General features: G+C 43.2%; 1 protein-coding gene across 1 annotated transcript; it reads right to left on the bottom strand.

Moving 5' to 3' along the window:
- Window positions 1–10,111: 10,111 nt before the first annotated feature.
- PPEF2 (protein phosphatase with EF-hand domain 2) lies at window positions 10,112–120,543 on the bottom strand. The gene is made up of 19 exons (XM_040420455.1): window positions 120,421–120,543; window positions 108,159–108,274; window positions 85,485–85,502; window positions 83,524–83,550; window positions 82,022–82,149; window positions 57,278–57,335; window positions 52,722–52,897; window positions 48,268–48,382; window positions 31,940–31,986; window positions 31,511–31,677; window positions 31,389–31,425; window positions 30,517–30,666; window positions 29,594–30,007; window positions 25,264–25,449; window positions 23,727–23,869; window positions 23,538–23,644; window positions 23,276–23,439; window positions 12,655–12,742; window positions 10,112–10,597 (listed from the first exon to the last, which is right to left on the bottom strand). The coding sequence occupies exons 2-19, from the start codon at window positions 108,214–108,216 to the stop codon at window positions 10,395–10,397; spliced, it is 2,286 nt and encodes a 761-aa protein (XP_040276389.1). The 5' UTR covers window positions 108,217–108,274; window positions 120,421–120,543; the 3' UTR covers window positions 10,112–10,394.
- Between the last annotated feature and the right edge of the window lie 9,353 nt (window positions 120,544–129,896).

Below are 129,896 nucleotides of genomic sequence, written 5' to 3'. Positions count from 1 at the left end.
TCCCATTCTATGCCGCTAGGCTCCAATGGGCCTATTATGACTCATCTGGTCATAATCATGTCATCACACCACATGTGCCATCCTCTCATAGGCTTCAGGCCTAGTGGCCTATGAGGTTCCTGTGCCTCACTTCAGTATTTAACTGTCGACGTACTAAGGACCGCAAAACAGTTAATTGGTGGAGAAGCCCCATGTCATTGCCCGAGCAACCAGTAATGAAATTGCTGGTTGCTTAGGCAGTTTTGTATACCTCCTGACCCTGCGACACTGGGCGACAGTGATGTAAAGCATGCTACCACTGGACTCGAGCAATGAAAAAGTGTTCCTTTAGAGTTAGGAATCCCAATACACTTTCTGGTATCCTTATGGATGAATCTGGGTAAAATTTTGTGGAGGAGCCGTGACCATTGAGATGAATTGTGATATAGATTGTGAGCCAGACTTTCTCATCCAACATCTGTGCATGACCTGACAATTACAAATGCTCTTGGAATTTTGTGCAAAGCCTCTTTCGAAGACTGAAAATTGTTATGCTTCAAAAGAGGACTCTACTTTATATGGTTACTAGCAGAAGGACTCGGCTTCGCATGGGTTTATTTAATCTATTTAGTTTAATGTTTGTGTGTGTCGTTAAAAGATATCAACAGTATCCACTATAACAGTGACATCTACAGTACCCCACCCCTTTAACAGTGACCTCCACAGCGGCCGCACCTTTTAGTTACCTCCACAGTACCCCATCTCCTTAAGAGTGATTTCCCTTAGCAGTGGCCTCTACAGCAATCTGACCCTTAACACTGACCTCCCATAGCGGACTGTCCCCTTAACTGTGACCTCCACAGCAGCCTGCCCCTAGGGTGGCCGGAGGTCCGGTTTTAGGCCAGACAGTCCAGCTTTCAGACTCCCTGTCCTGCGGTGCAGGGCCTGGACAGAACACAAGGATGTCCTTTTGAACAGCTCAGACAGCAGCACTGTGCTGTCTGAGCGTGAGCTACAGGGAGAAAGTCACCCTCTCACCCCTGCAGCTGACAGTTGATTTTTACCTTTATTTTTCCAATCCTCGTCGGCTGCAGAGTGGGAGGGGGCATGGCTTAGTCGGACCTGGGGGCAGGGTTTTTAAGTCCGTCTTTTGAGGGTGGTCTGAATGGCCATCCTACCTGCCCCCTAAACTGTGATCTACACAGCACTCTGCTCCCTTAACAGTGTCATCCACAGCTCCCTGCCCCTTTTAAAGCTGACCTACAGCAGTGAAGAAAAAAATGGCTGGGTTGTTATGGAAACCTGTTGTAAAACTGTGTGTATGTGGAGACTAAGGGCCTGCGAGCTTCTATTGGCTGATAAGGGTCATTTTTGGAGAATATCTCCGGAACTCTACGTGCTAGAGAGCTAAGACCTGGTCTAAAACCTTCCCCGACACCTGATGTACCTGTCTGACAAATTTCATGATTGTAAATGCGACGATTCCTTTAGCGGACACATATACACTCGCCTAAAGAATTATTAGGAACACCTGTTCTATTTCTCATTAATGCCATTATCTAGTCAACCAATTACATGGCAGTTGCTTCAATGCATTTAGGGATGTGGTCCTGGTCAAGACAATCTCCTGAACTCCAAACTGAATGTCAGAATGGGAAAGAAAGGTGATTTAAGCAATTTTGAGCGTGGCATGGTTGTTGGTGCCAGACGGGCCGCTCTGAGTATTTCACAATCTGCTCAGTTACTGGGATTTTCACGCACAACCATTTCTAGGGTTTACAAAGAATGGTGTGAAAAGGGAAAAACATCCAGTATGCGGCAGTCCTGTGGGCAAAAATGCCTTCTGGATGCTAGAGGTCAGAGGAGAATGGGCCGACTGATTCAAGCTGATAGAAGAGCAACGTTGACTGAAATAACCACTTGTTACAACCGAGGTATGCAGCAAAACATTTGTGAAGCCACAACACGCACAACCTTGAGGCGGATGGGCTACAACAGCAGAAGACCCCACTGGGTACCACTCATCTCCACTACAAATAGGAAAAAGAGGCTACAATTAGCACGAGCTCACCAAAATTGGACTGTTGAAGACTGGAAAAATGTTGCCTGGTCTGATGAGTCTCGATTTCTGTTAAGACATTCAAATGGTAGAGTCCGAATTTGGCGTAAACAGAATGAGAACATGTACCCATCCTCTGATGGCTACTTCCAGCAGGATAATGCACCATGTCACAAAGCTCGAATCATTTCAAATTGGTTTCTTGAACATGACAATGAGTTCACTGTACTAAAATGGCCCCCACAGTCACCAGATCTCAACCCAATAGAGCATCTTTGGGATGTGGTGGAACGGGAGCTTTGTGCCCTGGATGTGCATCCCTCAAATCCCCATCAACTGCAAGATGCTATCCTATCACTATGGGCCAACCTTTCTAAAGAATGCTATCAGCACCTTGTTGAATCAATGCCACGTAGAATTAAGGCAAAAGGGGGTCCAACACCGTATTAGTATGGTGTTCCTAATAATTCTTTAGGGGAGTGTATGTATGTGTGTATATACACTCACCTAAAGAATTATTAGGAACACCTGTTCTATTTCTCATTAATGCAATTATCTAGTCAACCAATCACATGGCAGTTGCTTGAATGCATTTAGGGGTGTGGTCCTGGTCAAGACAATCTCCTGAACTCCAAACTGAATGTTAGAATGGGAAAGAAAGGTGATTTAAGCAATTTTGAGCGTGGCATGGTTGTTGGTGCCAGACGGGCCGGTCTGAGTATTTCACAATCTGCTCAGCTACTGGGATTTTCACGCACAACCATTTCTAGGGTTTACAAAGAATGGTGTGAAAAGGGAAAAACATCCAGTATGCGGCAGTCCTGTGGGCAAAAATGCCTTCTGGATGCTAGAGGTCAGAGGAGAATGGGCCGACTGATTCAAGCTGATAGAAGAGCAACGTTGACTGAAATAACCACTTGTTACAACCGAGGTATGCAGCAAAACATTTGTGAAGCCACAACACGCACAACCTTGAGGCGGATGGGCTACAACAGCAGAAGACCCCACCGGGTACCACTCATCTCCACTACAAATAGGAAAAAGAGGCTACAATTAGCACGAGCTCACCAAAATTGGACTGTTGAAGACTGGAAAAATGTTGCCTGGTCTGATGAGTCTCGATTTCTGTTGAGACATTCAAATGGTAGAGTCCGAGTTTGTTATTGAGATTCTATATAGAATTGGACTAACACCAGGCTGCCCACCTAGAAAATCTCAGTGCGGTCAAAACCACTAGATATTTGGACTGATATGAGGAAGTAGAAGAGTGCTCCTATAATATTGAGGTGAGTCCTCTGTCTGCCACTAACCTTTAACTAGTACAGTTTTCAGCATTGGATAGGTACAGTTAACTTTATTGAAAGGTTCATTTGATTATAATATAGAAAATTGTATACATGGTTATATCGGAGTATCAGCAATTAAAATAGATATACAGTGAAACTCGAAAAATTAGAATATCATGTAAAAGTTCATTTATTTCATTAATGCAACTTAAAAGGTGAAACTAACATATGAGATTTCAAATCTTTGTTATAACTTGGATGATTATGGCTTACAGCTCATGAAAACCCCAAAGTCACAATCTCAGAAAATTTAGAATATTAAATGAAATCAATAAAAATAAAAAAAAAGGATGTTAAATAAAAAAATGTAAGACCTTTTGAGAAGTATAATCATGCATATCTACTCAGTACTTGGTTTGGGCCCCTTTTGCATCAATTACTGCCTCAATGCGGCGTGGCATGGATGCTATCGGCCTATGGCACTGCTGAGGTGTTATGGAAGACCAGGATGCTTCAATAGCAGCCTTCAGTTCTTTCTCTTGGCAATGCCCCATAGATTCTCTATGGGGTTCAGGTCAGGTGAGTTTGCTGGCCAATCAAGCACAGTAATCCCATGGTCATTGAACCAGGTTTTGGTACTTTTAGCAGTGTGAGCAGGTGCCAAGTCCTGCTGGAAAACAAAGTCACCATCTCCATAAAGCTCGTCTGCGGAAGGAAGCATGAAGTGCTCCAAAATCTCCTGGTAGACGGCTGCGTTGAGTCTGGACTTAATGAAGACCAGTGGACCAACACCAGCAGATGACATGGCTCCCCAAATCAACACAGACTGTGGAAACTTCACACTGGACTTTAATCATCTTGCATTGTGTGCCTCTCTATTCTTCCTCCAGACTCTTGGTTTCCAAATGAGATGCAAAAGTTGCTCTCATCAGCAAAGAGTTCTTTGGACCACTGAGTAACAGACTAGTTCTTTTTTTCTTTAGCCCAGGTAAGATGCTTCTGACGTTTGTTGTTCAGGAGAGGCTTGACAAGAGGAATACGACATTTGAAGCCCATGTCCAGGATCAGTCTGTGTGTGGTGGCTCTTGATGCACTAACTCCATCCTCAGACACTCCTTGTGAAAGTCCCCAACACTTGTGAATGGCCTTTTCCTGACAATCCTCTACATGCTATTGTCATCCCTGTGCACCTTTTTCTTCCACACTTGTCCCTTCCACATAATTTTCTATTAATGTGCTTTGATACAGCACTTTGAGGACATCCAACTTCTTTTGCAATTACCTTTTGAGGCTTTCCCTCCTTATGGAGGGTGTCAATGATGGTTTTCTGCTCAACTGTCAGGTCAGCAGTCTTTCCCATGAATGTGATTCCTACTGAACCAGACTGAGAGACAATTACGAGGCTCAGGAACCCTTTGTAGGTGTTATGGATTAATTAGCTGACTTGTGTGACACTTTGAGCCTAGAATATTGAACCACAATATTCTTAATTTCTGCGATTGTGACTTTATGGTTTACAGCTTATGAAACCCCAATCATACAAATTATAGCAAATAAAGGCTTGAAATATCTCGCTTTGCATGTAATGAGTCTATCTCATATATTAGTTTCACTTTTTAAGTTGCATTACTGAAATAAATGAACTTTTGCACAATATTCAAATTTTTTGAGTTTTACCTGTACAATATAGACATTGTAGACATAGCATTACTTATTAAGCTATATCTTAAAAAGTAACTGCTGGGGGGGAAAAAGAGTGGAATAATGAATGAGAATGGATACAACATAGAACAGCCCGCTCTGCTGTTTCCACCACATACATTGAATGGCTCAAAAGGGAATACCCCTTTAAAGGCTGTCTACACCTTCAGGCGCAATTTTTTTTTTATGATTGCATTTTACTTATTTTGGGCTTAACCACTTCCCATCTGCTTTTAAAACAAAGTGATACCTCATAAAATATTTATTACTTAACATTCCCCATATGTCTACTTTATGTTGGCATCATTTTGGAAATGTCATTTAATTTTTTTTGGGACGTTAGAAGTTTAGAAGCAATTCTTCAAATTTTTAAGAAAATTGTCAAAACCCACTTTTTAAGGACCAGTTCAGGTCTGAAGTCACTTTGTGGGGCCTACATAGTGGATATCCACGGGAGGTGGTTAAAATAATGTTTTCTATTGGTCTTTTATAAAAAAAAAATGCAGCAGCTTTGTCATAAAGAGTTAACTAATACCTAGCTGTGAGAAGCCTAAATTCACTTTGTGCTAGACATCAAATAACTCTTATCTCTAAATTACTAATGGCTCAAAAACAATTATTTAAGCAACATTATTATCAGTAAGATAAGAACTGAGCTACAAAGGGTGTTTATAAGGTCAGAGATAAGAAGCCGTCAGCTGATATGAACGGAACACAATAAAAGCACAGAATCTCAACGCTGTACAGAGAAAGGGGTTCAAATGTTTTATAAAGACAATTGAAAAAATGATTTTCAGCTCAAAATGAGTACAATGCAATAATTAATAAAATAAAAAAAATTCCCTGAAAGGTGTCCATAACCTTTTAAAGGGGTTGTCACTTCAGCAAATATTATTTATTATGTAGAGAAAGTTAATACAAGGCACTTACTAATGTATTTTTATTATCCATATTGCCTAATTTGCTGGCTGGATTAATTTTTCCATCACATTATACACTGCTCTTTCCATCAGCGGTGGCCATGCTTGCACACTAAAGGAAAAGGCGTCGGCCTCTCTGGTGGCCAGGACCGTGGGAGCGCACACAGGCTGATGCTTTTTTCTATAGTGTGTAAGTACTGCCATCGCTGACGGATTGCAGGGTGGTTGTAACCATGGAAATGAGAAGCATGTAATGTGATGGAAAAATTAGTCAAGCCAGCAAAGGAAGCAATATGGATAATAACAATACATTAGTAAGTGCCTTGTATTAACTTTCTCTACATGATAAATGCTATTTGCTAAAATGACACAACACCTTTAACCCCTTAGGGACACATGACGTACCGGTACGGCATGTTTCCCGAGTCCTTAAGGACACATGATCGGAACAAGGTGCCTCCTCAAATCATTGAGCAGGCACCTCGGCTGAATGCCCCTCGGCTAAATGCTCACAGGCCCCGGAAGCTGTATGAGTAATAAACACAGTATTACTCATACAGCCAATGCATTCCAATACAGAAGTATTGGAAAGCATTGGAAAGGAATATACCCCCAAAAGTTCAAGTCCCAAAGTGGGACAAAAAAATAAAAAGTTGAAAAAATAGTTTTCCCCCCAAAAAAGAAAGTTTCAAGTAAAAATGAAAAAAAAAAACGTAATTTTCCCCAAATAAAGTTAACATTTTTTTGTTAATTATAGGGGGGGGGGGGGAGTATCCCTGGCTTAGAGCAGAGCGCGCTGATTGGATGCAATCTATGCGGCTTTTACCTGGTTCGGCGGCGGTGCCATCGGGTCCCCATGCGGCTGTAGGGGGGACCCGATGGCATGGAGGGCAGCGCGATGCCTTCCTGAGGCATCTGCGCTGCCTTCCGGTGAACAGCCTGTGAGATCCAGCCCCCTGGATCTCACAGGCCCCGGAAGCTGTATGAGTAATACAGGGTGGGCCATTTATATGGATACACCTTAATAAAATGGGAATGGTTGGTGATATTAACTTCCTGTTTGTGGCACATTAGTATATGTGAGGGGGGAAACTTTTTAAGATGGGTGGTGACCATGGCGGCCATTTTGAATGCAACTTTTGTTTTTTCAATAGGAAGAGGGTCATGTGACACATCAAACTTATTGGGAATTTCACAAGAAAAACAATGGTGTGTTTTGGTTTTAACGTAACTTTATTCTTTCATGAGTTATTTACAAGTTTCTGACCACTTATAAAATAATGTGCTGCCCATTGTGTTGGATTGTCAATGCAACCCTCTTCTCCCACTCTTCACACACTGATAGCAACACCGCAGGAGAAATGCTAGCACAGGCAACCAGTATCCGTAGTTTCAGGTGCTGCACATTTCGTATCTTCACAGCATAGACAATTGCCTTCAGATAAACCCAAAAATAAAAGTCTAAGGGGGTCAGATCGGGAGACCTTGGGGGCCATTCAACTGGCCCACGACGACCAATCCACTTTCCAGGAAACTGTTCATCTAGGAATGCTCTGACCTGACACCCATAATGTGGTGGTGCACCATCTTGCTGGAAAAACTCAGGGAACGTGCCAGCTTCAGTGCATAAAGAGGGAAACACATCATGTAGCAATTTCGCTTATCCAGTGACCCCCTTAGACTTTTATCTTTGGGGTCATCTGAAGGCAATTGTCTATGCTGTGAAGATACGAGATGTGCAGCACCTGAAACTACGGATACTGGAAGCCTGTGCTAGCATTTCTCCTGCGGTGTTGCTATCAGTGTGTGAAGAGTGGGAGAAGAGGGTTGCATTGACAATCCAACACAATGGGCAGCACATTGAACACATTTTATAAGTGGTCAGAAACTTGTAAATAACTCATGAAAGAATAAAGTTACGTTAAAACCAAGCACACCATTGTTTTTCTTGTGAAATTCCCAATAAGTTTGATGTGTCACATGACCCTCTTCCTATTGAAAAAACAAAAGTTGGATTCAAAATGACTGACTTCAAAATGGCTGCCATGGTCACCACCCATCTTGAAAAGTTTCCCCCCCTCACATATACTAATGTGCCACAAACAGGAAGTTAATATCACCAACCATTCCCATTTTTATTAAGGTGTATCCATATAAATGGCCCACCCTGTACACACAGTATTACTCATACAGCCAATGCAGAAGTATTAGAAAGCATTGTTAAGGAATATACCCCCAAAAGTTCAAGTCCCAAAGTGGGACAAAAAATAAAGTGAAAAATTAAGTTTTCCCCCCAAAAAATTAAGTTTCATGTAAAAATAAACAAAAACGTAATTTTCCCCAAATAAAGTTAAAAAAATTTTTTGTCAAAAATAGGGGGGGGGGGGAGTATCCCTGGCTAAGAGCAGAGCGCGCTGATTGGATGCGCTCTATGCCAGGGAGAAGAATGACACGCCCGGGAAAACTTTTGAAGGCCTGCCCAGTTGAGCTGAATGGCTCATTAGCATACAAGGCGGCAAATATTCCAGGGGGCAGCGCAGACAAACGGGGGCACTGATTGAAAAATGAATGACTGAATAAGCAAGACCGGGGGCATGTAAGTAAGGCTATATCTTTAGTTTAACTTTCATTTTCAGGTGAAAGGTGCTCTTTAAACTTTTTCAGGTGTCTTATTAGAAAATTACCTATTTAAATCATTTATTTTAATGTTAGTATATTAAAAAAATAAAAATCCTCGAGTTTTTGCACTGGCCATTAAGCCTAGTATGTTGGGACTTGTAGAAGTAACTTTTCAATAGCCATCATATTATCACAGGCAGAATTACAATGACAGATATCACAGCTTGTCTATACAGAGGTAATATCACCTATTGTGAATGGTGAAGCCTGTGTTTTCATCTCCCTGCTGACCTCTGTACAGGTCACAGAACATGCCTTGAAAAATTTACAATGGAAGTCAGTGGGTCAGCGCCTCTCTATTGTGTCTTTGGCCCATGTAGCTGCTCTCAAAGGACTGGAAGTCTTGACTTATTTTAGGCCTAATGGCCAATGTGAAACCGCAGGAGAGAGAGAGATATATATATATATATATATATATATATATATATCTCTATTTTTTTTTTTTTTAAAACCTAGATAGTGACATGGAGAATTAATACAAAAATTCTATAAAAAAAATCCCTAACATGAAAACGCATTTTAAACAATAGGTCAATTTCTTTAAATCCACAAAATATATGGTGGAGAATTTATCAAGCCTTGCACTCCAGAATTCTGTCTTCAAAAATGTAACAAAATAGGGCTTTGTGACATTCTGTGCTCATTTGCAGGAATATTTTTTATTTTTACATCACTCACTCCAATTTTGAAAAGGTGGAAAAATGGTTGTGGTTAGCCTGTCAAGTTGATTTAAGCCAGATTTATCAACTGATATATTTTTAAAAGTCACAAAACTTGTCACAATCTTATCCAGTAAAGGAGTGGCATAGAAAGTGGAGTAACATCTGAAGACTGAAATGTTAAAGATTCACCAAGTTTATCGAATATTGTTTGAATTTCGGGGTCTGTCAGTGTGGTTGAGGTGCCATGGTAATGCTGCTAGCACTCATTAGCACTCAAACTGCAACAATTTCTAGTAAAACCACATGCATTTTTACCATGTTGTTCTCACCCGCATGGCAAGAACTATGTCTCATTGGCACTGTGTGTATAGACTCTTATGGTGGCCTGTGGCTTCCTAGAGTTTAAAGCTGTGTCGAAGGCTGTCTTTAGCTCTAACAGAAGAGAGATTCCATTCGGGAGACCCTTCTGTATTAACACCTAGTTGGCAATCTATTTATGAATGTCTAGGAGGAATAACAGAGGAATAACACGTCAGAAGAGGAGACAGGTGCTCTTGCAGTACTAATAGACATACTGTGCACTGAAACCCTGTTTTGCACTCATTAACTATAGCGTATATTAACGTTACCCAATTCTATGAGCAGTACAGTTATAAACAGCAGGGGTGGATTGGCCATAGACCTTGCAGAGAAATTTCCCAGGGGGCCACCTCATGGCCAGCCAGTGGAAGTTTTTGGGGATGTATTTTGTTCTGCTGGCAGTATTTTGTGATGGACTGAGGTATTTGGCTCTGTTGGGGTGGTATAATGTGCCACAATATGGTATTGCTGGCCCTGCCTTCCATCTATTTGGACCCAACTACAAAACAGGGCCACTTTAAGTTTCCGGTCCGCCCTTGATAAACAGGTAGAAACACATGCATTTACATATTTCTAAAATGGCATAATACTGTGAGGCTCTCTTCTCATATCCAAAGTTAAGAACCTAACACAAGAGGGATGCCTCATAAAATTGTCACAGTCTCAATAGTATAAATGAGTAGGGAATTATCTGTTGTACTTGTCACCGCTCAGCAGGTATTTGTCTCTCCAGTATGTCTGGTATCCATCAAAAATCGGATTCTCTGTCCTCAATATGTGGTCTGTCAGCCAAACGGAAAGCTTCCAGGAACTCATTGATGTCTATATTACCATCCTTATTGAAGTCCATGCTCTTAGCCAGGTTACAGATAGCTTCATCACTGACCTCTATATTGAGGTGAGAACTTAGCAGCTTCCATGTGTGTTTGAATTCCTCAAATGAAATTAGTCCTGAAATAGAAATCATATTAAACTTCTAATGCAAATTTACCTGAATAATTACTTTTCTGGTGAAAAACTCTGTTGGGTGTGTCACACACACCTACCTTCCCATTTGAAAATCTGAAATTGAATCCAAGATGGCAGCCATGTTGGTGACATTGCCTAACATGGTACCACTTCCTCCATAGCTTGCATCTAAAATTGGATCCTCATACGCTGTTTTCATTGTATTTGGGTTTCCTTACTTTTGAGACACCCTAAATACCAAGTACAGTGCCGTACGTTGTATAGTGGCTGTGCTTTGTATTGCAGCTCAATCGCACTCACTTGAATGGGACTGCATTGCACAAAAGCCATATATAACAGAAGGACATGATGTCACAGGCCTAGGAAGACGCCACTGTAGCCTCATCTAACTGTTGGTGAGGTGCCAGGTAACCCATTGGTGAATTATGCTGTACACTTACAGCCTAGAAGCCATTGAGTTAGCACAATATGTCGTACACATGATAATTGGGCTGGCAGAGAAGTTGTACTCACACAATCTCCACAGAAGCCTGGCTCTGAATGACAGCTGGGCTCCTGGTGTATCAGGTGGCGTCAGAGTTTAACCCATTAGTTGCCGCAGTCAATAACTACAGCGGCAACTAAATGGTTTGCAAAGGAAGGGCGTTCCCTTTATAGTCAGTTATTTGTCTGCGGCATGATCTTCCATTGACGTATTAGAAGTGTTCCAAAGTTATTACCACATAAAGTGACACATCAGATTTGAAAAAGGGGCTGTGTCCTCAAGGCTAAAACACACCGTGTCCTTTAAAGGGCTTCTGTCAGCCCACTAAACCGTTTTTTTTTTTTTTGCTTAATAATAACCCCTACACTGCGATTTATCCATACATAAGTAAAATAAGAATTTTGGTTCAGTAGAATTTGCTAAAACCCTAGTTTTATAATATGTAAATTACCTTGCTACCAGCAAGTAGGGCGGCTACTTGCTGGTAGCAGCCGCATCCTCCGATGGTAATGACGCCCCCTCTGCTTGTTGATTGACAGGGCCAGCGGACGGGATCTTTCTCCGCTGGCCCTGCCTGTTTTCATTTAATATCTGGCGCCTGCGCCGCGGCCGTACCTATCTTCAATCGGCGCAGGCGCACTGAGAGGCGGCCACTCACTCGGCCGCTTCATCCTCAATGCGCCTGCGCCGATGACGTCACATCTACACCCGGCGCAGGCGCATTGAGGATGAAGCGGCCGAGTGAGTGGCCGCCTCTCAGTGCGCCTGCGCCGATTGAAGATAGGTACGGCCGCGGCGCAGGCGCCAGATATTAAATGAAAACAGGCAGGGCCAGCGGAGAAAGATCCCATCCGCTGGCCCTGTCAATCAACAAGCAGAGGGGGCGTCATTACCATCGGAGGATGCGGCTGCTACCAGCAAGTAGCCGCCCTACTTGCTGGTAGCAAGGTAATTTACATATTATAAAAATAGGGTTTTAGCAAATTCTACTGAACCAAAATTCTTATTTTACTTATGTATGGATAAATCGCAGTGTAGGGGTTATTATTAAGCAAAAAAAAAAAAAACGGTTTAGTGGGCTGACAGAAGCCCTTTGAATCCTGGAAAACTGCATCGAAGTTGGGTCCAAGACGGAAGAGCCCACAGCGTGAGCGAGATGGCAGCATCGGGGGAGTGTGGGAGGAATGTTCCCTCCGTAGGTTAGTGCCATGGACTAATTAGATGAAATAACCAGTGAACCCCCCTTAATGCTCATGTCAGAACCCTGTGCACGGACAGTCATGGCCGTCTAGTACAGAGCCATGCAGACATCATGCACTGCAGTACATGCTCCACTGGATTCAGTGTGTAAGCAGATATTCTCATCTAGAACCAATATATATGGAGCATGCCATCATTTTTCTTTATAAAAGACACACATTTAGATTATACTGAGCTGGACTGAAAAGGGGCATCATGACACCCAGCTTTATTTAGATTTTCCATTGAGCTATTACACAAATAGAAATATGAACACAATGCATAATGGTCAATGACAATTATAAGTCATACTCACCTGAGCTATCACTATCAATAATTCGAAATATTGTTTCCAAGTCTGATCTATTTCTATAGAGAGCTTCCAGAAGACTTGAATGTAAATTCTGCCAATGATAAAAAATGATATTTGAAACCAAAGGTATTCCAGGAAAGGCTGACGAATGTATTAGGATATACTTACAGGTACGTAAAAACTCATTGGTCAATGGTACTTTGAAGGATAAAAGAACAAAATGGAGAATTACTGCAGCATACCTACAGCAAGTGGTGAAGTCTATCCTCAGGTGCAGTTTTATAGTTCACATATACAATTAAAGGGGTTGTCTCACTTCAGCAAGTGGCATTTATCATGTAGAGAAAGTTAATACAAGGCACTTACTAATGTATTGTGATTATCCATATTGCTTCCTTTGCTGGCTGGGTTCACTTTTCCATCACATTATGCACTGCTTGTTTCCATGGTTACAGACCACCCTGCAATCCATCAGTGGTGGCTGTGCATGCACACTATAGGAAAAAGCACCAGCCTCTCTGATGGCCTGGACCATGGGAGCTCACATAGGCTAGTGCTTTTTCCTATATTGTGCAAGCACGACCACCACTGATGGATTGCAGGGTGGTCTGTAACCATGGAAACAAGCAGTGTGATGGAAAAATGAATCCAGTCAGCAAAGGAAGCAATATGGACAATGTTGAGGAACGGTTGAGACATATGCATATATATCCATGCATGCCTGCAAACACGTGCGGGCATGTATGGTATATATGTGCATATATTAGACATAGCAGCATGGGACGATGTGCGCAGATGTGCCCAGCATCTGCGCACGTCTGCCCATGGTGATCCCCAGGGGCTCATGCTGGCCCCTGTGGGAAATATGTGCCCCCAATGTAGGGGCTTGTGCCCCTGATAATGTAGGGGCTTGTGATGTGTCCCCTGATAATGTAGGGGCTTGTTCCCCCCTGATAATGTAGGGGCTTGTGCCCCCAATGTAGGGGCTTGTGCCCCTGATAATGTAGGGGCTTGTGATGTGCCCCTGATAATGTAGGAGCTTGTGATGTGCCCCTGATAATATGTGGCCCCTTATATAATCCCCCTTAGAAGTATGATTAATGTATACATGTGTATGGATGTGCCCCAAGCATCGATACACATGTATATTCATATTATGTCCCCTTGTCATATCCCCATACCATATAAATCCCCCCCCCCCCCCCCTTACATGGACACAGATGCATCAATGTAAATGTGCCCCAAGCATTTACATTGATGTAATCTGGGTGAAGGCGCCAGGATGACCGGACAAGGTCCGGTCATTCTGGTGACCTCAAAAGGATTCAAATTCAATAGAATTTGAATCCTTTTGTTCTAATTATCTGCAGTCCTGCTGGAGATAATTAAGCATAATAGAGAGAGAGGAGATACCTCCGCTCACTCTATTATGTGCATTCTGGCATCGCAATTACCATTGCGATGTCCGGAATGCTGGGAGCTACAGTCGGGAGATCAAAGGATCTCCCGCCTGTCAGCAAGTGCACGCGGCCCTGCGGCGCGCGTGCAGGGATGCGCGGGCAGGCGCGGTGACGTCATCTCACCGCGCCGGCCCACGTGTCCTGCACTGTGTAGTGAGTGCGCGCGCGCGCCCCCTGGTGGCGCGGGAGTGCGGGCCGCCGGGGGATAAATATCCGGCGGCCCCGGCACTCTGGTAGACAGGAGAGGGCCCCCCCACCTTGAGAAGCGCATCGGCGCTTAGGACGCGGCCCCTTCCTCCGGCCCAAGGAAGTTAGGTTCTGGGCCCCCCACCATTGAAGAGGAGTGCGTCCTGCACTCCGGACGAAGCGGTGCGGGACCCCCCCCCCTGCCGCTCCCCTTCATCTTGGAGAGCGCGATCGGCGCTCAAGGCTGCGCTCCGCAGTGAGGATCGGGACCCCCCTGGACGACATAAGTATCACCCCCTTATTCCCTGACCCCCTGATTAACCCCTATCCCACCAACACCCCTGGTATCCCTAACCCTTCCATACCCCACTGTGCAACCCTACCTATATTGATACACCCCTGGTCCCTATCTCAACCCTATTACACCCCTTGGTACCCCTGGTCCCTTGCCTGGTTACCCTTATCACCCCTGGTAACCCTTCACACCCCTCATACCCAGTTCCCCTGATTAACCCCTACTGTTCACCCCTGGTCCCTTGCCTGCCATTGTGTCCTTTCCCTAGACCCCTGATCCCCTGATCTCTCCCCTGGTTACCCCTGGTCACCCCTGATCCCCTGATCTGTACCCCTGGATCCCCTGGTTACCACTGGGACCCTATTACCCCTGGTCCCTTGCCTGCCCATGCCTGCATTCCCCTGGTTAACCCCTGCCTTCCCCGGCATCCCCTGGTTAACCCCTGCATCCCCTGGAAAACCTCAGCACTCACTTGCAAGTAACCCTTGCAGTGCTGAATCTATAGTGTCTGTGGCCTGCACTCCCTTGCAGTGCCACCGTTAACCCCGTAGGGACAGTGAGTACAGACGGGTGGGATTGTTAATATTACTTGTATGTGTGAACTGTGTAGTTAGTTTGTGGGTGGAATATGGGAATGTGTAGTGTAGTTGAGTTCTGTATATTTAGTGCTGTATTGTTAGTATTGCGTGCGTAGTGTATTGTTAGTAATAAATACTGTTACTTGTAACTATCTGTGTAACGTGTAGTTATTGGCGATAGTTAGTTAGTAAGGCGCATGCAGCTAGCATAGTGATCAGTGTAAAGCATAGCGAAGGTATTGTGTTATTATATAAAGGCATAAATGGGCGGAGTTATCACTAGATGGCTCCTCCCATTTATGAATGTTAATTATCGATATTTGCATAAATATTGGTGATTAATATTCCCCCTTTACAGACAACCATAATACAATAGCAAGTATCTTGTATTAACTTTCTCGAAATGAAAAATGCCACTTACTGAAGTGAGACAACCCCTTTAACAGAACGTTGGCTCTAGATTTCAATATTGAGAAGTGGTTTCTTTCCATCAGACACTGTACAATATTCTGATAGCTGCTGGGTTTTGAATTGTGAATGTTCCATGGAATGTCTGACCACCTCAATCCTCAATCTACAATACGATGGAGAAGTTTTAAAGCACCTGGATTTTTAGGATATGTTCACACAACCAAAATATGCATTTGAAAAATCTGCCGTATATTTGCTTTGGAATCCACATCACAAATTTGAGGTTGACCATTGGATTTCTGCTGTGAATTTACATCTATACATCCATTAAATAGAGGTACTTCGTGTGTGGCTAACCCGCCAATGTTTTCATGCGGAACCTGCATCAAGAAGTGATATGTCACTTCCTGATGCTGACGTCAAATCCAGGTCATATGAAAAGCAACGCATATTCCCATTGCATATGTCCCACTGGCACATATACAGCGTCGGACTGGGGTTCCCTGGGCCCACCAGAGGACACTATTCTCATTGCACAACCACTATATCATCAATAAAGTATAACAGGTTTTGAATCAAAGAAATAGACCCTAGTGCAGGGATCAGCAACCTTTGGCACTCCATCTGCTGTGAAACTACAACTCCCTGCATGCACACCTATTCGCCTGTTCTTGTAACTCGCATAGATGTGAAAGGAGGATTCTGGAAGTTGTAGTTTCAGAACAGCTGGAGTGCCGGAGGTCGCTGATCCCTGCCCTAGTGGCAAGTGGTTCCAAAGGCAACTCCAAATGGATTTGTTTCTCCTGGACATTTGGGGCCCACTATGGCTTCAGAGACTGGGCCCACCGAAGGATCCTTTGGTATTTTGGATGTAGATTTGACACTCATTTCTGAAATCAGTGTGAAATGTCTGTGTGACCATACAGTGCATTTGGAAAGTCTTCAGACCCTTTCACTTTTTTCATGTTTTGTTTGTGCACAAGTGAAAATCAATCTGTACTCAATACCACATAATAACAAAGTGAAAACAGAATGTTTGAAATTTTTGCTAATTTATTGAAAACTTTTGACATAAGTATTCAGACCCATTACTCAGTACAGTGGTCCCTCAAGTTACAATATTAATTGGTTCCAGGACGACCATTGTATGTTGAAACCATTGTAAGTTGAGTAATTGGTTCCAAAGCCCTAAAATGTCATCCAAGATAAGAGAAAATTAACATTTAAAAAAAGGCAGATGACTAAGAGAGATAAAACAAGTCCTTACATAAAACAGCCAGGAATAGCTGCTAACTAGCAACAAATACAACTATTTTAACAGAGAAGTGGCCTTGATTGGTTGGGTCTGCCTCGGAGACATTGTATGTTGAGTCTGATTTCAACTTACGATGGGTCAGAAATGACCATTGTATGTTAAAAATATTGTATCCTGAGGCCATCGTATCTTGAGGGATCACTGTACTTAGTGGAAAGACCTTTGACAGCAATACAGTCTCCAGTCTTCTTGGATATGATGCCACAACGTTTGCACACTTAAATTTGGGGATTTTCTGCCATTCTTTCCTGCAGATCTTCTCAAGTTCTGTCAGGTCAGATGGGGAGCAGTGGTGGACTATTTTCAAGTCTTTCCAGAGATGTTCAATTGGGCTCAAATAGCCCGACCATGCACACTGCCAGTAATACTACTCCTGATGAAGGGACATCGTCCCGAAATGCGTTGAGCCAGCTTTTTAAACACTAATAAAAGAAATTTGAACAGAAGCTTCCTGACTGTGGCTGCCTTCATCTTCCACCATCTAGAGGCGAACCTGGCTGGGGGGTATTGGTTTACCCCCCTGTGAAGTGAGTAACATCTTATTGTGCAGACTTGCACCGAAGTGTATTCACCTGTACATCTATTCGCCACTCAGGCGGCGATTTTTATAGATACCCCGAAACGCGTCTGGTGAGAGAGGACCCAATACTTGTGATCGTCTAAGAAGCCATACGAAAATCCTGTGCCAAATCCCCACTGCAGGACCGTCCGCTGCGTGAAGAGTGGAAAGTTACAGCGTGTGACCCGACACCATAAGGAAGGGCCACACGTGTCAAACAACACTGCCAACGTGGGAGATAAGGCGGACATCGCCTGTAGGACATCGGTCCACATCAATACCGGACCTCCGTCCAGAGCGACATTGGGGTGGAATCGAGGCATATGGTAGGATCACTTCAAGTTTATGCCGGCATATATCGATAACATTTAAACTGACAGTAGAGGAGTTCAGCGGGACGCCGCTGCTACTCCAATAGAGCAGGATACCGCTTCAAGTGGATACCATTTCCAGCACTATTTTGTTGTGGAACATAAGACCAGTAAAATTACAATAAGACATTAATTACCACAATACTTCGAGTCAGCAACAAGTGAGTGCGATCACCCTACAACTTTTGCATTATATTGGGATCGCATCATCTCGACGCAGCCACAGTATTGCTATAGTCATACTAGCAGTCATATTGATATATGGACTGGATTATATTTGAAGTTATTTTAGGGGTCAAGGGGTTATTCATTCAACTATTCTAATATTGGTATTTATATGTCACCATTTGATTGATTGCTGCTATATTATTCTGCACTTTTAGCTAACATATATTTTGGGCCAATATTTATTGTACTTGTTGTTCATTATATATTTATTCATTTTAATTATATATTTATATATCTATTAAATTACAAGATGGTTCCAGCATCCTGAGAGTGCCCAGTTTTCTCTAGATTTTACATATAATAATATATGTAAATATATTATGGCTAAAAACGTATATACACTGCCTGTCCAAAAAAATGTCGCCACCTGGATTTAACTAAGCAAATAGTTATGAGCCTCCTATTGGATAATTACTGCATGGGAGATTACCTATCAGCTGGCAATAAGTTATTTAACCCCAACTGGTGAAATGAGTTGCTTCTCATTTCTTAAACAACCATGTCGAAAGACACATCTCGTGGTCGTGGAAAAGATGTTAGTCTGTTTGAGAAGGGTCAAATCATTGGCATGCATCAAGCAGAGAAAACATCTAACGAGAATGCAGAAACTAGGAAAATTGGGTTAAGAACTGTCCAACGCATTATTAAAAACTGGAAGGATAGTGGGAACCCATCGTATTTGAGGAAGAAATGTGGCGGGAGAAAATTCCTGAATGATCGTGATCTGCGATCACTTAAATGTTTGGTGAAATCAAATTGAAGAAAAACAACAGTAGAACTCAGGGCTATGTTTAATAGTGAAAGTAAGAGCATTTCCACATGCACAATGTGAAGGGAACTCAAGGGATTGGGACTGAACAGCTGTGTAGCCGTAAGAAAATCACTAATCAGTGAGGCAAACAAAAAAAAAGGCTTCAATTTGCTAGGGAGCATAAAGATTGGACTCTGGAGCAATGGAAGAAGGTCGTGTTGGTCTGATGAGTCCAGATTTACCCTGTTCCAGAGTGATGGGCGCATGAGGGTAAGGCCGAATGCACATGGCCGAATGCACATGGCCGTGTTCTGCGGCCGAGAGCGGTCCGTGGTATGCCGGGCTGGATTCATGGTCAGAGCAGGAGCGCACGGCGTCATTAGTTGCTATGACGCCGTGCGCTTCATGCCGCCGCTGCAATACAGTAATACACTCGTATGATCTATACGAGTGTATTACTGTACAGCAGCGGCGGCATGAAGCGCATGGCGTCATAGCAACCAATGACGCTGTGCGCTCCTGCTCTGAACAGGAATCCAGCCCGGCATACCACGGACTGCTCTCGGCCGAGGAACACAGCCATGTGCATTCGGCCTAAGAAGAGAGGCAGATGAAGTGATGCACCCATCATGCCTAGTGCCTACTGTACAAGCCTGTGGGGGCAGTGCTATGATCTGGGGTTGCCGCAGTTGGTTAGGTCTAGGTTCAGCAACAGTATGTGCTCCAAGAATGAGGTCAGCTGACTACCTGAACATACTGAATGACCAGGTTATTCTATCAATGCATTTTTTCTTCCCTGATGGCACGGGCATATTCCAAGATGACAATGCCAGGATTCATCAGGCTCAAATTGTGAAAGAGTGGTTCTGGGGGCATGAGACATCATTTTCACACATGGATTGGCCACCACAGAGTCCAGAACTTAACCCCATTGAGAATCTTTGGGATGTGCTGGAGAAGGCTTTGCGCAGCAGTCAGACTCTACCATCATCAGTGCAAGATCTTGGTGAAAAATTAATGCAACACTGGATGGAAATAAATCTTGTGACATTGCAGAAGCTTATCGAAACAATGCCACAGCGAATGCGTGCCGTAATCAAAGCTAAAGGCTTTTTTTTGGTGGCGACTTTTTTTTTTTGGACAGGCAGTGTATATAAATGTTTCTGCCAGGATTCGAACTCCCAACCTTGTACATTAGAGGCAAGGATAGAGCTACATGTTAACCTGCACAAAAATATAAAATAAGTCTTCTGCTGAATAGGAATAATCACTACATCTGGAACTACTATGAGGTTTTTCCTGACACAGTTTAGCATTTAGCTTTATAGCTGAGTGGATAAGGTCCTTGCCTATAATGTACAACATTGGGAGTTCAAATCCTGGCAGAACCTTTTCAGAAATTAGATTTAAATACACTGGGGTGTCCCCAAACACTGACTCCATATATGGAGTCCCTGCTCTGACTCCATATATATGGAGTCAGAGCAGGGACTCCTAAGCCGAACTAGAGTCCCGACACCCTTCCCTCTTCAGAGCAGGGGGTGCCTGGGGTTCTCCCATTGACTTCCATTGTGCTCGGGTGCTCAGTAGAACACCCGAGCATTGCAAAGTGTTCTACTCGAGCACACGAGCACTTTGATGCTCGATCAACACTCATTTTTATGGAATTATTTGCAAAGTTACTCAAGGTTTTATGTACATTGTACAGCTCTGTACACAAATAAATGTCCATGAGCCCTAAGGCTACACAACAATCAGCCGTAACATTAAAACCACCTTCCTAATAACATGTAGGTACCCTTTGGGCTGCCAAAACAACTATGTCCCAATGAATCATGGACTCCATAAGACTTCTGAAGTTGTCCTGTGTTATATGGCACTAAGACATTAGCAGCAAATATTTTAAGTCCTGTAAGCTTGGGGGGAGCAGAGCCGAAGATGGGAGTGATAGTTGCTCTGGCTGCAGTAGTTAAAAATAAATCATACAGGGAGTACTCTCACTGACGCGCCGTAGAGGGCACACCCTGATTTTGGGGCTCCTACCTGATGGCAGTTAGGTTGCCCTTGGTGTTATACGTTTGGTATGGGTGCAAAGCAGGAGATGGAGGTGCTGTGGCTGGCGAATGGTGCTAGAGCCAGTAACCAGCTTCAGCTAACTGTAGGCTCACACTAAACTAGGGGTGCACCTAGGTCCAACTCCTAGCCTCTTACAAGGGCAAAGTCAGGATTGTTAACCCTGACTAATCTATACACAACTCTACAGGTAATAAAATACAGTAGAACATTAAATGACATTTAAATAACAAGAAACATTTTTGCAAGTGCCCTATCCTGGAGTACTGCAGTTGTGAGATGACTTCTCGATGGATTGGACTTGTTTTTCAGCACATCCCATAGATGCTTGACAACTGAGGGATTTGCCGGCTAAGTCAATACCTTCAACTCTTTGTCATGTTCCTCAACCATTCCTGAAAAATGTCTGCAGTGTGTCTGATGACATTATTCTGCTAAAAGAAGCCACTGCCATTAGGCAATACTTTTGCCATGAGGGGATACACTTTGAGTGCCACAAGGTAGGTAGTACCTGTACATGTAAAAGTAATATTCACATGAATGTCACAACCCAGCGGAACATTGCCCAGAGCATCACACTGCCTCCATGGGCTTATCGTCTTTCCACAGTGCATCCTGCTGTCATTTCTTACCCAGGTAAGCAACACACGCACATGATGTGAAAGAAAATATGATTCACCACACAATGCCACTTTCTTCCTCTGCTCCATGGTCCAGTCCTAATGCTCGTATGCAAATTGTAGGTGTTTTCAGCAGTGGACAGGTGTCTGCATGGGCACTCTGACTGGTCTCTGGCTCTACAGCCTCAAACGCAAGAAGCCATGATGCACTGACACTTTCAATTATAGCCAGTATTCATTTTTTCAGCAATTTATGCTTTTCATATCGACCCTGAGCAGCACTTTAAATTTGTGCTGCTTCGGGACTTAAGGAAAAAATAAATTTTGGTGAGTAAATTTGAACTATACATTAGTCTTTGGTGCCCATGACTTCTCTGTCTCTGGTTCATGGACTGTGGACCCAGAGTGGTATTACCATTCCGACACCCTGCCACAGTCTTCAATTGCTAACCACAATGCCATCTGTGTATATATTCCAGGTCCTTTGTCACTGTGCATTTATAATATTGCTCTGAAACTGTTATGTTCATGTAATGTTTCTGGTTGTCCAGCAAATGGTGGTGTGTATCTCGCAGCGAGAGAGAGAGAGATCCTCAGATAGAATGGAACTTACCATTCCATTCTCCCCCTTTTGGGCAGAAGCGGGCCAGTCCTGTTTCCTTCCAAAGGGAGGGGTTGCAGTTCTAGTTTACTCTAGTCTAGTCTAGTCTAGTCTAGACAGTGGAGCTGAAAAGACTTTCCAAGATGCAGCAGTGAGGGGAAAGTTCCCCCTCCTGCAGCAGGAGTCTCTCCAGAGGGAAGCAGCTCATAGAGCGCCATGACTCATCACAGATTTACAGGCAGAATATTGCAAGGGGGTCAACAGCCAAAGGCACCCCATTCCAGAGATCCCAGAACAGCCCTAAAGTCCAGATACCAGACTATAGTCGCGTTTAGCACAGCAGAAAGAGAAAGCAGAGTACTCAAGTTTGCCTGTCAGTTTATGCCAAAGGCTTCTGGAACCAAGAGAAAGCCTGAATATTGTCTGGACACAAGTTGATTCAAGTAAAGCTGTTGAACTTTATAAAAGTCTGGACCCAATTTATTCTTCACCTCCACCATTACTCATCCCCTTTATTGCTTCATAGCCAAGCCATGGGGAGCGACGGTATCCAACTAGGAGAACCGTGACACACACAGAGACTGTTAGGGCTGCACCACACCAGGGACACAATCGGCCCTGGGGGGCGGCACGTTACAACTGTCCTCACTTGGACCACTTACTGTAGGTACAAACCAATGCATACTAAAGAACCCCACAAGAACTGCCATTTTGGAGAAGCTCTGACCCAGTCGTTTAGCCATAACAATTTGGCCCTTGCCAAAGTCTAATTTTTCCTGCATTCAACACATCAGCCATCAATTTGGCTTCAACGTGTACAGATCTGTAAAAGTAATATGCTGCCCTTACATAGGACAGTATATTAGGCTGATAGAGATGCTTTAATGTTATGGCTGAATGGTGCATATCAGCTCTGAAATAGTGTTCATAAGTGTTGTGTCATTTTAGAACAGGACAACAGTGACAAAGAAGGGACACCTATGATTGAGTTTATAATATGTCAGCCTCCAGCCTGCTCCATGTGCTTTGTACTATACATTTATAATGATTTTCCACTCTACCATTGATTTACAGTCTGACCATTAGTATTAAAAGATGTTACATTGTTTTGGTCATAAAAGATGTATTACACAGCACAATATCTATCCAATAGAAGTGGATTAAAGCAGGTTTTACCTCTTTGATTGGTTGGCACACAGCAAGCTCATCAAACCACTCTCTGTATCTCAACAGTCCATCTGTAGCATTTCGGACAAGTTGTGGCCTGAGCATTCTCCAGGGCAGGCCTAGATTCAGGACAGACTCCAGTGCAGTTGCCCAGTCATTTAATGTGATATTTCCTGCATAGGTATGCCAAATGTTTTAATATACTATGGGCTAAACTTCTGCATTTCAGGTGCAAATTTCTACTGTGCAGGTCAAGTAATATTTGACTCACCAGACTTATTTGTGTCATATCTTTTGAATTCATAGATGAGATCTGACTTATGAGCAAACAGCTTTTCCCTTAAGGCCCTCAGTGCAGATGCTTCCACTGTACTCACTCTGAAACACAAAGTAACACGTACTAAGCAACCTGGACCATATGGTGCCAATGATGAACCTCTACTTGTGCACAGAACAGTACCTTTGCCTCAAGGTTAGGGTGTTTGTAGTTTTGTTAGCTTGGTACTGCACAAAATGAGGAACCAGATCTGGACCCAACTTTACATATGCCCCTTTATTACTTCCCACTTCATAATAATTTGAAGCTGAAAATATTGTCAGCACCTATAAACACAAAAAAGACAGTTTTATTACCTATTTATTACATCATTTTTTCATCTTTCCAAAAAAAAAGTCTTTTTCAAAAAGTTTATAGTGCATCAGTAGTATGTAAGAGTAGGTGGTTTATGGAAGGGTATAAACCTGGTAGATTAATAGCTCAAGTGGTAAATTGTGAGTTATATAGCTGTGGTCAGGAAAGCAGATGGTTCAAGGCTGAACAGACAGGAATAAATTCCACTATAGGAGTTTTTTTTTTGAAGATTTACATATCTGAGTTTATGGGAGAAACAGAAGATGTAGAAGAATATCTGGAAGCTACAGATGTAATATGTCTATCAGAAGAAGCAAAAGTGTCTTTGGAGGCTCCACTGTCACTAGATGAAATAAAAGTAGCCATAAGCATCATGAGGAAAAATAAATCTCTGGGACCCGATTGTATATCTGTTAAAGTATATCAAGAATGTCAAGAACAACTGCACAGGAATTGTTATACACTTTTGTAAGGGTGTGGAAAAAGGATTCCTTGCCAGAATCGATGCATGGTGCAGACATTATTTTAATTTATAAACAGTAAAGATGAGTCAAACCCTTACTCCTATAGACCAATATCTTTACTAAATGTATTTGTGAAAATTGTAGCAAAAGGTCTAGCATTAGAACTGGCAAGAGTGATTAATGAAATTGTAGAAGATCAATGCATATCTGGAAAGACTACCACATATATTGGTTAATATACATAGATTTTTCGCATTGATGGGGGTGGAACCTGATAATCGGGGGAGAAAGGTAATTCTCTCCTTGGATGCAACAAAAGCTTTTGAATGAGTAGAATGGCAATTTTTATGGGAAGTAATAAACTATATGGGTTTTAGCCCTATATTAATTGGATAAGATTTATTTATAATGTCCTAGTTCGAAACTGCCTAGGAGCCATGCAGCATTCCTGACGAGTACTGGACTGTTCATGGTTACTTGCAAGGTGCTGAACTTCTCTGTATGTGCCTGATTGAAAGTAAAGTTAGTTTTGCTAAATTGACTGTGTGACATTTTTCTGATGGGGATAGCATCTTTAGCATCTACATATTCCTGATGGGGACAGCATACTACATCACCCTGCCAATAGTTGATCCCTCAATGTTACTATAGTACAGAAGTTAGGTAAGATCTATTTTCTCTTTGTAGAAGCCAATTCAGCACTCTATGCTAGACAGTCCAGAACTGAATTAAGAATAACTGACATACTGTAGGAATGTATGACTACATGTCTTTGTGTTGCTCAGATTAAACAGATTAGTAATGATTTGCATCAATTACTTTAATTAAATTGAGGTTTGGTTTTGTAACATTTAATTGTATTAAATATTTATTGTTAAAGAAAAGTGAAGTTTTGTATATACCTTTCCATTGTGACAAAACTCATATCCTTCCTGCTTACACTCATGAGACCTGATTAACATTTGCAGCCCATGTTTTCGAAGAATCTTTTCTGTGACGTCTGGACCAAAGTAGCACCCCCCACCTCGAACATTGTTTGATTTACACCCTTCTTGGGCCATGGGATCACTCCAAAGAATGTCAACAATCTGTGGAAAATATCAACAGTAAATAGCTCTCATTAACAATGCAGGTCCTTGTTCATGACCTTCTTTGAATAACTATGCAATTCAGGTTCTTGGTAAGTGCCAGGTTTTGCCAGGAGTGAGAAGTCCTCCTATGAAGCTCAGCAGCAGTCTGGTTACGTAGTCTTGACCTCCCCATATAACAGTAGGCTAGGGTCGTATCCTGGATCTCCCCTATAACAACAGTCTGGCTGTGTAGTTTGGACCCTATAACAACAGTCTAACTGGGTGGTTTAGACTGGCTACTATAAAAGGAGACAGAGTAATTAGCCTGAACTTCCCGCATGACAACAGTCTGGCTGTGTAGTCTGGACCCCCCATAACAGCAGTCTGACTGGGTGGTCTGGACTGGCCATTATAACAGTAGCCTGGCTGTGTAGCCTGAACCTCCCCTTAAAGCAGTAGCCTGGCTGTGTAGCCTGGACTATGCCCTATAACAGTAGCCTGGTGGTGTAGCCTGGACATCCCCCTATAACACTAGCCTGGCTGTGTAGCCTGCACCTCCCCCTAAAACAGTAGCCTATGTAGCCTGGACCTCCCCCTAAAACACTAGCCTGGCTGTGTAGCCTGGACCTCCCCCTAAAACAGTAGCCTGGCTGTGTAGCCTGGACCTCCCCCTAAAACAGTAGCCTGGCTGTGTAGCCTGGACCTCCCCCTAAAACAGCAGTCTGGCTGTGTAGCCTGAACCTTCCCCTAAAACAGTAGCCTGGCTGTGTAGCCTGGACATCCCCCTAGAAAACTAGCCTGGCTGTGTAGCCTGGACCTCCCCCTAAAACAGGAGCATGGCCGTGTAGCCTGAACCTCCCCCTAAAACAGTAGCCTGGCTGTGTAACCTGGACATCCCCCCAAACACTAGCCTGGCTGTGTAGAATGGACCTCCCCCTAAAACAGTAGCCTGGCTGTGTAGCCTGGACCTCCCCCTAAAACAGTAGCCTGGCTGCTTAGCCTGGACCTCCCCTAAAACAGTAGCCTGGCTGTGTAGCCTGGACCTCCCCCTAAAACAGTAGCCTGGCTGTGTAGCCTGGACCTCCCCCTAAAACAGCAGTCTGGCTGTGTAGCCTGAACCTTCCCCTAAAACAGTAGCCTGGCTGTGTAGCCTGGACATCCCCCTATAACACTAGCCTGGCTGTGTAGCCTGGACCTCCCCCTATAACACTAGCCTGGCTGTGTAGCCTGGACCTCCCCCTAAAACAGGAGCATGGCCGTGTAGCCTGAACCTCCCCCTAAAACAGTAGCCTGGCTGTGTAACCTGGACATCCCCCCAAACAGTAGCCTGGCTGTGTAGAATGGACCTCCCCCTAAAACAGTAGCCTGGCTGTGTAGCCTGGACCTCCCCCTAAAACAGTAGCCTGGCTGCTTAGCCTGGACCTCCCCTAAAACAGTAGCCTGGCTGTGTAGCCTGGACCCCCCTATAATAGCAGCCTGTCTGTGTAGCACACAGACAGGCTGCTATTGTTGTGTAGCCTGGATCTCCCCTATAACATAAGACCACCCCCTCTCCTAAAAAGTAGCCTGGCTGTGTAATCTAAAGCTTCCCCTGTAACAGTAACCTGGCTGTTTAGCCTGCACCTCCCCTATAAGAAAAGTCTGACTATGAAGCCTGGACCTAACCATATAACACATGCCTGGACGTCTATCTATAACAGCTGTCTGACTATATAGTCTAGACCAGTTGTGCCACATACGGCCCGCAAAGCTGTGTGATCCAGCCCGCACAGTGACGGGAGGCGGAGCTTGCTCCCAGCTGAAGAAGCAGAAGGTACACTCCGGGGAAGCTGCAGTGGCGCAGTACAGAAAGCCTGGAGGCAAATCAGGGAACGAATGTGAGTAGTAAATAATTTCTGTGACTGTAAGGCGTTGTGTGTGTGGACTCTGCGGGGTGCGTTGTGTGTGTGGACTCAGCGCGTCTCTCACCGCTTTCGTTCACGTGGGTAGTTGCTTGCAGTGCTGGGCTCCTACTGTGCGGAGGGCTCACAATTCCCTATTTTGCGCGAGTGCTGTGTCTGGGTGCGTGCGCTGTGCTGGTCCTTGTGACCGGACTGTACCGGAGGAAGGAAAGGCTGACTCTTAATGGCGGGCACAGGTGACAGTGTGTGTGGGCAGTGTGGTTTCAGGAGGACTGCTCCTGTAAGTGTGGCTGGTACCTTAGTGAGAACAGTTGGGATATCACATGTGCCCCCTTCACAGTAATAAAGCTCACATGTGCCCCCTTCACAATAATAAAGCTCACATGTGCCCCCTTTACAGTAATAAAGCTCACATGTGCCCCCTTCACAGTAGTAATGCTTACATGTGCGCCTTTCACAGTCATTCGGCCTGCGCAGTGACCAGAGGCAGAGCTTGCGCTCAGTTGAAGAAGAAGAAGGGACACGCCTGATCCGATGCAGTGTTGTGGTACAATTATTTTCAGCAGCGACTGGAGACCCCATCTCCCCACACTGGTTGGTACAGACCTCATCTGGACTCTCAGCCAGGCATCAGAGCACGTCGGAGAAGGTGAGGACGAGTCGGAAGGGAGCAGGAGTTCAATGGAGGTCACGTGTGCGCCCTCCACAGTAATAATGCTCACGTGTGCCCCCTTCACAGTAATAATGCTCACATATGCCCTCTTCACAGTAGTAATGCACACATGTGCCCCCTTCACAGTAGTAATGCTCACATGTGCCCCCTTTACAGTAGTAATGCTCACATGTGCCCCCTTAACAGTAGTAATGCTCACATGTGCCCCCTTAACAGTAGTAATGCTCACATATGCCCCCTTCATGGTAAAAATGCCCAGATGTGCCCCCTTCTCACTAGTAATGGTCACATGTGCCCCCTTCACAGTAGTATTGCCCACATGTGCACCCTTCACAGTAATAATGCTCACATGTGCCCCCTTTACAGTAGTAATGCTCACATGTGTCCCCTTCTTAGTAGTAATTCTCTCATGTGCCCCCTTCATGGTAAAAATGCCCAGCTGTGTCCCCTTCTCAGTAGTAATGCTCACATGTGCCCCTTCAGAGTAATAATGCTCACATGTGCCCTTTTCACAGTAGTAATGCTCACATGTGCCGCCTTCATGGTAAAAATGCCCAGATGCACCCCCTTCACAGAAAAAATGTCCAGATATTTGCCCCTTCACAGTAGTAATGCACACACGTGTCCCCCTCACAGTATTTGCATTTCTTTCTGGTAAAGCTACCTGGTTCTGGCCCGCAAAATTTATACCATGTCTAGTGCGGCCCTCAGATGGAAAATGGTTGGGCACCACTGGTCTAGACCATCTCCTACCACAGCAGTCTAGCTGACTAGTCTAGACCTACCCCTTAAAAAGCTGTCAGAATGTGTAGCTTGGACTCCCCCTTTAACAGCAGTTTGGGTATATATTCTAGACCTCCTCCTTTAGCAGCAGATTGCAGTGTAGCTTCATTGCCCTTGATATTAGCAGTCTAGGGGCCAGATTTATCATTACTCTGACAGCTCACTCCCCTTTCACATATGGCTAAAGTCAGTTTTAGCTAAGTCAGATTTATGATCGGCCCTTTAAGACTGTAATAAATGTGGTTTGACGGTAGCAGTTTATCCGTCAGTAAGCGGCTTTACAAAAGTCGCACGTCTTTACGAAAAAGTCACATGTTCCAATAAAAAGTCTCATAAGATAAGCATGGTCCTCACTGGAGGGAAATTGCGCAGTTTTTTGCGACTTTTTAAATTTTCGCAATAGTAAATCTGTCTAGAGATTCATTTACATAAGAAAATACGCCCACTTTTAGAAAACTGGCGAGCATAGCGCAGAGCCAATAAAAGTCACAAATTTTTGCGCAGTTTTAGCTCTAGGTGTCTATCTGAACAGTCCCATACATTATATGTAAACTTTTTTATTTTAAAGGTTTTTTCAAAAATATATACTGTTATAATAGCACTCTGGATGTGTAGTTTGGATAGCTCCTAAAACAGCAATTTGTTTGTGTGGTCTATACATCCCCTTATAATCGCCCTTTCTTGCAGTCTGGTTCTGAAGTGTGGAACCTATTGAGGGTATATTAGAAATCTATATAATTTTATGTTTACTGCCTATTTATTGTTTTATTAAAGTGATCACACACATTAAAATGAAACACAATACCTGCTTCCTTTCTTCATTATTCATGTCATATTCCTGTGTTTCTCCAGGATCAGATTCAGACTCGGACACAGATGATGGACTAATAGGCTCTAAATAGGTCTCTGTGAAACCCACTTGTCTGCGGCATTTTACCAGCTCTTTATCTACAGCTTCCCGCACTCGTTTGGAAATCTCCTTTTTGTCAACTGATATGGTGGTTGGGCTGCTAGCAGATCTTTTGCCCTTATAGGCAGGCAGAAGGCTTGGAGTGGCACTGCATGAGAATGAACCACTTCTTGGTTGAGGGAGCCAAGTTGTCCCTACTGATAAGATGTTGTCTCCATTTGTATATGTTTCCTGACCTGGCTTGTCCTCTATCTTCTCTGTCTTGTTAGCATTTTCTTTCTTTTTTCGAGGCCGTAAGGTAGATGCAAACTAAGGAAACAAAAATGTGTTATTGTTTTGTAAAGGTAATAAATAATAATCATAATTGTAAATATATTACCATTGATATGCATAAGAAATGGAAAAAACACTACATGTTACTGCACTAAAGGGGATTTCCGTGAATGAAAAATATTGATATCCTCAGGGTAGGTCATCAATATCAGATAGGTGGGTGTCCGTATTTCTGCACCACTGCTAATTAACTGTTTGAAGGAGCAGTGCTGTTCAGGAGAACTCTTTAGGCTCTTCCTTGGCCTATGAGGTTCATCAGTCACATGGCCTTTCTGGATCGCACCACCATTTAGGTGAATGGGATTGAGCTGCAATACCAAGCACAGCCACTATACAATGTACTACTCTGTACTTGGAATACTTTGAGGAGGCGGCACCGCTCTTCCCAATGCTGAGAACCCTTCAAACAGCTGATTGACGGGTGTTGGGAGTCAGACCTCCACTGATGGGTCACCAATATTTCACTCCTTTAAGTAATTTGATACCTTGTGTCGTTCAAGCTTTGATAAAATCTCTAGGTCTGTAGAATCGGACAGTCCTCCATGTGTAATCAGTATTTTTTGGTCTATAATTGTTGCTAATGGAAGCCAGCCAAAAACATTTTGTAGCATTTTCAGGATTTTCTTCCCATGAACCTTTAAGGTCAATAAACAAGAAGATTTTGTTAGAAAGAAAACAATGGAGGACTTGTGCTACACATTTACATACTGTACATATGATATACCAGAGTCCTTGTTTTAACAAGATATAACTTGTCTCTCTTCACGTAGACGCATTGTCATACCTTGTACAGATATAATATAGTGCTGCAGGTATAGCCTCATTAAAACATGACATTGTATTTGAAAATTGTTTGCTGAGAAGTCCATGGTAAAATTTATAGGCCCAATGCCTGAGGCTGCACTACTATAAGATTCTATTTATTGTCATTCCACAGACTCAATGCCCACATAGTTATACACGATTGCTGCTATTTAAAGAGGACCTTTCATCAGTTTAGCACTAGTCTAATTATGTTCTTACCTTATAGGGCGGCCCCCACTGATGCCATGGCACTTTTTTTTTTTAAAGACCCCCCCCTTCTCCCCGTTCGTGCACTGTTGGCCCCGTTGAGGAGTACAGCATCAGGCTTTGGGCCTACCAAGCAATCATATTTCAGCACTAGAGTACAATAATTTAAAACTTTTGTTTTACATTTTAATGTACAATGACAGGCTTTTTATAAATATATAATTTTGTCGGTCTCCTTTAAGTACTCAAATAAAATAAGTACTTTCAGATGATAAATTTTCATCAGTGGGTTTCAAGACAAATCTTTTTAATTTTTGCATAATTGGTTTCCTTCAAGATGACATACCTTGTATTTTTTCATTATTTCCTTTGTGAACCCATACCTCAAGAAAAAAAAACATAATTTGAAGTAAATGATATATGGGAAACTTTTAAGTAACAGAATTCAGTGTTTTTAACAAAACTTACCTTAAATTAACCATATAGTCTTCATGATTTCCTCTGTTCAAATGGACAACCTTGGGGTAAACCAGTAAGAATGCAAAAAGGATCATCAAGATCTCTATAGACTGCTTTCCTCGGTCTACAAAGTCCCCATTGAATATGTAAGGCTTCTCTGGTGATGGAAGACCATTCTGGGAGGAAAGAAATATGGGCACTTGACATGACATTAATATTTACAGCAAGAATTGTATGATTTTTACTAAGCACGAACAATGACAGACTAGAAGCACAATGCATAGTAAAGGAATGAGCATTATCACCTTGACTATCCATATTCTTTATGCCAACGTGAAATGTATGTGGAGCATGAGACACACTTAGCTTATATAATAATGTTTATGCTTTTACTTCCACCATGGTGGTTATAGCACAGAACCTAGTCTTACCACATACCTTGTAAAATATCAGGAACAAATCATCCAGTCTGCCATGCAGGTCTCCTTGATGAAAGAGAAGAGTAATGATAATGTTAGGATTTCTGCAAATAATTTGAATAGACTCATTCACTTTACTTGCCCTGTGTATTTGTGAAATTTTAATTCTCCACTACAATAGAATATGCCTAGACTGCAACTCGGCTTGCAACCAACATCCCAGAAATCATGCTATTTCAGAATCAAGCTAATTTGATTTTAGAATTGCCTTATAGAATAGAATCTCTGATCAAAACCTATTCAGCAGGTGAAATGTCAGATAATTACAGTCTCCAGGACATACAGTTGCAAGAAAAAGTATGTGAACCCTTTGGAATGATATGGATTTCTGCACAAATTGGTCATAAAATGTGATCTGATCTTCATCTAAGTCACAACAATAGACAATCACAGTCTGCTTAAACTAATAACACACAAAGAATTAAATGTTACCATGTTTTTATTGAACACATCATGTAAACATTCACAGTGCAGGTGGAAAAAGTATGTGAACCCTTAGACTAATGACATCTCCAAGAGCTAATTGGAGTGAGGTGTCGGCCAACTGGAGTCCAATCAATGAGATGAGATTGGAGGTGTTGGTTACAGCTGCCCTGCCCTATAAAAAACACACACCAGTTCTGGGTTTGCTTTTCACAAGAAGCATTGCCTGATGTGAATGATGCCTCGCACAAAAGAGCTCTCAGAAGACCTAAGAATTGTTCACTTGCATAAAGCTGGAAAGGGTTATAAAAGTATCTCCAAAAGCCTTGCTGTTCATCAGTCCACAGTAAGACAAATTTTGTATAAATGGAGAAAGTTCAGCATTGCTGCTACTCTCCCTAGGAGTGGCCATCCTGTAAATATGACTGCAAGAGCACAGCGCAGACTGCTCAATGAGGTGAAGAAGAATCCTAAAGTGTCAGCTAAAGACTTACAAAAGTCTCTGGCATATGCTAACATCCCTGTTAGCAAATCTACGAAACGTAAAACACTAAACAAGAATGGATTTCATGGGAGGATACCACAGAGGAAGCCACTGCTGTCCAAAAAAAACATTGCTGCACGTTTATAGTTTGCACAAGAGCACCTGGATGTTCCACAGCAGTACTAGCAAAATATTCTGTGGACAGATGAAACCAAAGTTGAGTTGTTTGGAAGAAACACACAACACTATGTCTGGAGAAAAAGAGGCACAGCACACCAACATCAAAACCTCATCCCAACTGTGAAGTATGGTGGTGGGGGCATCATGGTTTGGGGCTGCTTTGCTGCGTCAGGGCCTGGACGGATTGCTATCATCGAAGGAAAAATTAATTCCCAAGTTTATCAAGACATTTTGCAGGAGAACTTAAGGCCATCTGTCCACCAGCTGAAGCTCAACAGAAGATGGACAACGACCCAAAGCATAGAAGTAAATCAACAACAGAATGGCTTAAACAGAAGAAAATACGCCTTCTGGAGTGGCCCAGTTAGAGTCCTGACCTCAACCCGATTGAGATGCTGTGGCATGACCTCAAGAAAGCGATTCACACCAGACATCCCAAGAATATTGCTGAACTGAAACAGTTCTGTAAAGAGGAATGGTCAAGAATTACTCCTGACCGTTGTGCACGTCTGATCTGCAACTACAGGAAACGTTTGGTTGAAGTTATTGCTGCCAAAGGAGGTTCAACCAGTTATTAAATCCAAGGGTTCACATACTTTTTCCACCTGCACTGTGAATGTTTACATGGTGTGTTCAATAAAAACATGGTAACATTTAATTATTTGTGTGTTATTAGTTTAAGCAGACTGTAATTGTCTATTGTTGTGACTTAGATAAAGATCAGATCACATTTTATGACCAATTTGTGCAGAAATCCATATCATTCCAAAGGGTTCACATACTTTTTCTTGCAACTGTAATAGAGCGCAGTCCCTCCTCCATAGGTGAATATATAAATCGCTTTAGCTGTGTGTATATAGATTTGCTATTCTGCCTTAGTAGTATAGGGCTACTGTTCTCGTCAAACTCAAAGTGACAGGTGGCCACAACCCTTTTCCGCCCATAACCCCACCCACAGCCACGCCCCATCAGCCGCCCCCAAACCCCGCCTAAATACCGCCTATTCAACGCCCCTTATTCTGTTAGATCTGATATTACTCCAGTAATTCAATTTCGTTTTAATATGTTTAAAAATAAAATAATATTAAGCTTGTATTAACCTCTTATTAAGCTATTATAAATATTGACAATAGCTATTTGATCCGTCTAGGATTCTAAAACTAAAAGACCTTTGATGATGTCACCGCAGGTCCTTAAAGTTAATGGTTGCATTCCCTTTGTTAGTGGACTCCGTGTTAGAGTAGGTCAAATCTGATGAGAAGCCACCTTGACATTTGGTAGATGGACCCAACATATTTTTGATCAATTATATGTGCTAAGAGCTTCTACTCCCCTTAATAGTAAGTATGGTAGTCATGTATTTGACCTTGTTCACACATTCACCTGTTTACCCACCCTTAGTGCATTTAGTGGTGTGCTGCTACTTATTTGTTTTTCTACATAGTTGCTATGGTAGCTTGCGATTGTCTCTGGAGGTGCTGTTCCTTTTTTTATTATGTATACATACATAGATAGATAGATAGATAGATAGATATAGAGAGATAGATAGAGAGAGATATGAAATAGATAGATAAATAGATAGATTGATAGATAGTTAGATAAATAATTTGTTAGATAGATAGATAGATAGATAGATAGATAGATAGATAGATAATAGATAAATAGATAGATAGTTAGATATATGTTTTATATGTAGATAGATAGAAAGATAGATAGTTAGATATCTATAAGATAATAGCTAAATAGATAAATTGATAGATAGATAGATAGATAGATAGATAAATAGATAGACTATTAGATAAATAGATAAATCGTTAGATAGATACATAGATAGCTTGATAAATAGTTAGATAGATAAATAGATAAAAAGCTTGATAAATAGTTAGATAGATAAATAGATAAATTGTTAGATAGATAGAAAGAAAGATAGATAATTAAATATCTACGAGCTAATAGATAAATTGATAGATAGATAGATAGATTGTTAGATAGATAGATAGATAGATAGATAGTTAGATATCTATGAGATAATAGATAAATAGATAGATAGGTAGATAGAAAGATAGACAGTTAGATATCTATGAGATAATAGATAAATAGATAAATTGTTAGATAGATAAATTGATAAATAGATTAATTGATAGATAGATAGTTAGATATCTATGAGCTAATAGATAAATAGATAGATAAAATAGATAGATAGATATCTATGAGCTAATAGATAAATTGTTAGATAGCTAGATAAATAGACTAGAATAAATGAAATCCGCAGCACATCCAAGTAGTGAAGAAGTAAAAGAAGCTTTAATCACCAAGCATGCGACGTTTCAATCCTCTCAATGGGATTTTTCTCAAGCAGAAAAATCCCATTGAGAGGATTGAAACGTCGCATGCTTGGTGATTAAAGCTTCTTTTACTTCTTCACTACTTGGATGTGCTGCGGATTTCATTTATTCTACATTATTTGGAGGTGGATCGCCGACTCAGCCGCTGGCACTCCGTTTGTACTACAAAGATAGTGGTGCCCACATTGCCCACATTCCTTGTTCTATAGATATATAGACTGATAGATAAATCGATAGGTACATAGATAAATTGATAGGTACATAGATAAATCGATAGGTACATAGATAAATTGATAGGTACATAGATAAATCGATAGGTACATAGATAAATTGATAGGTACATAGATAAATTGATAGATAGATAAATAAATAAATAGATAAATTGTTTAATAGATAGATAAACAGGTAGATGAAAATAGATAGATAGTTAGATATCTATGAGCTAATAGATAAATACTGTATATTCCTGCGTATAAGACTACTTTTTAACACATGAAAATCTTCTCAAAAGTCGGGGGTCGTCTTATACGCCGGGTATGGCGGGCGCTGCAGTGCTGGGACGCCCGAATTATCAACAGAGAGAGCCCGGGCTATTGCCTTGTATCCCCAGCAGCTGAGAGCTGCGATGTAACCCACGGCATATGCCCCCCTGCGCTGTACCTTGTATACCGCCCCCTGCTCTGTACCTTGTATGCTCCTTGTACCGCCATCCTCCCAGCCGCTCGCATCTCGCTCCTACGCATGTGCGAGATTTCATGCGGCGAGCGTGGATACATGGGATCCTCACGGCCGCTCGCATCTCGCTCCTGCGCATGTGCGAGATCTCCAAGTGCGGCGCAGATGTGCATATGTGAATGTGAATATGAAGAATAACATAACAAAAACATGTTCAGGGTATAGGTGGCACATGTTTAGGGTCTGGGAGGCAGGGAGGGAGGACAAGGAAGGTGGTGGAATGCAGGGATGGTGGTGATACCATAGGATGGCGGTGCTACCTAGGGACGGTGGTGGGATGCAGGGATGGCAGTGGTATCTAGGGATGGTGGTGGGATGCAGGGATGGCAGAGGTACCCAGGGATGGTGGTGGGATGCAGTAATGTACTGCTGTGTGTTGAAAAAGGGGTAGTCTTATACGGCGAGTATATCCCAAACTCTATATTTTCAGTGTAAAAGTTGGGGGTCGTCTTATACGCCCAGTCGTCTTATACGCCGGCATATACGGTAGATAAATTGATAGATAGCTAGATAGATAGAAAGATAAATAGATATCTATGAACTAATAGATAAATTGTTAGATAGATAGATAGATAGATAGATAGATAAATTGATAGATAGATAGAAAGGACATTAGCTGTAATCAGGTCTGTGATTGTGACTCTTGTCAGCTGCTCGCTATTGTGTCAGCTGCTCATACAGCAGGCTGATTACTAGATATGTTGAATATCTGTTATAGCGGTGGCTATGAAATAGGGCAAAATGGGAAGACAGAATCGACACCCGGGAAAGTTGGGTGCCGCTGCTGCCGCAGAACATGCCTTAAACATGCTCGGATATTCTCTGACGCGCTTCACAAAATTGGGGCCGCATTCCTGCGGTGACACCAGCTTTGGGCGGGGCTGTGTGGGTTTCTGGGAGGCTTAGGCGGTTTATGGGCGGGGAAAGTGACTCATCAAAAGGTCCTTTAGCTAATAGATAGATAGATGCTGGATAGATAGATTAGCTAGATAACGTCATATTCTGTGATATATTTTTTCCTAAATCACGGCCGCGTTAGATTAAGCACGATCGTATATATAATTGAAAGCAAATTTCAAAAATTGCAGGTCCACTAACAAAGAGAATGCAACAATTAACTTTAAGGACCTGCGGTGACATCATCAAAGGTCTTTTAGTTTTAGGATCCTAGACGGATCAAATAGCTATTGTCAATATTTATAATAGCTTAATAGGAGGTTAAAGGGAGTCTTTCACCAAATATGACCATTACAGACCACTCAGATCAGGTTCTCCATTACTTTCCCCAGATTACTATGGTACCTTTCATATTGCAGTCCATCGCCGATTTTCTCCAAAAAACACTTTTATACCATATGGTAAATAGGTTCTGAAGGTGCCCAGGGGCGGCGTTCATGCGGCCGGTGCCCAGGCCCCTCTGAGCTTTGCTTACCAAACCCCTCTCTTTCACCCCTCTGGCCCGCCCTTGTTTAATCTGTTTACCTCCTCCTCGCCCTGTACAGGGCTTAAAGAGTGAATACCAGGGGAGTAACAGAATAACAGCCATAGGGTTAGCTCAAAATCAAACCGGATGGTTGGCACAGTGGGTTCCCTTTAGAACCTGAGCTGTGTCAAGTGATGAAACTCTGACTTTCCAAGTGACACCCTGTTGTATGTGCGGACAAGAACTCAGTTTCTCAATTCTTATGAGACGGTCACTGAGGCTTTCAAAGGAATGAATAGAGAAACTGACTTCTTGTCCACACATAAGATGCTGTATCAGTTGGGGAGTCAGCGTGTTGATCACATGACACAGCTTAGAGCCAGAATGAGGTAGATAACTCATAACTATAATTAGTTAATTACCAGTAAGAAAACCTTCACTACAAACCCTTTTAACAAGAGAATAAAAAAAAAATTCTGTCCCCATTGAAAATGAATGGGTCCTCACCCGTTTCGCATAATTGTGGAACGGATCCGGACCCAAAGTGCGGACGTCTGAATGGAGCCTTACTCTGATACCATACTATAAAACAGAACCTATAAGGTGCTTCACGCTGTCCGCATCAGGCTCCCTGCTTACAGAGCCTTTTAGAGAAAACATAGTTTAAACTGAAGCTGGAAAAGGGGAGAAGAGTCACGGAGACTAATGAGAATATTGGATAGACATTTTCATTATTAGACATTTTCATTATTGCAATTATCAAACTAGTGGAATTATTTTCAAACGCAAGTTCAGTCTTAGCAGCAATATGATTTATTAGAAAAGTCAGACTACCAGCATTTGCATTATACACCTGCACAAAGAATAACAAAATGAGTGTCAAATATGAATAATTATGAGATACCAAATACAGTTTTGTGATATTTATTATGTTACAAATATGCATTTATTGTAATGAGGTTGCTGTTATTTTTTTTTTGTAACATTAAACATTGCAGGAAAATATAACATTTATTTCCAGCTTTTCTTTAACGATAAAAGAATAGTTGGATGGTAAAAGTTACATTTTTCTGCCATACTTTTAGTAAATAAATTATTTCACAGGTCTTTGCTAGGGACTGATCCCCAGACCTTTCCACTATACCCAGGCTGGGACTGGCCCACAGGGGTACAGGTGGATCCCCCGGTGGGCCCCTAGTCTCCCACCCCCTGCACTAGTGGCACATAACACAGTAGACTTCCTGCACTACTGTGTAAAGCACCTCAACCAGCCTAGGTTTAGCTGCTATATGAGCAGGTAATATTTGGATGTAGCCAAAAGTTGGGCCCCCAAAATAAATTTTACTGATGGGCCCTAGACAGCCCAGTCCGACACTGACTACACCATAAAACTGCTCTATTATAAGGTTATGATTTTCTGTGCTTAAAGGGAACTTGTCAGCTACAAAATGCTCCATAAACCACGAGTACTACCTTACAGATGTTGTCATCATGTTTCTAAAGATGTTTTGTCTTAGATTTCCGATCCGCATGATTGATGAAAAAGGACGTTTATTCCCCAGCAGCCTGTATGTAAATGGGGTTCTTGAAGTTAAAGGGATAGCAGCTTTGTCGCTTGACCCTCCCCACCCCATAGCATTTGATTGACGGCCTTTTGTACACTGTAAACCGCAATTCAATCCTCAGATCTTGTGCATATGCCATCTGATCTTGTTGTGTACTTTGCGTCAGCAGGTCAATGCACAGGCTGTTCTCATAGCTAGCTGAGTGTCACTCGACCTGTGACGTCAGCTTCTTTCCCTGCTCTGATGTCGTTCACAACATAGTAACATAGTTTATAAGGCCGAAAAAAGACATCTGTCCATCCAGTTCGGCCTGTTCTCCTGCAAGTTGATCCAGAGGAAGGCAAAAAAACCCTGTGAGGTAGAAGCCAATTTTCCCCACTTAAGGGGAAAAAAATTCCTTCCCGACTCCAATCAGGCAATTAGAATAACTCCCTGGATCAGCGACCCCTCTCTAGTAGCTATAGCCTGAAATATTATTACACTCCAGAAATACATTCAGACCCCTCTTGAACTCTTTTAGTGAACTCACCATCACCACCTCCTCAGGCAGAGAGTTCCATAGTCTCACTGCTCTTACCGTAAAGAATCCTCTTCTATGTTTGTGTACAAACCTTCTTTCCTCTAGATGCAGAGGGTGTCCCCTTGTCACAGTCACAGTCCTGGGGATAAATCGATGATGGGAGAGATCTCTGTACCGTCCCCTGATATATTTATACATAGTTATTAGATCTCCGCTCAGTCGTCTTTTTTCTAAAGTGAATAACCCTAATTTTGATAATCTTTCAGGGTACTGTAGTTGCCCCATTCCAGTTATTACTTTAGTTGCCCACCTCTGAACCCTCTCCAGCTCTGCTATGTCTGCCTTGTTTACAGGAGCCCAGAACTGTACACAGTACTCCATGTGTGGTCTGACCAGTGATTTGTAAAGTGGTAAGACTATGTTCTCATCACGAGCATCTATGCCCCTTTTGATGCAACCCATTATCTTATTGGCCTTGGCAGCAGCTGCCTGACACTGGTTTTTACAGCTTAGTTTGCGTTTCACCAAAATTCCTAGGTCCTTTTCCATGTCAGTGTTACCGAGTGTTTTACCATTTAGTATGTACGGGTGACTTGCATTATTCCTTCCCGTGTGCATAACTTTACATTTGTCTGTATTAAACCTCATCTGCCACTTATCTGCACAAGCATCCAGATCCCCCTGAAGTAGTATACTGTCCTCTTTCGTGTCAATTTTCTTACATAGTTTAGTGTTATCTGCAAAAATTTATATTTTACTGTGCAAGGCTTCTAAGTGATCATTAATAAATATATTGAATAGAATAGGGCCCAATACTGACCCCTGAGGTACTCCACTAGTGACAGTAACCCAATCTGAGTGTGTACCATTAATAACCACCCTCTGTTTTCTATTACTGAGCCAGTTACTTACCCACATACAGACATTTTCTCCCAGTCCGAGCATTCTCATTTTATATACTAACCTTTTATGCGGTACAGTTTCAAATGCTTTGGAGAAGTCCAGATATATGACATCCATTGATTCACCGCTGTCAATTCTAGAACTTACCTCCTCATAGAAACTGATTAAATTAGTTTGACATGACCAATCCCTCATGAAGCCTTGCTGATATGGCGTTATTTGCTTATTTTCATTGAGGTACTCCAAGATGGCATCTCTTACAAAACCTTAGAAGAGTTTACCCACGACAGATGTTAAACCTACCAGCCTATAGTTTCCAGCTCTGTTTTCTGACCCTTTTTGAATATTGGCACCGCATTTGCTATACGTCAATCCTGTGGAACACTCCCTGTCAGTATAGAGTCTGTACATATCAGAAATAAGGGTCTGACTATGACATTACTTAATTCTCTTAGGATATGGAGGTGTATGCCACCCGGTCCTGGCGATTTGTTTATTTTAATCTTTTTAATACGGCGCTGTACTTCTTCCTGAGTCAGACAGGGTGTCACGTCTGTGTCTCGGTTGTTGTAGTTCGCCGTGGCACGTCGGCCATGCATGCAGTTGCCTGGGGCTACATGTTGTTCTGCATTTTTGTGCACTGCTCCCTTTATCTTTGTTCCTTCCCGATCTGGTGTGTGTGGGGTTAGGGTGTGGATCTAGGTGTGTTCTGGCTGGTGCCTCATGGCTCTACTTATTCTGGTGCTGTGAGCTTGAGGTCAGTTGTATTCCTGCCTTGGTTGGTGATGGAACTTTGCTCCTATCTGGATATTTCATCTGTCCAGTGTGAGGGCCACCTAGTTAGACAGCAATGTCTCTCCTATTTCTTCCCTTTGTTTCTATGTCCTTCACCCATCCTCACCTGTTGTTTTGTTTGGTGTGGTTTATGTTCAGGGTGTGTTGTTATGTCTAGTTTGGTGTTCCATGTCTGGTCTGTTTGGTGTTTGTAGTCCAGCATGGTTGCTAGACATTTCCCATGTCTGTCTGTGCCTTCGGTGAGAGGGTTCCTGGGTTCTCTGGAGGGGGAACTACAAGTCAGTGAGCAGCTCTGCCTGGTGCCGCCATGCATCCTGTCCGCATGGGGGTCCAGGTAGTTGTTGGTGTTGGTGTTCCACCCTGTTGCTGCGGCAGGTAAGTTCTTGTTCTGGTGTGTTGTAACACTGGGTTATTACCTGCCGATCCAGTTGCTGTTCACTGTCTTCCCCTATCTTTGCTGCTAGGCCTATGGAGACTCCTGTTCGTCCGTGTTGTAGAGGAACAGGTTGTCTCTAGTTCCTGACCTTAATTTCAGAGCTCATCAGGGCAACTCAGGGTCCGAGGTTCCTGTGTACGAGCCCTCCTACCATCTGGTTCTGCTCATACGGATAGGAGTCAGGGCTAGGATCAGGGTTGCAATAGAAGGTGACCTGCTCACTTATCCCGGCATCCAGACCTAGTCTCTGTTCCATTTTCATTTCGGCGTACGGTGTGGAGTTTACCCCCACTCCACATCGTGACACAGGGCACTTTTAATGGGGAATTTACTTTTACATTCTGCATTTCATCTGGCAGTTTATTTTCCTTAGTGAATACAGTGGAGAAAAAAATATTTAATAGCTTTTCTTTCTCCTCATCGCTCTCTGCAACTCCCCCCTCATTACTCTGTAAAGGGCCGACTCCTTCAGATTTATACTTTCTACCATTTATATAATTGAAGAACATTTTAGGGTTAGTTTTGCTCTCTTTGGCAATTAATCTCTCGATCTCTAGTTTGGCTGCTTTTATTTGTTTTTTACATATTTTATTTTTTTCTTTATAGTTTTTCCGTGCTTCCTGGCCCCCTCCTGTTTTAGTGATTTAAATGCTTTCTTTTTGTCATTTATTGCTTTCTTTACAGTTCTATTTATCCACATTGTTTTTTTCTTGTTCCTTAACCTTTTATTCCCATAAGGTATGTACCTCTCACAATTAGATTTTTGGATTCTTTTAAAAATATCCCATTTTGTGGCTGTATTTTTATTTTTGAGGACTTTGTCCCAGTTAGGCCTATGGCCTCTCTTAGTTGGCTAAATTTAGCTTTTTTGAAGTTTGGTATTTTTGTTCCTCCCTGAAGAAACACTCTTTTGAATGACAATTGGAAAGTTATTACTTTATTGTCACTATTTCCCAGGAGTCCCCCACCTGCACATCTGTTGTTCTGTCAGGTCTATTGGTTAATACTAAGTCCAGTATGGTCCTGAACCAGTTTGGTTATTGCCAAGAACCTGTTTTCTTTATGAGATGTAAAGGTTTCAGTTTCCCAGTCTATATCTGGGTAGTTGAAGTCCCCCATAATAACAACCTCATTATGATTTGCCGCCTATCTATCTCATTTAGTAGCAGATTTTCTGTGGACTCTGGTATATTTGGTGGTTTATAATAAACTCCTATTAGTATTTTATTATTGTTATTGCCTCCATGTATTTCAAGCCTGAGGGAGCAAGAGGAGCACGTCTGCCTCTGTGCACAGAGCATCACTTTGAAGGCTGTGCTGGTTGAAGTGACAAGCCACTCCCCCTGCACTGCCCGATCTGCTGGATGAGCTTTTTGCCCTGTCTCCCCTCCCACTGGATTCTTCAGCAAAGTTTAACTCCTTCTATCATCAGCAGCACAGACTCAGGGTTGGAGGCTGTGCCTCAGGTACAGAGTAGCTGTAGGGTTTCCTCTTCTCCAGGCAGCGAAGAAACAAATGCTGTGCACATGATCTTCCATCCCTCCTCCCCCGGCAAACACAGAGGTGACAAAGACCAGAGGAGCTCTCTCCTCTGTCCTCTTCTGCTGGCTGAAGAAATGTCTGCAGAGCATTGCACAAGAGCAGGTAGAGGGAAAATCCTGTGTGTATCAGCAATGACATTTTACTGTACAACTGGGACTTGTAGTCCCACACATACAACATGTATATCCCAGCAGTCAGACTGCAGACAGGGCAGCAATTGTTGTTACACACCCCCACAACTGCATGTAAACAAAGGGCCTGAACAGAACTAGGGAAATGAGGAAATGTAATTTTTCTTTTGCCTAAAACTTGCTTAGCCTATGTACACTGAACAAAAATATAAACGCAACACTTTCAGTTTTGCTCCCATTTTGCATGAGCTGAACTCAAAGATGTGAAACATTTTCTACATACACAAAATATCCATTACTCTCAAATATTGTTCAGAAATCTGTCTAAACCTGTGTTCGTGAGCACTTCTCCTTAGCCGAGATAATCCATCCCACCTCACAGGTGTGGCATATCAAGGTGCTGATTAGACAGCATGAATATTGCACAGCTGTGCCTTAGACTTCCCACAATAAAAGGTAACTCTGAAATGTGCCCAATGCCGCAGATGTTGCAACGTTTGAGGGAGCGTGCAATTGACATGCTGACTGCAGGAATGCCTACTAGAGCTGTTGCAAAGAATTTTCATTTCTCTCCAAAGGCGTTTCAGAGAATTTGGCAGTACATCCAACCGGCCTCACAACCGCAGACCACATGTAACCACACCAGCCCAGGACCTCCACATCCAGCATGTTCACCTCCATGATCGTTTGAGACCAGCCACCCGGACAGCTGCAGCAACAATCGGTTTGTATAACTAAAGAATTTCTGCACAAACTGTCAGAAACCGTCTCAGGGAAGCTTATGTGCATGCTCGTCGTTCTCATCGGGGTCTGGACCTGACTGCAGTTAGTCGTCGTAACCAATTTGAGTCGGCAAATGCTCACATTCAATGGTGTCTGGCACGTTGGAGAGGCGTTCTGTTCACGGATGAGCCGCGGTTTTCACTGTTCAGGGCAGATGGCAGATAACGTGTGTGGCATCGTGTGGGTGAGCGGATAGCTGACATCAACATTGTGGATCAAGTTGCCCATGGTGGAGGTGGAGTTATGGTATGGGCGTATACGACAGCGTGTTCCAGTTCCTGCCAATATTCTGCAACTTCGCACAGCTATTGAAGAGGAGTGGACCAACATTCCACAGTCCACGATCAACAACCTGATCAACTCTATGCGACGGAGATGTGTTGCACTGCGTGAGGCAAATGGTGGCCACACCAGATACTGACTGGTTTTCTGACCCCCCTTCCTGTGGGCAGTCTAAGGCACACCTGTGCAATATTCATGCTGTATAATAAGCACCGTGATATGCCACACCTGTGAGGTGGGATGGATTATCTCGGCAAAGGAGAAGTGCTCACTAACACAGATTTAGATAGATTTGTGTACAATTTTTGAGAGTAATGGGTCTTTTGTGTATGTAGAAAATGTTTCAGATCTTTGAGTTCAGCTCATGCAAAATGGGAGCAAAACCGAAAGTATTGCGTTTATATTTTTGTTCAGTGTAATTATTGCTGACCATCAGATTTACAGTGCTTTTTTTTTATTTTATTTTTATATAACTTGGACCACCCCCTTAACTCGTGTGAGATCTAAGGATGGAATCACGCATGAAAGTATACCAAAGGCCGTCAATTAAATATAAAGGGGCATGGCGAGCTTGACTTCAATAACCTCATTTACATATGTCCTGCATGGGAATAAAAGTCCTTTTTCACCGATTATGAGCATTGGACATCTAAGACAAAAACATCTTTAGAAACATGAAGACATCAGGTAATGCTTGCGGTTTATGGTTTATGGTCTTTTTGTAGCTGACAGATTCCCTTTAAAAAGCCTGATAGTATTACTGTTTTCTTCACAGGCATAATATTAACCCCTGAGTAACCACCGATACGTGTTTTTACGATGTCGCTAAGGGGCCTTAGGCTGGGCCGCTGCTTTTTTACGAAGGCCCAGTCTAAGCTCTGCAGGGGTCTCCTGTGCAGTGGGGAGCGGGGACTCGGCTCCACATGAGAGCCGAGGCCCTGCTCTAACAGCCCGAACCGGCAGGAGTGCCAATCCAATCTGTTTAACACTTTATATGCTGCGGGCAATAGCGCCCGCCGCATGTAAAGCGGTGACAGAGGGAGTGGACTTCCTCTGTCTCCCATTGGCACCCCGCAAATGCAATCGCTGGGTGCCGATGTGTTTGAAGGCTGCCTGGCTTCCTATGTATGCCCTGGTCCCGGCTGTATTAATTTCCAGCAGGCTGCGCCAGGGATAATGCATTGCATTTTAAAAGCAATGAAAATACTGTCAGTTATAGTCCTATTGTGGGACTATTAAGTGGTAAAAAAAAGAAAAAAAAAACATTTATTAAATAAAAAAATTGCATTAAAAAATGTACACTTTTTTTTCCATTGAAAATACACTTTAAAAAAAAAAAAAAATTGCAAAAAAAAAAATCTCCCCCGTATATTTACTATTGATGCATCCATAACAACCCGGAATACAAAAATACTACCTAAATTATCCCCTACGGTGAACGCCGTAAAAAATTTTTTTACAAAAAAGACAGAATTGCTAATTTTATCTTAGTTGCCACCGAAAAAACTTGATAACAAGTGATCAAAAAGCATAATTTTCTCCAAAATGATGCCAATGAAAAATACAAGTCATCCTGGAAAAATCAAGCCCTCACGCAACTCCATAGAAAGAAAATAAAAAAGTTATGGGTCTTGGGAAGTGGCAATGTAAAAACATTTTTTTCTTTTAAAAAAGGAGTTTTAGTGCAAAAAAAGTAGTAAAACTAAAAAAAAAACTAGATGTATTTGGTATCACTGTAATCATACTGACCCAGACAATAAAGATATTATGTTATTTATACCGAAAAATGAACGCAGTAAAATTTATAACGTAAAAACGCAATGGCAGTATTGCTGTTTTTCCCATCTCCCTCCCACAAAGAGTTAATAAAAGTTGATCAGAAAGTTATGTGTACTCAAAAATGGCGCCATTAAAAACTATAACTTGTCCTGCAAAACACAAGCCCTTATAAAGCTATATAGAAGGAAAAATAAAAAAGTTATAGCTCTTGGAAGGCGACGATGAAAAAAGGAAGAAAAGTGCTTGGTCAGTAAACAGGCTGGTCACTAAAGCTGTTAAATAGTATTACTGTTTAGTAGCTTTTTAGGCACGGAAAATTCTATCTTTATTAACAATGTTTAGTGTAGTGGTAAATCGCCTGCAATATAGAAGGTTTAGGGTTCAATTCCCAGCAGAGACCCGTAAAATAACTCATTTAGTAAAGGTGAAGCAGAAAAATCTAACTTTTGGTTATGGCAGAAAAAATTTACTTTTACTTTCCAGCTTTTCTATTATGGCAAAAGAAAAGCTGGAAAGTAAAAATAAAATTTTTATGCAAAGTTAATGTTACTTAAATTTTTTTTGCAAAACCCGTTAAAATAAATGTGTTTTTGTAAAATACTTACTATTAAATATCGTAAATCAGTATTTGGTATCCCTGTAACCATATAACCCATACAATATAGTGAACACATTATTTATTGCGATTTTTTTTCCCCTCACTTTAGTAATCCTATTTATTTTTTGCCTGGGAAAACCAGAAAAATAGTAATAGTTTTTAGTAGCTTTTTAGGCAGAGAAAATCCTCCCTTTACAACAGTGCTCTTCTATGGTGTAGTGTTAAATGTGCTGTCTGCCATGCAGAATGTCTGGGGCTAAATTACCAATAGAAACTTTTTAAATGATTTCTTTAGTGAATGTGTTTGTTAGAGGGCCCCTGCCGTAACTCACATGGAAGGGAAGGGCCACACAACTTCATTACTATTTACTGCACTGAAGGCTGGGTTCACACTTGAGCGTTTTACAGCGCGTTCAAACGCGCTGTAAAACGCTCAACACATGAAAACCAATGCTTCCCTATGGCCCTGGTTCTCACTTGAGCGTTTTACAGCGCTGAAAAACGCGCTGTAAAACGCCCTACGCTCAAACAAGTACTTGAGCTTCTTTGGGGCGTTTTGACGCGCGTTTGTGGCCATAGGACATTGCAGTCAATCACACAAACGCGCGTCAAACGCGCGTTTACTATTGCAAAAAACGCTCGTCAAAAACGCGCGTCAAAAACGCGCGTTAAACGCGCATATCGAAGACGCTCAGGTCTGAACCCAGCCGAAGGGAATACTTATGAGGCTGACCATGCACAGATCCATGCTTTTACTGGCCAGCCAATGTGGAGAGAACTGCAGTCTTACTCAAGTGATTGGGGGAATTTTGCTTCCTGTACAGTGCTAGCTCAAGAGCAGCTTTACAAAAAGGCTGATATGTGAGGGAAATAGGACGTGTCAGCATTTGTGTGCTCTAGAGGGCAGTATTTCAAGATTTCTAAGGGTGGGTTCACATTAAGTTTTTGTCATCCGTTTAACATACAAAAAAAATATATGTTAACGGATGCCTCAGACTGATGCCATCCGTTCATCATAGAGTTTCATTGTAAAAAAAAATAAAATGCATATGTTAACGTATATGCTTTTTTTTACCGTACTCTGCAAGATAGAAAAGTGTGGTGTGCTGCGCTTTTGTATCCAACATATTTTTTTCCCCCCAACATATATGTTAAACAGATGACAAAAACGTGATGTGAACCCACCCATACATGAACAATATTGTGTCGGTGCTGTGTATTCGGTAGAAGTGCGTATTCGTCACTGGCCAAGGCTGTTTCTGATGGTAGAACTGCAGTTGTAACGCACTGCACTGACAATTGGTTAAACTACCAGTATATAAATGATATTTAAATCAGTCACTAAAATACACAAAATTCTTACCACATATGGTGATCTCCTTGCTGTAACTGGTTGTGACGTGTTTTATATTTGGCAGCAGTTTGAGATGTTTCCTTGTCTCATGTAAAAGATGTAACACATAATGTGCATGGAGCTGCTACTAGGAAGAACCGTGAGAGAATAAAACAGTTTTTGGAAGCATGCACCTTCAGTTTTCTACCTATACTATTTCATGGAAATAAAGACAATGCAGTAGCACTCTGCAAACACAAATAAAGTACAATAATGCTATAATTATAGAAAACATTCTGGTGCTAATGCAATGCTTATTTAGCAAATTTGAGATTCTTGGCAAATACATTTTGTACAAAATAATTTGGGCCCGTCTGCCAAACGTTAAGGCGATTTCTATAAGACGGGAACCTAACACTAAATCCTACCTGTTATGTGCCATAATGGCCACCATAAAATTCAGGGAGTGCAGGTTCCACATGCATGCTGGGTCTACTCTACTTTTTACCATTTTTGGTGCCATAACCGCCTCCATTAAATCCAGGGATGCAGGTACCAACATGCATGCTGAGCCCACTCAATACTTCTCCTGGTGCCAAATGGCTTCCAATAAATACAATAAGAGTAGGCTACAGCTTAAGGCCTCATGCACACGACCGTTGATTTGGTCCGCATCCGAGCCAGAGTATTTGCGGCTTGGACGCGGACCCATTCACTTCAATGTGTTTTCCGCATCCGTTGCTCCGTTCCGTGGTCCGCAAAAAAAATACAACCTGTCCAATTCTTGTCCGTTTTGCGGACAAGAATAGGCAGTTATATTAATGGCTGTCCGGGCCGTTGCGCAAATTGTGGAACGCACACGGACGCCATCTGTGTTTTGCAGATCCGCAATTTGCGGACCACAAAACACACAACGGTCGTGTGCATGAGGGCTAATACTTACTTTAATTAAAATCAGCCTATGGGGCAGGCAGGCTAGTCAGTGGTGCAAGACCAACAGGAGTCAGCCACATCTCCAGCTCCAGTACAACTGCAATAAAAGGGGGTCAGTCAGCACATCCCAATGTGCAGGTGCACGCTGCCATGGCTAGAAACATACAGGAAAAAAAGACAATGCAGCAGCACTCTGCAAACACAAATAAAGTACAATATATATATCAATTATAGAAAAAACCCATGGCAGCGTGCACCTGCACATTGGGATGTGCTGACTGACACCATTTCTTTTGCAGTTGTACTATGCTATTTCATGTAAGCTTTAAATGTGTTGTACAGCCATTCAAATAAAAAAATACTCTCATTCCAATGCTTCACAGACCTCCACTGGTCTCTGCTTACTGGTCCCTCTATTGTTGTATAGGTGAAGCACCGCACACCTTTGCTGCTGGTGCCCGCAAGTACTTGTAGGTCGTAGTAAAAGAGTAGAAAAAAATTGCAGCACACAGTCTCTTTTGTCTATTTATTTATATTACATCATATAAAGTTCATGATCCAGTTCCACTATAGGAATTTTACAGTAATCACATTTATGAAATATAGCGACCGGATGTTTCGGCCAGTGACGGCCTTCCTCAGCGGTCTATTTTTCATGATGTGTCTGCTGGTCTGAGTTGGCGCTGGATCACGAAAGTGATTTCTCATAAATGTGATTACTGTAAAATTCCTATAACGGAACTGGATCATGAACTTTATATGATGTAATATAAATAAATAAATAACTATTTGCAGACAAAAGAGACTGTGTGCGGCAATTTTCTACTGGTCCCTCTAGACACAAAGGAAATGATCAGTCAGCCAATTACTGAATGCCGTGGGGACCATCTCTGCCAATGATAGGCTGCATAGTCATTCCTGTGTGTCCAGAGGAAACAAGAAGCAGAGACAGGCGGAGTGTCAGGGGATCAACGAGAGTATTTACTTACTTTATTATTTTACACTTTTTATTATTTTACACCTTGGACAACCTTTAAACAAATTAAATATTTGGTCAACCACTTTAAAAGAGTGTGTAACACCCCAGAGTTGTGTTACTACACGTCTCTACCCCGCTACTATCTTCTAAGAGCCTTTACCTTGTCATCTGATATGATTTTGCTCATGTTTTCACAACTGTGTATGTAAAACTATGTTAAATGTAAATTATTGTTGTAATTTTCCATGTTCACCAGCAGGTGGCAGCAATGGATTGGTAAGGAATTAGTTACAGTTTAGTGTATCTAGGCTGGAATGGTTCATTCCAGCTTAGCTCCCCCTCTGTGGAGGTGTGGACTGTTCCCACATCCTGCACCTTGGGTGGAGAAGGAAGTTAGGTTGAGTGTAGCCCACCCTCTTCTAGGGGTAGGGTGTGTGTGTGGGAGTCCCCCTGCATAGGGAACAAAGCCAGGATCTTGTCTCGGCTGAGACATTGATCGAATACCCAGACTGAGCCCTGCAGCCTCAGCTGGATGACAAGAAAGCTGACAATCTCCAGAGTTCCAGGACGAAAGCATTCCCTGTGAGCCTATCTGTGAGTAAAGTTCAGAGACCTAGGAGAAGCCATATTCCTCCTCAGCTAGTCAGTCCCCTTAAAGCAGAAGATATAGAGAAGTGCAGAAGCTAAATTCCTGCCACAGTTACAGAGCTACTAAGCAGACGTCTTTTCCTGCAAGCTCCAGATTTATAGTGCAGAAGATTTATTCCTGCCAACCATTGCCTAAACCTGCTGGGACCAAAGACTAATGATGTATTCTGTTTGGATTCAAGTTATCTTCAGTAAAGAAATGTTTGAACTTCATCTAAAGGTCTGGACCTCATTTCTGCTGCAAAATTCCTCTATTATTCCTACTATCACTACACTCAACTTTATTGCAAGTGAGCCAGGAGTCCAGCCGTACCCAGGTAGGAGACACAATTGACACAATTATCACCACCTATAGAGACATTATAGGCCATTACACCACTCTGGCATTTCTAACCTGGGATGTGCGTTATAACACCTTGGAAGGGGGCCCTGTGATAGTACCCTGTGCACGCTGCAATTGGCGTCACAAACAAAACATAGACTATCATCTACACCTGACCCAGTCATTGCATAATTTGGCGTCAGTGTATACCCGTATTCCTGTTCATTGCAAGTGTTCTCCAGCCAGTGACTCAATAGTAGTTATGCCACTGGGGTGGTAAACCACCAAATCAGCCAGTATTTTCACTGCATGGAGGTAATAATGTTTTATCGACCATAGCAAATACGGTTGAGCGAAGCGGGTTAGGAACTTCGTTAATAATATGCACTCCATACAGCCTTACAATGTATTGGCTCTGCTGAGGCAATCTTCCTTTTTACACCAGTAACACAAGACTTGTTTAGTCTCGTGCCTGGCTCATTACAGTTAGTTTCTTTGCATACATTAATGTTTCAAAATCCGAATCTGAACTCTGGTTTGTTAATGAGCCACAAACCCAAGTTCGGATTCGGATTTTGAAACATTAATGTATGCACAGAAACTAACTGTAACGGCACATTATAAGGCTGTATGGAGCGCATATTATTAACAAAGTTTTCGAACAAATCGAGATTGGACAGAGCTGTCTGAACCCGCTTCGCTCAACTCTAATAGCAAGTATCATCAACTTTGCTTAATAAGTCCAGTGATTGCACAGTCAGAGCGTTTCCGGTTTGAACAGAATATTCCTTATTTCTTCCAGACCTAGAAACGTCACTACCATCGGAGGACTAGCTCAAATATGGGACTAGTGCTAGTGCAACAGTGCAGCAGGAGAAAGCAAGATACACACATTTAGCAGCCAGACATGTGAATTCTACAGTAGATAATACTGGCTAAGTTAGGTTGAATTCACAGTAGGCAGATTTGTTTTAGACATTTCCGTCACTGAAAATCTGTTTCATGTGAATGGGTTGTTTCTGCAGCACGTGCAAGGATTTCTGCTAGCCCATTTCAGATGAATGGGACAATCACAGAAATCACAGATGGGGGAGATTTATCAAAACTGGTGCAAAGGAAAACTGGCTTATTTGCCCACAGCAACCAGATTCAGACTTTGATTTCTCAGAGGTACGTTGTAAAATTAAAGGATCAATCTAATGTTATGGGCAACTAAGTCAGTTTTCCTTTGCACAAGTTTTGAAAAAATCTCCCCCATAGGCTTTCTACGCTGTACTTTTTTGGGTGGGGGTTGTAATAGGTTTCATGGTCAATCTTTCAACTTTTTTTTAACAAGCAAGCTGCTACTAGAGGATCAAGTTTAGATATAGTTGTATGCCGACTCATATTGACAAAAGGTTGTACACATGTAACTTAGCAATTAGAGGACCAATGCCCCCTTCTGAAGAAACAGCACCAGCCACTAATTCAGTAGTGGTCTAGAACTATCTAGCAATAATTAACAGTAAAATACTATTCAAACCTAATTAAAAAAAATCCTAAAATGTTTAATACCCCACCCACCACAGAACTCAATAAATGAGGTGATCAAGTTATACTTACTTGCTTCTGTTTGAATGCTTCCACTAAGGCTGCTGCATGGCTAGGCTTTAAAGGAAATGTCAGTCGAGGACCTGTGTAAGACACTGGCACCTCAATGGATTCATAGTCACAGTATTTCTCTAGCTCAGTGTCTTTTAGGTTTTCCTCTTCAGTGAACATACGGCAGATGAAATTCCCTTACAAGAATTAAAACACATCACATGTTATATAAGATTTAGCATAAAGGATACTAGTTTATTTTTCTTTCAGCCATTTCTCCTGGAGCCCAATGAAAAGTCTACAGCAGGCCCCCGACCTATCAGGTGTGATTTATAGTACTGGTGTGGTCATATGTGGTAGTTGGGTCTTTGGGCCCCATCAGGCACCAGAGCTTGTGTGATTGCTGCCTCTACACTATAGCTATGCCCCTGCTTATTTTTGGTTGGATTCACACATTTATAACACCCCAATGGAGTTTTTTAGCATCAAAAAGTCACAAATCTTTCCACATGCCCCCATTTTGCAACTTTCTTGAGGTTTCACACCATGCTCTCCACTTTTCAGAGGACAGCAGGTATCTTATTATAATTTACACCTGAAAAGTGGCGTACATTATACCTGAAGACTACGCCAGCTACTAGCTGTCGTAGATTTCCATTCTGGCACACAAACCTTTCAAGAAATGCTAAAGAAATGATTAAGAGGCATGTGCTCATAATAATTGTAGCACATCTGATAACAGCGGGCAGAGATTAAGATAAGTATATAAAATGCTGGTCTTAGTAATTGTCCCCCATAATTTTATTCTGGCTTTTTTGCTTTTTTTTTTTTTGCCATTTTTTCACTCGGCATCCATGATGATTTTTTTTTGTAATTCCACCATGCTCTGATTATGACATATTTATAAAATGTGTGAAAAATAAGCATACGTTTTATGTAATTTTTTACAAGCCCAAAAACACGTGAAGGAGGCCTAATGGTATAGAGTAAACTATGGGGCTCACTGTCTCAAACCACAGGCAGCCAACTGAAAAATTGCTACCAGTCTTCCTACACCACTCTGGTTAGTAGAATCTCAGAACACCTTTAGGTGTTCATCAGCCCCCACCACAATGCCTAATGGACTTGGTGGCTGGGACCCAGGTTACGTTTGTGGATTAAAGTGACAAAAAAGCAAGCGCATGCCGGCAGGTAGTAGACCTACTCGGATGACCAAAAGGGAAGCAGAAGAGTAGTCAGCTAGGATCAAAACCAGGATTAGGCAAGAGGTTGCTCAGGAGCCAGGCCAATGCCGGTACACAGAAGATGTAAATAGTAATAGGATATGAGCACTACGCACAGGTGGATGAACAGTAACCAGGACTCATACAAAGTCAGAGGCAATGACCTATAATCAGTGCCTGATTTAAATCTCTTAAATGCTGAGCCAGAGCAATTATTGGCGCTGAGTTCCATCTCTCTCATAGGCTGACCAGCTAGGGCTTGGCTGGTCAGCATGGTAATCTTCCAGGAGTAGCTGTGCGCCACTCCTGATATCCCCCAACAGCACCGCACAGACTGTGGGCATCGTGTGGCAGATGCTGTGTGGAGACACAGACACCATTGGATTGTGGTTAGATAAGTTCATGGCAAAGGGTGCTGCACACGTGGCAGACTTTGTAGCAGAACATGTTTTTGATTGAAAATCAGTTCCATTCATCTGTATAGAGTTGGCGGAAAGAACATAGATTTCTGAAAGCCCGATTCAACTGAATGGAACTGATTTACAGTCCCCGAATTTTTTTTGCAACAAAATCTACGTGTGTGAAGGTACACTAAAGGTGTTTTCTAGATGAATGCAAATAATATGCAATAAGTAACTAATTGCATTACCCATGTAATAGTCCTGGAGCATCTATTTTTATGACCATTTTTTGTACCATTCGTTTATTATTCATTCTAGAATGAATTGCTAGCAGTTTGCAGTGTAAGTCCAGATGGGTGTTGCCAGTTGCGAAGGAGTCCCTACACAGTCTGTCACTAGCATCACTGATTGGATAGTGTCAGACTGTGACACACACACACTGGTTACAGACAATGGTTGTGGAACCACTGTGTCAACTAACCAGTTTGATGATGGGCTAGTCCTGAGGTCGTTATCCTGGCCATCTCCTGTATTTCACCCTTAAACCCCTATACAGGAATCTGGTCTTTGCTGCAGGGGAGTCACCAGGTCACTACCTCTTGGAACAGTCCCAGTGTAGTTGGCAGCTGACTCTGGAGAAACATTTAGGAATTGCAACCATTCTTCTACAAAGTCACCTCATTTCAGGGGCTCAAAAGTAATTGAACAAACTAACATTACCATAAATAAAATGTTCATTTTTAATACTTTGTTGAGAATCCTTTACAGGTAATGACTGCCTGAAGTCTGGAACCCATGGACATCACCAAACGCTGGGTTTTCTCCTTTGTGATGCTTTGCCAGGCCTTTACTGGAGCTGTCTTCAGTTGTTGCTTGTTTGTGGGTTTTTCTACTTTAGGTTTTGTCTTAAAGGGGTTATACAAAGGTGTAAACCCCACCCCTCACAATGCCCAGTCCCCTCATACAGACAATACTTAATTGGTCCCCAACACCTCTGTCCCCCCAGGTCCCTCCAAGGCCATTGCAGCATCTCCCCGTTGTGCAGCTCACAACATCCAGCGACAGGGGGTGCAGCCAATAGTTGGCTGGGACAGTGTATGCGGGGCCTGGGCATTGGGGAGGGGGGTTACAGCTTTGGATAACCCCTTTAAGAAAGTGAAATACATTTTTTATTGGGTTAAGATCTGGTGATTGACTCGGGCATTGCAGAATATTCCACTTATTTGCCTTAAAAAACTCCTGGGTTGCTTTCGCAGTATATTTGGGGTCATTGTCCATCTGTACTGTGCAGTTCAGTGCAATCAATCTTGCTGTATTTGGTTGAATCTGAGCAGGAAGTATATCCCTGTACACTTCAGAATTCATCCGGCTGCTTCAATCTTCAGCCACATCATTAATAAACACTAGTGACCCAGTGCCATTGGAAGCCAAGCATGCCCATGCCATCACACTGCCTCCACCATGTTTTACAGATGATGCGGTGTGCTTTGGATGATGAGCTGTTCTAAGTCTTCTCCATACTTTTTTCTTTTAATCATTCTGGTACATGTTGATCTTAGCTTCATCTGTCCAAAGAATGTGGTTTCAGAACTGGGCTGGCTTCTTTAGATGCTTTTTTTTTGCAAAGTCTAATCTGGCCTGTCTATTTTTGAGGCTGATTAATGGTTTGCACCTTGTAGTGAACCCTATGTATTTGATCTCATGAAGTCTTCTCTTTATGGTAGACTTAGATACTGATACACCTACTTCCTGCCAAATGCCACACCTAAAATCAATGCCAGACCTTTTACCTGCTTAATTGATGATGGATTAATGAAGGAATAGTCCATGTAGCCCATTACATTTTTTTTTTAGATAATTGTCCTTTGGTCCCTTGAAAAAGAGGCAGCTACGGTACATGTTAAAGAGCTGTAATTCCTAATCTCTTCCTCCAATTAGGATGTGAATTCCCTCAAATTAAAGCTGAGAGTCTGCACTTTAAGCCCCTATTGATTATATAACTGTATCTTGAATACGTTTTGGTAAACAGCTAACATGCCAAAATGTGTGTCCAAATATTTCTGAACCTAAGTGTAAGCACACACAGAGCCAAGTAAAGTTTACCCTAGCAGGACCAAACTGCCAATGAACACAATGACCCAAATACAAACCCACAAGAAGCTGTCAGATCACATGACTGTTGCAATATTTAGTCCTATTCAGTTAGCCTAGGGATACATTAAACAGAACTGATGCATAGCCTATACTGTTCTACTGTTCAGATAAGGGTCAACAGCACTGATCAAGAAAGGTATGTGAGGAAAATGTTAAATACATGTTATTAGAAAATTGTATGATTTCCCATTCTGTAAAAAAAAAAAAAAAAAACTAAAACTGGAATGCCCCTTTAAGCCCAGCAAAACCTCTTTTTCCTTATATGTCAATACATAAAAGTTCATAATATCACAGTGTGAAGGGGCACCTGTTCTAGAGACCATGAATACTTTGAACACTCTGATGATGTGATGTTCAATGCACTTTGAGGGGCATTTATGAAACTATTGTGGCATGAAAAAGTAGCAAACTATGACGCATGCCATATTTGCATCTTTTCACTTCTCTCGCCGCTTATTAAAAGTGGTGAGAAAAGTGGGTGGGTTTGGCAACAAATGGTGTGGCCTCCCCCGGCCTGATGCATTTACACCAGAGACTAGTACAAATTATAGTTCAAATCGCCAGCCCATAGCTGGTATAGATTTAAAAGTCTGGTGCACGGACGGCCTGGAAACGTGCCAAATGTATTAATAAATTTGGCGCTTTCTGCGCCAACGGTTTTTCTACTAAGACTGGCGTTATACTAGGACAACAATCTTAGTATATCTGCCCCATTGCTACTTATACGTGTTTTCTTATAATGGAAACATTTTTATGCCAGTTGTATGTCATAAAATTTAAAAACCGAAGAACGACTTACTTTCCTTGCTGTTGTCTGGAGCAAAGTGGTCCATTAGGAAATTGAAAAAGTCATAAAGCTACAACAAACAAATGAGATAAGTACATTTTATCAGAAGCAAAGTTTTTCAACATGTCTACTATCTTTGGATAGTGCTTACAGTTTAATGCAGTTTATACCCCATTCATACAGCGCAGACATGAATTCTTAAGTTTAAAGGATTTGTCAGTTTTTACAGAAACACACCCACTCTTGCCCATGGACCATGTCTTTTATTGGAGATCTGCTTTATTCACTTTAATAAAATACCAGAAACAGACATAGATAAGAGTTGTGCTGTTATGGAAAAAAAAAATCTCTTAAACTGCCTCTTTTTTGTGTCTGAAGAACATAATTTGATTGGAGAGGTAAAAACATATACAGAAGTACAGCAAATTATAGGCTGCTCATCTAAAATGATCTCATTGCCTTGAAGTAGCAACCAAAACCTTAAAGATGTGGAAGGATGCAGGGAACTACTGTTCAAATGTTTGAAGAATAGCCAAAATTGTAAAGGCTCAGCTAATGATCATCTCCAGAAAGATCAAAGAAGATCTGAAGTTTCTATTGAGTACTGCTACAATCAGAAGACAACTAAGTGAAGCCAAGTTAACAGCACGAACTCCACGCAAAGTCCCATTGCTAAATAGGAAACAATTTGCCAAGCAACACATTGACTGGTCTAAAGAGAAATGGCACACCATTTGTGGACTGATGAAAGCAAAAGTCTAGAGGCCACAGACAGTATGTCAGGACCCCCCTCCCCCCACCCATCACTGAAATCAAGCCATAGTACACTGCGTAGACAGTAAAGCATGGTGATGCAAAAATCACAATATGGGGATTTTTCTCATACCATGGTGTTGGGCCTATTTGTCGCATATGAGGAATCATGGATCAGTCTGAATATACTGTATTTCATCAACATAGGACTACAAGATCCTGTTTTTCTATGCCAGGCATGGCCAATCTGCGGCTCTCCAGCTGTTGTAAAACTACAACTCCCACCATGCCCTGCTGTAGGCTGATAGCTGTACGCAGTCTGGGCAGGCTGGGAGTTGTATTTTTGCAACAGCTGGAGAGCCTCAGGTTGACCATCCCTGTCCTATGTTGAAGAAGAAATGCCCTTGAAATGCGTGTTTCAACACAACAATGATCCAAAACACTTCAGTAAGCGAACAAATCTTAGTTACAGACAAACAGGATTAAGGTAATGGAGTGGCTAGCCCAATCCCCTGACCTCAATCTTATAGAGAACTTGTAGTATGACATAAAAAATGAAGCAAAATCTAAAAATGCAGGAGAAATTTGTAATGTAGTCCAATCGTTGTGGACTGTAATTAGAAATTAAAGAGTAAAAATACAGGAAAAACATAACACAGAATTTACTTAACCAATACAGGACCGCCGTACGCAGGATTGCGTCTTTGCGGCGGCCCTGTTATTCCGACTGGACGCGCCGGCGCGTCATCTGGTGAGACGCAAGATTTCCTGTAAACGCGCACACACAGGCGCGTGCTTTCACAGGAACTGCAGGTAATCGAGTGGATCTGCAGCCTGCCAGCAGCGATCATTCGCTGGCAGGCAGCAGATCCGATTTTTTTAGCTCCTTAAAGGTATATTAGACTAATATACCTGCTACCTGGTCCTCTGGTGGTCCCTTTTGCTTGGATCGACCACCAGAGGACACAGGGAACTCTGTAAAGTAGCACCAAACACCACTACACTACACCCCCCCCGTCACTTATTAACCCCTTATTAACCCCTGATCACCCCATATAGACTCCCTGATCACCCCCCTGTCACTGATCACCCCCCTGTAAGGCTCCATTCAGACGTCCGTATGTGTTTTGTGGATTTGCGGATTCACAAAACACATACAGACGTCTGAATGGAGCCTGACAGGGGGGTGAAATATCTCTCTAAAAGACAACTTTTCCCATTTTTTTTATACAAAGTTGTCATTTGACAGAGATATTTATCTCACCCAGCATGGGCATGTGTAAAAAGACACCCCAAAACACATTGCCTGACTTCTCCTGAGTACGGCGATACCACATGTGTGACACTTTTTTGCAGCCTAGGTGGGCAAAGGGGCCCACATTCCAAAGAGCACCTTTAGGATTTCACAGGGCATTTTTTACACATTTTGATTTCAAACTACTTCTCACGCATTAGGGCCCCTAAAATGCCAGGGCAGTATAACTACCCCACAAGTGACCCCATTTTGGAAAGAAGACACCCCAAGGTATTTCGTGATGGGTATAGTGAGTTCATGGAAGTTTTTATTTTTTGTCACAAGTTAGTGGAATATGAGACTTTGTAAGGAAAAAAAAAAAAATCATCATTTTCCGCTAACTTGTGACAAAAAATAAAAAGTTCTATGAACTCACTATGCCCATCAGCGAATACCTTAGGGTGTCTACTTTCCGAAATGGGGTCATTTGTGGGGTTTTTCTACTGTCTGGGCATGTTACCTCAGGAAACATGACAGGTGCTCAGAAAGTCAGAGCTGCTTCAAAAAGCGGAAATTCACTTTTTTGTACCATAGTTTGTAAACGCTATAACTTTTACCCAAACCATTTTTTTTTTTACCCAAACATTTATTTTTTTATCAAAGACATGTAGAACAATAAATTTAGAGAAAAATTTATATAGAAATGTATTTTTTTTTAAACATTTTACAACTGAAAGTGAAAAATTTCATTTTTTTGCAAAAATTTCGGTAAATTTCGATTAATAAAAAAAAAAAGTAAAAATGTCAGCAGCAATGAAATACCACCAAATGAAAGCTCTATTAGTGAGAAGAAAAGGAGGTAAAATTCATTTGGGTATTAAGTTGCATGACCGAGCAATAAACCGTGAAAACAGTGTAGTGCAGAATTGTAAAAAGTGGTCTGGTCATTAAGGGTGTTTAAGCTAGGGGAGCTGAGGTGGTTAAAAAATGTACTACAGGGTTTATGGGAACAGTGGTGGTTATAAATCCTAACCGCTGCTGGGAGGAAGGACCTACAATAACGTTCCTTCGTGCACGTAGGATGCAGCAGTCTGTCACTGAAGGAGCTCTCCAGCTCCACAACAGCCTCGTGCATAGGGTAGGAGACATTATCTAACAATGATGTTAATTTTGCTAGAGTTCTTTTGTCACTCACCTCCTGCACTGGATCAAGGGGACAACCTAGGCCAGAGATGGCCTTCTTAATTAGCTTATCTAATCTCTGTCTCTCAGCCACAGATAAGCTGCTCCCCCAACAAACCACACCATAGAATATGGCTGATGCCACCACTGAGTCAAAGAAGGTCTTTAGGAGTGTCCCCTGCACTCCAAAGTAGTGATGGGAAGTTCGGATCTTTTAGGTGAATCGGTTCATTTGAATCAGCTCATTCAAATGAACCGATTCATGAATCGGATCTTCGGTTCACTTGGTGAGTCAGACTGCTGAGCTGACTCGCAAGTGGCAGCCCCACCCCTCCCCACCCACCAACCAATCACCGACCAGAGCTGAGGGGGCGAGGCCAGCACAGCACACTGCAGCTCTGACTCGAGTCCTCGGAGTAGTACAGGGTCAGGGAGTCTAAATGAATCGAATGAGTCAAAAGAATCTAAAGATCCGACTCCCTTAGTGACTCATTCGATTCATTGAGTTGAAAGAGCCGTGAGTCAGACTGTAGAACAGGTTACACTGAGGCTGGCTCTTGTTGCAGCAGTGATAAGATTAAGGGACAGACAGGAGCAGAGAGATAAGAGAAGGGACAGATGACACAGAGTTTACATTACAGGTTGAATTAACCCTTTAGGATCAAATTGGCTTCTCAGGAGATCTATATGTCATATATATCTCCTGAGAAGCCAATTTGATTCTAAAGGGTTAATTCAACCTGTAATCTAAACTCTGTGTCATCTGTCCCTTCTCTTATCTCTCTGCTCCTGTCTGTCCCTTAATCTTATCACTGCAGCCGAGAGCCGACAGCCTCAGTGTAACCTGTTCTACAGTCTGACTCTCGGCTCTTTTAACTCAATGAATGGAATGAGTCACTTACTGAGTCGGATCTTTAGATTCTTTTGACTCATTCGATTCATTTAGACTCCCTGACCCTGTACTACTTTGAGGACTCGAGTCAGAGCTGCTAGTGTGCTGTGCTTGCCTCGCCCCCTCAGCTCTGGTCGGTGATTGGTTGGTGGGCGGGGAGGGGTGGGGCTGGCAGAACCAGCTTCCACTCTAAGATGATATTAATGACTCCTCCCGAGTCCCTCCCTCAGGCTCCTGACCTGCTGCCAGCGTGAGGTGGTGAGCTGAGCTGAGCGTCTGCATTCATTGTCTGTGTGCTGTGACTGAGAGCCGTTTCAAACGGATCGGATCATTCAAGTGAATCGACTCCTCCGGTTCACTGAACTGAATCGATTCAAATGAACGATTCGTTCATGAACCGGACATCACTACTCCAAAGGACCTCAGTCTCCTTAACAGATAGAGCCTGCTCTGACCATTTTTGAAAAAATTCATCAGTGTACTGGCTCCAGTCCAGTTTGTTGTTCAGGTGAACACCCAGGTACTTATAAAAGAGTCCACCACCTTTATGTCTGTTCCCTGTATGTTCACCGGAACCAAAGCACATGGCCTGTGTCTGCGGAAATCCAACAACCAGCTCCTTGGTTTTGCCTGCGTTGATCTGGAGCTAGTTCCACTGACACCAGTCCACAAAATCCGGTGTCCCCTGTCTGTACTCTGAGTTGTCCTCACCTGCCATAAGGCCGACTATGGCAGAGTCATCAGAGAACTTCTGTATGTGGCAGCCTGGGGAGTTGGTGGAGAAGTCTGCAGTGAAAAGGAACTGTGCCAGCACAGTTCCCTGTGGTGCCCTTGTACTGCAGAACAGCTTGTCAGAGACACAACCCTGAGATTTAACAAACTGTGGGCATTCTGTGAGGTAATCATGTATCCAATGTGACATGTGGTAGTCCACTCCTGCCATCTCCAGCTTGTCGCTCAGAAGTCTAGGTTGGATGGTGTTAAAAGCACTGGAGAAATCAAAAAACATGATCCTCACAGTGCTTCCAGGCCTCTCCAGGTGAGTTAGAGCTCGGTGTAGTAGGTAGATGATGGCATCATCCACCCCGATGCCAGGCTGGTAGGCAAACTGCAGCGGATCCAATGAAGACCTCACCAGGGGGCGAAGATGGTTGAGAACCAGCCTCTCGAACCAGCCTTTATAAGAGTAAATATTCAGTAGTTCAAAGTAAAGTGAAATCTCAAGCATCTTTTTAGTTCATGCAATAAATTTTTGAGTCTAAAGAAAAATGCTGGCGCTGCTATTTTTTTTAACAGCCTAATATTCCCTTTTCTTTCCCTTTTGTAAAGGCTTAACACAAACTGGATTGTTCTGATTTGGAATTGAATATGTAATATTTCTAGTGCATTTATATTTATGTAAATAAAAGTTAGGATTCTGAGGTGTAGCTTTCCTTATACTTATTTATGTTTTAATGTTCAAACAGTTTTTGTTGAGGAAATATTAGGATAAACCTATCATTTACGTTACATAAAAAGCTGGCAGTAGAGTTATAGAAGAAAACTTCCAAATAATGAAGATATGCTATAATGCTAACACAATATCGCACAAATGAATGAAGGTAAGTACACTAATCTAACAATTATCCCAAAAAGACTGTGTAACACCCCAGAGTTGTGTTACTACACGCCTCTTCCCTGCTACTATCTTCTAAGAGCCTTTATATTGTCATCTGATGTAATTTATATTATGTCTTCACAAATGTGCATCTAAAACCATGTTAAATGCAATTGTTCCTGTAATTTTCCAGGTTCACCAGCAGGTTGCAGCAACACTTTGGCAAGGTACAAGTCCCAGTTTAGTGTATCTAGGTTGGAATGGATTATTCCAGCTTAGCTCCCCCTCTGTAAGCGAAGTGGGCTGTTACCACATCCTGCAGTATGGGTGGAGAAGGAAGTTAGAGTTGACTGTAGCCCACCCCCTGCTAGGGGTAGGGTGTGTGTGCAAGGAGATCCCCTGCATAGGGAAGACAGCAAGGATATTGTCTCGGGTGAGACTTGATCATATTCCCAGTCTGAGCACCTTCAGCCTTGGCTGGATGAAGAAGCAGAAAACTAACTACAACCTCCAGAGTTACAGGAAGAAAGCATCCCCTGAGAATCTGCGAGTTAAGTCCAGATACCTAGGAGAAGCCATCCCTCCTCAGCTAGTCTGTCCCCACAAAGCAGAAGTTACAGAAAAGTGCAGAAGATTAATTCCTGTCACAAATACAGAGCTACCAAGCAGACGACTTATCCTGCAAGCTCCCCATATTTAAAGCAGAAGTATTTATTCCTGCCAATGCTTGCTAAAACCTGCTGGGACCAAGAGACCAAAGCTGTATACTGCTTGGATACAAGTTATGTCAAGTAAAGAAGCGTTTGAACTTCATCCAAAGGTCTGGACATCATTTACTCTGCAAAATTCCTCTATTACTCCTACTATCACTACACTCAAATTTATTGCAAGTAAGCCAGGAGTCCAGCCGTACCCAGGTAGGAGACACCGTGACACAATTATCACCACCCTATTATAGGCCATTACACCACTCTGGCATTCCTAATCTGGGACGTGCATTATAACACCTTGGAAGGGCCCTGGGATAGTACCCTGTGCATGCTGCAATTGGCGTCATGACAAATGCAGAACTTTAACCACCCGTATCCTGGTCACTGTGAGGCAGACTGAGGGGGAAGTACTGTGATCATATAGATATGCATTGGGTGGAGTTAGAGGTGTGGCTTAGCATTACAAAATTTGCTATGGAGGGTGCACAGCTGCTATTGTTTTTCCTAGTCATTTTCAAAAGTTGGGACATATGCCCACCATTAAGTTTAACACTGGGGCCCAATGTACAGCTATATGGAAATACTACCTACTTATACAGCGGCAAGCAGCAGCAAGATGTTTTAGATGATTGATTATGGAGTCCCTGCAGTTACCTCGTGAAGGTACAGTTGTGTTCAAAATAATAGCAGTCAGATATCACTAAACTGATCAATCTCTGTTTTTGGTACAAATTATATTTCTACATGGCAAATAATTTACTAGCAGGTGTAGTAGAGTAATAGAAACCCAACAGACCCAACAGTCATGAAATGCATGCTGCTGATTCTCTAATTCAATCACTTATTGAAAGGGGCATGTTCAAAATAATAGCAGTGTGGAGTTCAATGAGTGAGGTCATTCATTCTTTGAAAAACAGGTGGCAATTATTGCCCTTATTTAAGGAAGGAAGGCAGCAAATGTTGTATATGCTGGTTACAGTGCATTTCTCTCTGAAATTCTGAGGAAAATGGGACGTTCCAGACATTGTTTAGAAGAACAGCGTACCTTGATTAAAAAGTTGATTGGAGAAGGGAAAACATATAAAGAATTGCAGAAAATGATAGGCTGCTCAGCTAAAATGATCGCAAATGCTTTAAAATGGCAACCAAAACCTGAAAGACATGGAAGAAAGCGAAAAACTACCATTCGAATGGATAGAAGAATAGCCAAAATGGCAAGGACTCAGCCAACAATTAGCTCCAGGAAGATCCAAGAAGGTCTAAAGTTACCTGTGAGTACTGTTACAATTAGAAGACACCTATGTGAAGCCAAGCTATCTGCAGGAAGCCCCCGCAAAGTCCCACTGTTGAAAAAAAGACATGTGCAGAAGAGGTTACAATTTGCCAAAGAGCACATTGACTGGCCTAAAGAGACATTTTGAGGACTGATGAAAGTAAGATTGTTCTTTTTGGGTCTATGTCACAGCCTTTGGTTTGCGCTGTGACACTGTTGCCACACTCTCGATTGCCTGCGTTGCTGTGTTGTGAGAGCATGCGGTGGCAGTGTCTCAGCCTTCTGTGTGATTGCCGTGACATGGTTGCCACACATGCTGTTGCCGGTGGTAACGTGTGGCTTAGTTTGCTTGTGTGTGCACTTCCCCTTTAAGTGGCTTCCTTCCTCTGTCTGGTGTTGGAAGGGGTAACTCCCTTTCTTGTGTTTTGTGAACACTGGGTTTATGTGTTTGTGGGTGTGGCTGCTTCGGCTATTTAGTCTCTGCTGGAAGCCTGTAGCTTGGCTTGTCTCCAGCCATGGTGTGTGTTGGAGTTATGCTCCTGGCTTTACCATCTTTCCAGTGAGGGCTACCCTTGTGGTCATAGAAGATGTTAAGATTATGTTCTTGTGGTGTCTCACGTTATTGCAGCTATGGTGTCCTGGGTTCCTGTGTGGTTTGTGGTGTGTGCTGTGTCCTTTTATGTTGGTGTGGACATCAGCACTTGTGCACGGGTTCCAGTCAGTGTGTCTGTGGCAGGTAGGTGTGTTACTGGTTTCACTTACCTGCCATCTCCATATGTTGTATGTGTTCCCCTCTCCTTGCAGCTTGGCCGGTGGAGACTCCTGTTCGTCCGTGTTGTGGAGGAACAGGTCATCTTACCCTGCTCCTAGTCCAGGGATTTCCTGAGGGTTAGTAGGGCCCCGAGGTTCCGGAGTATGAGCCCTCCTACCATCTGGGTTGGCTCATACGGTTAGGAGTCAGGGTCAGAATTAGGGACACATTAGGAGGTGACCTGCTCCCTGATCCCGGCGTCCTGGCCTAGCAGCTACCCGTTATCCCTTTGATACCGCATGGTGGGGGGTTTCCCCCACTCTCCGTCGTGACAGTCTAGTGGCCAGAGACAGTTTGTCAGACGAATGAATTCAAGCCACAGTACACTGGGAAGACAGTAAAGCATGGTGACGCAAGCATCATCATATGGGGATGTTTCTCATACTAAGGTGTTGGGCCTATTTATCGCATACCAGGGATCATAGATCAGTTTGAAAACATCAGAATACTTGAAGAGGTCATGCTGCCTTATGCTGAAGAGGAAGTGTCCTTGAAATGGGTGTTCCAACAAGACAACTTTTCTTTTACACTCTTAAATACCCTGCACATGTAGAGGCACTTATAATGTTTTTACATTTAGTCAAATGACTACTGATTGCCTGCTCTTGACATGTACATTGTGATTTTGTTAGTCTTAATTTACTTAAAATGTAATTTTTATTAGTTATTTGTTTAATATACTGTGAACTCTTTATTCTAACCTACTATGTTAAAACTTTCAACAGTCGACCCGTTGTGTGCTATGCTTCTATTAATTTTCTTATAGTGTCAGCTTGTATTAGATTGGCAGCGTATTGCATGGCTATCTATCTTTTTACTATATGTCTCTGTATGAACTCTCTGGGCTGTGGTGATAGCACTATTGCTTCCTGTACTGCCTACTAACTAGTCTTTGTCTATACTAGCTGACACTGTTATTGTAACATATCATTCTACTTTGTAGCTATGGTGGTAGCTACTGAATCGCTACACTTGCTGTGATCTAAATGCCTCCTTTTACTTGTTCAAATGATCTGCTTGAACAAGTAAAAGGAGGCATTTAGATCACAGCAAGTGTAGCGATTCAGTAGCTACCACCATAGCTACAAAGTAGAATGATATGTTACAATAACAGTGTCAGCTAGTATAGACAAAGACTAGTTAGTAGGCAGTACAGGAAGCAATAGTGCTATCACCACAGCCCAGAGAGTTCATACAGAGACATATAGTAAAAAGATAGATAGCCATGCAATACGCTGCCAATCTAATACAAGCTGACACTATAAGAAAATTAATAGAAGCATAGCACACAACGGGTCGACTGTTGAAAGTTTTAACATAGTAGGTTAGAATAAAGAGTTCACAGTATATTAAACAAATAACTAATAAAAGTAAAATTTTAAGTGAATTAAGACTAACAAAATCACAATGTACATGTCAAGAGCAGGCAATCAGTAGTCATTTGACTAAATGTAAATACACCAACAAGACAACGACCCCAAACACACCAGTAAACGTGCAACATCTTGGTTCCAGACCAACAAGATTGACGTTATGGAGTGGCCAGCACAATCCCCGGATCTTATTCCAATAGAAAACTTGTGGGGTGTGTAGGGATTTGCTCTGGTAGGCAGGGTAAGCGGACTCAACACAGAGGCAAGACCGCGGTTGAAAAACAAAAGTTCAGTGTTTATTCACACCAAAACAAGCAGAAAAGGTAAAAACACCACTTCACAGGGTCTTGGTGTTAATTCACACAGCAAGATTCCACAAATCACCTGGCAGTCCACAGCAGGCCTCCTTTCCATCTTTGGACACTACCCTTTTTACCATGGTTTTTAGAGTTTTGTTAAACCTTTGAACCAGTCCGTCCGTTTGTGGATGGTACACGGATGTCCGTAACTGTTTAATACGCAGTAACTTACAGATTTCCCTCATGACCTTGAACATAAAAGGGGTCCCCTGGTCAGTCAGGACCTCTTTAGGTAGCCCCACTCGGGAGAACATTTCCATTAGCTCTTTAGCTATAAGTCTCGCCGATGTATGTCGCAGTGGCACTGCCTCCGGGTACCCAGTGGCATAATCAAGGACAACCAAGATGTGTTGGCGTCCCCTAGCGGACTTCGGTACTGGGCCTACTAGGTCCATAGCAATTCGCTCAAACGGTACCTCGATGATCGGGAGAGGTACCAAGGAACTGAAAAAAAGGTGCTGGGGGCTAGTTGCCTGGCAGGTCGGGCAAGACTTACAGAACTCGTCAACCTCTTTAAACACACTGGGCCAGTACTGTTGTAGTATCCGCTCCTGTGTTTTCTGCATTCCCAGATGACCCCCGAGAACATGCTGGTGGGCTAACTCTAACACGAGTTTGTGATAAGCCTGGGGCACCACTAACTGTTCAATGGATTCCCCTAGCAGCTGATATACCCTATACAACATATCCTGATGATCCACAAAACGGGGGAACACCGACTCTGCCCCTGGTTGTTGTGGTTCACCATCTTTTATTAGTACATTTTCCCAGGCTCGGGATAAGGTTGGATCCCGGTGTTGTGCAGTACCAAAATTATGAGGCCCCTAGCGGCAAGTCCTCCATGTCTCCCACCATTACACTTAGCTGGGTTGTTTCCCCTTCTTCTACTGAAGTGGCAGTCACCCCTACCGCTGGCCCTTCAGACTCAGGTTCCCAGGGTTCAGGTCTCCCCCCTGAGCCGGGCCACTCTTCTAGGGTTACCCCTGTCACATGGGTATCAGTCACTCTTGTAGCCGGCCACAGTGCCGGGAAGCCCGGGAAGTCTCTCCCTATTATAAGTTCATAGTAAAGGTTGGTTGCGACAGCAACCTCGTGGGTCCACCTACTGGAAACCTTGGACAGAGACACCATAGCAGTGGGGTAGTTTTTTAAGTCTCCATGTATACACATGACTCCGACCTTACGGCCGGTGTACTCAGCGGAGCGTACCAGGGAAGCCCTTACCAGGGTCACCAGACTCCCTGAGTCCAACAGAGCCTCCGCTGGAGTGTCTCCCACCTCCATCTGGCACAGGTGGTTCAGAGACTCTGAAGCACCCACAGCACACAGTTTCCTGGCATACAATGATTGACGGAAGCCATAGTTCGTGTCCATGGGTTCCCCCTGCTGTGGACAATTCTCTTGAACCTGGCCAGGCTCCCGACACCGCCAGCAGATATTGGAGCGGGGTCCACAGGGGTTACATCCTGGGCAGGTTTGGTGGGCACCAATCGCTGGGTCCGGGGTGGAGGGATTTGGGATTTGAGTGCCCCCCTCCCAAAAGAACCCCCCTGTAAGTTCCGGGTAGCCTTATAGCATTCCACCAGGTTGACCATCTCCAGCACATTACCTGGAGAGACCTGGCCAATCCATTGCTGGAGAGGGGTGGCAGAGCCCTCCAGAACCTGTCTGCTAACAACCGGTCCAGCATAGCAGTAGGGCTCAGCACGTCAGGTTGTAGCCACTTTTGCAACAGGTTGAGCAGGTTATAATACTGGGGTCTCACGGGCTCAGCCGGGTTGAACTCCCACTGATGCACCCGCTGGGCCCGGACCAGCACATTCACCCCTAGTCTTGCCAAAATCTCCACCTTTACCTTTGGGTAGTCGGCCGCTTGATCGTCCGGCAAATCGAAATACACCCGCTGAGATTCTGACGCCAGAAAAGGAGCAACGACCTCAGCCCGCTGGTCCTGGGGCAGCCTTTCCCTGATGGCCACTTTCTCATATATCGCCAGGTAGGTCTCGATGTCATCTGTGGGTGTCATCTTAGGGATCGCTGCACGGACTGCTTTCCGGGCATCATGGACACTTGGGGTTGCTCCTGCTGTTTGCAAAGCCATAATTTGTTGTAGCAGCAACTGGTTGGTCTCTTGCTGCTGCTTTGTTAGCCTCTCTCTGCTGCAGGTTGGTCTCTCGCTGCTGCAAATTAGCCTCCATTTCACAACAGCCTCCATTTTGTTGTGAGCCACAGGTTTGAATTTAGCTGGTTTAATAAATGACATACAACTGTGCCCAAAAATGCAAACCAAAAATACTTCGGCGTTCACGCCAGCCTCACTGCGATTGCCCGCATCCTCCACTAATTGTAGGGATTTGCTCTGGTAGGCAGGGTAAGCGGACGCAACACAGAGGCAAGACCACGGTTGAAAAACAAAAGTTCAGCGTTTATTCACACCAAAACAAGCAGAAAAGGAAAAACAACACTTCACAGGGTCTTGGTGTTAATTCACACAGCAAGATTCCACAAATCACCTGGCAGTCCACAGCAGGCGGCTCTCATGCGGCTCTCAGCCTGGCAGCGTGGCGGGTCTCCTCAGCTCCAAAACACAGAGATTCCACAGCTCCAGTAGCACTTGGAGAATCACACCATACCCAGCTGAGCTGCTGGCTGGGTTTTTAAACCCCAACCCAAAACCTGGCCTGGATGTGGGGAACAGCCACGCACCCTGCTCTTTGGTTGCTCCCAATAAGAACCGGCCCGGATTGGCTTTACAGCCATACTAAGTACAACAGTGTCAGCGAGCACTAGCTGCCGCTGACACACAAAATTACCGGTTCTTATCTCACCGAGGCCAGGAACCTCGGTGACACGTACCTTCCATCAATGACAGACCCCTGTGCCTTCCTACAGGTGACATCAAAAATGCAGTTTCTGAGGCAAAAACAAGAAATAGAGAAGAACTGTGGAATGTAGTCCAATCATCCTGGGCTGGAATACCTGTTCACAGGGGCCAGAAGTTGGTTGACTCCATGCAACACAGATGTACAACAGTTCTCAGAAACACTGGTCATACAACTAAATATTAGTTAAGTGATTCAAAGGAAAGCAAAATCTTCAAACATTTTTCAGTTTATATAGTGAATGTTTGAGTTTGTAAAGAAGAATACAAACACTGCTATTTTCTTTTCTTTTCTTAATTTTTTTTTAGAGGAACAACACAAATTTGATATATTTTTCTTCATGTTTTGATTTGGAATAGAATGTGTAGTGTTCCCAATGCATTTGTGTGTATGTAAATAAAAGCTATTAGAAGGATTTTGAGCTTTATTAACTTTTTTTAAACACACTGCTATTATTTTGAACACAACTGTAGGTCCCTGGGGAAAGAAGATATACTGGCTGGCCTGCCTTTGTGCCTAGAAGTGTTTTCCACCACCTGAATAATAAGCTGAATGTCTACCCAGTTTTTTATGGACTCATAGGCTGGTTGAGATGCTATTTGTATGTAGCGCAGTCTATTTACTGTGCCTTGTGCCACTTGTGCAAGGGGTGGGATACTGGGGGCCCAACCTTGCTTAGAGGCTCACTGTGGGATTCACCTGTTTCCCTGTCGGACAGTCTGAGCATGCCCAGAATAGACCTGCTTCTTCCCTTTAGCAAACATTTTAATTGATGAGACTATTGGTCGCTTTCCCCACTGCATACAGGCTCTAAACCGTCCTAATTTTAGCCTTTGGTATTGAGAAGAAGTATCATTACAAATATGAAACAGTCTGACTCTAAAGATCTCCTCCGGTAATCCAGGTTCAGAAGTAAATTGTTGACAGGATTAAAGCTTACTAAATGAATCATACCTGGAAATCTTCAAAGCATTATTATAGCTTACCGATAAGTAAGGCTCCTTTCACATGAGCGAGTTTTCCGCGCGGGTGCAATGCGTGACGTAAGCGTATAGCACCCGCACTGAATCCTGACCCATTTATTTCAATGGGTCTGTGTACATGAGTGTTTTTTTTTCACGCATCAGTTCTGCATTGCATGAAAAATGCAGCATGTTCTATATTCTGCGTTTTTCACGCAGCCTTGACCCCATAGAAGGGAATGGGGCTTCAGTGAAAAACGCATTGCATCCGCAAGCAAGTGAGGATGCAATGAGTTTCTCACTGATGGTTGCTAAGAGATGTTGTTTGTAAACCTTCAGTTTTTTATCACGCGGGTGAAAAACGCATCAAAACTAGTGTTGATCAAGCACCAAAGTGCTCGGGTGCTCGAGTAGAACACCTCGGGATGCTCGGGTGCTCTACGGAGCACCCAAGCACAATGGAAGTCAATGGGAGAACCCGAGCATTAAACCAGGCACCCCTTGCTCTGAAGAGGGGAAGGTGTCTAGTTCACATGAAAAGGTCAGAAATTGATGGAAACACCACTGAAATGGTTCGGGAACAGCATTGGGGGGATGTCTGAATGCATCTTGGACTCCCAGGTCGCTGCTGAGAGCAATGATGTCCGAGTAGTACGCCAATTTTAGAGACTGACAATAATACGCACAAAACAGAAGATAAAATCTATTTTAGAGGAAAAATTGTTAGGAAACATTCTTTCCTGTATATTTACTTGGAGGCACTCCGATACAACCTGTATATCACATAAAGAAGGGCCTCATTCACATTGTGGTACAACTGTTCAGGTAGTGGGACTCCTACATTCATAAAGCCTATGCACTGTGAAAGGGCTGCCAAAAATTACAAGGAACCGGCACTCCAATACACCCTTTATTACACATAAAGGAGGGTATCATGCACACCCTTGAAAAATTATGATTGATGGCCTGCTGGTGACCCTCAAAAACATTAGGAGCAAGGGCCTGCTGGTGACCCTCTCAAACATTAGGGGCGAGGGTCTGCTGCTGAGCTAACCATCTAAAACATTAGGGGCGAGGGTCTGCTGCTAAGCTGACTCTCTAAAACATTAGGGGCGAGGGCCTGCTGCTGAGCTGACCATTTAAAACATTAGGGGCGGGGGCCTGCTGCTGAGATGACCATCTAAAACATTAGAGGCGAGGGCCTGCTGCTGAGCTGACCATCTAAAACATTAGGGGCGAGGGCCTGCTGCTGAGCTGACCATCTAAAACATTAGGGGCGAGGGCCTGCTGCTGAGCTGACCATCTAAAACATTAGGAGCGAGTGCCTGCTGCTAATCTGACCATGGGAAAAATTATGGGCGAGGGCCTGCTGCTGAGCTGACCATCGAAAAAATTATGGTTGAGGGTCTGCTGCTGAACTAACTCTATAAAACATTAGGGGCGAGTGCCTGCTGCAGATCTGACCATGGAAAAAATTATGGGTGACGGCCTGCTGCTGAGCTGACCATCGAAAAAATTATGGTTGAGGGCATGCTGCTGAACTGACCCTCTAAAACATTAGGAGCGAGGGCAGCCTAATAAGCATGTTGATATGATGGAGGAGGAGGACAACAAAAGGAAGACTGAACCATATACCCTTTTTTGTTGTGGGAGGGGTGCATGGGAATACAGTGTATTTAATACACCATAAAAGCCACATTTAGGCTCCATTCACACGTCCGCAATTCCGTTCCGCATTTTGTGGAACGGAATTGCGGACCCATTCATTTCTATGGGGCTGCACAATGTGCTGCCCAGATCCGGAAATGCGGACCGGCACTTCCGGGTCCGCATTTCCATTCCCGAAAAAAATAGAACATGTCCTATTCTTGTCTGCAATTGCGGACAAGAATAGGCATATTCTATTAGTGCAGGCGATGTGCGGTCCGCAAAATGTGGAATGCATATTGCCGGTGTTCGTGTTTTGCGGATACGTGGATCCGCAAAACACACACGGACGTCTGAATGGAGCCTTAAAGTGTCTTTATGTTCAGCCGGTTTCCTCTGGTAGAGTAGAGAAATCAGGGGCAATCCAGGCCTTGTTCATTTTGATAAGAGTCAACCAGTCAGCATTTTCAGTTGACAGGCAGATGCGCTTATCAGTTATTATGCCCCCAGCAGCACTAAATACCCACTCTGACAAAACGCTGGCGGCAGGGCAGGCCAGCACCTCCAAGGCGTAGAGCGCCAGTTCGTGCCACATGTCCAGCTTGGACACCCAATAGTTGTAAGGCACAGAGGGATCATTGCTACATACTCCTTCACCACCTTCCAACATTTTTCCCTCCTTGTGACAGTAGGCCGCGCATCAGGGTGAGGGTGCTGGCGGGGTGTCATAAAACTGTCCCAGGCCTTGGAGAGTGTTGCCCTGCCTCTGCTGGAACTACTGTGTGTTCCTCTTGTCTCCCCTTCTCGGTTGCCCAAGGAACTACGTACTCTGCGGCCAGCATTGTCAGCTAGAAATTTTTCCACAAGGACCTTCTGGTATTGCACCATTTTGCTAATCCTCTCCACCACAGGAATGAGAGATGAGAAGTTCTCTTTGTAGCGGGGGTCGAGAAGGGTGAACAACCACTAATCGGTGTTGGCCAAAATGCGTATAACGCGACTGTCACGGGAAAGGCAGCATAACGTAAAGTCAGGCATGTGTGCCAGAGTCCCAACAGACAAGACTTTGCTGTTCTTATCAGGAGGATGACTCTCAATCTCCTCATCCTCTTCCTCCTCTTCGGCCCATCCACACTGAACAGATGAAATAAACCTGCTATGGGTACTACCCTCTGTAGCGGAGGCAACCGTCTCCTGCTCCTCCTCCTCCTCATCATCATCATCCAATTCGCGCTGAGAAGACGAACGGAGGGTGGTCTGACTATCACCCTGTGTACGGGCTTCCCCCATTTCCACCTCATGCAAAGCATCCGCCTTCATTGTGAGCAGCGAGCGTTTCAGTAGACACAGAAGTGGGATGTTTACGCTGATAACAGCGGCATCGCCGCTCACCATCTATGTTGATTCCTTAAAGTTGCGTAAAACCTCACAGAGGTCAGACATCCATGCCCACTCGTCGCTTGTGAAGAGCGGAAGCTGATTGGAAAGGTGAAGACCATGTTGCAGCTGATATTCCACTACTGCCCTCTGCTGCTCACAAAGCCTGGCCAACATGTGGAACGTGGAGTTCCAGCTCGTGCTCATGTCGCACAACAGTCGGTAAGCTGGCAATTGCAAGTGCTGCTGCAGCGCTGCCAGACAGGCGGCAGCTGTAGATGACTTTCGGAAATGGGCACACATGCGATGCACCTTCACCAGTACCTCAGGCAAATTGGGGTAGGTTTTGAGAAACCGCTGAACCACTAAGTTTAACACGTGGGCTAGGCATGGTGAGTGTGAGCTTGCCGAGCTCCAAAGCCGCCACCAGGTTACGGCCATTATCAGACACAACCATGCCTGGTTGTAGGTTGAGTGACCAGAGCCACAGCTCAGTCTGGTCCCTTATACCCTGCCACAGCTATGCAGCGGTGTGCTGTTTGTCACCTAAGCAAATAAGTTTCAGCACGGCCTGTTGCCGCTTCCCCACTGCAGTGCTACACTGCCTCCAGCTACTGACTGATGGCTGATTGGTGCTGCAATGACAATTCAGAGGTGGAGATGGAGGAGGAAAAGGGGGGGTTGCAGCCACTAATGTAGGTGGTGGCGGAAATCCTGATGGAGGTAGGGCCCACAATCCTTGGCGTCGGTAGCACCTGTGCCACCCCAGGGTCTGACTCGCTCCCGGCCTCCACAATGTTCATCCAGTGTGCCATCAGGGAAATGGAGCGTCCCTGGCCACAAGCACTTGTCCATGTGTCAGTCATTAAGTGGACCTTCCCAATAATTGCATTGGTCTGGGCATGGGTGATGTTACGGGACACATGCTGGTGTAAGGAGGGGAAGGCACACCGGGCAAAATAGTGGCAGCTGGGGACTGAGTAACGAGGAATGGCCTCCGCCATCAGGCTGCGGAAAGCCTCAGTGTCCACAAGCCTAAATGGCAACATTTCCAGGGTCAGCAATTTGTAAAGGTGCACATTTAGTGCTATGGCCTGTGGGTGGGTGGTTGGGTATTTGCGCTTTCGTTCAAAGGCCTGGGGTATGGACATCTGTACGCTGCGCTGGGACACAAAAGTGGATGTGCTAGCTGATTGTGGTTGTGAAGGTCCAGGTGCAGGGTGGGAGGCATCCGGACCTGCGTCTTGGACAGGGGATTGGCCAGCACGTAACAAAAGGGAAGAGGGGGCAGTGATTGTGGACCCAGGCATTAGTCCCACCTATTAGGGTGCTTTGATGCCATGTGGCGGATCATGCTGGTGGTGGTGAGGTTGCTAGTGTTCACGCCCCTCCCTGCTCATTTTGGTACAGTACAGGTTGCAAATGACAATTCTTTTATCGTCCGCACTTTCATAAAAAAAGCGCCAGACTACGGAACACCTACTCCTTGGCAAGGGGATTACCGCAAGGGGGTGCTCCGGGGAACAGTTGCTGACCTGTTAGGTGTGGCCCGCCTTCTCCCTTTTGCCACTCCACTGCCTCTTCCATCCTGTTGCAGTGCTGCGGATCCCTTCCCCTCTGTACTGCTGTCCTAGCTCGGCTTGCCACCTTCCCAGGTTGGGTCAGTGATTTCATCCTCCACCACTTCCTCTTCCACTTCCTCATTCTGGTCATCCTCCTGACTTGTTTACCTAACAACAAACTCACTTATTGACAACTGTGTCTCATCCTCATCATCAACCTCTTGAGACACTAATTGCCGTTGACTTATTGACAACTGTGTCTTATCATCATTATCCACCTCGAGAAACACTAATTGCCGTTCCCCACCGCCATCTTCTTCTGACTGTGGATGCTCAAAAGTTTGGGAATCAGGGCACAAGATCTCCTCATGTCCCTCTTTAAGCGGGCTTGGTGAGAGGCCCAAATTAAGGAATGCCGCTGAAAAGAGCTACTTTCGAGTGTGCGATCACTTGTTTGCAAAGACTCTCCATGGTGGGAGGAAGGAGGATCAGGGTGAGGATTCTGTTGACCAGACTCTTGGCTACTGAGACTGGACTTTGTGGAAGACAGGGTGGTGCTTAACCGACTGGAAGCATTATCTGCTGCAATCCAACCGACCACCTGCTCGCACTGGTCTGACTTCGGGAGTGGTGTCCTGCGCCGCCCTGCAAACTGGGACATGAATCTAGGTATCGTGGATGAGTGTGTTTCTTGTGCTCTGCCAGCAGGCACAGTTTCACCGCGCCCAGGGTCACGGCCTCTGCGTGCTCCATCAGCAGCATGGCCACTTCCCCGTCCCTTACTGCTCGCCTTCATCATATTAAATGGTATATATGCTTGCAAGTATGTCACACGTACAGTAGCACAGTTTTTTAAAGTGTATGCGCAAATAAATTACAGTCAATGTCACAGATATTTGGGATGCGGAAACGTTATATAAGAGATGTAGCGCAGCTAATGTCACTGTCCCCAGCGTTTACGGAAAAAACGCAAATGTTATACAGGAGATGTAGCGCAGGTAATGTAACTGTCCGCAGCGGACACTGTCTAAGGAAAAAGGACACTGGATGTCAGATATTTTTAGTATGCGCACACGTTAAACAGGAGATGTAGGGCAGATAATGTAGCTGTCCGCAGGGTCTACGGAAAAAGTACACTGGATGTCATGGATATTTTTAGGATGCGCAAATGTTATTCTGCAGATGTAGCACAGATAATGTCGCTGTCCGCAGCGTCTATGGAAAAAGTACACTGGATGTCAGATATTTTTAGTATGCGCACACGTTAAACAGGAGATGTAGCGCAGATAATGTCGCTGTCCGCAATGTTAACGGAAAAAGTAAATTGGATGTCACAGATATTTTTAGGATGCGCAAACGTTATACAGGAGATGTAGCCCAGGTAATGTAACTGTCCGCAGTGGACACCGTCTACGGAAAAAGTACACTGGAAGTCACAGATATTTTTAGTATGCGGACACGTTAAAAAGGAGATGTAGCGCAGATAATGTTACTGTCCGCAGCGTCTACGGAAAAAGTAAACTGGATGTCACAGATATTTTTTGTATGCGCACATGTTAAACAGGAGATGTAGCGTAGATAATGTCGCTGTCCGCAGCGTCTACAGAAAAAGTACACTGGATGTCACAGATATTTTTAGTATGCGTACACGTTAAACAGGAGATGTAGCGCAGATAATGTTGCTGTCCGCAGCGTCTACGGAAAAAGTACACTGGATGTCACAGTTATTTTTAGTATGCGTACACGTTAAACAGGAGATGTAGCGCAGATAATGTTGCTGTCTGCAGCGTCTACGGAAAAAGTACACTGGATGTCACAGATATTTTTAGGCTGCACAAACGTTAGGAGATGTAGCGCAGGTAATGTAACTGTCCGCAGTGGACACTGTGTACGGAAAAAGTACACTGGATGTCAAAGATATTTTTAGTATGCGCACAGGTTAAACAGGGTCAAACAATTGCAAGCTATTTAGCGCAGGTTGCGCTAAAAATATATATTGCTGCCAGATACGCTGGCAAAGACCTAGAGGAAAGGAAGGGTATAGAGTGGGCTCAGCATGCATGTTGGTACCTGCATCCCTTGTAATAGAGGCCATTTTGGCACAAAAAATGGAAAAAGGCAGAGTGGATCCAACATGCATGTGGGTCCAACACTCCCTGAATTTTATGGCGGTCATTATGGCGCATAACAGGTAGTATTTAGTGTTAGGACCTGTCTAACAGAGATCGCCTTGACGTTCGGCAGACGGGCTTAGATGGTTTTGTACAAAATGCATTGTCCAAGCATCTCGCTTTTATAAATAAGCGTAGTATTAGCACCATAATTTTTGTAAGCATTGTTGTACTTTGTCTGATTTGCAGAGTGCTGCTGCATTGTCTCTTTTTTTCCTCTAGCTCTTTGCCATGGCAGCGTGCACCTGCGCACTGGGAGGTGCTGACTAACCCCCTTTTTTTGCACATCACATGGTCCATCACATGATCTTTTACCATGGTGATGGATCATGTGATGGACCATGTGATGAGTGCAGTGACGTCATTACAGGTCCTTTACCCAGGTCCTGAAGAAAGAAGACAGAAGAGATGCCGGCTGCGTGAACAAGTGGATTAAGGTGAGTTAAATTTTATTAAAAAATTTTTAACCCCTCCAGAGCTATTGTACTATGCATTCTGTATTAAGAATGCTATTATTTTCCCTTATAACCATGTTATAAGGGAAAATAATAATGATCGGGTCTCCATCCCAATCGTCTCCTAGCAACCGTGCGTGAAAATCGCACCGCATCCGCACTTGCTTGCGGATGCTTGCGATTTTCACGCAGTCCCATTCACTTCTAAGGGGCCTGCGTTGCGTGAAAAACGCACAAAATACAGCTTGCTGCGATTTTCACGCAACGCACAAGTGATGTGTGAAAATCACCGCTCATGTGCACAGCCCCATATAAATGAATGGGTCCGGATTCAGTGCGGGTGCAATGCGTTCACCTCACGCATTGCACCCGCGCGGAAAACTCGCCCGTGTGAAAGGGGCCTTAGAGTTAAAGAGTTATTCACTTTAACAACAGTATCAAGCAATTTTGCCATTTTTCGTTTTTGTTTTTTACTCCCTGCCTTCCCAGAGCTATAACTTTTTTTTTTTTTTTATTCACATACACATATGGGGGCTTGTTCTCTGCGGCATAAGTTGTACTTTCTAATGGCTTCATTTAATATTGCTTACACTGTAGCAGGAAGCTGGAAAAAAATCCAAATGGGGTGGAATTGAAAAAAAAATGCAATTGCACCACAGTTTATGGGTTTCCTTTTTATAGCGCTCCATATTCGGTAAGAAGGATATGTTCACTGCATCCTATGGGCCAGTATGAATACAATGCTACTGCATTCATATAGTTTTTCTTGTGTTTTAATACTTAGAGGTTTTCCAAGACTTTTATACTGATCGGTGGGGATCCGACACCCGGGACCCCTGCCAATTAGCTGTTTGAGAAGGCACCGGCGCTCACAGTAGGGTTGCAGCCTTCTCACAGCTTAGCCTAGACCATATGCGTCACATTCATCTGTCACATGGCCTAGGCACAGCTCAGCCCCATTGAAGTGAAAGGGGCTGAGCTGTGATGCCAAGTACATCCACTGTACGCTGACAGCGCTGTGCTTGGGGAGCTGAGAAAAGGCCATGGCGCTACCATGAGTGCCGGTGCCTTCTCAAAGAGCTGATCACCAACGGTCCTGGGTGTTTATTTGTTATTTGCATCACCATATTCTGACCCCCATAACTTTTTTTGTGCCTATTAAGCCATTTTGGAGTATGTATGAATGTGTATAATAATTTTTTTATTAGATTTTGTTTTTGGGAGATGAGGTGACAAAAAAAAACTGAATCAGCCATTTTGGATTTTTTCTCCGATGCGTCATTAACCGTATGGGATAAAAACAGTTTTTTTTCACTTTATAAGACACACTCTTTTTCCCTCAAAAGTGTGTGTGTGTGTGTGTGTGTGGGGGGGGGGGGGGGGGGGGGAGGGGCGGGGGGGAATCTCAGCGCATCTTATAAGTCAGGTGACAGTGCCGTGCGGGTTCAGAGAAGATCAGGGCGCGAAGAGAGGTAAGTTAATGTATTTATTTTAAGGTCTGATCTGCGGTCGGATATGTGGGTTTCAAAAAATAATCCCAACAGACGTCTTCATTTTCAATCCATGATATTCTTTTATTCCATAGCAAAATTACAGGACACGTGATTATAAGGGTGGTACTTATGCACAAACGCTTTACGGTTGTTCTTTTTTCTCGGGGCAAATGGAACCTCCATATTATTTTCAACTTCTGACAATACTTTCTCAGGGTAGCCCCTTTGTAAAAATCAGTTTTTCCATCTGCTCCGAGAAAAAAGAACAACCGTATAGCGTTTGTGCATAAGTACCACCCTTATAATCACCATTTTGATAACATAGTGCGTAAACACTGGCATCTCCTGGGAAAATCATATCCAGCTGTGGAAGAATTCAAATTCCACCACTTATTTGCAATGAGCATAGCCCCAATTTAAGGGACCAATTGGTGCATGTGGATATTGGTAGTACAAAAAAAAAAGAAGGGATACAAAAAACCATGGCAATGCAGTAATGTACAGAAGGGCCAATGTTTCTATCATCCACATACAGGGAAACCCTATAAGATCAAGGGTTACAATACGTGCGATACTACAAATGTAATATATTTGATAAAGTGCCCTTGTGGCCTGTTATACATAGGGGAGACAATGCAGATGGTGAAAGATCGTATTAGCAAACACAAGTCCACTATACGCAAGAAGAATCTCCTATTACCTATACCTTACCATTTTCACACTCAAAAACATTCAATTGCACAGTTAAAGTATCAGGTGATAGAACGGGTGCATCAGCCAAGAAGGGGAGGTGATTTAAAAAAACTGTTGCTCAGAAGGGAAGCCTTTTGGATCCATACTATTGATACCTTGCAACCTAGAGGCTTAAATAGGGATTATGAGGTGATGTGTTTTTAACATATTTTTAATGGGAATGTATTTTCTTACAGACTATGATATCGCGAACATAAATTGGAGGACTGTGTTTCCTTTTGATGGACATGGATTATACAGTAGTAAGATGAATGCATTCTGTCACATATTTAAGCTATTTCCTGCTGATTAATTGATGATGTCATGATTAGGTGATGGTGATTAGGTGTCTATATAATCTTATATGGTGTTATTTAGTATTATGCAGTTGAGGAAGGCTGGACGGGCCAAAACGCGTCCTGTAATTTTGCTATGGAATAAAAGAATATCATGGATTAAAAATGAAGACGTCTGCTGGGATTATTTTTTGAATTGTTTGATGGGGGTTGCCCCTTCCCGAGCAGCGTAACTAGAGGATCGTGAGCTGTCTGGTTTGTTTTTGATATGTGGGTTTGGCGGGAGGTCTGCTGGGCGTCTGACATGGAGGTCTGATACGGGGGTCTGACGTGGAGTTCTGATACAGGGGTCTTATCTGAAGTCCTGATGTGGAGGTATGATCTGAGGATCTGATATGGGGATCTGATGTGAGGTCCTGATATGGGGGTCTGATCTGAGGACTTATATGGGGGTATGATTTGAGGATCTGATATGGGGGTCTGATCTGAGGATCTGATATGGGGGTCTGATCTGAGGATCTTATATGGGGGTCTGAATTGAGGTCTGATGAAAAATATTTTTTTCTTATTTTGCTCCTGGGAGATTTGATGTGTTCCTTTGGAGCCTTGTCACAGGCAGAGCTCCATAGGAACTATTGCTGTGGTAGCCTGGGATCCTTCAGAGGGACTGAGGCTACCACAGAGAATGAGAGGAGCCGTTTGGGCCCTGGGAGTGCAGTGCTCCTAGGGAAAAGCCTCTCAGATGCTGTGAACACAATTAAACAGCGCATCTGAGGGGGTAAATGTCTGTGATCGGCATTATCGACGATCACAGACATTAGCTCTGGATGTCTGCTGTGTAAAACAGCAGGCACTCAGCGGCTATAGGGCCTGCTCAGCTCCTGAGCAAGCACCATATATATAGACTCTACTTCTGCTGTATATATTCATTCGGCAGCAGGGAAGTGATTAACTAAATATGAAATTACTTTATTTCTTGTAATACAGAACATTACCTTGATTTGGTCCTGCTCTCCTGTGTATTCTATTGATTGGAAGATACTCCAGGTGCACCTCCTCCTTACTTCCAACTGGGCAACATAGCGGCGGTACCACCGTTGTATTAACACTGCTGATTTGAAAGCTGTGAAACAGAGTATATAGATACTAGAAATATATACCATTGCTTGAAGGGGTCATCTTTGGTAACATTTCTACCTCTTTTTCTTCCAGCTGTTTGTCATTTCTTGTACTTTATCTTCAATGTTGATTAGGTCAGTAGAATGGTCAGTAAAATGGATGCATGTAAGAGCCCAGGCATGCTCCATTGAAATGAATGGTTCCGTATATGGAACGCAAAAAATGGAATGTAAACGGAAAAAAAAATGTTAGTGTGTAGGAGGCAAACTTATTTTTTCCGTTTACATTTTGTTTTTTGCGTTCCGTATACGGACCGTATACGGAACCATTCATTTCAATGGATCCGCAAAAAAAACTGAAGGTACGCCGTTCAAACATAGAACATGTCCTATTATTGCCCGCAAATAACGATCCGTGGCTCCATTCAAGTCAATGGGTCCACAAAAAAAACGGAATGCATCCGTATGTCTTCCGTATCCGTTCCCTTTTTGTGGAACCATCTATTGAAAATGTTATGCCCAGCACAATTTTTTTATGTACTTACTGTTTAAACATTATTGTATGTTTCCGTTTGCGATCCTCAAAAAACAGATCACAAACGGAAACCAAACTGAAAAATGGAACGGCAAAATGGAACAGAAGCGGAAACTCTACTGAAACAAAAAACGGAAAAACGGATCCATGATAAACGGACCTCAAAGTACGGAAAAATCCATACGGTCGTGTGCAGGAGGCCTAAGTCAGCAATACCTGATGGGTGGGTTCCGACACCCAGCAACCCCATCAATCAGCTGTTTGAAGAGGTGCGCCACAGCCTCCTCACAGCTTACCAATCCATCGGTAAGCAGCTCTGCCTGGTATTGCATTTCAGGCCCATTCACTTGAATGGGACTGAGCTCTGCCTAGGCTATCTGACTGATAAATGTGATGTCACTGGCTTAGGTAGAGGCTGCAGGGCTTACAGAGTGCTACGGTCTTTTCAAACAGCTGACCAGTGGGGGGTAAAAGGAGTTGGACCCCCACTGGTCAGCTGTTAGATATTGATAGGTAATCAATATTAAACAAACAGCCCCTTTTACTTTTGTTGTCAGTTGTCCAGGGAATATTTGGCATTTAAGACTGACACATCATCAGTGTGTAGCACCAATTTTTGAGTGTAGTGCAAGGCTCCAAATCTGTTTAAAGGTTGATCAGGGCCTACATATCTAGATATGGTATAATGATAACTCTCTCCCTAAAGTGTTATTACTATATCACACAGAATAGTTGGATTGAGTTATCTCTGAATTATCTTTCTGTGCATAGGCATTTTTGTTGCAGACCTAAAAATAGGTATTTTACAATATTTTTCTGCAGTTCAGATAAAGATGAGGCATACCTGTTCCAGCTGGTGCCACTGAACCTGCTGTGCAAAGAAATTAAGACTGTTAAATCCAGCAGTATTTCTAAAATCTTTATTAGTCTATAAATCAAGTTACAAATTAATATAGAAAGATTCATGCACACAGCAGTGTCAGAATCTGAGAAACAAAAAACCTCTGTGTGTGCCTTCATGTAAAATGAGAAGAATATGGAGTCTATGGGTGCCATATTTGGGAGCCATGTGACAAAGCCAAGATTAAAGGGGTTATCCCACAAACAGTACTTATCACCCTTCCAAGATATATAACTTTTTTATTTTTCATTCTATGTAGCCGTATGAGGTTTTTTGTGGGGCAAGTTGTAGTTTTTAATGGCACCCTTTTGGGGTACACATAACTTAATGATTAACTATTATTAACTCTTTCTGGGAGGGGGATTGGATTTATTTATTAGTTTTCTTTTTATGTTTTACTACTTTTGTATAATAAAAAAAAGGGGGGAAAAGAAATGTTTTTACATTGCCGCATCCCAAGACCCATAACGCTTTTATTTATTTTTCTACGGAGCTGTATGAGAGCTGGATTTTTATGGGACGACTTGTAGTTTTCGTTGGTATTATTTTGGAGTACATAACACTTTTTGATCACTTTATATTTGGTTTCTTTGTGTGGAAAATAAGCAAAAAGCAGCTATCCTGGCTTTTTTATGGTGTTCACCATACAGATAAATTACATGATAATTGTGTAGTGCAGGTCGTTACAGACATGACAATACCAAATATGTGGAAGGGATTTTATTTTTGCAATTTTTTCTATTAAAAGTTTTATTTTTTTCATTCTATGTAGCCATATGATGGCTTGTTTATTTTGCAGGACAAGTTGTAGTTTTTAATAGCACCCTTTTGGGAAATGGCTCAAATGGATGCTTTAGCTGCTCCTATCTATGGATTGGTAACCGCTACATATATGACATGCCTTGTTTGAAAACCGGCATTCCAAGCTTTCAAACAAGACTCACAGCATTATCTCCACTACATTGGGAGGTATAGGTGTTAGAAATCGGGTCAGAAGTGAAAGTGAAATCTGCTTTTGCATTCACTTTCAGCTGCATTCACTGTGAGCCCGATTTCTGGTCTTGGAATGTTAGTTTTCAAACAGCACCAGGCCCATATCTCTAGCTGCTACCAATCCTGAGATATGAGGGGTTAAAGCAGGACTCCCCATTTCAGTCTGGAGGAGGAGGGGGTGCAGTTGGGGGACCTGACAGCCTGCAGGAGGAAAGAAAAACTTTTAAAAAATATATACATTTGGCATTATCATATTTGTATTGACCCACAGAATAAAGTGATCATGTTACTTATACCACACAGATAACACCATAAATAAATTCCACAAAATAATGTTAAAATAATAAACGTTATTTAATACACTATATGTACCCCAAAATGGCTCCTAAATATAACCTACAAAACCTGCAAAATCAAGAAAAAATTGTAGAAGAAAAAATTCAAAAATTCTAAATGCAATTGTGTGCCAACAATATTTACTTCAGGCATATATTAAAATTCTACAATAAAAAGTGACATTTTCAGGAAGGTTTTTCCAATTTTAATGTGCATGCAGGACTTTTTTTTCCCATCTAAAATAATGGATCTCTGACGGAATGGCTCAAATGGATGCCAAATGTGTATAACTGATGCACAGGATCCTTTTTTTTACTGGATCAGTAAGAACAGAAAAATAACCATAATGTAAACTCGCCCTTAGGAGGTTAATTTCAATATTTTTCTTATTTTGGGATGACATATTAGGGCTTCGTTACTAAGTACTAGTTATCCATAAAATTATGGTCTCAAATTACAATATTCTCAACTCATAATTGTCGTCCTGAAATGAAATAGTATGGTAATATTGTAGCCTGAGGAGCAACTTGTATGTTACATATGTAGGAAAAATCATTATAATGATGTATTCATACCTTGTGTGAGAGAGTGAGCTATGGAATAATAGAAAAAAGGTTATGTGAGGTATACAAGTCAATAATCATAAATGTTTGACATCACTAAATATACTGTATTTGTGGCAATTAAACAATACATGTAAAGATACAATAGAATAATAAAAATAAATCATAATATTCACCAGTGTGAGGGGTTATAGTATGCCTGTATAAAATTAAGGATGTTCTTTTGCCTATATACTGTACAAGTTTGTTAAATGTGTAAGGGATCGCTGTCTCACAGGGGGTCGCAATCACAGACTTCTCCTCTGACAACGGGGTTCAAGTCCAAATGGTGCTTTATTTTGGCACTTTAGCACCAGCTCAAACATAAATCCAAACCAAAATAAATACCTGCCCGTCTGGGCCCTAGCTAATACAGAGGCCTTCTCCCTGACTCACCTCTAAAGCGCAGTTTACCCACAGGGTCTCAGGCTCCAACCCTTAGCAGGTTAGCTCACCAAACATAAGTCCAGGGGAGAGATCCGGCTTCTCTAAGCACCACGATCTAGCAGCCCACCTGGCTGTGACCACACAAGTCTCAGGCTTCCCTCTCTCTAGGGCCACTTCCTCTCCCCCAGACTCATACATAGAGGGTTGATTTATCCCAGCTTGATTAATCCAGCAGGCCTCACCTGGGGCCAGGGAACCTGTAATGGACTGGGGTGTGGACTGGAAGACTCCCACTACCAACCTGTCTCCCAGTCCAAAGAAATCCAGCCCATACAACTTTAAATAAAAAAGAGCTCCAGCAACTATGCCTTGCTGAAGCCATACCATTTCTGGATTTCAGTTCTCACCCAGTTAAACTGAAAAACTGGGTGAGATACAACCCCCACCATACCTCTACCATGCACTTTACTGAACACATTACCACAAATGCTACACAAAAATTATTTTATTATGTATCCTACCAATAAAGGGTTAATGTGCATAGGTATTCATTCCCTGAAAGTCAATACAGATGCTAGTCTTTTGGGGTATGCCTGTTTTCATTAAGTACATGTAGACACTGGGATTTTTGCGAATTATTCTAGACAGACCTTATCCAACTCTGAGTTAGATGGTTGTGCTGGTGTACAACAGTCTTTAATTCAAGCCACAGATTCTCAATTGTATTGAGAACTGGGCTTTGACTAGGCCATTGCAAGGCATTTAGGGTACGACGACATGGTCAGGTTTTCTGATGCAGATTTGGAAGCCAATACCAGAAGTGAATTCCAGAAGTGAATGTCCTTTATATTTTCACTTTTATGATCCACTCCTGATTTTGGCTTCTAAAACTACATGCAGAAACCTGACTGCGTGGCCGTACCCTCAAAGGTTTCCCATTAAACCACTCCATTGTAGCTTTAGTGATATGCTGGAAGATGAACCTCCATCCCAGCCTCAAATCTCTGGCAGACTGAAACAGGATCAGAAATTCAGGAATTGTCCTAAATTTACTGCCATGGATCTTTCCATAAATCCTGGCCAGTTTCTGATTCCCTGCCAATAAAAAGCATCCTCAGCATAATGCATCCAGCATCATGCTTTACTGTAGGAATGGTGTTCTTGGGATTATTGGAAGTGTTGGATTTTCGCCATGCATAGCGTTTCCCATGATGACTAAGAAGTTCAGTTTTAGTCTCTTCAGACCAAAGTACCTTCTTCCATGTGTTTGGGGTGTCAGCTACATGCTGTACGGCAAACACCATATATGGTTTTTTTTTACGTTCTCTTTAAACAATGGCTTTTTTTCTGGCCACTCTTCCATAATGCCCCACTCTTACCGTGGTCCTATAGACAGATACTTCCACCTCTGCTGTGGATCTCTGGAGCTCCTTCAATGTTATCATTGGTGTCTTTGTGGAATCTCTGATTAATGCACACTTTGTCCCTGATGTGTTTGGAATGCTCCTTGGTCTTCAACCTGCTTGCTTACGCTTCTTTCACACCTGCAGCCGCGTACAACGTTTTTTGTCTGGCCTATTCTCTGCATATTTGCCGGACAGTGGCTGGATCTCTGATGGACCCTATTATAGTCAAAATGGGATCCGACATGAAGGCAAAGGTATTCGGCAAAGCCGTATTTGGAGGACTGTGGCTAGCTGTTATCTACCGGCCAGAGTTCCCTGCCGCATATGTGAAACTAGCCTTAGTGGTGTTACAGACTCAGGAGTCTTTCAGAGCAGGTATATTTATTCTCACATCATGTGAAACTTTGCCCACAGGGAGTCTTATTCAACTAAATATGTGCCTAAATGAGTCCCGAACACCTGGGAGACTGCCGTCATCGTTAACGGAAGCAGTAGTTACTTTAATTTTGAAAAAAGGTAAAGATGGGAATGATATTGGATTGTATAGACCCATATAGCTACTTAACATGGATTAAAAGATATTAGCAAAACTGCTGGTGAATCGATTGAAAAGAGTAATAAACAGTTTGGTACATGCAGGCCAGACAGGGTGTATCCCTGGACGGCAAATTCAGGCCAATATGCGAAGGCCTTTGACGGGGTGGAGTGGTCCTTCCTCTGGCAGATAATGGAGCGGATGGACCTGGGTAACAGTTTTATTGATTTGACTTGGCTATTGTATTGTCAACCTATTGCCAGAATAGATATTAATGGGGTGTGCTCACCAGCCATTTATTTACAGCGTGGCACTCGGCAGGGTTGCCCCCTCTCCCCCTTACTCTTCGCAATCTTTGTGGAGCCCCTTGCCTGTAGAGTTAGATCGGAAGACGGGATAGAGGGGTTCGGGGGAAGAGGGGCAAAAGACAAGATTAGTCTATATGCGGATGATGTACTAATATACTTAAATGCCGGGTGGAGAGTTGTACCCCGGGTCATCCAGATAAATGACGAATACAGTGAATTGGCGGGATATGAAATTAACTGGTCCAAATCCGTACTCCTTCCTCTGAATCGGAGTGTCCCACATAAAGATATTAAAGTGCGGGTATTGTCTCCATCGGACCACTTAAATTATTTAGGGATTAAAATCGGCACGAAATTACAATGCTATACCAGGTTAAATGTCACCCCCACGATAAATAAAATCAAAGAGAAGATCAGGACTTGGCAGAAATAACCTCTTTCACAATCTAAAATGATTCTGCTCCCTTTGATACTTTATGTGATGGCCGCCAGCCCCATTTGGATCAAGGATGCCCTTTTTAATTTGCTGGAGAAACATATTAATGATCTGATATAGGGCAGAAAAAGGGTTCAAATTAAACAAAGATTTTTGTGGTTTGCTGAAGCTGATGGAGGTCTCGCCTTACCATATCTTCAGGGATATTATTTTATGTTCACAAATACAATGGTGTATGAACACTGGGGAGAATAATCTTGTTCCATACCTTACTGGAGATTATAATGGCCCTGTGAAGGGCATATCCCCATTTGGGGGATAGGAGAACCACTTGTCCTATAAGTAAGATGCTTCAGAAAGTTTGGAACAAGATTAGAGCAATTTTGAAGGCTACACAAGCGTTACACTACACCCCTCTTTGGGATAATAAAAACTTAATGGAATTTTTTGGGTTAAATGAAAATAGTTATTGGAGTCAGAGAGGTATCACTAAGGTTTCTCACATTTGCACATTAGGTAAATTAAAGCCTATAATGGAACTTTTTTTTAATCACAAAGTTTTTAGTGATTATCTCCAAAAAGTAATGTTACAATATCACATGCAGGGCGTAATAGCGCCTAAACAATAGTTATTCAATAGCCAAATTATTATCAGTTATCGTTCAAGTAATAATACAAGCCTCTATTACACCACGGAACACAAGGCTACCAGGTGTCTTACTAACCGGAATCGCAGCTCGAAACCAATAGTGTCCTCAAAGGAGGGCCTATGATCTATGGGTACTCTGGGTCTATCTTCGGAAATTTGTTAGCACACATACCACTGACTAGAAATCCAAACTGACCATGCGGGCCGGAATTTTTTTAGGGATAGAGTGCCAGTATGAGACATTTTTTCATGCATACAGGTGGAATTTACTAGAGAAATCACCTCCTGTAGGGGAGGGGTATTAGGGTCCTTCCAATGCTTGGTGATTGTTAATTTGGTTGCCATAAGTATATGAGCCAATACAGTCCTACAGTTACTGTCTATGGTGTCTATTCCGATGAACAGAAGTGCCAGTTCGGGCGATAGAGGGGGGAGTGTAGGCATAAGGGTGGCCAGTAGGTGCTGCACACTACTCCATAGATGGGAAACCTTGGGGCAAGACCATAGGATATGGAGGAGGGACCCCCTGTGTCCACATAATCTCCAGCAGTCCAGAGTGACAGAGGGAAACATCAGGTTTAGTCTATTCGGGGTAAAGTACCATCTTAGGCTAGTTTTAAAAATTGCCTCTTGGTGTGTCACACATCTGAAAGAGAAGGTGACTATTCTGAAGGCTGCATGCCATTGTTCTTTAGAAAACGTTTGATCAAGGTCTTTTTCCCATGCTTCCATGGGGGACGGTTTTGTCCACTCATTTCACCGACTCAGAAGATCGTAAAAGAGAGAGATGCCTCCCCTTTTCGGGAACCTGTCATGCAGAAATCTTTTAACTATCTGCGGGAATTGTAGGGACTTGCCCTCCCTCCCTTTCAGAAAAGATCTGATTTGTAGGAATTTGTAGAAATCCCTGTGGGAAAAAGAGATGGGAGGGGCACTCTCTACATATGGGATCACATGAAGAGTTAAAATGACCCAATTGGAGGGAAATACATTTTTATTAAAAAATACTATAGACTCTAAAATACAATTCCATAAATGGCATAAAATGGAATAAAATAAAATGAACTTATCCTAAAAACCCCCTTCTTCAGTGGATATCAGTAATGAGCATTAGTTCCGGTTTTTTATAGGCTGTTGCCTGTCAATCAACCATATAGATGGTTCACATCCAAAGTCCGGACTGGAACCCTTAGCAGTATATTTATATCACCGAAAGAGAAGACGTCATCGGCGCAGGCGCACTGAGGGAGTGCTGAGGATACGAGCCTCCTCATCTCAGAGCGCCTGCGCCGAATGACGCGAGGCGCGCGATTTTTGAATTACTGACAGGGCCGGCCGGAGGAGGAGATCCCGGCTGGCCCTGTCAATCAACACGGCGAGGGGGCGGATTTCTGCAGCAGCTACCAAAGTTGTTTTTTCAGCCCAATGATGGCTTGCTTCACTGATATTAACAGCTCTTTGGATCTCATCTTGAGAGTTGACAGCAACAGATCCCAAATGCAAATGTCATACTTGAAATTAACTCTGGGCCTTTTATCTGCTCATTGTAATTGGGATAATGAGGGAATAACACACACCTGGCCATGGAACAGCCGAGAAGCCAATTGTCCCATTACTTTTGGTCCCTTAAAAAGTGGGAGGCACATATACAAACTGTTGTAATTCCTACACCGTTCATCTGATTTGGATGTAAATACCCTAAAATTAAAGTGGACAGTCTGCAGTTAAAGCACATCTTGTTAATTTTATTTCAAATCCATTGTGGTGGTGTATAGAGCCAAAAATGTTAGAATTGTGTTGATGTCCCAATATTTATGGACCTGACTGTATATACGTAGACCATTATAATGACATTGGTGGCGATTCATCATAAAGAGGATTTTTTACCCTATAGACATTAGAGCAACATTAGTGGCAATTCATTATAGAAGATAATCCTTCATGGAGGAAAAAATATATTTTATTCACAGATGTTTGGACTGTTTATTAGAAGGAGTCTATATCAAAAAGGCTTTATATCCAAAATAAGGCGAGGGTGTGTTTGTAAATGGGCAAGGGAGGGCACTTGATTGTCGAGTGGGATGGCATCCAATGTGAAGGGGATGAACAGCGGAGGGAGACATGTAGGGAGTGTCGGTAGCACGGCCAGACTCCGATGTCCCATCCCCAACAGGTCTCCCCCCACTTCACAGGAAACCAAATAGCTCCAACTCGGCATTCAAACCCCCCGGTATCATGGTCTCGAACTCAAAAATGCTTCTTGACTCCTGTCTGGACATGTGTGCAACATGATTTCCCCCCCTCCACGGTCTCTTTACTTTCTCAATAGCTGTAAACATTAATCCTGAGGGGTCACACCCATGTACCAGTTTAAAATGTTTCGAGAGTGAGTGTGCCTCATAGCCCTTTTTGATGTTGGCTATATGTTCCGATACTCTCTTTTTGAGAGTTCTCTTGGTTCTTCCTATATATTGTTTGTTACACCCGCATTGTAGCAGGTATATCACATCCATTGTGTCACAGGTGAGACAGTCCCTAATGCTAAGAGTGAATGAATTAGTAGTGGACTGTACCTTTTCCCTCTTCTTGTGGAACTTAGTGATTTTACAATTGGCACACCTCCCACATCTAAAAAATCCTTTTGTGTATAGCCAATCTCCTCCTGCTTTCGTTATAGTGTTCTTCACTGTTGGTGCCACTTTCCCCGCTAAATTTGTTGCTTTGGTATACACAATATTCGGGGTGTCGCGGAGATAAGTCCCTATGATTTTATCCTTTAATAAATAATTCCAATGTCTTTTGATGATTTTTTCTACTGTACGATACTGGGAATTAAACGGTAAAATAAGTTTGGGGGTGTCTTCATCTATTGGGGCCTTCTTCTTCACGAAAAAATCTTTCCTTTCCATCTTCCTCACTTTTTCAAGGGACCTATCAATGACTTTCAGTGGATATTCCCTTTCTACCAGTCGATTTGTTAGGAGCTCAGCTTCCTGCTCAAATTTTAGTTCTCCTGTGCAATTTCGCTTTAATCTTCTGAACTGGCTCGTAGGTACAGTACAGACCAAAAGTTTGGACACACCTTCTCATTCAAAGAGTTTTCTTTATTTTCATGACTATGAAAATTGTAGATTCACACTGAAGGCATCAAAACTATGAATTAACACATGTGGAATTATATACATAACAAACAAGTGTGAAACAACTGAAAATATGTCATATTCTAGGTTCTTCAAAGTAGCCACCTTTTGCTTTGATTATTGCTTTGCACACTCTTTGCATTCTCTTGATGAGCTTCAAGAGGTAGTCTCCTGAAATGATTTTCACTTCACAGGTGTGCCCTGCCAGGTTTAATAAGTGGGATTTCTTGCCTTATAAATGGGGTTTGGACCATCAGTGGCGTTAAGGAGAAGTCAGGTGGATACACAGCTGATAGTCCTACTGAATAGACTGTTAGAATTTGTATTATGGCAAGAAAAAAGCAGCTAAGTAAAGAAAAACGAGTGGCCATCATTACTTTAAGAAATGAAGGTCAGTCAGTCAGCTGAAAAATTGGGAAAACTTTGAAAGTAAGGGCTATTTGACCATAAAGGAGAGTGATGGGGTGCTGCGCCAGATGACCTGGCCTCCACAGTCACCGGACCTGAAGCCAATCGAGATGGTTTGGGATGAGCTGGTCCGCAGAGTGAAGGCAAAAGGGCCAACAAGTGCTAAGCATCTCTGGGAACTCCTTCAAGACTGTTGGAAGACCATTTCAGGGGACTACCTCTTGAAGCTCATCAAGAGAATGCCAAGAGTGTGCAAAGCAGTAATCAAAGCAAAAGGTGGCTACTTTGAAGAACCTAGAATATGACATATTTTCAGTTGTTTCACACTTGTTTGTTATGTATATAATTCCACATGTGTTAATTCATAGTTTTGATGCCTTCATAGTCATGAAAATAAAGAAAACTCTTTGAATGAGAAGGTGTGTCCAAACTTTTGGTCTGTACTGTACATTAATAAGCCACCGTGGTAGGTGGCAACTTGAGAATCTAATAAAGCTATCCATTTGGTACCAAAAAGACTGAATTGTACTGTGGAACTCTATTGTGGAACTGTATTGAAACATGCGATCAAAAGGAGTAGATAGATATACTGGACGTTTTCCTCTCTAGTAAATATATATTTTTAGGATAAGTTTATTTTATTTTATTCCAGTTTATGCCATTTATGGAATAGTATTTTAGAGTCTATAGTATTTTTTAATAAAATGTATTTCCCTCCAATTGGGTCATTTTAACTGTTCATGTGATCCCATATGTAGAGAGTGCCCCTCCCATCTCTTTTTCTTCATACCCAAAAAGACAGAGTGCTGTAATAAAATCAAAAGGTGCTTCAACAAAGTATTAGTTTAAGGGTGTGCACACTTATGCAACCATATTATTTTATTTTTATATTTTTTTCTTCCCTCTACCTAAAAGATTTCAGTTTGTTTTTCAATTGAGTTGTACAGTTTATAGGTCACATTAAAGGTGGAAAAAGTTCTGAAATGATTCATCTTTGTCTCATTTTTTTAGATCACAGAGTAGAATTTTTTTATCTTCTGTATATGAAGACATTGAAATGATTGTATATTTGCATCTTTTTGGAGAAAATAATAAAGAATAATAATAAAAAAAAAAAAATATGTGACTTTAAAGTGGACCTTTCACTACTGTACAAACTAAAAACTAACTATATCAGTGGGCAGAGCGGCGCCCAGGGGTCCCCCTGCACTTACTAGTATGTCTGGGCGCCGCTCCGTTCGCCCGGCATAGGCTCCGGTGTCTGCGCTCCCTCTGTTGTACTGGAGTGATTTCTTGTATGAGGCGTGTCCCTTGCTGCAGCGCTGGCCAATCGCAGCGCACGGCTCATAGCCAGGCTATGAGCTGTGCACTGCGATTGGCGAGCGCTGCAGCAAGGGACACGCCTCATACAAAAAATCACTCCAGTACAACAGAGGGAGCGCAGACACCGGAGCCTATACCGGGCGAACGGAGCGGCGCCCAGACATACTAGTAAGTGCAGGGGGACCCCTGGGCGCCGCTCTGCCCACTGATATAGTTAGTTTTTAGTTTGTACAGTAGTGAAAGGTCCTCTTTAACCCCTTTGTGACCACCTATATGACTATTTATGGCGGTGCAGTTTAGGTGTTGCATGGGCCTCCTGTGCAGTGGAGAGCAGGAGCTTAGCTCTCACATGATAATCCCGTTCCTGCTCTAACAGCCTGGACTGGCAAAAACACAGATTATTTCAGTTTAACCCCTTAGGTGCTGTGGACAATAGTGCCTGCAGCATCTAAGTGTTAACAGGGAGAGTACTCCCCCTGCCTCGGCACCCGAGGAATCCAGTTGTGGGACTATTAAATGGTCAAAAAATTTTAAAAAAAGTTTTATTAAATAAAAACATTTGGTTAAAAATATACCCTTTTCCATTGAAAAAACACTTCAATGGAAAAAAGTTACAAAAATAAAATCTCCACATATACAGTTGCAAGAAAAAGTATGTGAACCCTTTGGAATGATATGGATTTCTGCACAAATTGGTCATAAAATGCGATCTGATCTTCATCTAAGTCACAACAATAGACAATCACAGTCTGCTTAAACTAATAACACACAAAGAATTAAATGTTACCATGTTTTTTTTGAACACACCATGTAAACATTCACAGTGCAGGTGGAAAACGTATGTGAACCCCTAAACTAATGACATCTCCAAGAGCTAATTGGAGTGAGGTGTCAACCAACTGGAGTACAATCAATGAGATGAGATTGGAGGTGTTGGTTAAAGGTGCCCTGCCCTATAAAAAACACACACCAGTTCTGGGTTTTCTTTTTACAAGAAGCATTGCCTGATGTGAATGATGCCTCGCACAAAAAAGCTCTCAGAAGACCTACGATTAAGATTTGTTGACTTGCATAAAGCTGGAAAGGGTTATAAAAGTATCTCCAAAAGCCTTGCTGTTCATCAGTCCACGGTAAGACAAATTATCTATAAATGGAGAAAGTTCAGCACTGCTGCTACTCTCCCTAGGAGTGGCCGTCCTATAAAGATGACTGCAAGAGCACAGCGCAGACTGCTCAGTGAGGTGAAGAAGAATCCTAGAGTGTCAGCTAAAGACTTACAAAAGCCTCTGGCATATGCTAACATCCCTGTTAGCGAATCTACGATACGTAAAACACTAAACAAGAATGGATTTCATGGGAGGATACCACAGAGGAAGGCACTGCTGTCCAAAAAAAAACATTGCTGCACGTTTACAGTTTGCACAAGAGCACCTGGATGTTCCACAGCACTACTGGCAAAATATTCTGTGGACAGATTAAACCAACGTTGAGTTGTTAGGAAGAAACACACAACACTATGTGTGAAGAAAAAGAGTCACAGTACACCAACATCAAAACCTCATCCCAACTGTGAAGTATGGTGGTGGGGGCATCATGGTTTGGGGCTGCTTTGCTGCGTCAGGGCCTGGATGGATTGCTATCATTAAAGGAAAAATGAATTCCCAAGTTTATCAAAACATTTTGCAGGAGAACTTAAGGCCATCTGTCCACCAGCTGAAGCTCAACAGAAGATGGGTGTTGCAACAGGACAACGATCCAAAGCATAGAAGTAAATCAACAAAAGAATGGCTTAAACAGAAGAAAATACGCCTTCTAGAGTGGCCCAGTCAGAGTCCTGACCTCAACCCGATTGAGATGCTGTGGCATTACCTCAAGGAAGCGATTCACACCAGACATCCGAAGAATATTGCTGAACTGAAACAGTTCTGTACAGAGGAATGGTCAAGAATTACTCCTGATCGTTGTGCACGTCTGATCTGCAACTAAAGGAAACGTTTGGTTGAAGTTATTGCTGCCAAAGGAGGTTCAACCAGTTATTAAATCCAAGGGTTCACATACTTTTTCCACCTGCACTGTGAATGTTTACATGGTGTGTTCAATAAAAACATGGTAACATTTAATTCTTTGTGTGTTATTAGTTTAAGCAGACTGTGATTGTCTATTGTTGTGACTTAGATGAATATCAGATAACATTTTATGACCAATTTGTGCAGAAATCCATATCATTCCAAAGGGTTCACATACTTTTTCTTGCAACTGTATGGTATCACTGTAATCACTATACAATTATCATGTAATTTACAGTGAACACCAGAAAAAATGCCAGAAAAAAGTGTTATTTACCCCAAAATGACACCAATTAAAACTACAAGTTGTCCTCTCACACAGCTCCGTAGAAAGGAATATGAAAAAAAATTATGGGTTTTAGGATGCAGTGATGCAAAAACATTTTCTTTTAAAAAAAAGGTTTTTATTGTGCATAAGTAATAAAACATAAAAAAGAACTATGGGGGTCATTACTAAATACACATTTATCAAACTGGTGTAAAGTGGAACTGGCTTAGTTGCCAATAGCAACCAATCAGATTCCACCTTTCATTTTGGACAACTCCTTTGTAAAATGAAATTAGGAATCTGATTGGTTGCTATGGGCAATTAAGTCAGTTCTACTTTACACCAGTTTGATAAATGACCCCCTATATGTATTTGGTACTGACCCAGAGAGTAAAGTTATCATGTTATTTATGCCGAAAAATTAACGCCACATAATTTATAATGTAAAAACTCAGTGGCAGCATTGCTGTTTTTTTCCCATGCCTCTCCCAGAATGAGTTAATAAAAGTCAGTAAGTTATGTGTCCCCCAAAATGGTACCATTAAAAACTACAATTTGTCCCACAAAAAATAAGCCCTTATATGGCTACATTGACCAAAAAAAAAAAAAAATCATAGCTCTTGGAAAATTAAAATTAATTATTATTTTTTTTTTTTAATCGCTTGATCATTAAGGCCCAAAACAGGCTGGTCACTAAGGGGTGAAAAGTTACATAGAAACATAGAATGTGTCAGCAGATAAGAATCATTTGGCCCATCTAGTCTGCCCAATATACGGAATACTATGAATAGCCCTTGGCCCTATCTTATATGAAGGATGGCCTTATGCCTATCCCATGCATGCTTAAACTCCTTCACTGTATTTGCAGCTACCACTTCTGCAGGAAGGCTATTCCATGCATCCACTACTCTCTCAGTAAAGTAATACTTCCTAATATTACTTTTAAACCTTTGCCCCTCTAATTTAAAACTATGTCCTCTTGTAGCAGTTTTTCTTCTTTTAAATATTCTCTCCTTTTTTACCTTGTTGATTGCCTTTATGTATTTAAAAGTTTCTATCATATCCCCTCTGTCTCGTCTTTCTTCCAAGCTATACGTGTTAAGGTCCATTAATCTTTCCTGGTAAGTTTTGCCCTGCAATCCATGTACCAGTTTAGTAGCTCTTCTCTGAACTCTCTCCAAAGTATCAATATCCTTCTGGAGATATGGTCTCCAGTACTGCGCACAATACTCCAAATGAGGTCTCACTAGTGCTCTGTAGAGCGGCATGAGCACCTCCCTCTTTCTACTGGTAATGCCTCTCCCTATACACCCAAGCATTCTGCTAGCATTTCCTGCTGCTCTATGACATTGTCTGCCTACCTTTAAGTCTTCTGAAATAATGACCCCTAAATCCCTTTCCTCAGATACTGAGGTTAGGACTGTATCACTGATTTTATATTCTGCTCTTGGGTTTTTACGCCCCAGGTGCATTATCTTGCACTTATCAACATTACATTTTAGTTGCCAGATTTTTGACCATTCCTCTAGTTTTCCTAAATCCTTTTCCATTTGGTGTATCCCTTCAGGAACATCAACCCTATTACAAATCTTTGTGTGATCAGCAAAAAGACACACCTTACCATCGAGGCCTTCTGCAATTTCGCTGATAAAGATATTAAACAATATGGGTCCCAGAACAGATCCCTGAGGTACCCCACTGGTAACAAGACCATGGTCTGAATATACTCCATTGACTCAGCCACTGCCTAATCCATTCAACAATATGGGAGTCCAAGCCCAAAGACTGCAATTTATTGATTAGCCCTCTATGTGGGACAGTATCAAAAGCCTTACTAAAGTCTAGATAAGCAATGTCTACTGCACCTCCTCCATCTATTATTTTAGTCACCCAATCAAAAAAAATCTATAAGATTAGTTTGACATGATCTCCCTGAAGTAAACCCATGCTGTTTTTCATCTTTCAATCCATGGGATTTTAGATTTTCCACAATCCTCTCCTTAAGTATGGTTTCCATTAATTTCCCCACTATTGATGTCAGGCTTACTGGCCTATAGTTGCCTGATTCCTCCCTACTACCTTTCTTGTGAATGGGCACAACATTTGCTAATTTCCAATCTTCTGGGACGACTCCTGTTACCAGTGATTGGTTTAATAAATCTGTTAATGGTTTTGCTAGTTCACCGCTAAGCTCTTTTAATAGCTTTGGGTGTATCCCATCAGACCCCTGTGACTTATTTGTATTAATTTTAGACAGCTGACTTAGAACCTCTTCCTCTGTAAAGACACATGCATCAAAAGATTCATTAGTCTTCCTTCCTAACTGAGGTCCTTTTCCTTCATTTTCCTTTGTAAAACCTGAACAGAAGTATTCATTGAGGCAGTCAGCTAGTTCTTTATCTTCTTCCATATACCTTCCTTCTTTTGTTTTTAATTTGTTAATTCCTTGTTTTAGTTTTCTTTTTTCATTTATGTATCTGAAGAATGTCTTATCGCCTTTTTTCACTGACTGAGCTAATTTCTCTTCTGCCTTTGCTTTAGAAGCTCTTATAACTTGTTTGGCCTCTCTCTGCCTAATCTTATAAATTTGCCTGTCATCCTCGTTTTTTTTTTTATTTTTATAATTCCTAATTGCTATCTTTTTGTTTTTTATGATTTTGGCCACTTCTGCTGAGTACCACAGTGGTCTCTTCCTTTTTTTGCTTTTACTGACAAGCCTAATGCAATTATCTGTTGCCTTCAATAGTGCCACTTTTAAGTAGTCCCATATCTCCTGGACTCCATTGAAACTGTTCCAATCTGATAGGGAGACACTGAGTTACCTGGTTGGACCAGCCCTTATTTTGTGGGTTCATATCAAAACAGAGTAAATACATATGAACATATTTATTAAACAATTTTTTTATTTCACTGTATATATATTCACTTTGCAATATTTTGTCAGTTCATTACATAAATCTAAATTAAAATCTATTTTAATTCCAGGTTGTAATGCAACAGAACAGAAAAAAACGCCATTGTTAATGCATATTGTCACATTGAATGGTAATGTTAGATAATATGGACATAAACACATAACAGTGACCAATGCAATTATTTGTCCATCCATATTATCAATGTTTAAAAATTTCACTTGGAATCAATGTTTTAAAATAGTCTTCTAGATATTGCTATTACATACTTGCTATGGTGCTCCCTGGTGTTCTTTAGATTATTTCTCCAGTGCTGGGGGGGACACATGCACAGCTGCTCAGTCCTAATGCTCAGGACATCTTGAATATGGGTGGTGGAATGATATCTGGTATTTTGCAGATCAGCCAATATGGATTACTGCACTGAAAGCAGTTTCTTCTGACTGTATGTAACAGCGATATCTAGACACAGGACGAAGGGCTCATTTATTAAAGATGGGCTCAGGCCTCACCATAAATTAGGTGCATCTTCTGGTGGTCCATGCGCATATAATTGAAATCTACTCCAGCCGATGGGCCCATGTACACCACACCCTGTCCCCACCACACCCAGTGGAGAAGGTGGTGAGAATCGCTACATGCCCCCAAGTCTATATAATGATTATAATTGAAAAATTGTTAATTTTGCTAAATGTAGCATTTAATTGTGGGACAGCCCTTTTATTGAATTTACTACCTTTGTCAGCAATAATCCGCACAAAGGGCACCTGAGGCAACAAAATTTCCACACTATCACAGTCGCCACTATGTTTAAAGGAGCTGTACAAAGTTATAGAAATATTAGCTTTTTTATTTTTTTAAGAAACAGTGCTATACTTCTCCATGGGCTGTGTCTTGTATTGCAGCTTATATCCATTCAAATCAATAGGGCTGATCTGAAATAATAGTCAGTGTGAAACTGACAGTTCCAATGCAGTACAACACAGCATGTATTGTACTGCATTGAAACAGGGATCAGACCCTCAAAAGTTGAAGTTTCATAGTGGGACTAAAATTAAAAGTAAAAAAATAAAATAAAAAAGTTTTATAAAAATAAAAAATAAAAGTTTCAAGTTTAAAAAAAGGCGCCCCTTTTCTCTAATCAAGCCATTTACATATAAAGTAAAAAAAAAAAAAATTAAGTATTGCTGCTTCTGTAAACACTGTATCATATGATCTACCCCATCAAGTGACCGCACTAATAAAATAACTAAAAACTATTCAAGAACAACTTGCTCCCCAAAAATCATTATATCAAGCGATCAAAAAGTCATATGTACACTAAAATTAAAAATCACCTCATCCCCCCAAAAAACGAGCCCTCATCGCCAGAAAAATGAAAAAAATATGGAGACACAAAAACATGATTGTTTTCTAAAAATAGTTTTATTGTGTAAAACTGGGGAAAAAAAAGACATGTGTGGTATCTTCGTGCCTGTAATGACCTGGCTCTATAAAAATATCATGTGATCTACCCAGTCAGGTGAACCCAGTACAAAATAAATAAAAACTATGCAGAACAGCCATTTTTGGTCACCAGGGGGGTTTTGGTCACATGGGGGTCATTTATGAAGCTGAAATACGCCTATAACCGTTGCGCCTTTTCACCATTCACGCCAGGTCTAAAAAAGTGGACGTGGCATGGGTGAAGAAGGGGATAGGCTGGCAGGTACCTCAGGGTCTCTGCAAATGGGATGTAGTGCCCAAAAACCATTGGAGCAAAATCTGTGCTCTAAAAGCCAAATGGTGCTCCTTCCCTTCTGAGCCCTACCATGTGCTCACACAGCAGCTAATGTCCACATTTATGACATTTTCGTAGCCAGTAGAACCTGCCTATGAATTCAAGCAAAGTGGTGTAAGTATCAGATAGCATGAGCTGGGAAATATATTAGGCACTGTGGAAAAATTGCAATGGTTGCTGGACATTAATTTCTGAAAAATACCTGTGGCATCAAAATACTTACTTCACACCATTATACCTTGAGGGGTGGAGTTTCCAAAATGAGGTTTCTTCTCAGGGGTTCCATTTATTATTTTGCCCTAGAGCCTCTACAAGCAGTGTAAATCACCAGTGTAAAGTCATTCAGTTTTGCCTGCGATCGCGTTCAGTTCAGTTTTTATCGAGCGGGTGCAATGCGTTTTGATGTGTTTTGCACGCACATAATAAAAAACTGAATGTATACAAACAGCGTCTCTTAGCAACCATCCGTGAAAAACTAATAGCATCCGCACTTGCTTGCAGATGCGTTGCGATTTTCACGCAGCTCCATTCACTTCTATGGGGCCAGCGTTGCGTGAAAATCGCAGAATATAGAACATGCTGCGATTTTCACACAATGCACAAGTGATACGTGAAAACCAACGCACATGTGCACAGCCCCATTGAAATTAATGGGTCCGGATTACGTGTGGGCGCAATGCGTTCGCATCACGCATTGCATCCGCGTGGAATACTCGCTTGTGTGAAAGGGACCTAAATCCCCACATTGGGCTTCAAAATGTATATTGAACCCTCTCAAATCTGTCCTCCAAAAGCCAAATTGTGCTCCTTCCTTCTGAGTCCTGCCATATGCCCATACAGCAGTTTACGACCACATAAGGAGTGTTGCCATAATCAGGGAAAAGTGCTTAACAAATTGTGGTTTCATTTTCACAGCAAAGTGTCTCTAAATTGTATTAAATTCCTGTTGCGTCAAAGCACACCTAAAGTGTTAACAAAGTGTCTAAAATCTGTTTTAATTAATTTGAGGGATGTAGCTTCTTAACCACCTCAGCCCCCAGTGCTTAAACACCCTGAAAGACCAGGCCACTTTTTACACTTCTGACCTACACTACTTTCACAGTTTATTGCTCGGTCATGCAACTTACCACCCAAATGAATTTTACCTCCTTTTCTTCTCACTAATAGAGCTTTCATTTGGTGGTATTTCATTGCTGCTGACATTTTTACTTTTTTTGTTATTAATCGAAATTTAACGATTTTTTTGCAAAAAAATGACATTTTTCACTTTCAGTTGTAAAATTTTGCAAAAAAAACGACATCCATATAGAAATTTTGCTCTAAATTTATAGTTCTACATGTCTTTGATAAAAAAAAAATGTTTGGGTAAAAAAAAAATGGTTTGGGTAAAAGTTATAGCGTTTACAAACTATGGTACAAAAATGTGAATTTCCGCTTTTTGAAGCAGCTCTGACTTTCTGAGCACCTGTCATGTTTCCTGAGGTTCTACAATGCCCAGACAGTACAAACACCCCACAAATGACCCCATTTCTGAAAGTACACACCCTAAGGTATTCGCTGATGGGCATAGTGAGTTCATAGAACTTTTTATTTTTTGTCACAAGTTAGCGGAAAATGATGATTTCTTTTTTTTTTTTTTTTTTTTCTTACAAAGTCTCATATTCCACTAACTTGTGACAAAAAATAAAAAGTTCTATGAACTCACTATGCCCATCAGCGAATACCTTGGGGTCTCTTCTTTCCAAAATGGGGTCACTTGTGGGGTAGTTATACTGCCCTGGCATTCTAGGGGCCCAAATGTGTGGTAAGGAGTTTGAAATCAAATTCTGTAAAAAATGACCTGTGAAATCCGAAAGGTGCTCTTTGGAATATGGGCCCCTTTGCCCACCTAGGCTGCAAAAAAGTGTCACACATCTGGTATCTCCGTACTCAGGAGAAGGTGGGGAATGTGTTTTGGGGTGTCATTTTATATATACCCATGCTGGGTGAGAGAAATATCTTGGCAAAAGACAACTTTTCCCATTTTTTTATACAAAGTTGTCATTTGACCAAGATATTTATCTCACCCAGCATGGGTATATGTAAAAAGACACCCCAAAACACATTCCTCAACTTCTCCTGAGTACGGGGATACCAGATGTGTGACACTTTTTTGCAGCCTAGGTGGGCAAAGGGGCCCATATTCCAAAGAGCACCTTTCGGATTTCACTCCTCATTTTTTCCTGAATTTGATTTCAAACTCCTTACCACACATTTGGGCCCCTAGAATACCAGGGCAGTATAACTACCCCACAAGTGACCCCATTTTGGAAAGAAGACACCCCAAGGTATTCCGTGAGGGGCATGGCGAGTTCCTAGAATTTTTTATTTTTTGTCACAAGTTAGTGGAAAATGATGATTTTTTTTTTTTTTTTTTTTTTCATACAAAGTCTCATATTCCACAAACTTGTGACAAAAAATAAAAACTTCCATGAACTCACTATGCCCATCAGCGAATACCTTGGGGTCTCTTCTTTCCAAAATGGGGTCACTTGTGGGGTAGTTATACTGCCCTGGCATTCTAGGGGCCCAAATGTGTGGTAAGTAGGTAAATGACCTGTGAAATCCGAAAGGTGCTCTTTGGAATGTGGGCCCCTTTGCCCACCTAGGCTGCAAAAAAGTGTCACACATCTGGTATCTCTGTATTCAGGAGAAGTTGAGGAATGTGTTTTGGGGTGTCTTTTTACATATACCCATGCTGGGTGAGATAAATATCTTGGTCAAATGCCAACTTTGTATAAAAAAATGGGAAAAGTTGTCTTTTGCCAAGATATTTCTCTCACCCAGCATGGGTATATGTAAAATGACACCCCAAAACACATTCCCCAACTTCTCCCGATTACGGAGATACCAGATGTGTGACACTTTTTTGCAGCCTAGGTGGGCAAAGGGGCCCATATTCAAAAGAGCACCTTTCGGATTTCACAGGTCATTTTTTACAGAATTTGATTTCAAACTCCTTACCACACATTTGGGCCCCTAGAATGCCAGGGCAGTATAACTACCCCACAAGTGACCCCATTTTGGAAAGAAGAGACCCCAAGGTATTCGCTGATGGGCATAGTGAGTTCATGGAACTTTTTATTTTTTGTCACAAGTTAGTGGAATATGAGACTTTGTATGAAAAAAAAAAAAAAAAAAAGCATTTTCCACTAACTTGTGACAAAAAATAAAAAATTCTAGGAACTCGCCATGCCCCTCACGGAATACCTTGGGGTGTCTTCTTTCCAAAATGGGGTCACTTGTGGGGTAGTTATACTGCCCTGGCATTTTCCAGGGGCCCTAATGTGTGGTAAGTAGGTAAATGACCTGTGAAATCCTAAAGGTGCTCTTTGGAATATGGGCCCCTTTGCCCACCTAGGCTGCAAAAAAGTGTCACACATGTGGTATCGCCGTATTCAGGAGAAGTTGGGGAATGTGTTTTGGGGTGTCATTTTACATATACCCATGCTGGGTGAGAGAAATATCTTGGCAAAAGACAACTTTTCCCATTTTTTTATACAAAGTTGGCATTTGACCAAGATATTTCTCTCACCCAGCATGGGTATATGTAAAATGACACCCCAAAACACATTCCCCAACTTCTCCTGAGTACGGCGATACCAGATGTGTGACACTTTTTTGCAGCCTAGATGCGCAAAGGTGCCCAAATTCCTTTTAGGAGGGCATTTTTAGACATTTGGATACCAGACTTCTTCTCACGCTTTGGGGCCCCTAGAATGCCAGGGCAGTATAAATACCCCACATGTGACCCCATTTTGGAAAGAAGACACCCCAAGGTATTCAATGAGGGGCATGGCGAGTTCATAGAAATTTTTTTTTTTTGGCACAAGTTAGCGGAAATTGATATTTTTAATTTTTTTCTCACAAAGTCTCCCGTTCCGCTAACTTGGGACAAAAATTTCAATCTTTCATGGACTCAATATGCCCCTCACGGAATACCTGGGGGTGTCTTCTTTCCGAAATGGGGTCACATGTGGGGTATTTATACTGCCCTGGCATTCTAGGGGCCCTAAAGCGTGAGAAGAAGTCTGGAATATAAATGTCTAAAAAATTTTACGCATTTGGATTCCGTGAGGGGTATGGTGAGTTCATGTGAGATTTTATTTTTTCACACAAGTTAGTGGAATATGAGACTTTGTAAGAAAAAAAAAAAAAAATTCCGCTAACTTGGGCCAAAAAAATATCTGAATGGAGCCTTACAGAGGGGTGATCAATGACAGGGGGGTAATCAATGACAGGGGGGTTGATCAATGACAGGGGGGTTGATCAATGACAGGGGGGTGATCAATGACAGGGGGGTGATCAGGGAGTCTATATGGGGTGATAACCACAGTCATTGATCACGCCCGTGTAAGGCTTCATTCAGACGTCCGGATGCGTTTTGCGGATCCGATCCATCTATCAGTGCATCCGTAAAAATCATGCGGACATCTGAATGGAGCTTTACAGGGGGGTAATCAATGACAGGGGGGTAATCAATGACAGGGGGGTAATCAATGACAGGGGGGTGATCAGGGAGTCTATATGGGGTGATCACCACAGTCATTGATCATGCCCCTGTAAGGCTTCATTCAGACGTCCGGATGCGTTTTGCGGATCCGATCCATCTATCAGTGCATCCGTAAAAATCATGCGGACGTCTGAATGGAGCTTTACAGGGGGGTAATCAATGACAGGGGGGTGATCAGGGAGTCTATATGGGGTGATCACCACAGTCATTGATCACGCCCCTGTAAGGCTTCATTCAGACGTCCGGATGCGTTTTGCGGATCCGATCCATCTATCAGTGCATCCGTAAAAATCATGCGGACGTCTGAATGGAGCTTTACAGGGGGGTAATCAATGACAGGGGGGTAATCAATGACAGGGGGGTGATCAGGGAGTCTATATGGGGTGATCACCACAGTCATTGATCATGCCCCTGTAAGGCTTCATTCAGACGTCCGGATGCGTTTTGCGGATCCGATCCATCTATCAGTGCATCCGTAAAAATCATGCGGACATCTGAATGGAGCTTTACAGGGGGGTAATCAATGACAGGGGGGTGATCACCACAGTCATTGATCATGCCCCTGTAAGGCTTCATTCAGACGACCGGATGCGTTTTGCGGATCCGATCCATGTATCAGTGCATCCGTAAAAATCATGCGGACATCTGAATGGAGCTTTACAGGGGGGTGATCAGGGAGTCTATATGGGGTGATCACCACAGTCATTGATCATGCCCCTGTAAGGCTTCATTCAGACGTCCGGATGCGTTTTGCGGATCCGATCCATCTATCAGTGGATCCGTAAAAATCATGCGGACGTCTGAATGGAGCTTTACAGGGGGGTAATCAATGACAGGGGGGTAATCAATGACAGGGGGGTGATCAGGGAGTCTATATGGGGTGATCACCACAGTCATTGATCACGCCCCTGTAAGGCTTCATTCAGACGTCCGGATGCGTTTTGCGGATCCGATCCATCTATCAGTGGATCCGTAAAAATCATGCGGACGTCTGAATGGAGCTTTACAGGGGGTTGATCAATGACAGGGGGGTAATCAATGACAGGGGGGTGATCAGGGAGTCTATATGGGGTGATCAGGGGTGATCAGGGGCTAATAAGGGGTTAATAAGTGACGGGGGGGGGGTGTAGTGTAGTGTAGTGGTGCTTGGTGCTACTTTACTGAGCTACCTGTGTCCTCTGGTGGTCGATCCAAACAAAGGGGACCACCAGAGGACCAGGTAGCAGGTATATTAGACGCTGTTATCAAAACAGCGTCTAATATACCTGTTAGGGGTTAAAAAAATCACATCTCCAGCCTGCCAGCGAACGATCGCCGCTGGCAGGCTGGAGATCAACTCTCTTACCTTCCGTTCCTGTGAGCGCGCGCGCCTGTGTGCGCGCGTTCACAGGAAGTCTCGCGTCTCGCGAGATGACGCGTATATGCGTGACTGTGCGCAGGGCTGCCACCTCCGGAACGCGATCCTGCGTTAGGCGGTCCGGAGGTGGTTAAAGGGAATCTGTCATCCACTTTATGCTGCCCATACTAACGGCAGCATAAAGTAGAGACAGGTGAGTTGATTGCAGCGGTCTGTCATTTATAAGTTAAAAGTAAGTGGTTGCTGTGAACCAGCATCACAATCATTGCAGACTGGGCCTGGAAAAGAGTCACAGCCACCTGAGAAGAGTCATGGTTATTCATAAATTCCTCTCTCCCTGCCCACCTGCTGATGACTGACAGGCTTTTACCTAGTTTTCTCCCTTCCTCTCTAGGAGAGAACTGCCAGTCATCAGTAGATGGGTGAGAGTGCAGGAGATTATGTATAACCAGGACTCTTCTCAGGTAGATGTGACTCTTTTCCAGGCCTGGGCTGCAATGATTATGATGCTGGTTCTCAGCAACCACTTACTTTTAGCCCATGAGTGACACACCGCTGAGATTAGCATTTCTGTCACTACTTTATAGTTGATGACAGGTTCCCTTTAAAAAATAGCTTCTAAAATTCTAAGCGTTCTAACATCCTAAAAAAAATAAAAATAAAACGTTTGCAAAATAATGCAACCATAAAGTAGACATATAGTGAATGTTAATAACTATTTATGAAATATCACTATATGTCTTAAAAGCAGAGAAATTCATATGTAGAAAATTGTGCATTTTTTTTCAAATTATTTTTTTTATACAGGTAAAGCATATCGGCTCAAATTTACCACTAACATGAATTACAATATGTCATAAAAACAGTCTTAGAATTGGTTGGATAAGTAAAAGCAATAACATTCCAAAGTTATTACCACATAAAATGAGATGTCAGATTTGCAAAATTATGCTTGGACCATAAGCTGAAAACTGGCTATATCCTGATGTGGTTAATGTTACTCTTGGTTAGAGGAGATAGTCTCACTATGCTTTGGCCACTGCTCCAGGTTTACCACTTTTCAATTTTCAGCTTTCAATGTACTTCATTGGATTCAAATTGCATAATCCTTCCAGCTTACCTTTTCTAGACTTGCGCATGGAGTGATTGCTGGTGGTCGAGGATGTCCCACATCCCATGATGAACAGTTTGGCAGGCAATTACTCACTTATTTTTGTAGTATATGATTAATGCATTCTAAGTGGAAAGAGAAAGAGAAAGTATGCCATCAACTAGAACATTTAAATGAAATGTGTCTTCAGAAAATGGTCTATCAAGGGCAGGGGTGCACCCACAGGGCGATCCAACAGGTCTGGACCCCCCCCTAGAAGCAGTCAATTTTTTTAAATGGATACCCGCCGGTTTCTGCAGCCCCTGAACTCATTTGTATCTCCATCCACTAGACGCAGATACAATTGAGCATGCGGCAGCTCTGGTGTAAATAGGAAACCACTAGTTTTCTGTCGCGCTATTCCCGATGCATTGATATGACATAGGCGGGCTAACTGTGACGTTCCACAGGAGTCAGAAGAGGCTGGTAATGCATTGCTACATCGTGGGCCCGCGACGGGACAGGTGAGTAGAGTGCCCTCCTCTTTTCTTTCCATGTGCCCCAACCCTCAATACTGGCCCCTGACCATAATACTCACCTCTAACCCTAAAACTGACCCTAATACTGACCCCTAGCCCTAATCCCTAACCCAACTTTTATGCCTAACCCTAAAACTGACCCTAATCTCTGACCTCCCAATACCTCACGTACCTCACATCGTGACCATAATATATAACTGTCCACATATATCTGTACCCACTGCATCTGTTTTATCTTATACCTACATAGTATATACACAGTGTATTCATACTTCATATACGAGGCATAAAAGATGTAGTGGATACAGGTATATCAGTACACCGCTGTATATACAGTACTTGAGGGCTGCACTCTCCCTATATACATATATTACTTTTCCTGTATTATGTTACAGAGCTGCAGTACTGTCTGTGACTCAACCTGCACAATAGTCAGTGCAGCTCTGGAGTATAATACAGGATGTACCTTAGGATCAGTACAGGATAATATATATGTACCCAGTGACTGCACCAGCAGAATAGTGAGTGCAGCTCTGGAGTATAACTCAGGATCAGTACAGAATAAGTAGTGTGTGCACAAAGACTCACTATGTACACTATGTACATACATTACATTACTTATCTTGTACTGATCCTGAGTTACATCCTGTATTATACTCCAGAGCTGTACTTGCTATTCTGCTGGTGCAAACTCTAGGTACATACATTATTACATTACTTATCCTATACTGATCTTAAGTTACATCCTGCATTATACTTCAGAGCTGTACTCGCTATTGTGCTGGTGCATACTCTGTGTACATACATTATTACATTACTTATCCTATACTGATCTTGAGTTACATCCTGCATTATACTTCAGAGCTGTACTCGCTATTGTGCTGGTGCATACTCTGTGTACATACATTATTACATTACTTATCCTATACTGATCTTGAGTTACTTACTGCATTATACTCCAGAGTTGTACTTGCTATTCTGCTGGTACATTACTTATCCTGTACTGATCCTGAATTACATCCTGTATTATATATTATATGGTATATATGAGATGGAAGAGTGTATGGTGTATGACCACTCAGGACCTCAGAAAAGGAAGACACTTGGAACTTCCAAGTGAACAAGAATTCTCAAATTTTATTATTAGAACAACGCGTTTCATGTCTTTTGGCTGTACACTTCATCAGCTTCAGATTACAATCTTGTTGCCTGTATAGAGCAGGATTATTATTAATCCTGCTCTCTACAGGCAACTGGATTTTAATCTGAACCTGATGAAGTGTCTAGACGTAAGACACAAAATGCATTGTTCTTAATACTGCTCTAAGTGTTCTCCTTTAGACAACATGACGGTATAGTTATATAATTTCAGCTGTGTGGTATTTGTTGGGAGTGGCCTATTATATGTAGGAGGGGCTTATAATAATGGACACGGCCTAAAATTTAGCACGGCACACCGTGACTGGGACAGGTGAGTGTGGTTGTAGGATGAGGCACAGTATACGGGGCACAGCACAGAGCATGAGGCACTATAGGGGGCACAGAGCATGAGTCACTATTGGGGGGCAAAGATGATGAGGCACTATAGGGGAGCACAGAGGCACTATAATGGCAAAGAGGAAAAGGCTCTATATAAAGTGATCACAGAATCTGGTACCATATTAAGGGGCCACAGAGAAAGAGGCACTATATAAAAGGGGCCTAGATGCTGGCACTACATAAAGGGGGCACAGATCCTGGCCCTACATAAAGGGAGAAGAGAAACTAGCACCCTATTAAGTGGACACAGAGCAAGAGGCGCTATATATATAGGGGTTATAGATCCTCGCACTATATAAAGGGGACACAGAGCAAGAGGCACTATATATAGGGGTAATAGATCCTGTGACTATATAAAGTGGGCACAGATCCTGGCAGTATATACAGGGACACAGAATCTGGCACTATATACAGTGAGCACAACATGTGTGGCACTATATACAGGTGGTACAGATCACAAGGCTATATATACATGGGGCACAGAGTGTGTGGCACTATATAAGAAGGCACAGAGCTTTAGGTGCTATACAGGGAGTGCAGAATTATTAGGCAAGTTGTATTTTTGAGGATTAATTTTATTATTGAACAACAACCATGTTCTCAATGAACCCAAAAAACTCATTAATATCAAAGCTGAATATTTTTGGAAGTAGTTTTTAGTTTGTTTTTAGTTTTAGCTATTTTAGGGGGATATCTGTGTGTGCAGGTGACTATTACTGTGCATAATTATTAGGCAACTTAACAAAAAACAAATATATACCCATTTCAATTATTTATTTTTACCAGTGAAACCAATATAACATCTCAACATTCACAAATATACATTTCTGACATTCAAAAACAAAACAAAAACAAATCAGTGACCAATATAGCCACCTTTCTTTGCAAGGACACTCAAAAGCCTGCCATCCATGGATTCTGTCAGTGTTTTGATCTGTTCACCATCAACATTGCGTGCAGCAGCAACCACAGCCTCCCAGACACTGTTCAGAGAGGTGTACTGTTTTCCCTCCTTGTAAATCTCACATTTGATGATGGACCACAGGTTCTCAATGGGGTTCAGATCAGGTGAACAAGGAGGCCATGTCATTAGATTTTCTTCTTTTATACCCTTTCTTGCCAGCCACGCTGTGGAGTACTTGGACGCGTGTGATGGAGCATTGTTCTGCATGAAAATTATGTTTTTCTTGAAGGATGCAGACTTCTTCCTGTACCACTGCTTGAAGAAGGTGTCTTCCAGAAACTGGCAGTAGGACTGGGAGTTGAGCTTGACTCCATCCTCAACCCGAAAAGGCCCCACAAGCTCATCTTTGATGATACCAGCCCAAACCAGTACTCCACCTCCACCTTGCTAGCGTCTGAGTCGGACTGGAGCTCTCTGCCCTTTACCAATCCAGCCACGGGCCCATCCATCTGGCCCATCAAGACTCACTCTCATTTCATCAGTCCATAAAACCTTAGAAAAATCAGTCTTGAGATATTTCTTGGCCCAGTCTTGACGTTTCAGCTTGTGTGTCTTGTTCAGTGGTGGTCGTCTTTCAGCCTTTCTTACCTTGGCCATGTCTCTGAGTATTGCACACCTTGTGCTTTTGGGCACTCCAGTGATGTTGCAGCTCTGAAATATGGCCAAACTGGTGGCAAGTGGCATCTTGGCAGCTGCACGCTTGACTTTTCTCAGTTCATGGGCAGTTATTTTGCGCCTTGGTTTTTCCACACGCTTCTTGCGACCCTGTTGACTATTTTGAATGAAACGCTTGATTGTTCGATGATCACGCTTCAGAAGCTTTGCAATTTTAAGAGTGCTGCATCCCTCTGCAAGATATTTCACTATTTTTGACTTTTCTGAGCCTGTCAAGTCCTTCTTTTGACCCATTTTGCCAAAGGAAAGGAAGGTGCCTAATAATTATGCACACCTAATATAGGGTGTTGATGTCATTAGACCACACCCCTTCTCATTACAGAGATGCACATCACCAAATATGCTTAATTGGTAGTAGGCTTTCGAGCCTATACAGCTTGGAGTAAGACAACATGCATAAAGAGGATGATGTGGTCAAAATACTCATTTGCCTAATAATTCTGCACGCAGTGTATATGGGGCACAGAGTGACACTATCTGTAGGCGGTGTCATTATTAATGGCACTGTATGTGTGGTGCTTTATTTTCAGGGGGCATAGTATGTGACATTGTATTCAAGATCACCATGTGTGTTGCCCTTATATTCAGGGCACACAGCATGTGGCACTAAGAGGAGTTGTGTTAGTATATAGGGTGCAGATGTATTGGTAAAGCAAGAAGCTGAAGATATATGAGCGGCAAACTCGGCAGTCATCATGGTGGTCTGACCCAGATGGGTAAAAGGGGAAAGAGAATAACTCCGGAGGAGATGTGACCTGTAAGTCACTAATTGTAAATATTTATTCACACACTACATATACTGAACCATTCATTTCAATGGTTCAGCAAAAAAAAACTGAAGTGTCTCCGTGTGCATTCCATTTCAGTATTTCCGTACCGTGAAAAGATAGAACATGTCCTATTCTTGTCCGCAAATCACGGTGCTTGGCTTATTCCATTAAATAAATCAACAGTTTTAGGCCTCTTTCACACGGGCATGTGTGCCCCGTGGTCGTGCTGTGGGCCGCAATGCACGATCACAGTCCGTGGGGAAGCCGCAGCGGATCGCGGACCCATTCACTTTTTTTTATAATTGTACATTTATTATGGTGTAAAACAGAAATGTAAATACACTTTTACAGTAGAATAATGCACAGAGGTACAAAGTAAGGATAATACACAAAATACATCACATACATATTGAATGGGCATATGTAACACTTGATAATAGTCAGTGATGAAGAATGGAAGACCGAACAAAAATAAAGCATTAACATGAACTAACTGAGACTGTGTCTATCTGTAACCAGTCCGAAGAAGGACTACTGTGCAATGTATCCTAAACAAAGAGACATCAGGTAGAAGCGGGAGAGCCTTAAGGACCCAAAGGCCCAGAGCTTCTCAGCCAATAATACCCAACCCAACAGATACCCAACAGACAAGACAAATGACATAGACAAAGACATAAAAAAGGGGGGGAGAGGGGGAAGGGAACATTCCTTTCACACAAGATCGTCAAGGTTGCCTAGTGGCCCAGTAATTATCCCATATGTCCCATATGGCATTGAAGAGTGCCATTTTGTCCTGAAACATAGCAGTGGAGTACTCCATTGTTCGGACTTCCATCACCCTGGCATACAAATCAGAGACCCGTGGTGGTTCGGAGCTTTTCCAGGCTCGGGAGACTAGACAACGAGTTGCTGTTAGTATCAGTAGCAGCAGCTTGAGTGCATGTTTTTTAACTTGTATGGGGACCACATTGAGGAGGAAGGACACAGGTTCCAGTCGGATTTCAATTCCAAAGACATCACTCAGGAGGGTGCCTACTTCAGTCCAGTAGGGGCATATCTTGGGACAGTCCCAAAAAATGTGAGGCAATGTACCCCTATGTAAGCCACATCTCCAACAATCACCCGGGACTACTGGATTCATTCTATGGAGGAGATCAGGAGTGTGATACCAGTACATTAAGATTTTATATTGGTTCTCCTGATGAAGTACCGACATAGATGATTTCGCTGCCCTCCTCCATATAAGGTGCCAGAGTAAGTCCAGCAAGGCCCTCCCCAGATATTCCTCCCACTGTACCATGTAGGAATGCCTTTGGACCCGATCAGGGAAGGGAGTCAGCAATATGGAGTAAATCTCAGAAATTAAACCTTTCGCATGTACCCCTTCCCTGCAAAGGCGTTCAAAGGGAGTCGGGAGGGAAACTGTGACCCCTGAAAAGATGGACTGGGCAAAGTGCCTAATCTGGATATAAAAGAAGTTGGAGGAGGGGGGAGATCATATTTGGCCTGCAGGGTAGTAAACGGCATAAGGACCCTAGTGAAGGGGTCCACAATATCAGCGACCCGAAACACCCCCCGCTGAAACCATGGTCTCGTTGTGGATGTAATAAGACTAGCAGGGAGCGTGGGGTGATATAAGAAGGAGGTCATGGCGGAGTGAATGGACTCCAGAGGGAATTTGCTACTGCACTGCTGCCAGATGCATCTGGTACACGCCATGGGCCATGGCCGCCCAGTAATATTTAGACAGATCCGGAACGCCTAGACCGCCCTGGTGCCTACTAGATAGGAGAACCGACCTCGGGATTCTGTGCCGCCTTCCCGCCCATATGAATCTAAGGAGGTGGGATTGAGTGGATCTCAGGTCTTTAAGGGGGACTTTAATCGGTAAGGTCTCAAAAAGGTACAGAAGCTTGGGCAAGATCGCCATTTTAGTCGCAGCAATACGCCCTATGAGAGAGAGTGGGAGAGGGTGCCACCTATCTAGAAGACCCCTAATCTCGGCATATATACGTGGGAAATTAGCTTTGTAAAGCTCTCCATATCGGGGAGTGAGGTCAACCCCCAAATATCGCAGTAAATCCGTCTTCCAATGGAGGGCCTCTGTTTTATGGGTGTTGACCTTATACCCCGAGAGACGACCAAACTCCTGTAGGATGGAGTGGAGGTAGGGAAATGTGAAGCTTGGTAAGGGTAAGGAGGATATCATCAGCATATAGCGATAGCTTAAACTCCCTATCCTTGACCATAACACCTCTGATATCCGGGCAAGCCCTGATCTTGGCCGCCAGGAGTTCGATACACATGGCAAAAGTAGGGGAGATAGGGGGCAACCCTGCCTCGTTCCATTAGCAATGTTTATGGGTCGAGATTGAGCATGAGGTAGTCTGATCGTCGCTGTGGGGGAGGAGTATAGACTATGAATGACTCTAACAAATGGGCCAGAAAGGCCGTAAGCCTGGAGGGTAGCAAAGAGGAAAGGCCAACCTAAACGGTCGAATGCCTTTTCTGCATCTAAACTAAGAAGTAATGCCTCCTCACCCGAGCGAGATATGACATCTATCAAGTCAATGTTTCTTTGTGTGTTGTCGGCTCCCTGACGGCCCGGGACAAATCCCACTTGGTCTTTATGAATCAGGGAGGGAAGAACGACGTTTAGTCGGGTAGCTAGGGTTTTGGTGAAAATCTTAAGGTCTGAGTTAAGTAGGGCAATGGGCCTATAGTTAGGGCATTTGTGCGGATCCTTCCCAGGTTTCGGAATCATCGTGAGATATGAGTGAGACATTGGGGGAGGTACTGCATTGCCAGCTAGTAAATGATTGAATAGGGTTACTAAGGTAGGGGTTAGTTCAGTCTTAAAGGTCTTATCATATTTATACGAAAAGCCATCAGGCCCTGGGGATTTACCCTCATTTAGATGTTCCACCACCTCCCCAATCTCCTCCGGTGTGATCGGACTATTAAGGGCGGCAAGGTCGGAAGTCGATAGGGTAGGAAGGAGACAGGATGCCAAATAAGACCAGAGTGTACTATCTCTCAGTCCCTCATCTGTGGGAAGGTCGGAGGGTAAGTTATACAGGGAAGAGTAATAGGCTGAGAACCGCTCCACTATCACCCGGGGGTCATAGTGGATTGTTCCGTCATATCCCCTAATAGCACTCGGCCCCCTTTGGGAGCTGTGGTTCCTAAGTTGTCTGGCCAGCAAAGTGTGGGGTTTGTTCCCCCAAGCATAATAGCGCTGTCGTGTATAAAGTAATAACTTGCTGACATGACCTAAAGTTAGACTCTTCAATTGGGTCCTAGTATCTACAATTCGTCTCAGTGTGCAGCGTGAAGGATGAGCAGCCATCTTGTCTTCTAGTGTTTGAAGGCGGGACGTAAGGGTCTTGACTAAGGCAGTCAAGTCCTTCTTTAATTTTGAGCTTATTGCAATACAATGACCCCTCATGACCGCTTTATGACCTTCCCACAAAGGACGGACATCCCCTACTGATCCCTCATTTAGGTCAAAATACATTTTCAGACGTTCGCGGAGTTCCTCCCTAATGGTAGGTTGTTTCAGGAGGGAGTCATTAAGTCTCCAGTGGCAATGGCGTACATGGCCCGACTCACTACTAATGTCAACTAGTACAGGAGCATGGTCTGACCAGGTGATTCGGCCCATGTCCGCTCCCTCCAATATACTGAGGGTCGAAATGGTACCAAAGAGGTAATCAATACGGGTGTGTGAACCATGTGGGGCAGAGTAAAAGGAAAAGGACCTATTAGTGGGATAAGTGAGACGCCAGAGGTCATACAGGGAGTATTTCCGCACTAGTTTACGAAAATCTCTGGCTAAGCGCTGCTGTGTCGAGTGTATTGGTCTACCTGGAAGGGCCAGGCTATCCATCGATTCAGAGAACACTGCATTAAAATCTCCACCCAGGAGGACTAGGGGCTCTGAGGAGTCCTCACCCTCACCAAACACCTTGCGGAAGATTCAGCCGAGAAAGCAAATCTGGGACGTGTTTGGTGCATAAATGTTACATAAGGTGATAGGTCTATCCGCCAAACGGCCACGGAGAATAATGTAACGGCCCTGTGGATCTAATATTGAAGATTCAATCCTGAGGGGACACTGTGCAGACACCAAGATGGCAACACCCGCCCTCCGACGGCTATGAGTAGCCGAATAAGCGGTAGGATAAAGGTGAGAGGCAAAACGGAAGGAGGAGCTGCCATCAAAGTGTGTTTCCTGTAAGAACACAATGTCCGTTTAAGGGATTTCAATTCCAAAAGCAAGAGTTTCCTCTTGCCGTTGGAGTTAAGCCCCTTGACATTAAAGGTTATGCAACACATCATGTGAGTATGAGATGATACACAATGTATGTAGGGTACAGCTCACCAAGGAGGTCCGTATATGTCAGCAGGTTCGCACCAGTCGGACAACGGATCAAAGGCAGAGCTGAGGTACACGATCTCCACAGGCAAGGCACCTACAGCAGGAGAGAGAACACAAGGGGGAGGGGGAAGAGACAGGACGGGACAACACAAAGACAGACAAACATATAGCAATAAACAGCTTTTTCCAGGGATGTAATCCCTGCTAGGGGCAAATAAGAAGCCCCTTCGGGGGTGTAAGTGTCGGATACCAACAGGTTAAGGCTGACCAGGGTGCCAACTACAATTATCTGAGAGAAACGAAAACAGGTTACAACTAGGTGGAGCCTTCAGAGAGCCTGCACCGTGATGTAGCAACAAGAAAACAATGACTGGCTTAACAGAGGAAATAAGTGATCGATATGGGGACCCTTCAGGAACCATCAATCCTTAGGGCGAAAGGAGTTAAGGGCAAGTTCTGGACAACCAAGTCCCCTCAGCCATTGGCGATCAAGCAGATGGGTGATGTCCTGATAACGAAGGAGACCGCGGGGAAGAGGACGCACTTGGACCAGGTCTTCTTTTCCTGGTTACAGGAGACCAAATTCGGGGTGGTGGAAGCGCTGGAGACTCAAACTCCCAATCCGACATGTCAGGGATAGGAATTCCAAGTGATTCGCAGAAAGGGCCAAGATCCGAAAAGGAACGGAGAGTCTCTGTTCTTCCTTGATGACGGACCGTCAGGGCAAAAGGGAATCCCCAGCGGTAGGCGATCTGGTGGTCCCTGAGTAATGTGAGGAGAGGCTGAAGATGTCTCCTTTTCTGGAGTGTGAACCAGGATAGGTCAGGAAACAATTGAACTGGAGCGCCATCAAAGTCAAAGTTGCGTAGAGATCTCGCCTTAGCCATGATAGATTCTTTAAGGGCAAAATCGTGGACACAACAAATTACGTCCCTAGGACGCGCAGCAGATCCCTTAGGCTTGAGTGCTCTATGAGCTTTGTCCAACTTGATCTTGTGCGAGGATGGTTGCCCCAGGATCATGTTAAAGATGGCTTCCAGCGTAGCAAAGAGATCTTCGTCACCGGTAGCCTCCGGAAGACCCGGTACTCGGATATTATTCCAGCGCCCTCGGTTATCCAAGTCCTCTAAATGCCGTCCCATGCCCCTGAGCACAGCCGTTTGGGCAGAAATGGATTCATGAAGCGTGGAAATAAATTACCTGGTATCGTCATGGGCATTTTCTAGGGAGACAACCTGGTCCACCACATGTTTAATATCGGTGCGAACTGCCGCAATTTCAGCTCTGCAGGCGTCCGTGACTTCAGAAATAAGAACCCGAAAGTCCTCTTTTGTAGGAAAGCGGCTAAAATAGCTCGGCTGCTGTCCCCCTGGTCCAGCAATGGAGGAGCAGGGCTCATGTGGGGGGGTCCCAGGAAGGCTGGATGCAGGGTCCCCTGGGATAATATCCCGTCCCCTAGTGGCCACAGTACCTTTAGTTGCAGTCGCCCCCTGAGAAGTGGGTCCAGGAGCCATCATGGCGGGATCCCTCCTTCCAGCAGCAGCAGGCAGAAAGTCTGGGGCGGCCGGTGAGAGCCCTAGGTCAGAGGATCCACGTGTGGACACTGTGGACGGCGGCCCGGTTCCTGGAAGAAATCCAGCAGGGGTAAGTAGCGCTGTGTCCTTCTCCCTGGTCAGGGCGAGGGAATCCGGCGGGGGGAGGGAGGAATGGCGGGAGGCCCTCTGTGCCTTGGTGCTGCGAGGTGGAAGCGCCAGACCCAGAGTGCAATCCCAGCACTGCTCAAGGGTCCTAGTAGGTAAGGGGGATCGGTGAGGGTTAGGGGTCTTTTTCGGAGCCACTTTCTTCCCCATAGGATCCAAGAGAGATGTGTCGCTGGCCAGAAAGTTGCAGTGCAGGCGGGAGCAGCTCCTTCAAGCAGCCATCACCGTCGGCGTCCGGACACGCCCCCTGCGGACCCATTAACTTGAATGGGTCTACGATCCGGTCGTTTCGCAAAAAGATAGGACATGTTCTATCTTTTTGTGGAACGGAAGTACGGGACGAAAACCCCACGGAAGCACTCCGTAGTGCTTCCGTAGGGTTCTGTTCCGTGCTTCCGTTCCGCACCATTCCGCATCTCCGGATTTGTGGACCCATTGAAGTGAATGGGTCCGCATCCGTGATGCGGAATGCCGGCGGAACGGCACCCGTGTATTGCGGATCCGCAAATGCGGTCTGCAATACGGCAACTGGGCGCACACGCCCCTGTGAAAGAGGCCTTAAGGGATCACGGCACTTGCGTGAGCGCTGCATCCTCTTCAAAGTTTACCTGCACGCTGTCTCCTTCATAGCGGCAGTGCTACCCCATTCGAACTGATATTGACAACCTATGCTGACAATAGGGCATCAATTTTATACTACTTCACAACCATTTAAGTGGATAACCTAATACTGACAATCAGTAACCCGATCTCTCATTAATTTCATTAGCGTCTACCACTATTTCTTATACTGCTGGTGTCTGATTTATGGGGAGGGTTTAATTATATTACATCAATTCACCTGTATCCCCATGTTCATGTGAGACTGTTCTACAGTATGTGCCATGAGTTTGTGCCATGCATGTGAATGGATTTTCTCACAAGTATATTTGACCAATGATATCTCAGACCTTCATATATGCCCGCATAACCCAGAATAGGACCTGAATACCCTAATAAAGTCATGTATAATGAGTTAGTACTAAAGCTTTCTGAATTCTCAGTTACAGTTAACAGAGACAATTAGCAATGGTAACATCAGAGGTTCCTGGTTTCCAATGAAAATTCTATAAAAGAAACCCCGACTACCATGTGACAGCTATAAAACTTCTAATAGTGGCAAAGAGGCCCTTGGGTATGTCTGCACCTCTTTCCCATTATTCTTACACCCCTGGGGAAAACTGATTTTGTCAGTTCAAGATTTTCAAGAAGTGGATCTGGCTGATATGCCTTCTGGAGAATCAATGTAGAAAGCACTGGTAGAGAATACTTCCATATATAATTCTCTACAATTAGCGTTAAAGGAGAAGATTATCTACAGAAACATACATTGCAGGGGCATAGCAATAGGGGCTGCAGAGGTAGCAGTTGATCCTTGGTCCTGGTGTCTGAGGGGTCCCAAAGCCCCTATGCCACAAAGACCCCAGTATGATAAATGCACACAATAGCTGGTATTCCTATTACAGATTCTGCATCGGGGCCCTGGATCTTCCAGTTACATGTCTGAAAAATTTGGTGTGTATATTTTGGCATCAGGATTTAAACATAAAGCCTATATCTTTTTAAAAAAACAAAACAAAAACATTATATTTAGAAATAAAATCATGAAAAATAATCTAACAGTAAAAAATAGATTATGAATTGTTTCTTTCTCATCATCTATGAAACAAACAGTAACAACGTACCTTTCTTTATGCTTTATACAACACAGCTCTTTTCTCCAGATAATCGAGTCCTACATAATGACATCTATAAAACTGGAAATGATAAATCCAATATGACCCTGAAAAAATCATAATTAATGTTCTGAATGTCTTCTTTACACTGTAACAGGACATCCAGACAGACAAAGCAAAACAGTGTGACTGTGTTACCCCACGTGACACTTAAGACACTGAAAGGATCTGTAATGGATTAGGATTATGCAAGATTCTGAAACAAATACTCTACAGATTTTTTCTTAATAGCCATGTAGCCCACGGAGTGCAGGGATATTTTACACTAGGAAATAGAGGCAGAGTATTCTGAGAAGAAAGCAAAATCTTAAAAATATGCAAACAATGTCATATCAGATTGAAATCATAAAGGCCGTATCAGGCATGGGAAGGAAATGAGAAGACGTTTCTTAGCATGTAAAAAGCAATAGATATTGTTATGTAGATTTTGTAATAGTATTATTACCGTGTTTTTAAGTATATTCTTTTTAACCACTTCCAGACCGGGGCATTTTAGAAGCAATTCTTAAAATTTTTAAGAACATTTCCCAAACCCACTTTTTAAAGGGCTTCTGTCACCCCCCAACCCCCAATTTTCAGTAATACTGTCAATCAAGTGGAGGAGGGGGCGTTTTTTCAAACAGAGGATGCGGCGGCTACCAGCAAGTCCGCCCAACTTGCTGGTAGTGAAGAAATTTACATATAATAAAAGTACGTTTTTTACTGTAATTACTGCACAGCCCGAGGTAAGAGGGGCATATATGGAATCTGCTTACATTAACAAATATAATAAGTCAAAAACGGAAAACTTTTTGATCACTTGGTGTTGCACTTTATGTGATGTTAGGTGACAAAAAAATTCTTTTTTGGCACTGTTTTTATTTTATTTTTATTACGGTCTTCATGTGAGAGGTTAGGTCATGCAATATTTTTATAGAGCTGGTTATTAGGGACACGGCGATACCTAATATGTATACTTTATTTATTTATTTCACTTTAACACAATAATAGCATTTTTTTTCTGGTTCAATAATTTTTTATTAGGCAGAAAAAATGAATAGAATAGCCAGCAAGTTCACATTAATCCAAATATAGGTGGAGTAATCATAATCCAAAAGAACAAGCATAATGTATGAGAAATGCACAGTTATTCAACTTACTAACTGTATGAAACCGGGGGTACAAATACACAAAGACAGAGACGGGTTCAGGTAACGCGTATATTGTATGCGTAATGTAATGCTGTTCAATTTACCCACTGTAGGAAATCAGGGCTAGCAGGCACACAAGATAGGGGGGGGGGGGGGGGGGGGGGAAGGCCATAGAATAGCCGGTAAGGAAGCTGAGAATGTTCTTTACTACCTAGAGTCTCAATCAGGGCCGGATTAACGTAGGGGCTGATGGAGCTGCAGCTCCAGGCCCCTACCATAAAATAGGCCCATCTGCCAGCCAAAAGGCCATCGGGAGGGTTAAAAGTCCTCTGTTGTACACAGCGCAGCGTCACACAGCACACAGACAATGCAGAGACGCTCACCTCACGCTGGCAGCAGGGAGCCTGAGGGAGGGACTCGGGAGGAGCGTAATATGATCCTAGAGTGGAAGCTGCTTCTGCCAGCCCCTCCCCTCCCCGCCCACCAACCAATCAGAGCTGAGGCAAGGCAAGCACTAGCAGCTCTGAGTCATCTGAGTAGTACAGGGAGTCTTCACAGGTCCTGTAAGCGAACTGCACAGTGTAAAGCAAGCATGTCAAACTCAAAAGCTAACATGGGCCAAAAAAAAATAATTTAAGTTTATGTGGGCCGCATCAAAAAAAAAAAATTTTTTTTACAATATAATGCAGACGGATCCGTTCTGAACGGATCCACCGTCTGCATTATATGAGCGGATCCGTCTCAGACGGATCCGCTCTGAACGCAAGTGTGAAAGTAGCCTTAGGGGCGAGAACCTGGGATCTTTCATCCCTTGTCCTATTCAGCTCTATTAGGGTGAATAGGACTTCACAATGTCCCTGCTGCTCTGTGCCTTGTGCACACAGCATCAGGGATATTACCATGGCAACCAGGGCTTCTGTAGCGTCCTGGCTGCCATGGTAACTGATCGGAGCCCCAGGCTTACACAGCTGGGGCTCCGATCAGAAGCTGCCACTGCACCACCAATGAGGGGGAGGGGAGAGGTCCCTGTGGCCACTGCCACCAATGATTTTAATACTGGGGGGGTTGAGAGGGGCTGGCGCACTGTGCCACCAATGATTTTAATGGGATGGGGGGTTGAGGGGGGCACACTGCACCACCAATGATAAATTTCCCCTTTATACAGGAGGCTGGTACTGGCAGATCAGCAGTTAACCCCTCAGGTGCGGCACCTAAGGGGTTAACTGCCTCTGATCGCAGCTCCCTGTCAGCGGCAGGGTGCCGGCAATGCGATTCTGCTGCCGGCACCCGCCTCCTGTATTGTGTTAAAGACTGACTCTTACTATCAGGCCACACAGAGCGGCGCCCAGCGATGTCTCAGCACTCACCATTAGTTCTGTTCGCCGCTCCGTTCGCCTGCAGTGCTCCATTACTGTCTCCTCTCCTGCTCCACATGCTGCTGATTACTATCGGAGCGATGGGAGGAGACATCAGCTTCACTAGTGGGCGTTCCTTCTTCCTGGCTGTAGCGCTGTCCAATCGCAGCGCAGGGAGAAGGAACGCCCACTAGTGAAGCTGATGTCTCCTCCCATCGCTCCGATAGTAATCAGCAGCATGTGGAGCAGGAGAGGAGACAGTAATGGGGCACTGCGGGCGAACGGAGCGGCGCCCAGGACTAATGGTGAGTGCTGAGACATCATTCGCTGGGCGCCGCTCTGTGTGGGAAATGGGAATAGTCCTATCATTGGTGGCTCAGTGCGCCCGCCCCTCCTCCGCCCCTCTCTCCTCATTGGTGGCGCAGTACGCCCGCCCTTCCTCCCCCCCTCTCTTCTCATTGGTGGCAGCGGCAGCAGCACAGGGGTGAGGGAGGACAGCTTCCTTCTCCCCGTGCTGCTGAGAGAACATGAGCGCGCCGATAGCAGCGTGCTCATGTTCAGAGATACTAGACTGCCGGGCCGCAAAGATATTCATTGCGGGCCGCATGCGGCCCGCGGGCCGCATGTTTGACACCCATGGTGTAAAGTGTAGTTCCCAGGTTAGAACAGTGCATCTGCCAGGACCTGTGATGACATCATCTTCAACATCACAGGTCCTGCAGAATCTAGCAAAGGAACTGCACCAAAAATGGTGTAGTTCCTAGGTTTGAAAGGTACATCTGCCAGGACCTGTGATGACATCATCACAGGTCCTTCAACCCCTAACAGCAAGTATTAGAAGTTCACAATCAGCTCTGCATTGATCCATACAGACTGGAATGAAGTGGTAAGAGGAGGTCCTCCACTTTTCATCATTTACCCCCCCTCCATGCCCTGTTTTTACTCATTGCTCACTCATGTATAATACTTCAGACAGGTACAGTGACCACAACCTCATGTACTTCACACACACAGTGACTATAATGCATAACTGACCACATATTTTTTTATAAACACTGCATCTACAGTATTATACCTTGTATGCCTCACATCTATCTATATATATATATACACACACACACACTGCATATATTAAACAATATTATAGATGCAATATGTACAGATATATAATATATATTGCAGTGTACTGATATGTGAGGTAAAAGGTATAATATATGCAGTGTGTATAGATATATTGTATATACAGCAGTGTACTGATATGTTAGGTACGAGGTATAATAGATGGTGTGTACAGGTATATTGTATATACAGTATTGGATTGATATGTGAGGTACGAGCTGTAATTTATACCTCATATATCAGTACACCGCTGTATATACTATATACCTGAACACACTGCATATATTATACCACGTTCCTCACATATCAGGACACTGCTGTATACACTATACATCTGTAGACACTGTATCTATTATACCTTGTTTGTGTGCCAGGCCTGTTTTGTAATCCCAATCCGGCCCTGATGGCATAAATTATAAAACAGCAGCGAACATAGTTCATGGAACAAAGAGAGAGGCCTGGAATGGGTAGTGGGAGGGGCTATAAAAGGGGAATGGGGGCCCAATTTAGATTCTTGCTATGGGGCCCAGTGATTTCTATGTACGCCTTTGACAGGAGCAGAGAGATAAGAGAAGTGACAGATGACACAGAGTTTAGATTACAGGTTGAATTAAATCTTTAGGATCAAATTGGCTTCTCAGGAGATATATATGTTAAAGGCATCTCATTCAGTAGCTATATAACTAAGGGTGGGTTCACATCTCCTTTATGGATTCCATTAAGTGGGGACTGTGGGGACTATTTTATTATCAGCCAGTGACTGTGTTACTGTAATACTGTTATCAATTCAGCACATAGTTTTCCCTGTGCGTGCATTCACATTTCACTTCACTTGGTTCGTTGTACTACTGTCAGTGTCAGACTGTTGTCACTGTGGGTAACAATGCACAACAGACAACAATGCACACCACAGTGACAGCTCCTGACTCCTGTCCTGAGTCCTCCTGTCCGGTGTCAGCCTCAGCTTCCCTTCACTATCACTATAATCAATCCCTCTTCCTGATCCTGACTCACTCATTAGAGAGCTGAAGAGCCGACTGAGTCAGCAGCAGCAAGTGAATCGAATGGATAGCATCTGCGCATGCGCACCGGCACCTAGAGTCTTCGGTTCACTTGCGAGTCAGCTCAGGAGTCAGTGACTCAGCAAGTGAACCGAAGATCCGATTCATGAACCGATTCATCTGAAAGATCCGAACTTCCCATCACTACTGGGGTCATATCCGGCGGGCCGCGACATTACAGGAACAGCACCAGCTGCTCTGACGTCCTGCCGCCGGATATACGTCACAGGATATCCGGCGGGAGGACGTCAGAGCAGCTGGTGCGGTTCCTGTAATGCCGGCCCGCCGGATATGACCTCAGTGCGCCCGCGCTTATCCCTCCTGCACGCTGCGCTGTGTACAACCTGCTCAGCAGTTTCGACCAGCACACGGCCCACAGCGCTCAGCCACACCAGCTCGCGAGACAGCAGGAGCTTCTGCAGCAGGGCAGGTATCAGATAAACTCATCCAGTTGGAAGGGAGGGCAATCATAGTGCTGTTATGATTTATGGACACAGCTCTCAGCATGCTTAGCCAGCCTTCTATCTGGCTTTGCATCTTGAGAGTCACAGTCCACAGGCTGTTTCTGAGCTTGTGAACTGTGACTCTCAAGAAGCACAGCCAGATAGAAGGCTGGCTAAGCATGCTGAGAGCTGTGTCCATAAATCATAACAGCACTATGAGAATTACTGACTGGCTAAGCATGCTGAGAGCTCAGTCTAAATAACATAACACATAAAGAAATTACTGTTTCTAGCTGCTAGTCCACAGTCCACAGTCCACAGCAGCTAGAAACAGTAATTTCTTTAAAGGGATTCTGTCACCAGGTTTGACCCCTGTCAGCTAAACATATGCTGATGTTCAGGGCGTCTTCACGATTCCTAATGTGGGCTTAGAAATGTCATCTGTGGGCTTATTTAGCTAAAAAACAGCTATTACTAACCTGTCAGTCAAACAAATAAGGTGCCCAAGGGGATGTTAATGGGTGCAAGATTCCCGCCGCACCCACCGCCGTTCGTGCCCAGCGCCGCCTTTCCGGACTTCTGCACCGCCTCCTAATCCTCTGTGCCGCCTCTCGCTCTACCTCCCTCCCCCCTCCTTCTGCTGTAAGATCTCGCGCTTGCGCACAGGGCTCTGCCTGATACGCCCGTGCAGACTTCTCCATTTGGCTTCTTACAGCGAAGTGCGCATGCGCCGGCACTTCGCTCAACCCCTGTATGCGCGAGATCTTACAGCAGGAGGAGGGGGAGGGAGGGAGAGCGAGAGGCGGCACAGAGGATTAGGAGGCGGCGCAGAAGTCCGGAAAGGCGGCGCTGGGCACGAACGGCGGTGGGTGCGGCCGGCATCTTGCACCCATTAACATCCCCTTGGGCACCTTATTTGTTTGACTGACAGGTTAGTAAAAGCTGTTTTTTAGCTAAATAAGCCCACAGATGACATTTATAAGCCCACATTAGGAATCGTGAAGACGCCCTGAACATCAGCATATTTTTAGCTGACAGGGGTGAAACCTGGTGACAGAATCCCTTTAATGTGTTATGTTATTTAGACACAGCTCTCAGCATGCTTAGCCAGCCTTCTATCTGACCGGCTGAGCATGCTGAGTGCTGTGTCCATAAATCATAACACAGCTCTATGGAAATTACTGTTTCTAGCTGCTGTTGTCCACAGTCCACAGCAGCTAGAAAACAGTAATCTTCATAGTCATGTTAAATGATCACTATAGTGTCAGGAAAACAAAGCGGTTTTCCTGACACTATAGTGCCCTGAGGGTGCCCCCACCCTCAGGGTCCCCCTCCCGTGGTCCCCCTCCATGTTGCCAAGATAGACGCCAAATGAAGGGGTAGTTGCAGGAACAAAATACTTTAATGGTATCGATAAAATATATATGTAATTAAGACACTGAGTGCAGTTCCATAAAAAGGCCCAGCAAAATCCTCAGCACCAGGCCTATGATGCTCTTAATCCGGCCCTGGTCTCAATAGTACCAGTAGCCAACCAGATTGCGAAACGGGATGAGTTTCGAAATTGGGACCATGGCTCCCAAGAGCGAGAAAAAAATCTGTACTCGGTTATGGGACTCTGACCCAAGTTCCTCCATACGAACTAGGGTGTCCAGGGCTGAGGTCCAGGATATTCTCTGCAAGCTGTCCGTGGACCGCCATCTGCGGGGATAATTTGCCTCATGGCCTGAATAAAGATTCTAAGTGTCCCTCTTTTTATCTGTTGGGGGCGCCCCGGATATATGGACAGTAAGGCGATCAATGGTGAGCGTGTGACGTTCGGGTGATGTAAAGCATTGTATAGGGCAAAAACATCTGACCATAAAGTAGAGACTCTTGGGCACTCCCACCATATATGAAGCATGGTGCCCACTGCTGCATTACAGCGCCAGCATGTGTCGGGGACCGAAGGGTAGAATCGGTGAACCTTCACTGGAGTTCTATACCATCGCATGAGTATCTTATAGTTGAGTTCCTGCAATCGACAAGAAACAATGGACTTGTGCGTGTACAGTGCCGTGTACAGTGCTCTTCTCCTTTGATCATCAGATAATGTGGTGTTCAGTTCCCTCTCCCAGTCAGTCGCAAACCTAGCATCCGCGATTTGGGACTTAAGTGATCCGTCTCCAACCTCCCCAGCGCCCAACAAGCCGTAAACTAAAGAGATAGCATGTCCCGGACAGGAGTCTGCTAGGCAGAGCTTCTCAAAGTCAGTTAATTTGGCCGAAAGCTGAGATCCAGGGGCCAGGGAACAGAGGAAGTTGCGGAGCTGGAAGTAGAGAAACCATTGTCCTGGGGATCTTGGTAATATGTGCGATAGGTCAGCCACAGGATATATACCAGAGTTCCCGTAGAGGTCCCGTATCTTGATCACGGGTAAAGAAGTGGCATGGAAGGATGGTAGGTGCCTGATAGCTACCACCAAATTAGGACAGAAGTTAAGGACCGTTAAGGGGCCATAGACTGTGATCAGGTTGAGTTTGGTCGCGAACTTACCCCAGGATTTAGCGAGCATATAAAAGAGTGATGGGCGATTGGGATCCAGTAATTGTTTCTGGTGTGTTTGTGGCAACCAAAAAATACCACTCGCCAGGGAAGGATCCAATTCATGGACCATCTCCACCCACAGCTTTCCCTTCTGGTTGTGGATAAGATCTAGGACACAGTTTGCTATTGCAGCTCTATAATAAGAGCTAAAATTGGGCAGACCTGCTCCTCCCAAGGATTTGGGGCGAGACAAGGTGGCGTAACTAAGCCTGGCTCTGGACCCGGCCCATATAAATTGCGAGGCTAGCTTGCGAATCTGATTAAAAAACATTAGTGGGAGGACGCACGGGACCGTCTGAAACAAATATAATAGCTTGGGGAGGATGTCCATCTTGAGAGCATTAATCCTCCCAAACCACGAGATATGGAGGGGGGACCACCTCTGTAAACTGGTTGTAATAGAGCTGATGATAGGTTTATTGTTGAGTTTGTGTAGGTGTGCTGGATTGGCAGGCAAGTAGATCCCTAGGTGTTTAATGGCGGGGATAGTCCAGCGGAACGAGGTGTCTCTGATGTGGGCGACCTCCTGCTGCGGAAGAGTAACATACAGGATTTTGGATTTTTGCACGTTCACCTTGAAGTTACTAAGGCGACCGAATGTTTTGAATTCTCGGAGGACCGAGGGCAGACCCACTCTCGGGGAGGATAAATACAGGAGGAGGTCGTCCGCAAACAGAGACAGCTTGTGCTCGGTGCATCCCACTTGTATGCCATTGATGGACTGGTTGGCTCGTAGGGCATTGGCCAGGGATTCCATACACAGAATGTATAGGAAAGGGGAGAGTGGGCAGCCCTGACGTGTCTCGAAGGGGCTGGAGAGCATTCCGTTGACTCGTCCTTGGGCCAAGGGGGAGGTATACAGTGCCATAATCCTATCATCTTAGATCTCAGTCCTATGTGTTCTAATGTTCTAGAGAGAAACTGGCAATTCACCCTATCAAATGCCTTCTCGGCATCGACTGAGAGAAGACACAGCGGTGTTGCGGATTGTCTCGCCTCGTATATAATGCCAATCGACTTCAGGGTATTATCGCGCGCTTCCCTGCCAGGGACGAATCCGACTTGTTCCCTGTGAACACAGCTGGGAATATACGGATGCAGCCTCAGGGCCAGCAGCTTCGCATAAACTTTCAAATCTACATTAAGCAGGCATATCGGGCAATAACTGGCGCATAGGGAGGGGTCCTTTCCTGGCTTAGGGATCACCGTGATGTGGACACTAAGGGTTTGGCAAGGAAAGGGGTTGGCTCCGGAGATATGATTGAATGCCTGCAGTAGAACAGGGGATAGGACTTCCCCCAGTAACTTATAGAAACGAGGGGTCAGGCCATCGGGCCCTGGGCTCTTCCCTGATTTGAGATCTAATAGCATTTTTTTTAAATAAAAAATGATGTTTTAATGTCTCCATGTTCTGAGAACTATAGTTTGTTTATTTTTTGAGCAATTTTTCTTATGTAGGGGCTCATTTTGTTTGTGGGATGAGGTGACGGTTTTATTGGTACCATTTTGTGGGACATACATCTTTTTGATCACTTGGTGTTGAACTTTTTGTGATGTAAGGCTTTTTTTGACAGTTTTAATTTTATTTTTTTATGGTGTTTATCGGACGGGGTGGATCATGTGAAATATTTATAGAGCCGGCCGTCACGGATGCGGCAATACCAAATATGTCTACTTTATTATTTTTTTGATATTTTTTAAAACAAAATGTAATTACTTAATTGGGGAATT

Source organism: Bufo bufo, chromosome 2 (genome assembly GCF_905171765.1).
Source record: "Bufo bufo chromosome 2, aBufBuf1.1, whole genome shotgun sequence".
Taxonomy (NCBI): Eukaryota; Metazoa; Chordata; class Amphibia; order Anura; family Bufonidae; genus Bufo; species Bufo bufo.
The sequence above is the reverse complement of the archived record's forward strand: the minus strand, read 5'-3'. Positions and strand labels throughout refer to the sequence as shown.

Coding starts and splice junctions, on each gene's coding strand:
- PPEF2 (XM_040420455.1), bottom strand. CDS start 108,216: ATGGGATGTGGGACATCCTCGACCACCAGCAATCACTCCATGCGCAAG. Junction 25,450..29,593: donor ATAATGAAGAAAGGAAGCAG/GTATTGTGTTTC, acceptor TATTTTCCACAG/ATTGTTGACATTCTTTGGAG. Junction 23,870..25,263: donor AGTTTTGTCACAATGGAAAG/GTATATACAAAA, acceptor TTGTGTTTATAG/GTGCTGACAATATTTTCAGC.